Genomic DNA, 144,179 nt, shown 5'->3' with positions numbered 1-144,179 from the left:
GATCTGCAAAAGTTTTACTGTTAGCATTTCTACATTAGACTTGGTAATACTCCAGAACACTTCCAATATATTCCAGCACTCCTTCTTTTTACCAAAAATGAAAAAAATCACAAATTCGCTCACATATAACATTTGACTTTCTATTACCCCAGTATTCAGTCCTAAACCATTCTCAGATGCAAGCAGAAAACTTTCGCTGCTAAACTTAACCCAAACTATAACCAAATATTTTTTTTTTTGACAGGCAGAGTTAGACAGTGAGAGAGAGAGAGACAGAGAGAAAGGTCTTCTTTCTGTTGGTTCACCCCCCAAATGGCCGCTACAACTCCATGCTGCGCCAATCCGAAGCCAGGAGCCAGGTGCTTCCTCCTGGTCTCCCATGTGGGTGCAGGACTCAAGCACCTGGGCCATCCTCCACTGCACTCCCAGGCCACAGCAGAGAGCTGACTTGGAAGAGGGACAACCGGGACAGAATCTGGCGCCCCAACCAGGACTGGAACCCCAGGGTGCTGGCGCTGTAGGCGGAGGACTAGCCTAGTGTATCATAGTGTATCATAGAACATGTAGCAGTCTTTGGATGGTTTGGGGCTTCTTTCTCAATATTTAAATGAACAAAGTGCATGGAATTGAATATAAACCAATTATGGTTAAATATAGAATTAAAACGTGTTAAATGTTTCTTAATTAGATCTGTTTCAGAAATATGCCTAAAATTATAATAATTTTGAAGTATTAATAATATTGAACAATTTCCTGAAATTATCTGTAGTAAATGTTTGTTATATATAATATCTATAATTTCTATTAGCAACAAAGCCACATGTACACTGATTTACTATAGTTTGTAGTTATGTTTGTAATTGAAAAAAAATGTTAAATTACTTAGAGTTTGGGGGAGAAATACATATTGTGTGTGTATTTTAAATTTTTAATTATTTGCCTCTTATAATGTGTGAACTTCAGCATATGGACCCCAATCTTATGTTCTGGGTATATATTAATGTCAAAGCCTATTAATGATACCTTTGAAAAAGTCCTAGAAGGGAGTTTATCGCTGCTGGGTTCCTATTCTACCTTGTTTGGAACATGGCCTATTATAATTGTTTTATGTGTTCAAGGTATGCCTTCAGTAGAAATGATGTGTTTGTTCATTGTCATTCTGCCCTTCACAAGTCACATATATGGAATTTGATTGGCATCATGCTATTTGTAACAAGAAGGAGACTAATAGTTTTTATGACCCATGGCTTATACTGATTATATAAGAGCATTATTATAATTGACTCTGGAAATTTGCTCTTCTCTCTGCATTCTATAAATGTCTCTGACAAAAAAAGAATTACTTAAAATATTTAAATTTGTGGCATAGAGATGCTATACAAAATATAATTTTCTCACAGTAGCCAGACAACTACTAGGAGTATGATAATAACTGAAATATGTGCATATGTAAACACATCAATGCACAACCTTATTATTCATGTAGTCACTTCTTTTTTTCAAAGTGCTAAAGAAAATTTAATTATTGGAAATATCAATGTGAAGAGTTAAGCGTGGACATATTATAGGACATTGGCTGCATCAGAAACAAAATGTATGCTGTCAAGAAAGGCATTGTTACTTACTCTGTGAATTTTTCATAGATGATCAGTGAGTGATCACTTGATTATTGAAAACAAAACAGAAGATTGCTTTTATGACATTGTTAGAGTGAAACTGCCATAACTAAACTCGCAGGTTTGGCCTTTTATTGGCTTCAGGATTCCTCACTGAATCATGAAAGTGATCAGAAGCCCTTCCCAATCATTCCTTCTCTGCTCGCTTCTCCATCCTCTTGTAAGTGACAAGGAAATGAACTTGATATTTTGCTAGTGTTGTTTTATAATATATTCTACTTTTAGTTAAATTAAGATGCATCAGGAGTCTCAGAATTAAAAGGTTTTATCATTCAAATATAAAACTCACAGTAGTTGTATGTCACATTCTTCCTTCACTGTCCTTAGCCATCAATCTCAGGAAACAATGTGTAACTGTTTTAGAAAAAAAATTCACTTAATGATTTGACAGGCAGAAAGAGAGGGATGGGAGGGAGATATCTTTCATTCCCTGATTCACTCCCCCAAATTCCTGCAACAGCTAAGGCTGGGCCAAGCCAAAGCCCAGAGTGAAGAATTCTATTAGGGTTTCCTATGTGGATGGCAATCACCCAGGTACTTGGGCCAGCATCTGTTTCTTTGCAGGTACATTAGTCCGAAGTTGGATTGAGAAGTAGAAGCAGAATAGCTGGTACTTGAACCAGGCACTTCTATGTGGGATGCAGGCATACCAAGCAGTGGCCTAACCATCTGTGCCACAACATCTGTCCCAACACTTTGTAACTCTTTAAGCCACTTCTCCATAATGGCTTCTGCATTTGTAACCAATATACATCCACTGGCATTTCCTGATGTTTAACTGCTGAATATAATGTTTCTGCAATTGAAAAATGCAGATTTAGATTCACCATACATATTTTGTCCGATATCTACACTCCCTTTTTCATTCTCTTGAATGTAGTGCAGTTGCGTAAACATGAATGGTAATCAGGGCACAAAATATTGTGATTCACCACAATTGAGAATTTAATGTTCACTTAATACATTTCTATGGCTATAAAGCATTCAACTATATTGGAACAATTTACCTTTTCTTATAGTGGTGGTCTTGGTTTCCCATTTTTTTTTCTACTCATCACCAACAGAAACACAAAACCCCTCTAGATTTTGATATGTTGGTGTATGTATGTGTATGCATGAATTCATTTACTGGTATAATTTTCATGAGAAAATTCCTCCTAGGCTAATTTTTCTCTTATTCTAATCTTCCAGTCTGGCTGGTTGTGCAATCAGTGGGCTGCTTAGCAGTCATCCTGGGATTTTAATACATGTTTACCCAGAGTAGCTAACACCTAAAAAACCCTTTTTTTATCTTCTGTTTTCTGAATTCTGTGTTATCCTATTTCTTAGTTTAGTTGTCATTTTGTGGAGCTTGTTCTCTACTAGTGTCTGGAAAAACGGTGAGCTCAGGTGAATTTTAAAGATACCTCATGTTCAAAAATAGCATTATTCTTTCCTTCATAATCATATTTTGGCTGAGTCTAGAATTTTATGTTAGAAGTTTTAGGACAGAAACATTGGCAATGAGATACTAATGTTTAGTGCTATCTGGTAAGTAATTCCAGTCATTTATTCAGTGAGACACTGATTCTCTAGTGGTAATCTAGGTAAGTAATTCTGTTTTTCTTTCCCAATAACTTTAAAGAATTCTTTTTCACCACTTCCCTGAAATTTCAGGATGAATCCAAATTCATATAATGTTTTTTTCATTAACTGCACTGATAGTTCATGAAACTTTAATTCTGGAATTTTTTTTGCATTATTTATTTGACACACTATATCTTTATTCATTATTTCCTTTGTATAACTACTTTTACAGGATTTCTTGGACAGATTCCCAAATTTCCTATCTCTTTGTCTTTTGTTCTACATTTTGAGATGTTTTTCAAAATAGTTCCTCTGATCCTTCTGATGATTTTAATCAATTTCATATATTAGAATTTCAAAGGAAATTTGTTATTCTCTAAAGTACTTAGATTTATACATTTTATTACTTTAAATAAGCTATTATTTCATGAAGTTTTAATGCTCACCAATTTAATTAGAATATAATATACATATATGTAATTTTTATGTTCTCTTACTATAAATGTTCATATTTAGTGCTTGTCCATGCATGCCATACATATATACTACACCAAGACACTTTTCTCATAAATACATTTTATAACTGTGTTACTTTTACTTGTAGAAGACACTTGTCACTTAATGATAAGATCATCATTTTATCAGAAGTGATCAATCTACATACAGGATCTGAAGACCATAGAATTTTTACACATTAATTAATCACAGTTTCCATATTTGGAAAGACTGCTTTTCTTCTGTCCTAACTCTAATATCTTGCCCATTAAACTTTAAAAAAATGCACACACAATCGGATATACACACGTGTAAATGTTTATGCAGGATTTTTTCCCACATAAATACAAAAAACTTTACGTATTTGTTTTTATTTTTACAGCTTAATATGGTGAGAGAAGCACTTCTGAGATGGTAAAGCCAGTATCCACCAAAATGTGTAACACGGCTTGAGTATAAAGAGGCATGAAATGCAGATACACAAGATAGCATGCATTACCCTTGAGAACCTTGTAAGTGAAAGAAACACATCACTGGGGCTGCCGCAGTGGGCTAAAGCCCTGTCCTGGAGCACCAGCATCCCATATGGGCGCCGGTTTTAGTCCCAGCCGCTCCACTTCAGATCCAGCTCTCTGCTATGGCCTGGGAAAGCAGTAGAAGATGGCCCAAGTCCCCTGAGCCCCCGTGGGAGACCTGAAGGAAGCTCCTGGCTCCTGGCTTTGGATCGGCGCAGCTCCGGCTGTTGCATTCAATTGGGGAGTGAATCAGCGAATGGAAGACCTCTCTCTCTGTCTCTACCTCTCTCTGTAATTCTTTCAAATAAATAAAATGAATCTTAAAAAAAAAGAAACACATCACAATAAAATACATACTGTATTATTTTATTTATTTAAAATTTTCAGAAGGGGCTCGCACTGCGGCCTAGTAGGTTGCCTAGGTAATAGTAGATGCCGCCTGCAGTGTTGGCATCCCATGTGGGTGCTGCCTCAAGTCCTGGTTGCTCCACTTCTGATCCAAGTCCCTGCTAATTGCCTGGGAAGGCAGTGGAAGATGACCCAATTGCTTGGGCCCCTGCAGCCAAGTGGGAGACCTGGAAGATGCCCCTGCTTCGATCTGGTCCAGCCCTGGATACTGTGGCTATTAGGGGAGTGAACCAGTGGATGGAAGACCTTCCTCTCTCTCCCTTCTTCTCTCCCTCTCTCTGTCTGTAATTCTGTTTCTCAAAAAAATAAAATAAAATAAACCTTTAAAATGTGCAGAAAAACAAATATGAAGAGACAGAGGATCGATTATTGCCTGGGTTTAGCTGTGATGTGAAGGGATGGTGAGTGACTACTAAGGAGTACAGGGTATGTATGGGGATGGTGAAAATACTTTAGAATTAGATTATAAAGTTATTTGCACAGTTCTGAATGTAATAAGAAGGTTGAATTATAAACTGTAAATAAATGAATGATATGGTATGATACGTGAATTATTCCTCAACACAGGTTTTTTTTTTAACTACAGTAAACTGAAAAATCACACAGTAAATGAAAAAGTAGAGGATATCTTAAGATATTCCCTTGCACAACTGAAGCATTGTTAGCAGATTTGGATATTTATCTTTCTTTTTATTCATATTTTATTTATGATCATGTTCAGTCTGCATTTTAATTTTACATTAGATTATATACAGCATTTTTCTGCTGAGGAAAGTTTGTTAATATAATCTATTGGTTTAAAACTGCATGGATTGGGACTGGCACAGTGTTGTAGCCAGTAAAGCCACCACCTGCAGCACTGGCATCGCTTATGGGTGCCAGTTCGAATCCCAGCTACTCCAATTCCCATCTCTCTCCCTCCTAATGCACCTCAAAAAGCAGCTGAAGGTGGCCCAAGTCTTTAGGTCCCTGCCCCGATGTGGGTGACCCATATGAAGCTCCTGACTCCGGGCTTCAGCCTAACCCAGCCCCAGCCATTCCAACCATCTGGGGAGTGAACCAGCAAATGGAAGATTTCCGTTTCTCTCAGTCTCTGTCTCTCCCTCTCTCTCTTTATAACTCTGCCTTTCAAGTAAATAAATAAATCTCAAAAAATAAAGCATGGATTGTACATTTGGCAATTTGCATAATCAATTCATTGATTTTGGGCTTTTATTGCTGCACTGATGTTGGTCTTGCATTGATGTTGGTCTTTTTTTTTTTTTTTTTTTTGGACAGGCAGAGTGGACAGTGAGAGAGAGACAGAGAGAAAGGTCTTCCTTTTTCCGTTGGTTCACCCCACAATGGCCGCTGCGGCCGGCACGCCAAGGCTGGCGCACCGTGCTGATCTGAAGCCAGGAGCAAGGTACTTCTCCTGGTCTCCCATGGGGTGCAGGGCCCAAGCACTTGGGCCATCCTCCACTGCACTCCCAGGCCACAGCAGAGAGCTGGCCTGGAAGAGGGGCAACTGGGACAGAATCTGGCACCCCGACCGGGACTAGAACCCGGTGTGCCAGCACCGCAAGGCGTAGGATTAGCCTAGTGAGCCGCGGTGCCGGCCCTGATGTTGGTCTTTTATTGCTTGGTTGGTCGCATTGATTATACTAAAACTCTAGAACTTCAGAGTTTCTAGGATATTCATGTATTAGTTTTCTTTGTAAATTCAATATGAAAATTCAAGAATTATCTGACATTCAAGTTGACTTTGAATGGAAAAGATTCTGCTAAACAGTTGTCTTGGTCTAGTTTCGGTTTTTACAGAGTCCATCTATTACAGCTATTTCTGAAAGAAAATTTGTTTTCATTCTGCACTTCACAAATGCCAAACAAGTTTACACAAACCTCTTCGGTCACATACATATTATTTTTAGTTCTCTGGGCAAACTTCCTTTTAGTTCAAAAAAGTTAATATTCAATACTTCTCATCTGTTTTTCAGTATTTGAGGAGTGTTATCCTATTTTCCAAATCAAATAGGATAATATAGCATATTAATTCAACAAATATCTCAGCAATTTTGAATTTTACCTGAATCCCGTGTTCCTAGAAGAAACAACCAACTGTTCTGCCATTTACCCATGGTCCAATAAGCAACTAACCATAAAGGACCATTCTCCTTCCACATATGCCTAGAAAACACCTTTCACAATGTTGCCTCAGGACCTGACTCATAATTGCTTACCTGCTTTTGTGAAATCCCAGACCACCTTTCTTTCTGTGAGACATTCTTCATTAATGAAAATGCATCTCTTACAATGGAAAGAATAAAATCCTTTCCTGAATTGTTAGTGTACTTTGCATTTCAAAGACTTCATGCAATGACTTGAGGAGGATTGACCCTCACCCTGGACCCACATTCTCTTCACCAAGGTAATGAAGCCTCTTGTAGGCCTGTGCACTGTAACTCACAGGCACTCTGTGCACTCAATGGTGAGTCTGATCACCGATTGTGGATCCAAACTCTGGCCCAGCAGCTGGCGCTGTGGTGTAACAGGTAAAGCCACCACCTGCCTTGCCGGCATCCCATATGGACGACAGTTTGAGTCTTGGTAGAAAATGGCCCACGTCCTTGGGCCCCTGCACCCGCGTGGGACGCCTAGAGGAAGATCCTGTCTCCTGGCATCAGATCGGCGCAGCTCCAGCCATTGTGGCCATTTGGGGAGTGAATCAATGGAAGGAAGACCTTTCTGTCTCTCCCTCTCACTGTCTGTAATTCTCTCTCTCAAGTAAATAAATAAAATTTTTTTAGAAAAAGAAAGAAAATTGGTACTATAAAGAACATGTATGATACACACTGTAGAAATTTTGTAGAATTGTACAAAATTTGTGTATGAGTAAAGCTGGCTAAAGTTTACTGCTATATTTATTTATATGATTTTTTAACTTTTATTTAATGAATATAAATTTCCAAAGTACAGCTTATGGATTACAATGGCTCCCCCCCATAACTTCCCTCCCACCTGCAACCTTCCCCTTTCCTGCTCTCTCTCCCCTTTTATAAAAAGAGCTTAGTATCAAAATAATAATGATGTGAAGCTAGAAATAGGTTTTCTATGTTAAAATGACAAAAATTCTTGGATCATTTATGTCTCTAATAATAGATTGTAAAATGTTATTCTTGATTTTGTATGTAATTTTCCTAGCCATCATAGATAAACTGCCTTACCATAAAACATTATATCATTTATGATGGATTTACTAAGCTCATGATTTTTTAACAGAAGAAAATCTCAATTTTGAAAGGATACAATCAGATAATCTCCTATATTTCCATTCCAAATCTTTGTATTTTTGTTAGATAGGAAACTAATTTTGTGACTTAATCGAGAATTCCAATTTTCTGACATATTTTGATATTTTTCCTTCTGTGAATAAAATCACATCAAAACACACCAAATTAAGTAGACACTCCACTTCCACGGATTCTGTCCTCAAGGATTGTGCTGAATATGAATCAAAAATATTCTGAAAAAAGAGAGTGCATCTGTAATGAACAGGAACAGACTATTTTCTTGTCATTAGTCTCTAAATCATGCAGTATAAAACCTGTTTACATAGCATACAAATTGTATTTTATATTATAAATGATTGAGATGTGACGTAAAGTATAGGGTAGGTTATATGCACATACCATGGAATTTATAGAAGCGAGCTGAGCACCCAGAGGCTGGCAGCTCTCAATGTTGAATCCTTATGCCAGTCCTCTGTGGATATGGAAAGATAAATGTAGACGGAAAGAAAAGGCATGTTCTTGAATAGATGCAATCTTGTTAAGATGTCAGTTTTTCCCTGACCTATAATTTCAATGTAATCCCAATTAATATCCCAGAAAGTTTTTTAACAATATAAACAAACAGATTACAACCTTTTTACAGAGTTGAAATTGAGATAGAAGTATCAACTCAGATGAGGCTCAACAATACCTGACATCATATACTATAATAATGTTGCAGTAATCAAGACAGTTTGGGGTTGTAATAAGAATTAAATAGATTGGGGCCACGCTGTGGCATAGTGGATAAAGCTGCCACCTGCAGTGCCGGAAGCCCATGTGGGCACTGGTTCAAGTCCTGGCTGCTCCACTTCTGATCCAGCTCTCTGCTATGGCCTGGGGAAGCAGTGGAAGTTGACCCAAGTCCTTGGGCCCCTGCACCTGCGTGGGAGACATGAAAGAAGCTCCTGACTTCTGGCTTCAGATTAGCACAGCTCCGACCCTTGCAGCCAGTTGGGGAGTGAATAGCAGATACAAAACCTCTCTCTCTGTCTCTCCCTGCCTCTCCTTCTCTCTCTGTATAAGTCTGACTTTCAAATAAATAAATCTTAAACAAAGAATAAATATATCAATGGAATAGAGTACAGAACCCTAAAATAGAATAAACAAATATACTTAATTGATTTTTGCCAAATAAACAAACACAAACAATTAAATGACAATCTTTAGGCAAATAGTGATAAAACTACTGAGCGACTAGTTTAAAATAAAGGTATCTAGATCCTGACTTTACAATTTTTCAGAAATCAACCAAACTTAGATTAAGCATAAAGTATAAGACTATAAAATTCCTAGAAGATAATAAGAGGAAAAAAATCTAAGTAACTTTGGATTTGGAAATGAGTTTTTGAAACAACACCAAAAGCATGACCCATGAAAGACAAAAATAATATGTTGAAATTAATTACAGTTAAAAAAAAAAACTCTAAAATATATTAGTAAGACAACAAAAGAAAAACCATAAACTCAGAGAAATTATTAACAGAAAATGTATTTGTTAAAAATTGTATCTAGAATATGCAGAGAAATCTTAAAACAGTAACAATGAATCAAATAATCCAGCAAAAAAATCAACAGATGACCTGAACAGACACTCAACCAAAAAGTTATACAATTGATAAACAAGCTCAAAAAGCAATGTTCTGCATTATTAACCATTATAATGGAAATTTGGGGATATCCAAAACACAGACAAAAGCAAACACTGAAAGGGATGTGGAATAAGAAGACATTTCATCATTGCTGTGTAGAGTGCAAAACAGTATAGTCCTTTGAAAGATAGACTGCAAGTTTCCTACAAAATTAAGCATACCCTTATCATGTGGCCTAGAAATTGAACTCCTTGATATTTACCAGAGCTGAAATTTATGTTTCCACAAAAACATGCACATTGATGTTTATGAAAGCTTTTTTCCATAATTTCCAGAAAAATGGAAGCAACCAAAATGTGTTTCAGGTGAACTGATTTTTTTTAAATTAACTGAAACATCTATCTAGTGAAACCTTATACAGCAATAAAAAGAAATGAGAAATCAAGCCAATAACAGACATGGAAAAAGTATAAATGTTTTAAATTCAAAGAGCCCAATCTTAAAAGGCTTTATACTATGTGATAACAATTATGTGACATTCTGGAAAAGCAAAACAATAGAAACAATAACAACAGCAACAAAAATCTGTGGTTTCCATAGCCTCAGAGGTGGGAAGGAGGGATGATTAGCCAGAGAACAGTATTTTGAAGGTACCAAAATTATTCTACAAGACACTGTAATAGTTAATACATGATATGCATTTAGCAAAAGTTATAGAACTGTACAATACAAAGAATAAACTGCACAACCCTAATGTAAACTGTGGATGTTCATGAATATGTGTTCATCAGTTATAACAAATGCACCATAAAACAAAGCTGTTAATAATTGAGGAAAGACAGAGTGTATAGTAATTCTCTCTAATTCAATTTTCATTTTTATTTTTTATTTTTTTATATAACCCTAAAACTGGTAAAATAAGAAAATCTGTTCATTGTAAAAAAATGAATTATAATGATATGTTTTGTGCTTAAAGCTATCTTTGTGAAGTGGGCATTTGGAGAAGTGATTAAGGCATCACTTAGAATACCACATCCTACATAACAGTGCTAGAGTTCAAGTTGTGTGCCTGAGTTCATTTTCCTGCTAATACATACCCTGGGAGGCTGCAGGTGATGGCTCCCATGAATGGTTTCTGCCATCAATATGGGAGACCAAGATTCGATTACTAGCTCCTGGCTCCAACCTGGCCATGCCTTGGCCATTGCAAGCATTTGAATAGTGAAGTAGTGGATGGGAGATTTTTGTCTCTGTCCCTTTCTTTGCCTCTATCTCTGTCTTTCTGTCCTGCAAATAAATAACATAAAAGCTTAAACAACTTTTAATGACCTGCCTTAGTGATGTACCTGAGAGCTCCTAAAAAATTACAAAGGATTTATTATTTCATTTACTAAAAGATGAATAAAAGGAATTAGTCTTTTTTTTAACTTTTATTTAATGAATATAAATTTCCAAAGTACAGCTTATGGATTACAATGGCTTCCCCCGCATAATGTCCCTCCCACACGCAACCCTTCCCTTTCCCACTCCCTCTCCCCTTCCATTCACATCAAGATTCATTTTTGTTTCTCTTTATATACAGAAGATCAGTTTAGCATACATTAAGTAAAGATTTCAACAGTTTGCTCCCACACAGAAATGTAAAGTGAAAAATACTGTTTGAGTGCTAGTTATAGAATTAAATCTCAATGTACAGCGCACTAAGGACAAAGATCCTACATGAGGAGTAAGTGCACAGTGACTCCTGTTGTTGACTTAACAAATTGACACTCTTGTTTATGGCCTCAGTAATCACCCTAGGCTCTTGTCATGAGCTGCCAAGGCTATGGAAGCCCCCTGAGTTCACTGACTCTGATCATATTTAGACAAGGCCATGGTCAAAGTGGAAGTTCTTTCCTCCCTTCAGAGAAAGGTACCTCCTTCTTTGATGACCCGTTCTTTCCACTGGGATCTCACTCGTGGAGATCTTTCATTTAGGTTTTTTTTTTCCCCCCAGAGTGTCTTGGCTTTCCATGCCTGAAATACTCTCATGGTCTTTTCAGCCGGATCTGCATGCCTTAAGGGCTGACTCTGAGGCCAGAGTGCTGTTTAGGACATCTGTCATTCTATGGGTCTGCTGTGTATTTCACTTCCCATATTGGATCGTTCTCTCCCTTTTTTATTCTATCAGCTAGTATTTGCAGACATTATTCTTGTGAAAAGAAATTAGTTTTATATAACATAGTTCTGTTGATGAGTTTCACAGGAAGAGATAGATGCAATTCCTTGTATTCTATGTGTACATACAAGATGTCATGATGCAAGTGGAATTAAAAATTCAGTTTGTTTTGGTCTAAAAATTCTGAAATTCATGTACGTTTTTTCATAATACCCTTTCCCATGAAATTTTTAAGAGCCTTTAGATAGGAAATGTATAGAAAATGTATGCTAAGTGGGAGGTTTCTAGACATCTGTCATTCTACTTTCAGTCCATGACAGCTTCTATGTATCAGAGCCATATGGCTGCTTTTTCTGATATTAAACAACATTAGTAGAGTACATGTAGGTATAATTTCAGTTGTTTCCAAAGCATTACTTTAGTTGTCATTTTACTTCTTTAAATAGAGCATCCTCTGGACCATTGGTGAGTCAACTGGAAGTCATACACTCAACTACAGAATTTCAAAAATATACAGATATTTAGGACCAATTGCTGACTTACATAAACATTTTCTTTATATTACATAAATATTTTCATACTTACCTAAATATTTTCTAACCATAAGCTTGGTATACACATGCTATATTATGTCAGAATATTTATATATCTAAATGTTATCCTCTGTAAATATTATGTTTCATCATTTTTATAAAATAAATGTGTTGTCCAGTTTTTTGAAAATGAGCTTTATTACTATATTAATAAATATTTGTCTAAAATATTTTGTCCAAAATATTTTCAGACTGACTTGTATCTTTCATTGTATATGACATAACAATCAAATTTTTCACTTGCATGGTTCTTATAAAGCAATTTCACCAGATTACAGCTTTCAAATTTATCAGCATTGTTAGCCACCAACTTTGAAAATCTTTCATCATCTACAGAGAGCTAATATTTATTCTGAAACTGTCCTGAAACTGTTACAATCATCTATAACCCAGAATTCATCTTTAATGAAGGAATCTGTCAGTGATCCTTGGAAAAGAATTATGCATGGTACTTTGGGCACAAGCTTTTGATGGCATTGGTTAACAAACTTTAAGATATTTCCACTGGATTTCTAGACTCAAAGTAACAGGCAGGTGAGTTCATGAAATGCTAATCTAACAAATACAGAACAAAATGATAATGAATTACAAAGAATAAGTGAAAGTGGAGGGGTTATTATTCTAGATTTTATTTCAAATATATTTGATTTTTTATAGTTCCAATTTTCTGGACATACAAGAAATATTATGTATTATCATTTTTCCTAAACCTTAAACCCATGATGGTTTAGTAAACTCTGCTTTTGTAAAATGAAATTAAGCACTTGTGAATAACATATTTTTCTCCTAGCCCGGATGTTCCAGAATTCAGAGAATCTTACTGAATATTCTTATTTTTGAGGGAATAAAAGTATTTTAAACTATCCAATAAAAAACCATATTTCTTGTCTGTAGTACATAACCTGAAACCTTTGCAAAAAAAGCCTTGTGTGGGATATCATATTTGAGGACAATGCTAATTTAATCCGATATGAACAAACAATTTTAAGGAACAAAGTTTGACTTTATGGCACCAGTGCTCAAAAAGCCATCTTGGGAAAACTGTTTTCTTTTTTTTTTTTTTAATTTATTTTATTTATTTGAAAGAGTTACTTAGAGAGGTAGAGGCAGAGAGAGAGAGGTCTTCCATATGCTGGTTCACTCCCCAGATGGCTGCAATGGCCGTAGCTGTGCCAATCTGAAGCCAGAAGCCAGGAGCTTCTTTTGGGCCTCCCACGTGGATGCAAGGGCCCAAGGACTTGGGCCATCTTCTGCTTTTCCAGGCCATAGCAGAGAGCTGAATTGGAAGAAAAGCAGCCGGAACTAGAACCAGCACCCATATGGGATGCTGACGCTTCAGGACAGGGCTTTAACCCACTGCGACACAGCTGTATGGTTGAGCAAGGAGGGTCACTGCCTGACAAGAGTAGGAAATTATTATATTTGGGGGACCTTCAGGAAAGAAGTATCTCACAGACTTTAACTGATTCTGAGGACGACAAGTTTGTCAATTTTCTATTGTTTCAGAAAAACAATTTTACCTAATATGAACCCTTAAAACTAATATTTTCTAATAGCTGCATTTTCAGAACATTATGATGGGTTTTACTATGGTAAAATCAACATATTAGGATGTTTACATGTCATTCCAAAAGTTCTAGGGCAAAAATAATTTACTTATTTGTCCCTGCTTGTTGAAACTATCCACATTCCCTGATTCCTGGGTTTCCTACCAACTTTCTTTAGCTTCAAAGCATATGAGTACAGGTTGGCTTCTTCTCACATCACGGGATCCAACCTCTTCTACTGCCCCCTTCTTTTCAGTTAGGAAGACTTGGGATTGTATTGGGAATCACTGATGATGCAGGATAATCTCCTATGCACATTTTATGATCAGTTAAGTAACTAATTCCATTCAATGTTGTCATTACCTTTCTCATGTAAACTGGCATATCTACAGGCGAAGATTAGCATATAGACATCTTTGTGGAGGACATTGTTCGGCCACTATACAAGTTCCTAGTTTGACCTCCAGCCTTGTTAGGCTTTAAAAAGTCCTATATTGGTTTTTGCTATGAAAACTTCCAGCAAAGCAAACTTTAGAAGGCCTGTGTGATCAGTTCCTATTCTGGCTGTCCCAGTGCAAAGAATCAAGCCAACACTGCAGAGAACAGTCTTACTGTGTGATCAAGAATAATATTTCTTTGACATTACCTTTATCAACAGGTACTACTCTAGAGAGAAAAGTTGTATTTCAATGGCAAATAATGCATCACGTGGAGTATTACAATTCTGGGATATTTGATTCTAGCCCTGTTCATTCTGAGCTCTTTTGAGCTCATCTTTTTTTTTTTTTTTTTGAGCCTTTTTTTAACCTTTCTGTAAATGACAATTGTTGAGGAATATTCAAACTCTTTCTTGCTTTTAGAGATTCAGTTGACTTCTTACCTCACTGTGTAACATCAGTTTGGGAAATTGAAATATTATGGTAAATTAAATTTTGCCAAAATTTCCATTCCTAACAAAATTATAATTCTCCCAGTTTCCTGTAATATCTCTCTACAATCCCCTAAGCTAATTTATTCAATATTTGTCCCAAGAGGTAAAATTTTACTTCCCTTTTTCTATCTTAACTATGAATTGCCTTGTGGCTGGCCCTCTTCCACAGAAACTAAGAAGTTCTACATTCTGAACCACAAACTCTTTCTATAATTATTTTAGGACTCACTACCACAGAAGACCAGGAATGACACAGTGCTTTCTGGACAAGCCGCTATCCTAACACAATAAAGGAAATCTGAGGATAGATTCATATCATGCATTTAAGCAGTAAACTAGTTAGTTTGTGGTTAACATCACCAAGCATATTGACTGCCTAGCTTAGGAGCTTCAGAAATAAACTAGCAATCCTGCATAACTTCTAACAACTTCCAGCCACTCAACAGTCTGGTTAATCTCAGTGGATAACCCCAGGCTCTACTTTACTATAGTCTTTTAAATTCATATTTCTCTTTGCCACTTTAGGCATCCCTTTTTTAAGATTCTTTACATCCAGGACAACAAACATTTGTGACTACAAAGGTTCTTAACTCATCAACTTAATAGATGGCTCAATAGTTTTATAGGTGAAAAAAAAGTAAGAACCTCCAGAAACTATTTGTTACCTACTTCTCACCTTAAACAGGATGTTACTGACCAACTCAAGTCATTCAGAGATGAATATTTGTCTTGAACAAAAAGGGAGACTACCAATATTGAATTTTATCATGATCCGCCTAAGACTTATGGGCAACTCACTTGTTAACTTGCCTTTAAAACCCTACGTTTCCTTTATTTCTTTGAGACATCCTCATTCATGAATATTCTCCATATCGCTATATCCAGAATCAAATAGCCACCTTAACTTTCTGCTGCATGTTTGTCTTTCAAAATCTAAACTCTTTATATGCATTAGATAATCATTATAATGAATATAACAATCATCATGAAGATTATATCTAACTTCTGTAATTATATGTATTATGTTCTCAGCATGTTATATAGGAATGGTTTGATCATTACAAATCTATGAGGTTCAACAACTCCAGTGAATGTTTTGGGTAACTCAAGGACAAAGATGTTAAGTACCTACTCCAAGTTCAGAAAGTTTGAAAACTGTGATATCCCCTACCTCTATCTTTCCCTCCCTCCTCATCTCACCCTCCCACCCTTCTTCCAATTCTTATCTAGCAATACAAGGTTAGTATTGCAACATCTAAAATACTTATGTTGACTGAATGTATAAAAAAAAATCAAGATCTCATTAAATGCTACCTACAAGAAACTCACTTTACCAACAAAGATACACATAGACCGAAAGTAAAGGGCTGGAAAAGATATACCAGGCAAATGAAAATAAAAAAAAAATGAGCAGGAGTACAAATCTAAATACTGATGGAGTTTGTGGATTCTAAAGCTTCCATAGCCTAGGCAGCTCATGTCAAGAGCCTCGGGTGGTCACTGATGTCATCCATAAGAGTATTAATTGTTAAATTAACAACAGGAGTCACTGTGCACTAACTCTCCATGCAGGACCTCTGTCCTCAACGAGTTGTATTAGGAGAGTTAACTGTGATACGTGTTCTTAAACAGTTTGTGTGCGTGTGTGCATGCGTGTGTGTGTAAACTGATGAAACTTTTACTTAGTATTGATTTGGTCTTCTGTGTATAAAGTTAAATAGAATATGGCCAGCGTCACAGCTCAGTAGGCTAATCCTCCACCTTGTGGCGCTGGCACACAGGTTCTAGTCCTGGGCAGGGCACCGGATTCTGTCCCGGTTGCCCCTCTTTCAGGCCAGCTCTCTGCTATGTCCCGGGAGTGCAGTGGAGGATGACCCAAGTCCTTGGGCCCTGCACCCCATTGGAGACCAGGATAAGTACCTGGTTCCTGCCTTCGGATAGGTGTGGTGCGCTGGCCGCAGCACGCCGGCCGCGGTGGCCATTGGAGAGTGAACCAATGGCAAAAGGGAGACCTTTCTCTCTGTCTCTCTCTCTCACTGTCCACTCTGCCTGTCAAAAAAAAAAAAAAAAGTTAAATAGATTATAAATCTTAATGGAAAATGGTACTGAGAAGGGGAGAGGGAGGAGGAAGGGGTGGGAGTGTGGGCGGTAGGGCAGGTATGGGGGGGGAGAATAACTATATTCCTAAAGTTGTGCATATGAATTTTGTATTCCTTAAAAAATAAATTAATTTAAAAAAAAACACAGAAAAATGAGAAGTAGTTATCTTCATATCAGATAAAACAGGCTTTAAATTTAAAACTTTAAAATGAGACAAAGAAGGACACTATTTTGATAAAGGATTCAATTCAGCAAGAAGATAATAACAATCATAAATATATATTAAGCAAATGCTACTAGAACTAAAAGGAGACGGAGACTCCAATACAATAATAGTGGGTGGCTTCAACAGCTCACTCTCATCAATGGACAGATCATTCAAACAGAAAGCCAACAAAGTTGAAGCATACTATTAAGCAAATGGAGCTAACAGACATTTGCAGGACATTTCACCAACAGCTATGTATTCTTCTTATCAGCACATGGAACATTTTGTAGGATAGCCAATATCTTGGCCACAAATGAAGTTTCAGTACATTTTAAAACATTGAAATCATACTAAATATCTTCTAAGACCACAAAGGAATAAAACTAGAAGGAACAATAGAACACTCATAAGTACATAGAAATTCAAAAACATGCTACTGAATAATCAATGAGTCATTGAAGAAATTAACATAAAATTAAAACAAAAAATTTCTTAGAATAATTGCAAATGGAACAATCTATCAAAACCTGTGGGGTGCTGCATAAGCTGTATTAAGAGAGAAGTTTATGGCATTTAGTGTTTACATTAAAAAATCAGAAGTGTCTCAAATAAATGATCTATTGATGCATCTTGATGACTTAGAAAAACAAGAATAAACCAAACTCATCATCAGCAAGACTCAAAAATAAAAGGGTCAGAGCAGAAACAAATGACATTGAAACGAAAAAAAATCAAAATATCAATAAAAACTTGCTTTTTGGAAAGATAAATAAAAGACTAATTTTGTTAAAATAAAAGACAAAAAAGAGAAAAAAAATCAAATAAAATTAGAGATGAAAAAGGAGACATTATAAAAACACCACTGAAATACAAAGGATTATAAAAAAAAACATTATGAAAGCTACATGTTAATAAACTGGAAAACCTAGAACAAATTGATAAATACCTGGATACATGTAATCTACCAAGATTAAATCAAAAAGATGTAGAAAATCTAAACAGATCCATACTAAACAATGAGAATGAAGCAGTAATTAATTAATCCATCACACACATTCCCACTCTTAATTTTTACAAAGATTTATTTTCAGTGTAAACAACCATCGAATCTCAAAATGTCTATTTCACTCCAATACATTACTTTTCAGGTACTCTATTAGTTATCTCCACTCAGGGAAAACCTGATACCTGTCTTTTTGGGACTGGCTTATTTCATTAAATATTTAGGGAGTGAACTCGTGGATAGAAAATCTCTCTGTGTTTCTCTCCTTCTCTCTGTGTAACTCTGGCTTTCAAATAAATAAATAAATCTTTAAAAATAAATTAAATTTAAAAAATTTTATGACAGTTGCAGAGTGTTATCATTATATTTCTTAATTTCTGCTATTCCTCAGAATTAAAAATTTTCTTTCCCCTTAATAGTCTATGTGACTAAAATGAACTCTTCTGAAGTCCTATTATTGAATTCTTTTTGAAAGATAGTTAAAGACAGTGAGAAAGAGACAGAAAGGTCTTCCTTCTGTTGGTTCACTCCCCAAATGGCCGCTTCAGTCAGCGTTGCACCCATCTGAAGCCGGGAGCCAGGTGCCTCTCCCTGGTCTCCCATGCGGGAGCAGGGGCCCAAGCACTTGTGCCACCCTCTACTGCCCTCCCAGGCCACAGCAGAGAGCTGGACTGGAAAAGAAGCAACTGGGACTAGAACTGGCACCTGTATGGAATGCCAGCACCACAGGCTCACTTAACCAAGTGAGCCAACAGCACTGACCCCATTATTGAATTCTGACAAAACAATTAACCATGAAACCAATATATCAAGGTTTGTTCCTGTTCGAATATTGTGCCTGAAACCATCTATCATGAGACTCCAAGCTAGACTGGTTGTTCTGTAGGATTGGTACAATAGATTTATTTTTAATTTTCTTTTATATTTATCCTGAAAATCACCTTTATTTTGCCTAAGCTTTATTTTAATTTTTTTTTTAACTTTAAAACTCAAATCAAAGCAAATGACATCTTGGGGGCACATGCATGGTGTTGACAAATATCAGTTGTTAGATTCTGGGAGTTGAGACAGATTTCCAAAATAAGTAATGAGAATCATTATATACTTAAGATGTCAGCACCCATCTGTGTTAACAGTGGTCTTTCCTCATCCACTTGTGTGTTCAGTGTGAGACCCCTGTGGAGTTTCTGGCTCTTGACTTCTGCTTGGGTCAGATGTGCTATGGTAGGAATTTGGGGGTGAATCAGCAGATAGAAGACTGAGTGTCTCCTCATTATTCTGCCTTCAATTGAGTAAGTAAATAGATAAATAATAAATTAGCCAACATATTCAATGCAAAGTTTCAATCAACTTTTTAAAAAATAGTAAATGACGAGCTCCCTGACACCTATACAGATATTTTAATCAAATCAAACACACAAAATAATTTTGAAAAAAAAACATGACTTATATTCCCAATATCAATTTTTATTACAACATTACCTTAAACAAATAGTATGTTAGTATATACATTATTTTTCTGGTAAATTGATTTGGTCAAATATGCCAAGAAATTTCAATAGGTAAAGAAAAACTCTGTTCAACTAACAATGATGATTAAAATCAGAAATAGCCATGAAAAACAATGAACTTGTTTCTTTGCTCAAATCACACACATAGACAAATCATACACAACCACTCAAATCATGCACACACATTCAGATCACACACACACTCAAATCACACACAGATACATCAAATACACTCACACAGGCAGATACTCAAATTACACACAGAGACACTCAAATAACACACGTACAAACACTCAAATCATACTTAAAGGCTTAAGTGTAGAGCTTAAACTACAACATTCTTTGGCGAAGCACTAGAATAAATTTTTGTGATCTTGGATTAAGTAATGATTTCTCAGTATTACACTAGAAACACAATCAAGAAGAAAAGAAATGATGTATTGTTCTTCAGAAAACTGACAGTCTTTTGTTTGAAAAATACCATGAAGAATATAATACAAGATGCTTTCTTAATAGGCTCAATTATGTATCTGATATTGTCTTGTATCAAGGTTATATAAAGAACTTCTGCAAGTCAACAATAAAATCATATATCTGACTATTGTCTTGTATCAAGGTTATATAAAAAACTTCTACAAGTCAATAATAAAACATTGGACACATCAGAGATTGACAAAGGGTTGGAATAGAACTTTTTCCAAAGATGGATGAATTGGCAATTAGCTGCATAAAAAGACTCAAAACAATCTAATTGGGGAAAAGAAAGCACAATGAGTTGACAATTAACATTCACCACAATGGTTATGACAATAGATAACAAAAGTGTTAGAAAAGGTATGGAGAATGTGGAACCCACATATTCTGCTAATGCAGTTGTAAAATATTGTAGCCACTTTGAAAATAATCAAACTGAATATTCTTCAAAAATAGTGCCTATAAAATCAACACAGGACCCAGATATTCCACTTCATGGTACGTATGCAAAAAATAAAAGGAATGTAGACATACAAATACCACTATGTGAATTCTCACAACAATATTTGTAATAGCTTAAAGTTAATAAACCAAAATAGTCATCAAATAGAGAAAGACAAATATGATTATATTATTGGGATATATAATAACTGGCACTATGGTCTCTCTTTTTTTCTCAAAGCAACCTTTTATTTAATGAGTACAAAATTTCATAAGTACCACTTTATTGATTCTTCCCACCATACCCACCCTCCCACTGCCACTCCTACCTCACCTCCTCCCCCCTCTCCCATTTCCAGTCCTACTCTCCATTAAGGAAAAAAAAATGGTTCTTGACAGCCAAGACAAGGGCTGCTCAAGTCATTGTTTCTCAAAGTGTCGATTTCATGTCTATAGATTTTATTTTAGGTGCTCTATTAGTTATTATAGATTAGAGAGAATATATAGTATTTTTCCCTTTGGGACTGGCTTACTTTATTAAATAAGATGTTTTCCAGATTCATCCATTTTGTTGCAAATGACTAGATTTCATATTGTTTTTACTGCTGTGTGGTATTCTACAGAGTACATATCCTATAATTTCTTTATCCAGTCTTCAGCTGATGGACATTTAGGTTGATTCCATGTCTTGGCTATTGTGAATTGAGCTGCAATAAACATGGGGGTGCAGATAACTCTTTTATTTGCTGATTTCATTTCCCTTGGATAAATTCCGAGGAGTGGGATGGCTGGGTCATATGGTAGGTCGATATTCAGATTTCTGAGTATCTCCAAACTGACTTCCATAGTGGTTTTACCAGTTTACATTCCTACCAACAGTGGATTAGGGTAACGTTTTCCCCACATCCTCGCCAGCCAGAACTTGTTGTTTGTTGATTTCTGTACGTAAGCCATTCCAACCATTGTGGTTCTGATTTGCATTTCCCTGATGGCTAGTGCTTCTGAACATTTTTTCATGTGTCTGTTGGCCATCGTATTTCCTCTTTTTAAAAGTGTCTGTTTAAGTCCTTTGCCCATTTCTTCACTGGGTTGTTTTGTTTTTGTGGAGTTTCTTGATCTCCTTATATATTCTGGTTATTGGGGCCAGCGCTGTGGTGTAGCAGTAAAGCCACCACCTGCAGTGCCATGGGCACCAGTTCGAGTCCTGGTTGCTTCACTTCCAATCCAGCTCTCTGCTCTGGCCTGGGAAAGCAGTAGAAGATGGCCCAAGTCCTTGGGCCCCTGCATCCATGTGGGAGACCTGGAGGAAGCTCCTGGCTCCTGGCTTCGGATCGGCACAGCTCTGGCTGTTGTGGCCATCTGGGGAGTGAACCAGTGGATGGAAGACCTATGCCCCTCTTTCTCTCTCTGTGTAACTATGACTTCCAAATAAATAAATAAATATTTTTAAAAAGATATATATTCTGGTTATTAATCCTTTATCAGTTGCATTGTTTGCAAATAATTTCTCCCATTCTGTAAGTTGTCTCACTTTCTTTTTGCAGTATTGAAGCTTCTGAATTAGATGTAATCCCATTTGTTAATTTTGGCTTTGATTGCCTGTGCCTCTGGGGTCTCTTCTAGAAGTCCTTGCCTGTGCCAATGTCTTTCAGGGTTTCCTCAATGTTCTCTAATAATTTTGTGGTATCAGATCATAGATTTAGGCCTCTAATCCATTTTGAATGGAATTTTGTATGAAGTGTAAAGTAGGTGTCCTGCTTCATACTTCTGCCTTGTGGAAATACAGTTTTCCCAGCACCGTTTGTTGAAGAGATTGTTCTTTCTCAAGGGATTGCCTAAGCTTTAGAACCATAGTTTCCTGAACTGCATGTTTTACATTGTTTTGTGTTATTTACTCATATAATATTCTAGAAGTTTCCAAAATACAGGTTTCTATTTGAGGAATTTAGGTGATCTGAATGGATGAATGTGAATTTATTTTATCCTTACATTGGATGATTGATTTAAGCTGGTAAAGCAATCTGGTTCCAGCCAGGGGATAGAAATTTCACACAGGTTAAATAAAAGTAAGATGTTTAGAATGCCTAACTATGATAAGAAAGTAACTTAAGATATAAGAGAATGCTATATGATACCGAAAGAGTACCCTTTCTGGATACTCTTCCCGTGAAGGGTTTGGGAAAGTATGATTCAGTCCAGCAGATAGTAAGAAAATTTGTGAATCTTCCCAGCCTGGTTCTGGCCTACAATCACTAGACATGTAACAGTTAGCCTGAGAGAAGGCAGGTGGGAACAGGTGCTCAACCACAGAAATATGGGAATGCAGTGAGGAACAGAGGTGGTGGGAACACTTCATTAAAGGTGGAATATTCAGGGGCCTGTGAAGAGTCAGGGCACCAGTTTCCATGTTAAGAATACCATAGAGATGTTACCAGCAGGTTGATGGTGCAAGGTGCAAAATATCCACATTCTGAGAAGAGCTCTGCAAACACATGCACACTTTCACACACACACACACACTCACACAAATGCACAATTTTTCCAAATCCCTATCACAATCAGAATTAGCAGGAAAGTTTCTTCTTGCAATATTCCTACACTGCCCTCAACTAGGAAGCCTCACATTCTACTCACTAAAAAGTAGAAATGCTTAAAACAATTTCATCATGTATTTGAGGAAATATATGAAGGTGTTTCCAAAAGGTTATGGAAAAAGGGAATAAATATAAGTATATTTTTGATGCAGAAGATTTTTGATTCCATACATGGCTCTTGAGAACTTGATGTTAGGGCTAAGCTGCAATAAGTTGATAACTGACGCAGCAGCATAGATAATCTCCACATATTAAGATTTTTAAGACATTTCTCAGTGTTTTCTAGATGTGTGCTGCTGCTCAAAGTTTGAAGACATTCTGAATTTCAAACCTTTTGTGTGGACCAAACACCCTATCCAGATTTCAGTCTTTCATTTCCACTCAAGAAATACTTGCCAAGGAGTCTCTTCTTCCCTCCTTAGCCTTCTGACACTTTATCAAAGTGGGAATCTTTCTTATCCACTGTACTCAAAAATCAGTGACTTTCATAACTAGAAATACATTTGGTTTAATTCTAAAAAGATTTCCTGTCTTATTTTTTGAATGTTCTTGCCATTAAATAGTCTGCTTGTTTTCACAGTTTCTATCTGATAGATACTGAAACATTTTGACAGATTCACTCATTTTCTTATCACTTCTCTGCCATATTCTCACAGATTTTGTTGTTGTAATTATATTTTCTAGGATATTTACTTCAATGTATTTTTATGCTTTGACTTCCCTTGCCAAAATTTAAGGTTTTTGAAGTTAGATTTTCATTTGTTTTATTTTATTTTACTAGTATACCCCAATTTCTGATAATAATAATAATAGGAGTTCAATATATATGTTTTGAATAGTTGCTGAATAAATATTTTATCTTTTATTGCTTTATTCTTCCATTTTCTATTCCTAATATTTCTTCGTTTTTAACTCTGGATTTTTCTTTTACAGTATACTTTCCTTATTAATTTAACACACTGTGCTCCATCTCTTTGGGCAAATTAAACAAATATTTTAAATCCTTTACTGTCCTCTACATTACTTTTTCCTCCAAATGCATTCCTTTTGGGACATTTTTATTTTCAATCACTTGTTATTTTTATTTTCAATCACAAGTTATTTTCAATAACTTGTGAACTCTGGCTGGCAGATGAAGTTGGCTGGAAGCTCTGTGGTTACAGAGCATTGGTTGAGCTTGTGGGCAGGGCAGGTAGAACTCATTCTAAATTGATAAGGTAAGAAGCCTTAGGGAAAAGAAACAGTGCTGATATCTGCTCTGTAAGTCCTATTGCCTAATTGAGCTTCTATAATGCAGACTATATGTCTTGCTCTTACTAATAACATGGGCTTTAATTCAAATTCTGCTTGTGTTCTTTGTAATTTCCTAGGCAGGAGAAACTGGTAGGATTAATTTCTGGAAACATGCTCAGCTCTGATTACATCATCCTAAAATTATTAAAACATTTCATGCTAACATCCGCCAAAATGCACTATAAACCAGAAAGAAAGTTATGTGGATTTAATGGCTATGTTACAGAAGGTGAGTGGTCTGGCCATCAAAGGGTGCTATTTAGAAAATGGATAATATGTCTCTGAAACTGAGATAAATAAATTCTGATTTAGGATGCTGATTTTGGAGTCATAAACATAGATGGCTCATCTTGCTCTGGAAGCCAACTGTCATTTCCAGCCTCAATTCCTGGGAGAAAGGGTGAATGTGGTTGCCAACTAGGAAGAGAGTGCAGTCAAAAAAGCAGGATTCTTTTGACAGAGAATTACACAATGTGAATTTGAGGCCCCTTTGGAATACTCAAGTGTGTATTCTAAAACTTAGGAAAAAGTAGGGGGGAAATATGCAGTTAAAGACTCCCAACTGAGCCTCAACAAGACAGTGCTAACACTTGAACTTCCTCCAGGAAAACATTATGGGCCTTTTTAAGAAGACGTAAACATGTTCTCTTCCCGTATCCAAGTTAGTTATTTTACACATCTATCAATGAAGATATGACATGGTATGATTTATTTACACATCATTACATTTGGGATTTCTCATGAAAATGGGTTTTATTTGTAGCTAAATTTTATTTTTTTCTAAAACTCCATCTGAATTTTTCATATAACATTGAATTGAATGAAATATTTAAATGAAAGCAATCTAATTTTTCATTTGCTGCTTCACAGATACTTTCCAAACAGCATAAACACTATTTCCTTAAGAAATATTTATGACTTTTCATTATTGCAGGGATCCAAAATTATAATTTAGCTTAGTTTTACCTTAAAGATTGATATTTCTTCCATTATATAAAGATAATAATTATGAAATTTCCCAAATATTGGTACCCTTTCAGTAAATAACAGTGCCACCTCTCAAACTTCAGGTTATTGAACAGGAACTATGTTAAGCACGTAGGACTAGTATCGCAGGTTATTTAGGTATTAGTTTCCTAGTCCTGTTATAACAAATTACCACAGATTTATTGGCTTAAAACAAGTCATGCATTTTCTTACAGTTCTTGAGATCATACATCCAAAACTCAATCTTAGGAGACTAACACACAAGTTTCAGAAGAACTACATTCTGTTTGGAGACTCCAGGGAAGAAAAACGCCATTGTTTTACCAGTTTCTAGACTCCCTTGACTTGAAGTCTATTCCAACTTCTTCCAAGTGCATCACTGGAAACTCTGCTTCCCTGTGTTTAAAGTTTCTCCTCCTACAAGAATCTTTGTTATTTTGTTTAGCCCCCCCAGGGTTATTAAAGATAGTCTTCCCCTTTCAATAAATTAATCAAACCAGCGAAGTTTGTTTTGCTGTGTAAGGCAACATATTTACAAGCTAATATTATGATGCAGACATCTTTTAACCACTATTGCTCAGCCTTCCAAAAGTTTTAAGCCATATTTAAATCAGCTAATTCAGGCAAATTTCTGTTTAAGCCAAATTTTCTAGAAACTCTTCTATGTTATCCTTTTTCAAAATTTATCCGTTTGTTTTCATCTACTTCAAAGGCAAAGCAACAGACAAAGAGAGACAGACAGAGAAAAATTGCGAGATCATGCACCTGCTTGTTCATTCCCCATATGTTTGCAATAGCCAGGGCTGAGTGACACCAAAACTGGGAACCTGGAACTCTTCCAAATCTCACACATGGCAGGCACTGGCTCAAGCACTTGAGCTGTCATCTGCTGCCTTCAAACATGCATCAGCAGGACTGTTGGATCAGAAGCAGAGTAGCTGAGATTCAAACCTGCACTCCCAAAGGGGACATCAAGTGATGGCTTAGTCAGTTGCACTGCCATGTCTTCCATTGCTAATCTAAAATTCTTAGAGGGTGCTAGGTAGAAACCAAGCCTTAATGAAGGAGAGGTGCAATGGTGCAATTTTTCATTGTCCCTCATTCTTACTACTTTGAACAAACAAATAAATAAATAAATAAAAGTTCTTTTAAAGAAATAAAGTACAAAAGCAAGAGTGAGTTGACTAACTTTTATTTAGTTTGTTAATCATTTTTTGGCTCCTTACAAATATGCTGTGAAGTTACTGTTAGTACTAGATACTAAAGATATAAATACGAAAGATATATTACTGCATTCTAGACACATATGATCAAATGAAGAAAGTAGTCGTAATGACAAAAGTTTTGCTGTACTGGAATTCATACCATAAATATTAACTGGATAAATACTCAACCACTCATATATGTACATATTTCTTTTCATTTGGATTTTTTTTTGTTTTTAGTAAGCTGTAGATTCTTTTATCTTAATGTTTACATGCTGCCTAGAGTACTTATCTTGTTTATATGAAAATAATGTGTAAAAAATAATAGGAACTATTTATTTGTCCTCTAGTAAAACTTACCTCTGTTTCCTGTTTAAATATTCACTAGCTCCTAGCTTGAGCTATCGCAACCAGCTTCCAATATGTCACCAATGCTACCTTGGAGATAACGGGGGCTCATAGAGTCAAATATCTAGGACATATTAAGAAAGTAGGAGAACTCCTACAGGGAAAGTGAACAGCTTATGTGTTCCTAACTCTCACAATCAACTCAGATGACTGCTGTGTTCCAACCAACTGTACATTTGGCTGAACTGCTGAACACCTGTCCCAGTTTCAGTCACCCCTGCTGAGTGTGCCCATGCTTGAATCACTTCACAAATTAATTATTGTAATTTCTTCATGTTGAGTCTCCTAAAACAAGCTTTAAAGACCATGCAAATTTTTGAAGATTCAAATGTTATAAGTTAAACAAAATATATAAAATGCATGCATTGGAAAACTAAATTTATACTTATAATCAAATAAGCCAGAGAGCAGCATTTTCTGGGATGAGTACCAGAATTATTTGACTGTAAGCAGCAGAAATTCATTCTATCAAAATCAAGCAAAATGGATACTATGGGGAGAATATTTGAAACATAGATTCCATCTTATGATAGAAAATCAGATCTAAATTTATGAAAACTAAGATATCTCTGAGGTCCAATAAATGCACAAAAAATAACACTCTTCTAGGAGAATGATCACGATCACTATTATTCACTGGAAATGACTGTAAAGCCAAACATTTTCAGCTCACTGTCTTTCTGTTCACTATCCAATTTTCAGAAGTAACAACATGTTAGTGTACCTTGGGAAACATTCCACTGGTTAGCAGACATAGTGGAAAAACAGAAATTTTTCTTATTGATATTAGATGTATTAACCAGTTTTGCACTACAACAACAAAAATACTCAAGGCAGCTGACCTTAGAAAGAGAAGAGGGTTGTTTAACTCATAGTTTTGGAGTTCCAAGGGCTTGGCACCTGTACTGGCGCAGTTCTTGTGAAAAGCTTACGGTAAATGGCAGGTGGCACTTGGCAATGGCAGGAGCACCTATCTGAGAAAGTTCTCACATCTTCATACAGGGCGCAGAGGCAGGAATGGGTTGGGGTGGGAGACAGACTTGCTCACGAAAACTACCAGGGGAATGTGTGGGAAATACCTCACACTCTCCATAACCTAAGCACCTTCTCCTAACCCTAGCTCGTAAAGTTTCCAGCATATCCTGGAGACCAAGACTTCAACCACGTGAACCCTAGAGAACAACCAAAACATAGCACTGTGGTAACTAAGATGTATGCTCTATACATTTAAAAGGTTAAATGTTCATTGTATAAAATTTATATTACTATTTTCAGTGTTACACTCCACTTAGATAAAAAATAGTTTCTATGAAAGTAAGCAATGCTTCACTACTTACATAATATTTATCAAGGTCTAAAATGTCCTAGTGTGACTTCCTGTTTACTCTTATAAATGTAATGAATTAAAACATAAAACATCCTCATAACAATAAAAACTTCATGTGATGAAAATTAGTAAGTCTGTGAAATTATCAAATAATAAATAGTATGAGGCAAATGGCCATCCCCACCAGAGACACCTACGGAGAGAGGCATGAGCCAAGTGTTTGTTTATCTGAGGAAGAAAACATTGGGAATTGTATCATCTGGAAGGAACATCACACTAGAAATGTTGAAAAATTTAGACATTGGGTGTATACTAGTTTGTGAGTGGGGATTTCTTGGGGCATAGAATCAAAAAGGGACTCGTATACTTTTACAAATGTTTCCTCCAGGAATACTACCATGCTCTCAGAGGAGACGAGGACAAGGACAAGGAAAGCTCAGCTTAGAGGATGCCCACTCATAACCTCCTCCCTTCCCAAGCAAAGTTTCTATCATCAGGGAGATGGAAAGCCTAAGGAAATATGCTAAGTTCCATTTAGGTGGTAACAAGAGACTTTGAGTACACCCACTCTCCCTGTATGTATTGGCTTATAGAGATACCATAACAAAAATCACAGACAGGGTGGCATAAGCAACATAAACTTATTTTCTCAAATTGCTGTAGGATAGATGTCCAAGGTCAAGGTGTCTGGAGGCTAGATTTCTCAGGAGGGATCTTTCCTTGCCTTGTAGGTGGCTGCTTCATACTGAGTCCTCACTGGGCATTTTCTCTGTGCATGAGCATCCTTAGCGTCCCTTTGTGTGTTTAAATTTCCTCTGCTTTTAAGAACATCCAGGGGCCGGTGCTGTGGTGTGGCAGATAGAGCCTCCATCTGCAGTGTCGGTATCCCACATGAATGCCAATTTGAGTCCCGGCTGCTCCACTTCCGACCCAGCTCTCTGCTATGGCCTGGGAAAGCAGTGGGGAAGGCTCAAGTCCTGGGGCCTACTGCACCCATGTGGGAGACCTGGAAGAAGCTCCTGGCTCCTGGATTCGGATCAGCTCAGCTCTGGCTGTTGCAGCCATCTGGGGAGTGATGGAAGACTTTCTCTCCACCCCCTCCACCTCTACCTCTGCCTCTCTGTAACTTTCCCTTTCAAATAAATAAATAATTAAATCTTTAAATAAATTTTTAAAAGAACAGAGCCAAATAATCTTGTTTTAGATTAATCATCTCCTTAAAGTCTGTGTCTCAAAATACAGTCACGAATTCTTGGATACTGGGGTCCAAGACTTCAACATATGAAATTTGAAAGGACACAATTCAGCCCACAGCACTGTGGCACCTGACAGAGAAAACAGAGCCTTCCCCTGCAGATAAGGCACCTCAAACAGAGTGTTAGGTCACTGGAGGAAGCAAATGGAAACAGAATAGAGTTTGCTGTGAGCTGGAAATGCCTCCCCCTCCCAGTTTCCATGTGGAGGAATTTAATCCCCTTGTGAGGTTTTAAGAAGGTGGAAACTGAAATCTCACCGTCATGTTTACAGATGGTGTCTTAGGGAGGTGATCATGATCAGATCAAGTAATCAAGGTGAAATCCTCATGCCCGAATTAATGGTAGTCCATAAGAATGAGAGAAATGAGAAGGTTCAAAAATACAAAAGAGGTATTTACCTCACAGTTTTGGAGGCTGAAAGTCCAAGTGATATGGCACAGGCTGTTGTGAGAACCCCATGGCAAAAGACAGGAGAGCAGGTAGGGGAAAGAGAAATTCAGAGAAAGGCTGGGTGGGACCCCTGCACAGATACTGTGACAAAATCCTCTCACAAGAATTAATCAATGTTCAATGAGAAACACCTTAATCCCCTTCAAAAGCATGATTCCAAGTAACCTAAGAACCTCAACCTAGGGACCAGGCTCCTAACAAGTGACAATGCTCCTAACAAGTGACAATTTAGGAGAGCTGACAATATCCAAACCACGGCAAAAATTAAGGCCAAAAATAAGAATGGGGATTGACACAAGGACAATAGTGGAATCTGAGGTCTACAGCACTCACGATAACAAACTATTTCCAACATAGCATAAATTCTGATACAATTAATATAAATTCCCACTTTAGAGACCTATTATCTCAGTGTCTACTGCACTATTCATATCAGCTTTCCACAAAATTATAACGATGACAAAGGAAGGAAAATAATCACTCTGAAAAGACAAAGAATTATCAGATTCAGACACAGATATGACACAAATATTGATATTAGCAGAAGAGACTTGAAAATAACTATTATTAACATGTTAAATCTTTAATGAGAAAATAGTCAAACATGCTAGATAAGACAGAGATTTTCAGCATAAATATGAAATCTAAGAAAAAATTAAATAGAAATAAAAAATGCAGTAATGTGAATGTACATTTGTAATAGCTGTTAAGATGCCACTTGTAAGGTTGAATCCCATTTAGGAGTAACTGAGTTCAAGTTCTGGTTCTGCTCCAGATTCCAGATTCCTGCAAATGTACACACTGGGAGGGAGCCAGCAATAGTCAAATAGTTGGAAATTTGTCACTCATGTGGGAGACACAGATCGAATTACAGGTTCCTGGGTTTGGTTTGCCCAATCAAAGTTGTTGTAGATAGTTGGGGATAGAACCAGTGGATGGGAGAACTCTGTCTGTCTCCCTCTTTGCCTTCCAGAAGAATAACGTGAAAGAAAAGTTTTAAATATCATAAAAAGATTTTTAAAAATTCTTTTCATAAACACATGGGTAGATATATACAGCCAAGAAAAGAGAAAAATGAACTTGGAATTAGAACAACAGAAATTATAAAAAATAAGATATAAGCTGGAAAAGAAAAACTGAAACAGAGTATAAATGAACTATGGTATAATATCAAATGGAATAATATACATACTTGGAACACAAGAAAAGAGAAAAGTTGTTTTAAGGAGTAATGGCTTTAAGAAAAGGTATTTGGTGGAGAAGTTCAGAATACCACTTGGGATGCACACATCCCGTATCAGGGTGCCTGGTGTTTGAGTCACTGCTCCTCTTCCTATCTAAATTCCTGCTAATGAACATCTTCAGAGGCAACCACTTGAGCCATGGCCACTCTCATGGAATACCCAGATGGAGTTCCAAGACCTGGTTTTGGACTGATACACACTCAGCATTTGCACACATTTGGGGAGTGAACAATGGAAGGAAGTGATTTCTTTCTTTCTTTCTTTCTCTCTTTATCTCTCTTTCTCTCTTTCCTTCTTTCTTTCCTTCTTCATTTTTTCTTTCTTTCCTTCCTTCTTTCCTTCCTTCCTTCCTTCCTTCCTTCCTTCCTTCCTTCCTTTCTCTCTTTCTTTCTTTCTTTCTTTTTTCTTTCTTTCTTTTTTCTTTCCTCCCTCCTTCCCTCCCTCCCTTCCTTTCTCATTGTCTCACTTTCTGTTTTTCTCTGTCACTCTTTCAAATAAATAACAATGAATAATTTTTTAAATGGAGCAGACAATATTAAAAAAAAAGAAAAAATGTCTTTAACATTTCCAAAATTGGTGACAAATACCCAGCCACAGATCAAAGGAGAATAATACCATCATAATGAGAAAAAAGCTAGGCATATCCTTTTAAAAATGAAAAAAAAAATCTTAAAAAGCAACTGAGTGGTTGATTAAGATGAGTGTGATGTTCTTGTTACATACAAAGAATTATAAAAGTTATAGCACACTTCTCATTAGAAACAGTGTAGGCAAGAAGGCAATGTAGAGAAAACTGTAGGAGGCAAAAACAAATCAAAACAAAACAATAAAAAAAAAAGTCAGGCTGGTGTTCTGGCACAATAGGTTAAGCCTTTGCCTGAAGTGCCAACTTCCGGTATTAATACCCATTTGATGTTCAGTCAGTTGTGACAACTGACTGAACACCAAAAAGGAAACCTCCTGAAGTGAAACGGACACTATGGGAAACGGTGACTTGATCAGCATAGCCCTGACTGTTAATGAACAACTTAATACATTATCCCTCTTAGTAGTTTTTTTTGTCTGTTCTACTTAATATGATTGGTTTAATTCTGTAATTAATACACAGTTATTCTTAAGTGTTAAAAATTAACTGAAATGTGATCCCTGTTAAACATAAGAGTGGGAATAAGAGAGGGAAGAGATGTATAATTTGGGACATGCTCAAGCTGACTTGCCCCAAATGGTAGAGTTAAAAACATACCAGGGGATTCCAATTCAATCCCATCAAGGTGGCATGTACCAATGCCATCTCACTATTCCAAGTGATCAATTTCAGTTCACAATTGATCATAATGAAAGGACTAAGAGTCAAAGGGAGCACATAAACAAGTCTAGTACCTGCTAACACTAACCGATGGAATAAATAAAGGGGAGAGTGATCCAACATGGGAAGTGAGATACTCAGCAGACTCATAGAATGGCAGATGTCCTAAATAGCACTCTGGCCTCAGAATCAGCCCTAAAGGCATTCGGAGCTGGCTGAAAAGCCCATGAGAGTATTTCAGGCATGGAAAGCCAAGACACTCTGGCAAAAGATCTCTGCGAGTGAGATCCCAGTGGAAAGAACAGGTCTTCAAAGAAGGAGGTACCTTTCTCTGAAGGGAGGAGAGAACCTCCACTTTGACTATGACCTTGTCTAAACAAGATAAGAGTTGGAGAACTCAGAGGGCTTCCATAGCCTTGGAAACTCATGACTGGAGCATAGGGAGATTACTGATGCCATAGACAGGAGTGTCAATTGGTAAAGTCAACAACAGGAGTCACTGTGCACTTACTCCTCATGTAGGATCTCTGTCCTTAATGTGCTGTGTATTGAGATTTAATGCTATAACGAGTACTCAAACAATATATTTCACTTTGTTTTTTTATGGGGGTGCAAACTGTTGAAATCTTTACCTAATGTATACTAAACTGATCCTCTGTAAAAAAAAAAAAAAAATTGTCAACTCCCAACTTGACTCTCACTGGGATTAAACATGACAATAGGTCTGATCTGATTTCATCATCATTTAAAAAAAATCATCTATTATTTTTCACTTTTTGTTTTTGTGTGAGCGAACTGTTGAAATCCTTACTTAATGTATACTAAGCTGATCTTCTGTATATTAAGATAATCGAAAATGAATCTTGATGTGAATGGAAGGGGAGAGGGAGTGGGAAAGGGGAGGGTAGTGGGTGGGAGGGACGGTATGTGGGGGAAGCCATTGTAATCCATAAATCGTACTTTGGAAATTTATATTCATTAAATAAAAGTTAAAAAAAAAAACCCATTTGAGTCCCAGTTGCTCTGTTTCTGACCCTGCTGATGTACTTGGTAACTCAGAGGAGGATGGCCCAAGAGCTTGGGGCCCTGCCAACCGCAAGGGAGACCTAGCTGGAACTTAGGTCTCCTGGCTTCAGCCTGGTTCTGCCTTGTCTATTGCGACCATTTTTGGAGGGAGTAAACCACCAGATGGAAAGCATCTGTCTCTCTGTCTCTCCTTCTCTCTCTGTATGTCTGAGACAAAGATGCAGAGAAAGGGGAACTCTTACATGCTGTTGGTAGGAATCCAAATCAGTGCGGTCACTGTTGAAAAAATTGGAGATTTCTTAAAATACTAAAAATAGACTTGCCATATGATCCAGCCATCCCAATACCAGTATAAATCCAAAAAACATGAACATCTTGAATCCAGGAGATATTTGCACCACAATGTTTAAGGCAGCACTGTTCACAATAGCTAAAATATGTGATTAACCAAGGTGACCATTATCAGATAAATGGTTAAAGAAAATGTAAGATATATATCTATATAATATATATAATGAAATATTTTCAGCTCTAAGAAGAATAAAATTCTATTCTTTGCATCAAAATGGTTGGAACAGAAGGACATCATGTTGTGTAAAATAAGCCGGGCACACAAAAAAATACTGTGTGTTCCTACTTATATGTGCTAAAATAAAAAAAAAAAGTATTTCTGCAAATATAGTTTTGTCAAACTTTTATATGTCAAATTGTTAAGAATTATATATTACTATAGTTTTAATCGCCTGTGATTATTTTCGCCTTTATTGTACATGCTGAAATTGATGTCCATTAATTTGATTACTGTTTAGAGCCCTTGTATATATTCCTGTTGTACTATGGTCTTTTACTTTTTGCTTGTTGAACTCTTATTTACTGGATCATTAAGCTTATAACTGTAATATAAGTTAAAATATGTGGCATCAAAATTTTAAAAAGAAGCTGAATCCAGACTTTTTATTAGAAAAGACTGTTTTAGGCAAATAAAATCTGGTTACATTGACAGAAAAACCATACTACAACTAAAATACTAAAACTATTTTATTTTGGAGGTATCTTGAGGTGTTCAAAATGTTGTCAGCAAGATGAAACAATAGAAAGTCCCTATCACATGTGCCACTACCACAATTATCTTACACCCAGTAAAAATTCTGTTCTGCTCTCACAAGGATCTGACAGGTTACTCACCTATCTGTTTCCTGGCGATGGGCCCATTAGCCATCAACCTGACTCTAAATCCTAAAAAGACACTGTGACATGGATCCAGCCCAATTCTATCTCTGACCCATGGTGAGTTCTGCCCTAGCAGGAGACACGCTTGTCCATGCCACTGTTTCCAGGCCTGTTGACCTCAGTCCCAAGTATGGATTTTGATGTGGCCCTGTTACTCAGCACAAGCCATGCTGTCACCCAGGGACCAAACAAAGTCCATCTATATCCCTAGTAATAGGTTTGATGAACTCAGTGCTTGTTGGTGGTGATCCTGAAGTCAATACCAACAATAGACTGAATCAAATCTGAAACTCAGTTATAGTCTCATTTGGCCCTGATTTAGGGCAGTCTTACCCAACAGGGGAAACAATGGGTGACATACCCTTCTGCACCTCTTCAGCAGATCCAATGATGCAGGTGCTTATTGAAGCTCCCGAAGCAGTTCTGTGGAACATAACTAGTCCTGCTCCACTGTTGGTCCATAGTCAGCTGTGTTGGTTGAGACTCAGCAGAAATCACAATCACACTTACAAAGGTCAGTTAGTTGTATGTGGACTCTGCAGAAATGAGAAGCCAAGGGGCATATTTCCAGCCCTATTTAACCACAATCTCAGAGGTAGTCTTTTCCACTAGCAAATCTAGGAGTTACCATTTCTGCCCATGTCCCCAAAAGCTGACCTGTCACATGCAGACCAACTGTGAAGCCAGCAACAGTCACACAAACTTACTTCTAACCTTGTATGTAGCTTCAGAAACCCCTATTTGATTAGAGACAAGGAAAAGGACTGCCTTTTCCTGCCAAAACCAGTACATAAAGAGAAAAGGCATTTGCACCTTCAATGCATAGACACAGAGGCAGAGTGAAATAGATCATGAAGAATCAAGCTAACTTGGAATACCAAAGGAAATAAAGCTCTAATAAGCAACTCCAGTGAAAGAGATCAAAATCTTATTTCCTGAAAAACAAATCAAAACAATTGTCTTAGAATTGCTTACAAACCACTAGACAACACAGATAGATAATAAATACAATTCATAAAGAAGTGGGCATTTAGTTGAGTGGTTAAGATGTGCATCACCCAAAGCAATGTACCTAGTTTGATTTCCAAATCTGGATCCTGACTTCAGCTTCAAAGACCCTGGGAAGCAGTGGTGGTGGCTCAAGTAATTGGGTTCCTGCTACTCACATGAGAGACATAGATTGAGTTCCCAGCGTCTAGGTCTGGATCTGGTTTGTCCCAGCTATTGCAGGATTTAAGGAGAGAGCTAGCTATTAAAGGCTTTCTCTCTCCCTCTCCCCCATCTCTCTCTCTTGAATTATTTTTTAAAGTTTTAATGTTAAAAACAAAATAATTCATTAACATAATAGAAGTTCAATGATAGATATTATTAAAAAAAAGCTCTTCTAGAGCTAAAGAATATGATGAATGAATTGAAAAATCTAATCAAGATCACCAACTGCAGACTTTATCAAAAAGAAAGAATTTATGAGTTTGAAGACATATAATTTGAAATTATTCAGTTAGAGAGTAAAATTATGAAAAGTAAGAAAGTAAGTCAATGAAATATATGAGACATCATCAAGACAATAATGTAGTCATTGTGGAATATAAAATTTTGATAAGAAAAATGAGAAAATATTTAAAGAAATAATATCTGAAAAAATTATATATGGGAGGAATCAGAAAACCAAGTTCATAAAATCAAAAATACATAAAGACATGGACTCTAAAGATAATTTTACCAGAAATTTTGGAGGCAAATTTTCAAAAATAAAAAAGATTTTTTGAAAAATCAAGAAAAAAAAATCACATACAAGGAAAATCCCATAAAAATCATCAGAAGAATTCTCAGAAAAAAGTGGAGATAAACGGGTGACAAGCTGACAGATAACTCCATACTCAGTGACAAAAAGACAAAAATTCCTCTATTATCAGAAATTAAGCAAAGATGCCTGATCTGAAAACTTTCAATCAATATGATATAGAAACTGTTAACCAGAGCATTATACAAAATAAAGGAATGGAATCCAAATATGGAAAGAATAAGATTATCTGTGTATATGCTCTAATGTTATATATAGAAAAACTTAAACACTTCAAGACAAACAAAATTAATAAGGAAACAAAAGAGCTCAAACAAATAAAGAATATTAAAGATACATACAAAACTCAATTGTGTTTCTGTACACTAACAACAACCTATTCCATAAACAAAATAGAAAAGCAATCATGTTTGCAATAACATTGAAAAAGTGAAGTATGTAGAAATATGGTTAGCTGGCGCCGCGGCTCACTAGGCTAATCCTCTGCCTGCGGCACTGGCACCCCAGGTTCTAGTCCCGGTCGGGGCGCCGGATTCTGTCCCAGTTGCTCCTCTTCCAGGCCAGCTCTCTGCTGTGGCCCGGGAGTGCAGTGGAGGATGGCCCAAGTGCTTGGGCCCTGCACCCCATGGGAGACCAGGAGAAGCACCTGGCTCTGGCTTTGGATCAGCGTGGTATGCCAGCTGCAGTGCGCTGGCCGCAGTGGCCACTGAGGGGTGAACCAAAAGAAAAGAAAGACCTTTATCTCTGTCTCTCTCTCTATCACTGTCCACTCTGCCTGTCAATAAATAAATAAATAAATAAATAAATAGAAATATAGTTAACCACATGAGTAGAGACCTTTACCTTGAAAACTATTAAAAACTTGATAAAAGAAATTGAAGACACAAATAAATGAAATAGCATTCCTTTTTAATTGATTATATAAATACTTTTTCAATGTCCATACTCCCAAAAGCCATCTATAAATGCAATGTAATACCTACCAAAGTTCCAATGAGTTTTCATAGAGATAGGAAGAGATATCCTAAAACTTATATGGAACCATAATGAAAATTAAGCCTTCATATCCAAAATACTGTTGAGAAAACAGAAGAAAGCTGGAGGCATTATAATACTTGATTTCAAAATACATTTCAATGCTATTATAATAAAAATAGCATAGTACTTCTGAAAGCAGACATGTAGACCAATGGAACAGAACAAAGAACCCAGAATAAAATCCCTTCATTTACTGTCAATTGATTTTTTTTTTTACAGAGGTGGCCATATCAGATTGAAAAAAGGTCAATATCTATTATTCTTGTATAAAAATGAAATTAAATTCTTATCTCTGATTATATGTAAAAACAAACTAAAATGAGTTAAAGATTTACATTTAAGAATAAAAACTGTGAAGCTACTACTAAGAAATAATTTTTGAAATGCTAAATAAAATTTGTCTGGTCAAGGATTTTTTTTCTAAAACCTCAAAAGCCCAGTAAGCAAAAGCAAAAATAGAAAAATTGGATAATGTCAAACTAAAATTTATGCATAGAAAAGAATATAAATAAGAGTGAAGCTAGAATTTACAAAATCTAAGAATGTGATGGCACTGAAAAAATCAGTTAAAAGAAATTTTATTCTGGTGCAAAAACTGTAATCCGCACATAGTTTGTTAATAAGTATTTTCATTGAAGTTTTAAAAAATTTAATTCAATTAATTTACTTTTGGAAACTTAAAGTGAAAGGAAGGGAGATATAGACAAAGAGAGTTATCTACTTATTCACTCCCAAATGCTAACATGACTGGGGCTGTGCTGAGCTAGAGTCAGGAACTCCAACTATGTCTTCCAAGTTGGTGACAGGGACTCAGTTACTTGAGCCATCACCTGCTGCTTCCAACAGTCCACACTGGCAGGAAACTGGAACCCTGATAGCAAGCGAGAAATCAAACCAGGAACTTCAATGTGGGACACCAGCACCATAACCACCCGGCCAAAGCTGCACATCCATGAACCTTTAAAAGAGCCTCAGATGTATGGATTACTTTTTTCAACAAAATATATTTGTTTTGATTTCATTTTCATACAAAGTTTTTGAAGTAGCCATGTAGTTTTCAATCTATGCATGGACAATGAATTAATAGCCAAAATATATAAGGAACCAGAACAACATAAAGAGTGAAAATAAAACCAAACAACTCAATTAAAAATCCTTAAGGAAATAAATAGATATTACTCATAGAAGACAAAAAATGGCCAATAAGTATATGAAATATTTAGCATCAATAAGTATGAGGAAAATATAAATTAAACAAAATATTACAACATATCTGCTCTAATGGCTATTATGAAAAAGATACAAGGCAAATGTTGATGAGGATTTGGAGAAAAAAATCTATTCATTATGAGTTAGGATGTAAATGAATGTAGCAATTATGGAAAAGGATAGAAGTCCCTCCAACAATAAAATTAGAACTACCTCATAACTTAGCAATCCCGCTTCTAGTTATATATTCAAGGGAAATAAAATCACTACCTCCATATGCACACTACCATATCATTGAAGCATTCATCACAGTAACCAATATATAGATGCAACAGAGGTGGTATCCATTGACCAAAAAATACCTGAAAGCTATGTGATATATAGATAAAAATACATAAAGGAGTATTATTCAGCCTTCATAAAGAAGGTGATTCTGCCATTTGCAACCACATGGATTAAATTTGAGGAAATTGTACATGTGAAATAAGCCAGATGTTGGAAAATACTATATGCTATTACTTTTCTGTAGAAAATAAAATATTTGAACTCATAGAAACAGAGTAGAAAAGTGATAATCAGAACCTTAAGGTAGAGGAAGAGATTAGATGTTGGTCAAAGGGTACAAAATCCCAGTTACAAGATGAATAAACCCTGAAGATCTAACGTAATAGCATGGTGAATATAGTTAATAATGTACTGTATACTTGAAAAATGCTGTGCTCTCACCACAAAGAAGAATTGATGGTAAATATATGTTCAATATATTAGTTAGCCTCATTGTGTTAGTTGTTTAACAATGTGTGCATTTATCAAAATATTGCCTTGTACACATTAATTATACCCATAAGTATGCCTGTCACACCACATTAAAACTAGATATAAAGACATTGTTGGGGCCAGCGCTGTGGGATAGCGGGTAAAGCCGCTGCCTACAGGGCCAGTATCCCGTATGGGTGCCAGTTTGAGACCCAGCTGCTCCACTTCCAATCCAGCTCTCTGCTATGGCCAGGGAAAGGAGTAGAAGATGGCCCAAGTCCTTGGGCCCTGCACCTGTGTGGAAAACCCTGAAGAAACTCCTGGCTCCTGGCTTCAGATCAGCGCAGCTCCAGCTGATGCAGCCATCTGGGGAGTGAACCAGTGGATGAAAGATCTCTCTCTCTCTCTCTCTGTCTCTCCTTCTCTGTGTAACTCCGACTTTCAAGTAAATAAATAAATCTTAAAAAAAAAAAAGACATTGTTAAGTAGATGTAACAAGATAAGGCCTGAAACTTAGATTACACAAGGATATTAAGAAAATCAAATATTGATCAAATGAGTATAAGCATAATATGCTTCTCTTAGTAGTTTTAAAATGTAGATGACTATTTGAGGCAAAACAGTAACACTATATTGGTTTTTATAGCATATATAAGAATGACTTTGACAAAGACTTTTTCACCATGACATGTATCATGATACTGTAACTACCTAACAATTTCTCTAAATACCAACAATGGAAATTTATGTCCTTTACCTGGTTAATTAAGATATGGTTATAATTTTCCTTGATTTCATTTTGAAAAACTTGCTCCACTGATTCTTTCCCATAGCATGCCCTCGTTCTAATTGAGTCTTTTATAATGCCCTTGTACAAGCTAACTATCTTCTCAAAGCAACACATTCCCCCTTGCCCATGGTGAACACTATTTCAGACACCACAATTAATAGATGATTTCTTAAGATTTATTAACTTACTTGAAAGGCAGAGTCACAGAGCAAGAGAAAAAGAGAGAGGCTGGGGTGGGAGTGGAGAGAGAAAGTTAATTTCCATCCACTGGTTCACTCTCCAAATGGCCTCAATGAAACCAACAGCCAGGAGCTCCACCCAGGTCCCCTAAGTGGCACAGGGGCCCAGGTATTTGGACCACCCTCCACTGCCCTCTCAGGTATCCCTGCAGGGAGCTGGACTAGAAGCAGAGCAGATAGGACTTGAACCGGTCCCCATCTGGGATGCCTGAGCTGCAGGAGATGCCTTTACCCACAAGCCACAGCACAGATTTCTGAAGAAGCAACTAGCTGAATCTCCATATCATGCCTAGTAAGAGCAACTTATCCATCTCTTCAAATCAAATAAATAGAGCACTCTTTGAATAAAATGTAAAAATATCTTGTTAAATAAAATTGTTAAAAGATTTGAAACATAGTTTATTTATTATATTGAGCATATTAAAATGGTTGCACTCCTTCTTTTCTATCCAGTTAGCATATATCTTGATTAATTTGTACTTTGTGGAGAACCTAATTATAAAGTAATTATAAAAACTTAAAATGTCATTAACTTTGTCCTCCATGGATTTAGCTGCCTAATAGGATTCATCTAAATTTTTGGGTTTCCCATTAAAATCAGTAACATAGAAAAGAACGTAAAACTTGTATGTGTCATCAGTGGCATTCATTCCTTCCTGAGATCATTTCTAACAACTACCTAGTTTGTTTTGTCACCTTTTTTTTCTCTAATCTGAAAGTTCATTAGACTTATGACCTAACTTTTTCTTTACGTTCCTCTAAGTGTGCATTGGTATTTATTGCTACATGCCCATGCTTACCGTGTATGCACATACACACATACCATAAATTGCTCAGGTACTGAAGGAAATATAACATATTTAAGATCCGTGATAGAAAAACCAGGTCATTGATTGAAAAATGTAAAATATGCATAGTTTTCATGGGTAATATTATTGGATATCAGTTTTGTGTTTTCTTACTATTTTTTTAGAATTTTCATTTTTCCTTCTTTACCTATTTTAAAAGGAAAGACAACACTGAATGAAATTACCAATGCAATTTCAAGGAAAAAATGGAAGCCTTCTTTGTTCTTTTTTTTAGCAAGATTAACAATATCAGATTTCAACTTAATGATGGATATTAAATGTTTTTTACTTTGCTTTAGTTCTTCAAAAATCACCCCAAAACTAACCAACAATATTTTTAAAAGGAGAAAAATTATCTTCATTGAAATATACAAGTTTCATATCACACAAATGAAAGAATATAGTATTTCCCACCAAATAATTCAAATCTAGACAAAAGCAAGCAAACTTCATACAATTGTAGAAAATGGATATTTCTTTTGTTTCAGTTTTTTTTTTTTACTTTTTATATGTGTCATGGTTTTTTTAAAAACCTAGAATGACAATATTGACATATGGGAACATACTAGGTCCTTGCATACACATATCACACAACAAAACCTATCTACAGCGATAGTATCTGTGTGCTATGATTGTATGCTTGTCGCAAAGTTTACTGAATGTATGAAGAAGGAGATGACATTTACTTTTGTCAAAAGATAGATGATAGATTATTGATAGGTAGGTAGGTAGATAGATGCAGAGATAGATTATTCCAGGATAGAACATCCTTTATAAACTTTCAAAGTTTTGTGCTTCCTCTATTCATTACCCTGGTTTCATTAACTTATTTTTGTCTAAATGAAATTTAGCACTAATTCTTGCCCTACCCCTTCTTATATACAAAGACTCACATAATTGTATGTTCATCCAAATATGGGCAATTAAATTCAGGTCACTATCTTTTCACCCTGTTTGAGTGCGGCTGCATTAATCTCAGTAACTTGTAGGAGCATCATACATATACTGTGTCATGCTGTTGCTAACATTTTTGAATATCTACTTTGTGCTAGAATTCTTCACAAATCTTAAAGTCTTAATCCCCAGAGTGATACTACACAATATATATCTTGCTGCTATTTATGGAAATAGTGAGAGGTCATAGTAATAAATTCAAACTTTGTGACTGAAGGAGCCTGTTTTCATTTTTTCAATTTGCTATTTTTTAGAAAGATTTACCTATCTATTTGTAGGAGAGAGAGAGAGCAAGAAAGAGAAGAGATTCCATCTGCTGGCTCACTCCCCACATGGCCATACCACTGGTGCTGGCCAGGCCAAAACCAGGAAGTTGAAGCTTCCTCTGGGTGACCCATGGGGGTCCGAGTGGCCCCTATACTGGCTATTCTTGCTGCTTTCCAAGGCACATTAGCAGGGAGCTGGATGAGAAGAGCAGCTGGAACTCTAAATGACAATCTGATATGAGATGATGGCATTTCAGGAGGCTGCTTAGCTCCATGCACCAGAAAGACAGCCCAGAGGAGCTTGCCTTCATACTCATGGGACATCAAGCCCTCACTTTCCAGTACATTCCTCTGTTGGACCCCAAGTCACTCAAGAACACTTATACTATATCTAATGCTCCTTGTTTTATAAGGCATACATGTGTACGATTCACTTTATAATTGTATCCATAAAATGCTTTAAAAAGAAAATAATTATGCCACATAAAGGGATAAATGCTGATCATTTGCATACTTATAAGGTGGAAGAAATTTTCTTCTCACAATGCCAGATAAATGAGGGTCCTGTACATATTATGGTCTAATTTTCTTCTGCTGCTGTACGTGTTTTTGATCCTTAACTGGCACTCTATTATTTGATTCATTTTTAGTCACTAATAAAGCTTTTAATCCATGATGGAAATTTAAGCATTTAGGAATTCTGAGTAATTTTACTTCATGCTAACGTTTCTCCAAATTTCCACTTCAAAGTGGCATCATTAAAATTTCTAGAGCATAGTTTCTGCCTGGACTGCCATTAATTTAGGCATAGGTTCAGAACTGTTTCATTCTGATCTAGCTTAAAAGTACGTGGGTTTAGGCTGCATGGAATCTCTTCTGAAAAACCTTTTGTCTTCCTGATAACATTGATCTCAAGCAGGCTTTCAAGGTATTTCAATCATTCTTGGCAGTTTGTACTAAGCCTCTTTTTTTCAATTTCATTTAATTTTTTTTTTAAACTTAGAGATATTTTACAGAATTGTATAAAAGATGTTTTTTCCTTCAAGATCATCATTTTCTGCCAGTATTTGAAATAGTTAATTTTTATCACAGGGATTAAACTATATATAATGGTTTTTATTTGTCTAGATTTTTACTTAAAATTAGCAGACATAAAATTGTACATATTTATGAGCTACTAAAGGATATTTAGTTATCTGCATACATTGTGCAAAGTCCAATCAGCTAAATATGTTCTATTCTTTCAAGCACTTAGCATTTCTATATAGCCAAAACATCCCAAAATCCTACCTTCTAGTTTTTTAATAAAAACAATAAATTAACATTATCCACCTGCACCACACTGTGCAATAGAAACCCAGGACCTGTTACTCTTACCTAGCTATAAGATAATATCTTTCAGTCAACTTTTCCTAATCCTTCCCTCTCCTCTTCTTTCCCCAAATACTGATAAACACATTTTATTTTGAACTCCTAAGAGATCACCTACTTGTTTACACACCACATAAACGTGAGATCATGTAATGCTTGTCTGTCTGCACTTGGTTTATTTCACTTAATATAAGGACTTGCAGTTCCATCTCTGTTGTCACAAGTGATAGGATTTCACTCTTTTTATGATTAGGTAACAATCCATTGTGTATATGTACCACATTTGCTTTATCCATCCATCACTTGATGGACACTAAGGTTGCTTCCATTTACTGGCTATTGTGAGTGGTGGTGAAACAAACATCAGAGTGCAGATGTCTCTTCAACAGATGGATTTTATTTCCCATGGATAATACACATAAATTGAAGTGCTGAATCATATGGTAGTTCTATCTTTAGTTTAGTTAGGAAGCTGCATACTATTTTACAGAATGTTTGTTCTAATTTACATTCCGACCAATAGTGTGCAAGGATTCCTTTTTCTCCACATCCTTGTCATCTATTGTGACTTATCAATCTTACTTCAGTGAGGTGATAGCTCATTGTAGTTTTGATTTCCATTTTCCTTGTGATTAATGATGTTAATTTTCTAGTGCACCTGATGGCCATTGATATGTATATCTTTCTTTGAGAAATATGTTTAGTTGTATTGTCCATTTTTAATTGGGTTACTTGTTTTTGTTTTGCTGTTGTTTAAGGTTTTTGTTTGTTTGTTTGTTTGTTTTCTGTATATTAACTCCTTTTCAGATGCATAGCTTTGAAATATTTTCTCCATTCAATAGGTTGTCTCTTTGCCCTAGCAATTTTGCCTTTGCTGTACAAAAGTTATTTAGTTTGATGAAATCCCCTTAGTCTATTTTTGCTTTTATTCCCTGTGCTTTCTAGGTGTTGAATCAAAAAATCCTTGTCTACCACAACATCCATTAGTATTTTCCTAGTCTTTTCCCCTAAATTTGCTCCTAATTGTCTCAAAGCTCCAGGTCTTCCATTTACGTCTTTAATCCATTTTGAGCTTATTTTTGCAAATGATGAGAGATAGAAATATAATTTCATTCTTGTGTATATCCAGATTTTCCAGCACCATTTATTAAAAACACTCTTCTCCAATTGCTGTTCTAAGCACCTTTGTCAAAGGTCAGTTGGTTATAGGGCTTGAATTTACTTCCAGGGTCTTTATTCTGTTCCATAGGCCTAAGGAGCTGTTTTTGTGGCAATCCCATGTTATTTCAACTTCTGTAGCTTTGTGATGCATTTTAAAGTCAGCCTGTATATGACTCTTCTTTTTTCTTCCTCAAGATAATTTGGGTTTTTGGAATTTTTTTGATACCATACAAGTTTTAGTAGTGTTTATTTCTACTTCCAATGAAAATATCATTGGTGTTTGATGTGGATTTCACTGAGTACGTAAATTGCTTTGGACACTATGAAAATTTTAATGATATTTATTTTTCCAATCCGTGAACACAGGATGCCTTTCCATTTTGTGTGTGTGTGTCTTCATAAATGGCTTATAGTTATCTATGTAGAGATCTTCCAAAAATTTGATTAAATTTATTTGTAAGTATTTTTTGTGGCTGTTGGAAAAGAGATGGTTTTATTGACTTTTTTCGGATAATGCACTATTAGTGTATAAGAATGTTATTATTTTTGAACATTGACTTTGTATCCTGTAACATTGCTGAATTTGTTCATTAGCTCTAATATGTTTATGGTGGAGTATTTGTTGTTTTCTATATATATGGTCATGTCTTCTGTAAACAGTGATAGTTTGACTTCCTCCTTTCCAGTCTGGATGCCCTTTTTTTCTTTCTTTTGTCTAATAGCTCTGTTTAGGTCCTCAAGTACTATGTACTTTGTTGTATAAAAGCAGAACAGGAGGGCATCCTTGTCTTATTTCATATCTTAGGGAGAAAACCTTCAACTTTTCCACACTTAGTATATTTTAACTTTTGGCTTAAAATATTTGGCCTTATTATGTTGGTGTATGTTCCTTATATATTTAATTTGGTTAGTTTTTTATCATGAAGTGATGAGCTAGTATCAAATGTATTTTCTCTGTCTATTGATATGATCATGGTTTTTGTCCTTCATTCTTTTGATGTGCTATAGCACATTTATTGATTTGTAGATGTTGAATCATCCTTGCATCTCTATAATGAATCCTACTTGTTCATGACAAATGATCTTTTCAATGTACTACTGGATTCAGTTTGTAATAATTGGTTGAGAATTTTTGCATCTGTGTTCTAAGGATACTGACCTGTAGCTCTCTTTGTTGTTGTTGTTATTGTGTCCTTGTCTGGTTTGGTATAAAGGTAATGCTGATACCATAGAAAGAATTCCCTCCTTTTCTATTTTTTTAGTAAATTAAGAAAGGTAGGTGTTAATTCTTTTTTAAATGTTTAGTGTAGGGGCTGGCACTGTGGCGCAGTGGGTTGATCCTCCGCCTGCAGTGCCGGCATCCCATATGGGTGCCGGTTCTAGTCCCGGCTGCTCCTCTTCCGATCCAGCTCTCTGCTATGGCCTGGGAAAGCAATGGAGGATGGTCCAGGTCCTTGGGCCCCTGCACCCATGTGAGAGAACTGGAGGAGGCTCCTTGCTTCAGATTGGTGCAGCTCTGGTCGTTGTGGCCATCTGAACCAGCAGATGGAGGATCTCTCTCTCTATCTCTCTATATCTCTATCTCTCTCTCTCTCTCTCCATCTCTGCATAACCCTACCTTTCAAATAATAAATAAATAAATCTTAAAAAAGAATGTTTTTTGTAATTCAAGAATGAAGCCATCTGCCCCTGAGCTTTTAGTTGTGTTTTTTTTTTCTTTTTTTTTATTGTTGATTCAATCTTACTACTCATTATTGCTCTGTTTAGGTATTCTTTCCCCTCATGGTTCAATCTAATTAAGTTGCAATTAGTTGCCTAAGAAGTTGTTCATTTTTTCTAGGTTATTTAACTTGTTGCCATATAGTTAATCATGGTAATTTCTAAAAGTCCTTTGTTTATCTGTGTTGTTGGTAGTGGTGTCTCCATTTTTATTTCTTAAGCTATGTACTTGAAACTTCTCTTTTCCTTGGCTACCCTATCTAAGGGTTTATTAATTTTGTTTATATTTTCAAAGAACCAGCTCTTCATTTTATTAATATTTTGTATATTTTAGGTTCTATGATATTTGGTCTCATTCTCTTCTTTTACTCAGCAAAAATATTGTTAATATAATAATGCTATTAATATTTATGTGTAGATTCTATATCCTGCAATTTAGCCAAATTCTTTTAGCAATTCTAATACTATCTTTTGAAAGTTTGATTATAATGTGTCAAGGTGACAATCTTTTCTGATCATGCCTATTTGGAGTTCTATGTGATTCCTGTATTTGGATGATGCCCATATCTTTCTCCAGATTGGGGAAACTTTCTGCAAATATTTCATTGTATACATTTTTTGTAAGCCATTCTTTGTTTTTTCATTCCATTGGGTATTACAAAGACTCATATACCTGGTCATTTGTTGATATCGTGTAGATCCTTAATACCGTTTTTATTTTTCCTAATTATTTCTTTTGTTTTTTATCTGATTGAGATATTTCAAAAATTCTGTCTTCTAGGTCAAATATTCTTTCTTCTGTTTCATGCAATCTGTATTTCCATAGTATTTTTATTTTTATTTAACTTATATGCCTTTATATCTAATATTTCTATTTGGTTCTGTTTCTATACCTCTACCTCTTTGCTGAATTTCTTATCCATGTCATGTACCAATTTCCTAATATCATTTAAGCTTAAAATCATTCTTTTGAATTCTTTTTCAAGTGTTTCATCTACCTCTCTGTTTTCACAATCCCATTTTAATGTAATATTGTGTTCTTTTGGGGGAATTCACATTGCCATTCTCGTCCATATTTCTTGGGTTTCTATGTGGACTTTTGTGCATTTAGGGATCTTGATTCTGTCACTTCTGGAAGATCGTTTATGTTAATTGAAGACTGTACTTCTGGAGATGTACCTCTGGATGTTGGTTTGATAGAGTTTTTTAACTTTAGTGCCACTTAGATTTTGTAATATACTCTTCCCTTTCTATATTTGTTGATAGCTGTAGTATGGCTCTGGGCTCTTCCTGTAGTTCATAGCAGTCGCCGAGGTTCCTGTTATTCAGGTCTCCAGCTATCTCTTGAGGGAGGGACTGATCTGATGAGCTTCTCAGGTATTGGAATAAGCCTTGTTGGTGTTTTGGGTGTGACTGGTGCAAAGATTCCCAGCCAGTATACATGTCAGGCACTGGAGATGTGACATCAGAGCTGTCTGTAAGAGCTAGGTTGACTTAGAGATTCCTAGCTGCTGTCCATATCCAGGGCTCCAGGAGTTGCATTAATGATGAGTTTATGGGTGGGTAAAAGAGGACTCATAGATGCTGCCTAAGACAGTAGCTGGATACATGAGACTGATTTTTGGCTCTGCAACAGCAGGACAAACTGTCTTGTGCTTTTCAGTTGTTTGGGGTGTGTGCAGGTACTTCAAGCTTGAACATTGAGTGAGGAGCACTACCCAAACTCTGGCAGCTTCCATGGTAAGAGCTGGAGCCTAAACCCTTGAGCTCTATGCAGGGTCTAGATCAAGCACAAATCTGGTGTGCCAGAAATCCCAGCAAGCCATAATGTCATATTGTGCTATACTCAGCACAAAAATCCCAGTGAATGAGTAGTGTTGCTGGGCATGTGGAGCCCTAAGGATTTCACAAGAGTTCCACAGGAGTGTACTTGGTAGGACCCAAGAAGCATTGGTCACAGTTCATTTGTGGAGCAAGATTCAACAGTGATACATGATATGAGCATAGTGGAGTGCCTGTGGCTACTGTCAGTAGCAAAGTGGAGATGTTAGAAATGATTGGTGTATTTGGAGTCCCTTCATCTGCTCAGATGTGTGCATTGTCCAGATTACAAACTCATTCATTATTGCACCCTCTGATCCCACTGTGAAATCCATCCTGCTGCTCAGGGAGTGCTGAGCTTCTGTTATCAGGGTGGGGTATACAAAGGAATCTGGCAGCAATCTCCAGTTTCTCAAGTGATTGGGGCACAAACACCATGTGGAAGAATGTCCTCCCCAATTCTAATGGGATGGGCTTCCTTTCCAGAGCCGTAGGGGCTGCCTATCCCAACCTCCCTATCCCCACTCTCTGCTGGTGAAGATAGTTTAGTGTCTGAACAGTTGTTCACATCGGTGGCTTTTGGGAGATGATCATTGGAGCTTCTTACTCAGTTGCAATCCTGCCCCCTATGCCACTGATTAGTTTCTTGGAGGAATTTAGGAATTTTCAACTGATTCTGTCTTTGATTTAGAGACAAGACTTTCCTTTTACGCCAACATAACCAAGATGTTCAAATTGTGTCTTCTGTTAGAAGGCCTAACTATGTCTAGTTGCTGTTTAATGATGAGTTACCCATAGAATAGATGTTAAAAGGAAGGTTGTGCTCAAGATGGTCTTAATGTTTACTCCAGCTTGCCTGAATTTAGTTGGATTTTTTTCCTAACTATATTTGTCTTAGAAAAATTTTAATTGTAAATTCTTCCCTGGTCCTTTGTGATATAAAGCTTCTTCCAGCCCTTGCCTGTTTTGAAACACAGGAATGTCTTTCTCAAGGAAAGCCAGTTTTCCCTTTGAAAATGGGAAAGATAGAGCCCATGCTTCCAGTCTCTGTGACAGAACAGGACCCTAACTTAGATAAGCACCACTCAGCAAACACAGATCAGCTAACAACATTGACCACCCTCCTGCTGACACCATCCGGGACCTTTCCATTGGTTCTCCTAGTGCTTTCACTCTCTTTGCCTTTGTTTTAGCAGCGCTCAAGCTCCTTCACCAGTGTGATAACATTAAATAAAATCTTCTGATCTGTTTAACTTGTTCACTGATATTTTTCTTTGACAGGCTACACAGTTTCTAGGTCACTTATAGCCCATACCACAAACTCTGTGGTTTGTAAATGTGATATTTGGTAGCTGATGAATTCTGGACTATTCTGCGAGGTAGAACTGAAAGTTGGGGCATTCTCCTTACAGCAGTAACTTTTAACTAAGGATCTTTCATTCAAACTATCTCCATCCCAAGCAGTCACTTAACCTTTTCCTCTTTAGCTTCGGAATATTAATTATGTAATATATTCAGATATGCAACCCAATCGTTTCTCTAACCCTTGATAAGTAACCTCTTCTATTGAGCTGCTGCTTTCCAAGAATTTTAAACATCTCTATTAAAAATTAAAATGGAGACACACCACTATGTGTGGGGTATAAGTGAAAAAAATGGGAGACCCAAATGCAAAAACACCTTGAGAAATAACCCTATCACAAAAAAGGGGGAAATAGTTGTAGGACAATGAATAGCTTGCTGTTTATAAAAATAATTTAAAAGAAAATATTAAACAATTGTATAAAATTCCATCCTTGGCAATAATAATAATTTTCAATAATTAATAATGATAATTTTATTAGTTTGCTACATTAGTAATCCAACTCCAGCAGTACTTGAACCCCTAGGGACTGGGAGCAACAGTGACTTGAGTTCCCTATCACTGTTCCTCATGACCCTGTTCTCATTTCCTTCTTTCCCTACCTAAAAACCTGGTCTTCATAGTAATCATCCCACTGACATTACCATAAGCTCTCTTATTTATCACTCTCTCCTCTTCTAAAAATATTCACCTCTAGTTAAAGCAACTCTATGCTTTTCTCCTAGCTGAACACATGCAGGTGAACTGTTTGGATAAAAACTCATAAATATGCTAATTGATATCTTCTTAAAGTCATCATCATTAACCTCAAGCAGGCCCTTAGTCAGCTATTGTGCGATGATTCCCAAGTCCTTTAACATGGCCACTCACTCTTGTTTCTAGACAAATGTTTCTCAAACTTGAGTCAGCATATGAATCACCTAAGGGTCACAGATTCTGACACAGTAGGTCTAGGGTGTGAGCTCAGATCCTGCACATTAAATAAACTCCCAGATGAGAGCCATGTTGGTGATCTGGGGTCTTACCCTACATGGCCTACCTTCTTGTCACTTCACCGGGATGACCTTGTTCATCTCTTGGTGCTTCTACCACCTTATTTCTATACCACTACCAAGTACTTGCAAGTGGACTCACATGCTTTATCCTCCCTCCTTTCGGAATGACTCTTCATGCTTTGACTTTTAAGGCCTAATCCACCACTGGATCCAATGCCTCACTTACCCAAGACCACTGTTTCAGTAATTTATGCCTTCCATTCATGTAAAAGGACTTTTCATTCTATATGCAATATCATTCTCACATGCATAATAAAGATGAGGTAGTTTATCCTACTTGAAAAAGAATACCATTATTAATGTTATAGCCTCAACAGTTACTTTCTCATTCCTCTGCTCTTTAGTGAAAAACCCCTTGCAATTGTTGTTTACATAATCTTTTTTTCTCACTCATCTCCCTCTCTTCTCTTGAATCTACTATATCATCTTTAATGAATTAATAAGAGATAGCCACATTGTTAATCCAATGGCCAAGACTAAGTAGTTATTTCACTTGATCAGTGGCCTTTGATATGACTGGACACTCTCACAATTTTCAGTCAGTCATTTCATGACTCTGGGGGCAATCCCTCTTTCTCTCTCACCCTCTCTCTCTCTCTCTCTCTCTCCTCTCTCTCTCTCTCTCTCTCTCTCGCTTTTCTCAGTCTTCCTTTTCCAAATACAGGTATATATGCTAGAATTACCTAAAGACTTTTGCTTGAAAGATGCATATTTCTTACCTCCAAGGAATCTAATATAATTAGATTGGCATTAGATTGGCAAATTACCTGGGTAATGTGATTTTTAAAAATTTGGTTCAGGTGTTTCTAACATACATCTAGGATTGGCTAGTACCCAGTCTCAATTTGCCCCTCCTTTGTCTCTAATTTAATTCCTACATGATATTATTTTTTTGAGAGAGATGGAGAGAGAGAGAGAGAGAGAAAGCAAGATCTATTTAAGTCAAAGACCCACTAGTCTAGTAGCTTAGGAAGGGTGGGGGGGACTTTACTAGAGAAGCAAAACCTGAAGGGACTCCTGGAAGTGGGGTTTTAAAGTATAATTTTGGAGGAAAAAAAAACTGACAGTCATTAGTTACAAGTTGGGGACAAACCCAACAAAATATGTGGTTTGTAATTTTATTTGCCTTGTCTGTCTTGCTCATAGTAAAGCAAAAAACCATCTGAAGGGTGAGATAGGTAACTTGTTTTCACAATAAACTGTGAGCCTAGAAGGGTAGAATCATCACTCCTTTGCTATTCTCATGATAAGATTGGAAGCTCCCAAGGAGTAGGGCAGACACTTTTCACCTTGCTAAATATAACTCCTGGGGAAAGTAAAAATTCCACAGCCCCAATTTCCACTGGTACCAACCTGTCTATAAACCCATCTGAGTCCTCACATTCCCTCCCCCAGAAGAATGAACCCTAACTTCTGTTAGGGGGTATGGGACAATGACCGCTCTGGCTTCTTCAAGCTGAGTAGGGGCAGAGTACAGAATGGCAGTCAAGGTAGGGTTCCAGCAGGAGGTGGCCTCTCAAGGGGGATGCAGTGCCAGCTTGCAGAAACTGCTTCTGTCTGAGGTTTAATGTGCATGGTCATCTAGAATTTCGTTGTTTCAAATCTGGAGAAAATGAATCTAACAAGCAGATTATATAAGCAGGATCTAAAATAAAGGACAGAGTCATTATTAGAAGACCTAAGAAAGTTTTCCCATTGACAGAAAAATAGAAACTGACAGGAGTGGCTTGATAATAATCAGGTGGGTGTTAAGGCATGGGCAGGTATATATGGGGTCCAGACATAACATGATATCATTTTCAAACAAGAAATACATATCTTACCAAATGTACAAAGTAGGCAGACATCAGGAATTCTGACCTATGAAGTAGAAAGTAGTACATACTTGAAAGAGGGAACCCACAAAATTATCAAGGTTACCACATTTATCTTAGTCTGATAGTTTCTCTTAGTTTTCTTAGTAGAGAAACTATCAAATTTCTCAAAGCAATATCATATTCAGAAAGATCATGATACACTGTGCATTTATAGATTATTTCTTCTTATTACGAAGTCGATAGTTATGAGCAATATTAAAAGTTTATTGTTTTGAGGACAAGAAATAGTTAAGTCAATTCTGTTACTTTTCTTTTGATCTCAGAGTATGCAGGCTTTTGTTTATTTTTGTTTTGCTTGCATATTTTCAACTACCATATGTGAAGTGCTTCAAGGTAACCAGAGCAGAGAAATTCATCAGGCTGTGCTTCCTTAACAAATACAGCTTTAAATATTTCTGTGTGTAAGGTGCTCAATGTGTACATCCATCATAGACAGTTCTAATAACTTCTAGACTTTGTGCAGTCTTACTCCCTCTTCAGTATTTACTACTGAATGTTTAATTTTCATTTCAAATTTCAAGCATTCCAAACAATTTTCTGTTTGTACCTCTAATGTATTTTCTTAAATCAATGAACACAAAGCTATCTTTCCAGATGCTCAAACTCGGGCTATAAGTGTAGGTGTTGTCCTTAACTTCTCTCCTTTCCTCATGCCCCACATTAAATCCATCAGAAAATCAATCTTTCATATATGAAAAAAATCATATCTCATAATTTTCAATGCTAGCACCTCATTCAGCACTATATCAATGTTCATTTGATTTAATGATCCATTTGCCTCCTTCCTCTGTAACCTACAAATGATTTTCAAAAAGATAACACAAAAAGTCCTTTTTAAAAATATTTTGAGAGACAAAGAAAAACAGAGATAGAGATTGTATGCATCCCCTGGATTACTCCCCTCAAATGCTTGCAATAGCTGAGATTAGGCTGGGACAGAAGCCAAGAACCCAATCCATGTCTCCCTAACAGGTGGCGGGGACCCAACCGTTTGAGCCTCCCAAGGTATGAATTAGAAGGAACCTGGAATCAGAAGCAGAACCAGGACTCTAGTCTAGGCCTTCCCAATGGTGTGTGGGGGTTTCAATCAGGCTGTTAACCACTGTCCCATACAACTTCCCTCAATAACACTTTGAAAATATATCAGACATATTTTCATTGGGCTCATCATTATGTTTGTCTTGACTCATCTTCTTAATTTGCTCACTCCAACAATGCCTCTTTCCTGGTATTCATATACCTGGATCACAACGCATCCTTCCAGCATAATAATTATGTATTAGCTGTTCTCTCCACCTGAGTACAAAAGATATATACATAACTTGTTTTCTCAACTCCAAGTCTTTGTTCAGACATCACCTTCTCCATAAGGTCTTTTGCTCAACTCATTTCCTATGCCTCTTCTCACCCTCTCCTTCTTCAATTGCCTTATTTGACAGACCAGTCTTAAACTTTATTTTCTGTCTTGTTCCCCTGAAACCAACACTGGAATGTAAAGCTGTTTGAAGGCAAGAGCTTTGATTTGTTGAAGTCATAATAGAACCTAGATTAGTACCTGGCACACTATAAGGTCTCAATAAATATTTCTTAAATGCGTGGACACCTTAGTTTGTGAAGAGATCAGCTCTGAGATTCTATGAGCCTTGTAATAATTCACAAGAAACCCAGAGGAGAATCTCACTATGTGTTTTGATTTGTTTATTTTACTGAATTTAAGTACCATATGCAAAGGAATTGGAGGAACACTTAAATCAGTGATCTCTTCCCCCATGTTTCAAACACAGCTTTAATACTAAAGACATTTTATTTATATTTTGCAAATTAGACAAACATGCAAGCCTTCTCCTTCCTGCCATATCCCTGACACAAAGACACACTCATACAAACCCAGAGCTCTCAATATTTGTGGCAGAGACCTACAATCATCAGGTAGAGAGATAATACTACAAAGAGCAGACATCAATTTCTGGACTTTCATTCCCTTTATGGTTCTTTCATTCACTAACTTCAAACAGGCTATTTTAAAGTACATCATATTCCAGCTCCTTAACATTTTCCTAAAAGCTTTTTCATTAATTATGCATTGGAAGTTGTTCCTGAAGGATAAAATCACTGAAAAATACCTACGGTACACCCTGTCTGGTTCTCTCTAGCATTGCCTGGAACTTGGGACTCCAGTTTTAGAGGTATGCTGCTGCTGACGTCGCCTCTGAGCTGGAATTAAATTGCAAGTCACCCTTTTGGTGGAACACTTGCCTGATAATATAGCTAAGGAGGACAGAATTCTGCCATCAAAGGGGCAAAGACAAAACTATGGAGAAATACCGTGGTCTATGTTGAAGTCAAAGATCTGCATATAGTCTTCCCAACAGACATGAACTTATGGCAACAGACCCAGCGGCAGCACTAACAACCCTCATACATGCGAGGTGTGTATGGTGACTTAAGAAGGAATTTGTTTTGCTTGACAAAAAAGTTCTTTCCAGACAATGAGATAGCAGTTGGCTCCACTGGGGTGGAATTTTCAACTGTGAAGCTAAGGATGGGCATAGGCAGAATTTACCCTTACTTTGTGCCCAGAAGTGGGAGAAAAGGGGGCAAAGCTGGACCACTTTCGCTTTAAGAAAGTCATTAGTACCAGTAAATAACAGCCTGCTCTGTTTCCCTAAAATGAGGAAAATCAAGCTCGTTGATATTACGCCTGCCCTCGGTGACTGTTGTTGTGTTCATGTAGTTAACTGGTATCAAACTGCCTACTAGAGAAAACAAAAGGCTAGTATGGTTATTCTGTTAAAACTACCTGTTTTGTTCTCTATTGAGCTTGTTAGGCTCTTTATTTTATCCTTGCTTCTCAGGTATGTACATGTATTTCTATTTGTCTAAGGGAGATTTCAAGGTTACTAAAGCTCATCTCTTGAACCTTCTGAACCTTCATTTCTGCCATTATGGAGGAATTTCCCTTTCAACCTTCCTAAAGTATATTCCATAAAATCTATAATGGCTTATAGTAGGGAAATGCTTTATTCAGCTATATCTTGACAACCAATAATCTCTCTTAACATTGTAGATATCACATCCAGGATTTTTTTTTTCTAACAGGTACTGATTCTCTCCGTGTTCAGAGTGCTGGCAATGATTAGGAAAATGCAGTGCAGTATTTTACAAAATATTGGTGTTTTGTTACAATCACACAATCTAAGTGTACATTTAACAAAGAATGGGTTAAGGGTGAAGGATAAAATCATTCTCAGAAGTGGATCCATTAAATTTTCACATGTATTTTAATGCAGAAATAATTATACATATGTGTACCAAAAGCAAATGGAACTGAACACAGAGCATCATTCTGGCTGATGAAAAAGCTAGACGCATGTACTATTGAAGTTAGAAAATTAGATTTTAACCTCTAATGTATTTTTAAACATGGCTCACACATGAGAAACCAGCTAGGCTTATTATAGGTCCAGAACCTTCCGAATTAAGCAGTGTGTTCTAAAAAAAGAATTTAATCATGCAGAGACAGGTTTTTTTTTTTTTCTTTAACCTTATTCAGTAATATTTAATTTCCAACAAATACAGATTGCCAGCTGTTAACATCTTCTCACTGCAAAATGAGGATAAGAAATTTAATGCTTGTAGTTCTGTGTTTATGACTGTTGCCCATAAATTACACACTGGTTATGGCTGAATATTTCTTAGCATTTTTCTTCCACTTGAAAATCTATTTCTAATATGACAAACTGCTTAATTCCCCTGTGAAATAGCATCAGTTGTTACCTTGAGAAACTACTTAGCTTCCTCAAACACCCTCTGGAATCTCTATAAGCAACAAAGTAAAACTAGAATCGGAGCACTAAGATCTACAACTCTAAATTTGCTCATACTCCATTCCTGCAGGAAATTTTAAGACAAGAATAGGGTTTTAAAATTAATTAGGCAGGCTGTGATATGTTTTATACAACCTAGATAAATAAAAAAAATGCCATCATAATTTCTTTTACATGGCAGCTATGTTTGTTTATTTGTATTTCTACTTGAGAAGCAAGGAGGACTAGAAAGAAGAAGACAGAGGAAAGAGAGATCTTCCATCTGTTGGTAACTCCATAAATGCCCACAATAGCCAGGGCTGAGCCAAGCCTAAAGGTAGGAGCCCAGAACTCCTTCCAGGTTTTTCACATAGCTGGCAGGGGCCAGAGTACTGGAACCATCACCTCCTGCCTCCCCGGGTACTTGTTAGCAGGAAACCTGATTGGAAGTGAGGTATCCAGAGTTGGAAGCAGGCACTGCAGTACAGGACGCAAGCACCCCAAGCAGCTTCCTACCTGCTGCACCAAATTCCTACTAGGAAATGGCAGTTTAAACCTGAATGTCAATTTCATTCATTTGCGCATCTTAAATGGCAGACATTTTTATGCTCTATGTGGAATTTCATCATGGATATTTTAAATTATAATCTCATACAATACTAAAATCACCACCTTAATTAACATAAACAACTGAACCAGTAGTGATAATGGCCTGTTTCTCTGAGTGGACCTTAAAAATGAGAAAGTGGATATGAGGTACTGTGGATGTCTCATTTTATCATGGTAGACGGAGCAATGGGGAAATGAGTAAATCTGAAAAAGTAGGGAGAGGACCATTGGGTGGTGAAGAAAACTGAGTCCCCTCATTAAATAAACCGTTTGTCTTGTTTCCGGCATAGAATATATAAATCTTGTACAACATTCATCCTAATAAGGAAATGTTAGCAATATGGGGTAAAATATAGAATAATAGTTTAATACAATGTATCAACATATAGTAGCATCAGAAATATAAGAAAGTTTTATTTAAAAAAAAAAAAAAAACAGCCAGAATGCTTTCAGAGCTACCAGGAAGTTATACAGAAAATAAGATTTACAGTGACACAAACTTACTTGATTGTCAGAGCTGGTAGCACAGTCTCAGTTTGCGTATTTCTTCTTCATCCCTGGGAGAATGGGCTACATGCGGTCACCCAACAGGCAGCCGGAAGGAAAAGCAGAGAGAGCATGCACAAATGGAGGACCCTGAGAATATGTTGAGATAGGTATGTATTCACGGAAACCCACAGTTGTCTCCCGTGGTGCTCTTGCTCCATGCGCACAGGATTTGGTAAAATTCAAAGAAGAAATCTCAAGGGAGTGGGCTACAGAGCCAGCTATTTCCCAAATCAACAAGGTGAGCCAGCAGACATGCAGGATCTACATCCTCAACTTCAACCTTCCAAGAATAAACATGTCCACTGTTTCACTATTACTGTCCAAACCATTGCTTGTCTTTTGGCCAGTCTGAAGCAGAAACTTCAAGGGAGGAGATTCCGAGAAACGCAGTTTAGCTTACTGAAACTGACACATTAAAAGGCCGCTACACTGTCAAAGCAGAAATCCCCTCGGGGTTGCCACTACTAAATAAATTTCTGCATTAAATGTCCGAATGTCCTACCCTTATTCCTTTCTTATAGAATCAGAGCCTACCATGAATAATGGTCATATTTTAGGTTCAGTTGTCTTACAGGTCACTAGTGTTTTAATTAGAAAAGAGTTGAGGCCGGCACCGCAGCTCACTAGGCTAATCCTCCGCCTTGCAGCACCGGCACATCGGGTTCTAGTCCCGGTCGGGGTGCCGGATTCTGTCCCGGTTGCCCCTCTTCCAGGCCAGCTCTCTGCTGTGGCCAGGGAGTGCAATGGAGGATGGCCCAAGTGCTTGGGTCCTGCACCCCATTGGAGACCAGGGTAAGTACCTGGTTCCTGCCTTCGGATCAGCGCTGTGCGCCGGCTGCAGTGGCCATTGGAGGGTGAAGCAACGGCAAAGGAAGACCTTTCTCTCTGTCTCTCTCTCTCACTGTCCACTCTGCCTGTCAAAAAAAGAAAAAAAAAAGAGTTGAAATGTTTTTTATTGATTTTGAGAGGTTCAGAATCTCAGGTGAGAAGATTTGATATGTCTAATTTGGGCTATGGTTTTTACTAAAAAGCCCTTTGTTATCTGTCCCTTTCTCGAAGATCATTTCAAATTTACAGTTTTTGCTGCTACCCTTATCAGAATATTTTAATAAGGAGAGGAGCCAATTTATTAGAGGGCAACTATATCAACCTTCGCTGTTTGTTTTTTCTTTGAATATTTTTCCCATGTCCACTACTTTCTTTTTGTTGTTTTACTGTTGAAACACATTTTTGTTTATTTTCTTCCACAAGACAGTAGAAAAAAAATGAAAGGATAAGAAAAACCCAGTCTTTCTACCATACAATCTTCATTATTTTAATCTAACAGCATCGCACTTTTGTCACATAAGGATCCAAATTTATCTCCATTCCTAAGGAGATCAGCAACTTCTAGCCAACGCAGTCTCATCTCTTCTCAATTCCTAGTAAGGACTCCACCGCAGGTTGGTTATTTTTCCAAAACTCTAATTGAGATTGCCTCACTGATTGAGCTTTATCCTGTATAGACTTCTAAACAAACGAAACTAAGACAGATTTGCCACGGAGGGAATCAGTATAGGGAGTGGGAATGATTTCCACTTTTCCTCTCTCCTCCTGGCAGCCAACACACAGAGCTATAGTGATTGCTCAGCTGAGCAGCATGTGCCCACGACAACAGGACAGTGCCAAATGGGCAGGATGAGCTGACCCATGCTTCCATTAGGGCCAAATGGCTTTGTACCAAGACACTGTTAAGGACAAGCCAAGATTCTTTCCAAGGTCACTTCATGCTGTTGACATACTTGGAAAAGAGTTTGGAATACTTACATCGATTCAATCATATTCCCTCATTTAAAGAAAACAAGGCAGTTAAGGTGAATTCACATCACAGTTAGAAATTAAGCTTTCCTCCTGAGGCATGACAATCCACTTCCTCCTCCCATAAGACATTGATATCCAGAGAACTTTTGAGGTAACATTAAGTGATAATATATACGATAAATCCACAAAAAGTTTTCCAAGGGACTAAACTTTAGCCTCTGCCTCAGGAAAACATTGCTAATACTATCCTTGATAATTCCTCACAGGTTGCATCAGATTAAACTAACAGGGAATTCTCTAATTATTTTTGTTTGGAATGAGTAGAAAAATCTGTGATAGTGTGCGATTCAGAAATTAATTTATCTCCTGTACTAATATTTATTTCTGGTATAATAAATAAGATTTATGGTAACTTTTTTAAATAAAAAGAAATAATTATTTAGTAACTTTATAAGCATATATTTCTGGAAACTGATTTTATGCCTCCACTTATGTGTCTTACACGGTTTTTCTAGGATCTAATCTATTTTTTCTTTCATCTTCCTTGGACATTTTTCTTATTCTCAGTTCTTTCTTCCTTTATAATCATCTTTTCTCTTTTATGTATCAACATTTCTTTATCCCATTTTGATATCACTGTGGATGAATTTTACCTACTAGAATATATTTTTTTCTTCCTCTTGCCAATACAGAAGCCATTCTCTATTTTAGTACACTTCAAGGTCTGCTATTATGTGACAATTTCCTTTCCCTCTTGTTCCCTTTTTCCAACATACAAGACAGCCATTCTGGCACAGATATAAAATTAGTTTTGCTCAATGGATTTCTTGTCATGCATGTACACAAAGCTTCATTTCCCTTCCATTTAGATTTTTGTTTTCCTCTGGTGAATCATTTTGCTGCATCTGTGTTTATTCTAGAACCTGTGGATAAGGCATATTTCTCCGGCAGGGAGCTGGCTGAGCATTTGCTACTGGCCGCCCTGTACTAGCAATTCTTGAAAGTGGTTCAGGCGTATTGTGTCCCCTCTATTGGCTGCAGGACTCTGTAGGGAACACTGATGCAATAATCGGCCTAGATGCTGTTTATCTCATGGATTTGTTTTTGTTGCTAATGGTGAGTTAGTCACTATATCGCAGCTACCTTTGTTATATTCCCAGTAGTAAATGAACTCAAGTCTTACAGATTGTGGTGCTAAATATCAGACATTTAGTTATGGTTGATGCAGTACTCCTGTTGTGAAATTTGGTCACAGTACTTTGTTCTCTGTCCTTTCTAGTCCAATTCTAAATTTTTCTCCATACATTTGGGTCTTTCTCACATAACAATGCGAACTCATTCCAGCCACATCTTTTAAATAAACAGCTCTCAGGATGTCATTGTCAAATATTTGTCATTCATGGATTACAACTCAAATATATTTGAAACCTATCAGCTTCTGAATGAAAAGCTCTTTTAATCTATTTTATAAGCAGGTATTTTTAAATGATTTTTAAGGTGTGACTCTTGTTTCAGAGGTTATGAGGTTAAGATATAGAGTTAGTAGCAGGAGGAGAAAGCAATTTGTGCAATAAAATTTGCACAAGGAAAAGTTTTTGGTCATTTTAGGAGCTTGCTTAAATCTTGTGTTTGGAAAGTAAAGAGATGTCAAAATAATTAGTTTAAATTTATATTCAAGCATAGGGGTTTGCTAAACAAGACCATTCACATACAGGGAAAATTGCTATCCAACCATGCAGACTGTTTAATAACTTTCCTTTTTTGGCAAAGTTGTTTGATTCTTAGAGAAAACAGTTATTCATAAATTACTCCTTGCTTGGAAATACATAAAATAATGATAAGGAAGTAGAATTGTTTCAATTCTGAAACTGGGGAATTGATCTTGCCCACTGCGATTCCTATTCGAAATTCAAGTTTTTCAATCATGTCATGCGAGTAGCAACGATTTCTAGTACTAATGTGTCAGATGTATGGCTGTTCCTTCTTTATTAAGTGACACTAACTGCCATAGCGAATCCATTAAATACTGACAATATTGTATCACTTTCCTAGCATACTCTAGCAAAGTGCCATAAACTAAGAGCCTTAAAACAGGAGAAATCTATGCTCTCAGAGTTCTGGAGGCTGAAGTTTAAATCCAGATGAAGGTCCTTCCTTGCCTTTCCCCCCTTCAGGTACCCCGGGCTTTGTTGGTGTGTGGCATCCTCTCCCCAGTCTGTGCCTCAACATCTGCATGGCTATTTCCCACTGTGTTTGTCTCTGTGTCTTTGCATGATCTTTGCTCTCTGTGTCTGTATCTGTGCTCAAATTTCCCACTTATAAGGATATCAGTTGTATTACATTGATCACCTCCATAATCCCATACAAAATCATCTTAACTAATTATAACTATAACAAATTATTTCCGAAGATGTCACCTTGTGGGTTCCCAGAAATTTCAATTCAGTATATAATATAACATGACACAATTCAGCCCATATGGGAAAAAATTTCTTTTTTTTCTTTTTTCATTTCTTCTTTTCTTTTCTCATTTTTTCTTCTGGATTTTCTTTTTTTTCCTTTTTTTGTGATTGTTACATTTTCTATGTATCAAGATACAGAGAACAAATTTCATAGATAGGATTCCAAGAGCACAATGATAATTTCTCTCTCTCTCTCCTCCCTCCTCCTTCTTTCCTTCCTTTTTTGAATTAATTTTGTGATAACTTACTTTCAATCTGCTTTATAATAACAGGTTCAGTGCTCCTCTAAACAAGGAGGTCTACAAGTGAAAGATGCATAGACCACCATTCCTCCGGGGTACACACAAGGTTTATAGACAACAAGCAAATCACAAGATGTCAGTTTATCTCCATATACATTAAGAACTTTTTGCTTGTTTTAGTACTCTCTATATGAACTTTCTTCACTAAGCATAACGGCCTATTTCTTGATGATATAACACGCTGAATAGATGAGTTTCACATGATCACTTGGTTGTAATCTATGCAGTTATTTGAAATAGGAACAGAAGTTCTTCCATCATTACAACTGGATTCCAAGGTCATTATATAAGTTACAGCCACACCAGACATCTGTTAGGACTACAGCAGAAGAAGGAGAAAGAATTCAAAGTTACTACGGGCCAGAAATGGAGAGAGAATCTTTAAACCTTGAACAATCGGTTTCTTAGAATGAGAAGGCAGCCATGGAAATGTGATCAGGCTGAGAATACCAGATAAAAAGAAAAAAGCGCATTTTCTGAGGTGAAATAAATTTTTCTTACTATAACGTAAAATTACCCAAGAGGGTATTTTATGAGAGAAAGTATATATAATTGGGATAACTACGCTTTCTGGCTTCCTTAGGACTATATTGGTTATGCTGATTGTCTCACAAATATAACAAATAGCACTTTCTCTAATTCTCCAGTGTGACCTGATTTGGCAATTTGGATAACAATTCATACAGGCGCTCTATCAATGAGGAAAAAAATTCTCCAAGACAAGAAGGCATATGAGATGATTCCCCTTTTTTTGTAAAATAATTCATCAAATGTACTAATTGAAAATGATTCAATTAGCTGTACTCCTTCTCAAGAGAAAAATTAATTTTTTTCCGGTTCTGTGAGAATAAGATTTGGCAAGATTCTAGACCATATGTCTTTAGCAATCTCTAAATCGGAGTGATTGAAAGGGTGTTTGAGACATTTTACCAAAGTATAAATGTATACCTGTCTAGAAAATGTGTCCTTTTGAAATGAATTACTAACTGATCTGAGAAAAATAGATCATGGGGAGGGTGCTGTGGCATAGTAGGTTAAGCCTCTGCCTGCAGTGCCAGCATCCCATATGGGTGCTGATTTGACTCCCTGCTGCCCAACTTCCAATCCAGCTCCTTACTAATGGTCTTGGGCAGCAGCAGAAGATGGCCCAAGTGTTTGGGGCCCCACACCCCTGTGGGAGACCTGGAGGAAGCTCCTGGCTCTTGTCTTCAGATTGGTCCAGCTCCAGCCGCTGTGGATATTTGGACATTTGGTGAGTGAACCAGAGGATAGAAGACCTCTCCGTCTGCTATTCTGTCTGTAACTCTGCCTATCAAATAAATAGATAAATAAAAGATTTTCATGAGTCTATCTGATAGTTTTATGGAAACGAGCTCAGGCACTTGATGAAAGGAAGATTTTGTATTGAATATTAAAGCAGGAAATCTGGTACCACACTCCCCAGTTGTCATGTCCATGTTATCAGAGCTGAAGTTAGCTTTGCTTTGTAAAACCACATGTTGTAATACTCATAATATTATCAGTTTGGGCTGCTATAACAGAATTCCATAGATTGAGTGGGCATATATTCACAGAAAACTATTTCCCACAGTGGTGGGGCTGGGAAGTTCAAGATTAAAACTCTAGAAATTTTGGGATTTGGTGAAGTTGAGTTTTCTTGGTTGTCATCTCTTGTAATTTCACTTGGCAGAGGGGTCATTTATCTCTTCTAGGTCCCTTTTATGAGGACAGTATTCCAGTTCATGAGGGCTCTGCCCTTATAACAAGCCCTCAAAGGCCTCCCTTATAATATTACCACATTGGGGATTAGGATTTCAACATTGAAATTTGGGCAATAAATAAACATTCAGTCAATAACATTGTCATTGGGATCTCTTTATTCTTCTTGGAATTCCTTCTCATCAGGAAATGTCTCATTCACTACATGTGCAATATTTAAGAAACAAAGCACTCCCTTCATTTTTAAAAAATGGATTAAAATAAAGCATTAACTTGAATAACACACACAAAAAAAAACAGATTTATCTTCTGCTACACTTCAAGAGGCGCTTTCATGGCTCTGTCACCCATGCCTTGATATAAAAGAATTCAAAAATCCTGGAAGCAAGCTTTATTGATCTTGTAGATAATCCAGGGAAGTTTATGAAGATCCTTATCAAGGATAATCACATTTGTTATTTTTCATAGAAGAGCTGATTCAAGTAATCTCAGCATATTCCCAACAATGTCTTTGACACTTGTGATTGAATTCTTGTGTGAATTGTTGATATAAAAGCAAGTATGCTCCCATTACACATTTTTCTGGCATCAATGCCTTTTTTCTTCATGACTTTCTTTCTCAGGGATTGCATGTGAATATTTATAGTCATTACTCATTTTTGCTTCTATCTCTCACTGTACAATGAAACACGGTTGAAAGCCTTTGTAGTATTCACTGGCCACGAATAGAAGTTTTCAGAGTGTTCTCCCTTACTCTGTTATTATACTGGAAAACCCTCCTTCCTGTTGTTTCACTGTTGCTTGAAAATCTAAAGTAGGTTGACTGTTCTTTATATCCAGCTGAGAATATAGAGTATTCACACAGAAACAGCAATGGTACCAGTGGTTTCAAATCTAATAGAATAAAAATATGTCTGCCATTACATCATAGCTATGTTATCTACTTAATACCCTATAAACTTCTATCATAAAATTACGTTTCATATACATGCCAAGATATTGTCTTTGGAAATATTTTTAAAAAATTCCTGATCACATAAAGAAGAAACAAACAGAGAGCAAGGAAGGAGAAAATGCAAATACTTAATGGGAACACTAGGTGTTAGGCTTTTCCTCAAGCTATGTAAAGAAGTCAGATTATTGTACCAGAAAAAATGAACTTTTATCAACAAATCAGTTGACATGGGTTCCATACATACTGTACCAGCAATTAACATTTATTTCAGTGATATAATTTTCAAGAGATTTTGAGTCATTGAGATGGATAATTAGCATTTGATATTAATAGGTATATTTATAATCCAGGTATTAATAATTGCAACAGTCACTTATTTAATAATCACCCATCCTGCACAAGTCTCTGGATTTTCTGAGTACATATTATGGGAGAGCACATTAGAAAATAAATTTCTCATTTTTTAGTAACCTAAGTGATTCTCATAGAGGTATAATATTTTGTAAGGGTGTAAATAGAGCCAATTAAGTTGTGTAGAATCAGTGCTGCGTATGATTTGAGTTCTAATGAGGCATGAAAATAAAATGTATATATATATATATACACACACATATATATGTATACATATATACAATTATGTATTTAAACCACACTATTAAGCAAAGAGTAGAAAAGCTGTTCTGGCAGCTTTTAAAAAGGAAAGTGACACCTTCAAAACCTAATTTTCAGAATCTGTGAACATGATTCACTGTTGAATTTTGGACTCTAAACCTCATGACTAAAACTAGTTATACATTTTATCTTATTTTTGTTGTCTTTCAATTCTCTTTCAGAAAAAATGTTTCTGAACACTTCCTCATCTATTCCTGTCTAAACCCACCATGCCCCATACATATTCTACCTAACAGAAAAATACACACCTTACATACGGTGTCTCTTACTCAACTGTAATCAGAGTTAAAATTGCGTCTCCATCCCCGAATGAGCACCTGTTTCTCAGCATCACAGTGGTGGCAACACTCCTAATACTTGTTGCGCATCATGGCAGTCCAGCACTCTGCTGGATTCAGATGTGTGATAAAAAGTTCCTGAGCTCCTTCTTGAGACAGACTGAGTTCCAAAGTCAGCCCCTTCATTTTACTGTAGTGTGTGCTCTGAGTAAGCCATTGGATTTTTTTCTGAGATGGTTTTAAACTTCAAGTCCTCATCTTAATATGGTTGAAATATCCCACAAATAAGAGTACATGAAATAGATGATACCCTGTAGAGCGCTTTGAGTAAATACTCAGATGCTAGTTCTAGTCCACTCCTGCTTTCTGTTTGTGTCCATTTTATCCATTTATTTTTATGATTACACTGCAGTGATTTAAACATTTTCTGACTTCTTTTTCATTATATTTTTATATGACCCAGGACAGCTATTGGATGTACATTCTATCTCAAAGGCTTTACTTATCAAGGTAATCGTAAATTTTTTCATAAATTACTATTATTATGGTTCTGTGATCTATATTCAATGTATTTTGCTATACTTTTCCAAAAAAAATATTTGTCTATTTAAGAGAAAAAGACAGAGGGGAGAAAGTGGGAAGGAGGAGGAGAGAGAGAGAGAAAGAGAGAGAGAGATAAAGTTCCACTGGTTCACTCACTAAATGTGCACTATGTCCAAGAATAGCCTAGGCTGAAGTGGGGATCCAGGCACTCATTCCAGGTCTCCCACATGTGTAGAATCATCCTAATCACTTGAGCAATCATGACTGCTTCGCAGGATCTGCACTAGTGAGAAGCTGGAGTTAGGAGTTGCAACTAGGGGTCAAACTGAAGCACTCTGTTGTGTAATATGGCTGTGTTAACCGCGAGTGCTGTCCTACTCCTGGTGGTTTTGTTTAATTTTGCTCTTTCCTTATTCCACTTATCGCCTTGTAGTATGATGTTTTACTCATAATCCATTTTGACTGTGCCCCAGATTTACTCTGAATGAAGCTCCTTTTGTGTATTCATCCTCTACTTGTTTTAGGCCATCTGATCTTTTAAAGGAAAATCTTGTCTTCTTGGTCAATGAATTAATGATCCATCAATTTCTCATATCATTATGTTCCTGTCCTAGTGACTCCCTTGACTACACAGAAAATATATTTTGAATTGCTCCTATTCCCTTCTGTGAGATTCAAGTTTAACTGCTTCTGAGAGCATTTTTTATGAAATAATATATTTAACACTTTATAGTGTTGGAAAAATATCCTTTGATATTCTTAATGGCAACATTTGTTTGGATAATTAAGTAAGTTAGATCGTTTTGATACAGATGGCACTTTATTTTCTTAAAAATCTATTTATTTGAAAGTCAGAATTACAGAGAAATAAGAAAGAGAGTGACAGAGACAGAGAATCTCCTATTCCCTGGTTCACTCCCCAGATGGCCACAGTGGGCAGGGCTCGGCCATGCCAAAGCCAAGAGCTTCATCTGGGTTTCACACATGAGTGTCCTGTGGCCCAAACTTTATGTCATCTTCTACCGCTTTCCCCAGCCCTTAGCAGAGTACTGGATCAAAAGTGGAGCACCCAGAACACAAACTGGTGTCTACATGTGATACCAACATCACAGGCAGCTGCTTTAACCAGCTATGCCACAGTGGTGGGCCCAGGTGACACTTTCTTATTTGCTACAAAGAAATGTCTCTGAAACAAAAGATTGTACACATTTAAAAATGCTGCTTGTCAGTCGAGAAAGTTGTCTCCTATTCAGGATACTTATCTCATTTCATGTTTTCAATTTTTTTCCAGGTTGTCTTTTGTCTCCCTGGTTGATTTTGTTTCTGTTGTTTTTCACCTGTTGTTTCATTTAAAGCACCAAAGTTAAAATGCTTAGCATTTAAATTTGCAAGGACTTGGCCGGCGCTGCAGCTCACTAGGCTAATCCTCCGCCTGTGGCACCGGCACACCTGGTTCTAGTCCTGGTCGGGGTGCTGGATTCTGTCCCGGTTGCCCCTCTTCCAGGCCAGCTCTCTGCTGTGGCCAGGGAGTGCAGTGGAGGATGGCCCAAGTGCTTGGGCCCTGCACCCCATGGGAGACCAGGAGAAGCACCTGGCTCCTGCCATCGGATCAGCGCGGTGCGCCGGCCGCAGCGGCCATCGGAGGGTGAACCAACGGCAAAGGAAGACCTTTCTCTCTGTCTCTCTCTCTCACTGTCCACTCTGCCTGTCAAAAAAAAAAAATTGCGAGGACTTAAATTCATGCTTTAATTTGAATATTGGAAATATTTTCCTCATATATGATTACATTAAATACTCATCTATATATTTTTGAATTATTTATTTTATTATTTATTTGAAATCACAGTGACAGAGACATATGAGAAAGAGAGAGAGAGAGAGTATCTCTAACAGCTCAAACTGGCACTCTAATATGGGATGCTGTTATCACAAGCAGTCTTACTCTGCTGTCCCACAGCACTTGCCTCTCATAGTGTATATTTCTAGCAAAACCATGATTCTATTGTTAAATTACTTAAATCTTCAATGTGTCCAAAATTCATTACAGTGGATAGCATTAGGTGTAGTCCTAGGTTTCCATGTGTCAGCAAAAACATTAAGTACCTTAATTTTAACACTGATTTCTAATGCACATTTTAGCACTGTGTGTATGTGTGTGTGCACATGTGTTTGCATTTATATAAATATATATCTGAGTTCCAAATTTCTATATTCTGTGTGTCATTTTCTTCATGTGCCAATTTTATAACAATTTAATTATTATAACTTTCTAAAAATGTTTTATACATATGAAAACAATACATATTTATGGACACACTTCACCTCATTACCATTCACATTACTATTCACTTATGTTTTCTTTCAAATGAACATTTAATCAAAAGCAACATGTTTTCATATCTAATATATTTATTTATTTATTTTTTGACAGGCAGAGTGGACAGTGAGAGAGAGAGACAGAGAGAAAGGTCTTCCTTTTGCCGTTGGTTCACCCTCCGATGGCCGCTGCGGCCGGCGCACCGCGCTGATCCAAAGGCAGGAGCCAGGTACTTCTCCTGGTCTCCCATGGGGTGCAGGACCCAAGCACTTGGGCCATCCTCCACTGCACTCCCTGGCCACAGCAGAGAGCTGGCCTGGAAGAGGGGCAGCCTGGACAGAATCCAGCACCCTGACCGGGACTAGAACCCGGTGTGCCGGCGCCGCAAGGTGGAGGATTAGCCTAGTGAGCCACGGCGCCGGCCCATAACTAATATATTTATGAATTTATATTTTCATATTATTGAATTATATCCTATCTTTTCATTTCTTCAGTTTCTCATTATATGTAATGGTTTTCTTCATATAAAATTTTTTTTCATTATGGTACACATAGGACATTAGGACTTGTGGACACATGCATATATTTTTTCGGTATCAATAGTCTGAATGCATAGTCAATCTTCATAACATGTATGATCAATATGTTTTGTTGCCTTTCTTCTGTCTTCCAAAATGCTGGAGGAAGGCTTCCCTTAAGCAGGAAAAACTTAACAAGGAACAACTTGTAAGTTTTTAATTCAGCTTTAACTCAAAAACAAAACAGAAACACAAACTAAACATATTTGCTAGCTGTGTGATTTTGAGCCAGTAACTTACCTGGTCTTTCTGTGACTCAGAATCGTTATCTAGAAAAGAACTTATTAAAAATGTTGAACCAATTTTTGTGTTAGGAAGATTAAAAGGATCATAAGGGAAAGAATGTATACTGGCACGCCAATGATTGTTCATGCTGTCCTCAATGTTATTATTATTATTGTTAAGAACGTCACAGACCATTTACATTAGGTATTGATTTGTTTCTTTGAATTTATTAAATTTTTTAATTGTAATAAATGGACACCCAACTCTCGTGCTTGCCTCCGAAGTTCTGGGGGTGGGAATATTAGCAGCCTTGGTAAGATGTGTGTCATTTATGTCAGACAAGAAAGATCATAACACAGCTGATAGGGGAAGTTGTTAAGACATCATTTGGGATGCCTACATCCCCTTATCAGAGTACCTCGTACCTAGTATTCCTGTCTGCTCCACTCCCACTCCAGTTTCCTTCCAGTGCACAAGCTGGGAGTCAGCAGTTGAAGACTCAAGTACTTGGGTCCCTTTCAACACTTGGGAGACCAGGATTAAGTTCAAGGCTCTTGGTTCCAAACTGTCAGAGCCCTGGCTATTGCAGTCTTTTGGGAAGTGATCCAAAGGATGAAAGATCTATCTTCCCTCTAATTCAGAAAACTAGCCTGGTTGCTCTATTGGAATAATATCCTATTGGTGTGTGTGCATACATGTATATACAGACATTTGTATATTAGTGTAAAATTATATCTTATCTAAATAATATTTATTTTATAAATAAATAATATTTATTTGATTAATAAATCTATTTTTATTTTATAATTTTGTACTTGTCTTCTTTGGGTTTACAATGTGCAAATTTTCTAGTTATTGGATTTAATGCTTAGTTCATTTCTTTTAATAATTGTTGAGATTAAAGTATTTAAAACGCAGTTCTTATCTTTTGAATGCAGTTCTTTTGGAAAATTGTATGTTTAGATATGGAAAGCTCTCAGTGGCATTATCACATAAAAAACTAAAATTGTAGTTGTAATTTCTTTGCTTGACAGGAGAATATTTATGAGCCTAACATCTTTAAATTTAAAATCATTTAAAAAATAATCCCCTGTTATTTTACATTTTCTTGGATTCTTTTCAGGGATTTTCTCTAGAGTATTAATTTTTAGAAATGTATTGCCATTTTGTGGAATGAACAAGACTTTTCTAATGTTCTATCTAAAAACATATATTTAACAATTTTAAGTATATTTGTCAAAAATTTAAAGTTTCAAATTGTGCTCATTATTCTATTTCTGCCATCTTTCTGAGAATCATTTGAATCTGATCCTTGCATGCTTATGGCAATTCTGCTAAACTCACTTATCCTTATATCTTCTCCCTTTGAACAAAGTTTCACAATTTTAGTATGATAATATATGGTCTAAATGGTCATTTTCTAGCTTACACAGAAAATGATTTTTAAAACGTCTTTACCTTCATTTGGTGACAAACGTATAAGATGCTTGCATTTGTATAAAAGATAGCAATATCAATAAATACCTATAGATTTTATGCCTTTAAGACCTGCAGATGCTGTGCTAATCCCTAAATGTATTTCTCCTAATAGCTCACTGAAATCCATGTTATATATATACTCCATTCACAAGTGAGTTAACCACTCCTATTACAGAAATACATAAGTGGCAGAACATTTATTGGAACCTGTATCTGCCTGACAACAAAGTTTATGATACTTTTGATAGTATAAATCTAATTTAAAATAAACAAATAAAATATGGCAAAACAATGTAATAAAAACAAGTATTATGAGTGATAATGTGTACTAGTTCCACATTATTAACCATGGTGTTTATGTGCATTCCCAGTCCTACAGCATGATTTGTGACTCAGAAGCAAAACAAAAATATTCGCAAGCTGCTAATTCTCTGAAAATGAAACTAGAAAAATTTTTAATAAACTCTCCAGAAGAAATGGTGATATCCTGGGATGACTGATTATAACATTTATTTTTCATCATAAGTTTTTCACTAAGATAAACACATGTAAGTGTAAAATAATAAATCCTATATTGAACAATTCAGGCTTCTGCTTGATTTTAGCAACACTTTAAGAATGCTGTAGTGGCTAAAGCCTCCACCTGAGGTGCCAGCTTCCCTTATGGGTGAGGGTTCGAGTGCCAGCTGCTCCACTTCTGATCCAACTCTCTGCTATGGCTATGGCAGTAGAAGATGGCCCACAGCCCTGCATCTGTGTGGGAAACCCCAGAGGAGGCTCTTAGCTCCGGCCGTTTCAGCCATCTGAAGAGTAAACCACTGGATGGAAGATTTCTCTGTCCCTCTCTCTCTGCCTCTACCTCTGCCTCTCTGTAACTCTGTCTTTCAAATAAGTAAATGAATCTTTAAAAACAATAATGTTTCTTCTTTTTCATGAGTTTTGGAAAATACTATTAGTCATTTAATATTATATGATTTGATATTTTCATGATTTCATGAATGAATATTTTGGGTAGTCGGAAAGTTAGAGATAGTAATTAATTGAACAAAAACCCTCAAAGTACTTTAACATTCTGAAGCCAACTGTCCAAGTATAAATAATACTTGTCTAAATCATAATATATACCTGTATACATATCTTTATTTATATGTCTGTACTCTGTCCCTCACTTTCTTTTCTCTTTTTCTTTCACCTCTTGATGCAAATTCATTTAAACTCAAGTAAATTGAGCAAAGTATTTTTGTACTTTTAAGAATTCTTACAACTCTTTGCTATGTGCTGCAGATGAGAACCTATTTTCTCCTATTGTAGTCATAAAATTATTTCTTCTTGTGCTTGCCAACTACACATAGGTAACTGTGACAAGAAGCACAGCATGCAGAATTCCTTTGCATAAGGCTGGAGTCGCTACTGCAACTGCTTCCTTGTTCCAAGACTTCTGTGACTCCAGGTTTGCCCCTCCTCCCTGATCTTTCCCTGCAAACGTTGTGAATACTCAGCACCAGGAGGTAGGCTAATACTATTTAATATTTTTGGTTGCTGACGGAATACAGTGTTACATAGTAACAAAGTAGAAGCTAAACTCTCTTCCTGTCTTCTTTAAATTTGCCACAAATTTCCTTTATTTGGCATCATGATGAAAAACTTTTTGATGTAGCTGACAAAATGAAAATAAAAACCTATTATATCAAAGATAGCATTTGACTACATCAGTTAAGGCAGCATTTCTCTATTAAATAATACTTTGGATATTTTACGCTAACACACATTAATATAATTTGCTTCTTTTTATATACTTTTAATATATTGATCATTTCTGAAATACTAAAAAATATTAAAATTACAAAATAATAATTCTGTAATATAGAATACAATATACTTAAAAGCTACATATTTATAATAATGTTATTCTGCCACTAAATTTCTACCATTTAGGAATGATTTTATATTCATTAACAAAGCTTAATCTATACCTATTGGGAGAAGAGTATTAAGCTACTTAAGTTTAAAATTAATTGAATAATTTTATTAGGCAAACCGCTAATAGGAGGAGGGGCAAACCTGGAGTCACAGAGGGCTTGGAACAAGGAAGCAGTGGCAGTAGCGACTCCAGCCTTATACAAAGGAATTCTGAACACTGTGCTTCTTGTCAACAGTTACCTATGTGTGGTTGGCAAGATATAAAATGTTGTATCAGTTCATATATAAAATTTTTCAGTAGACTGTGACATATAGATATTTAATATAAATTTGTAGATACACTCTATTATTTGTGAGGTAGCCATGAGCCGCTACACATACAAGGGAAATTTAAGATTACATGATTCCTTGTTCATCATCTGTAATTTCATTCTTTTCTTCTAACTGAATCACACCACAACAGAGAGTTTGTTTATGCATGTCCAGTTGAGCTGTCTTAGGGTATCTCATGAACCCTTTGGGGACTTCCTAGGTACTAAATTACTCATCTAAATCTTCTTCAGAACTAAGTTCCTTCCCCACAACCAACTGAAAAGGTATATTGGACATTACTTGAGAAGGCGTCTACAAAATTGGACAAATCGGACCTATTTGTGGTTTTGTTTGCTGATGCTCAAATTGACAGAGGTAGATGTCTAGGGATTCATGGAGGTGGCAGTGTACCGTGGCAGAAATAGATTGCTCATTTGCTTGATGGATGGGCATAGGAAAGCAAAGTAGTGTATGGAAGATTTCCCTAAAGGTGCTGCTGCTTGTGGCTGTGGAGTGTGAATGGAGGAATCGCTTTGTTGGGTTAAGTGACTTGGCTGCTGAATTGGAAGCAATAACTGCTATTCTGGGTAGGAGATTTAGAGATGCCATGTACTCAGCTTCTGCTCTCTTAACCACTGCACCAAAAGAGAAATACATATCTGCCTTTCTTTAATGGAAATATGGCATAGATTAAGTCACCTTGAAAATGTGAAATGTTTTGTTAAATGTCTAATAATAAATAAATCCATTACAATGATAGTTTGGTATCCTATTTTAAGTTTGGATTCACCCTGAAGGTTCTAAAGTCGTTTCTCTAAGAAAGTTCTGGTACAAATCTATGAGATTCCAAGTCACTAACCTCAGGCAAACAATACTTTTCAAGAAGTCTACTTAACGATCTATAAATTATAGTAGTGGATTCACTTGACTCAGATATGTTTGCCTAGAAGATAGATAATAAAGAACTACAGAAAAAATGAAGAAGTCAACAAGTAGTAATTAGAAAAACCACTGTCCCCTCAAGAGTATAGACCAGGGCTGTAAACAATAATTGAAGTGCAAAATGTCAATTTCACTCATATACACTACATTTTTTGTACTCCGTATATTATATACAACAAATCAGGGGAAATATTTGATAGTTATCCTTTTGGGACTTGCTTATTTCAGTAAGCACAGTGTTCTCCAGTTGCATCTATTTTGTTGTGAGATCTGTACTTCTATGTTTATAGTAGCTCAACTCACAGTAGCTAAGATATGAAATCAACCCAAATATTCATCAACTGATGAGTGAATAAAGAAACTGTGGTATATATACATGGTAGAATACTACTCATCTATTAAAAAAAAATTGTCCTGAGCCGCAGCTCAATAGGCTAATCCTCCACCTGCGGCGCCGGCACACCGGGTTCTAGTCCCGGTCAGGGCGCCGGATTCTGTCCTGGTTGCTCCTCTTCCTGTCCTGCTCTCTGCTGTGGCCAGGGAGTACAGTGGACGATGGCCCAAGTCCTTGGGCCCTGCACCCCATGGGAGACCAGGAGAAGCACCAGGCTCCTGGCTTCAGATCAGCACAGTGCACCTGCCGCAGCAGCCATTGGGGTGTGAACCAACGGAAAAAAAGGAAGACCTTTCTCTCTCTCTCTCACTGTCCTCTCTGCCTGTCAAAAAAAATTAAAAATTAAAAAAATTATAAACTCTTGAATGGCCAGTAAGTTGCCTTCAATTTTACTTTTTTTAATATACTATATTGATATATACACTATAATTAATAAGCACTATGATGCACTATCATTAATAAACATGTAATAAATATTTTAAGAGAAGATTAAATTTGGGAAAAAGTATGTCTTTTCTTCTACAATAGACAACATCACAGTAAAACCAAAAGGGAAGATTAAAACAATCATCCAAACATGCTATCAAACAGATAGTATTTAAGTGGATATTTCAAGTAGCGTTTGTACCATTCGTATTTGTGTCTCATATAAGTGGGAATAGAGATCTCTGCCGTCATGTATTTTCACACAGTAGGAGATCCATCTACATCAATTCTGCCCAAGAAGCCATATCTATCATTTACTATCATCTAAAATGTCTTTTCTTATTATGGACTTGATGAATTACTCATGAAGATAAGAGCTGATTAATTATTTTAAAAAGGAGAGTTTCTTGAAAAGGAAAAATTTTCCCAAATCCACCTGTGGAAAATTCCTGTTAAATAACTGGAAAATGAGTAATGTACACCCACATTCTTTTTCAAATACTGTGGACTAGCAGAAAGAAGAAATCAAATGAGACACCAAAAGCAAATTTTTTTCTCAAAATCTATTTACCATTCTTACTGGTAAAGGGGAGTAAATAAAGAGAAATAATTTACCAGATTTTCACCACTGAGAGAAAGAAGAGAGTGCCTTGCATCTGGGCCAAGAGATTGCCGTCAAAGTGTTGGTAACTTGCCATTCCATAAGGTGGGAAAAGTCATTTCTGCCAAGATATGGTCAAAGCATTGTGTTACAGTCCTCTCATGGGAGAGAGCTTGGAATCAGTGCATGGTTAGCCCTGGGGCTAAGGCTTAGTCTCCTCTTTCATATGAATACAAATCAACTGCACAGAATCACTTTTTATTTAGCTCTGCGTGACATTAAATATAAATCTTGGAAGGCTTATATCCTTAGACATGATAGGAAGGGGCAGTGGAATAAATGCTCAGACTGACTAATGTATTTGACAGACTCAGAGACTTCATAGTCAGCAGGGGAGTTGCTTTGCCAAAAATCAAATGATTCAAAGAACTCACCAAGGAATCAGCCAGCAAGAGAAGGGGGCATGCAGGCAGCCATCCTAGAGCCCAGGTCTGCCCCTAGAAAGCCTGCTCAATAGTTTGGCATCTGGATGTGAGCCTGCCAGCTGCCAAGTGTTTGTGCACAGCTGTTAGTGTGGAGGGAGAAGCTGAAAGTACACCAGGGCAAACGAGAAGAGTGGTCAAGAACACGAAGCACCGCAATGCCAAATAATTCTCATTGCAATGTGATCAGCTCTCTGCTGTCTTAGTATTCAGCTTTTGAGCGGAGGTTGTCACGCTTTTCTGAGTTGTTATGATGCATCATAGAAAAGCGATAGCTAAATGCACAGTATTGAAGCAAAATCTGTAACACTGCTTGAAAATAGCATCCTTGATATTTTGGCAATTCCAAAGCTGTGTAGCAGTCAGACAGCTTAGGGCCCTTTTTCTAGTCTAGAGAGCTCAGATGATATAGTGCAGCTCGATGGCACCTGTGGACCCTTCCAGGTGCTCTGTTTGTACTTTCCTTCTTCAATTAAAACCTGGGAGATCAACCTTTTCTCTTAAGTCACACACATTCTCAAAATATTTTCTGCCCTAGAATTGTTAAAAATGAGAGTGCAGTGTCGTTCGTCAAGGGGCTGTTTTTAACGAATGCCTCTGCTTCTTTCCAGTTCTAGTAACAACCTTGGGTTTGGGTGGTAATTATAATAAATGTGTAAATTACTAAAGCAAAAGAACAATTTCTTTGATGTTTAAGAGAATCAGACTAGAATCAAGATCCTTTGGAAACTCCAAATAACCAGTAGAACTAAAATCTGTATCAGCAGTCAAGAGATTAGACTATGAGATTTCCTTCAGTACACACCATAGAATCTGAAAATAATCTGAGTATCTTGGTCCCTTTAGTACTTTGGATTTGCCTCTTCTTTAAAAAAATATTTTATTTATTTAGTTGAGAAGCAGAGTCAGAGAGAAAGGTCTTGCATCTGCTGGCTCACTTCCCACGTGACCTCAATGGCTAGAGGTTGACCCATCTGAAGTCAGGAGCTTACTCTGGGTCTCTCACACGGTTGCAGGGTCCCAAGCACTTGGGCCATCTTCCACTGCCTTCCCAGGCCATAAACAGAGAGCTGAATTGGAAGAGGAGCAGCCAGGACACGAACCGGGCCCATATAGGATGTTGCGGCTGCAGGCGAAAGCTTAGCCCATTATGCCTGAGCGCCGGCCTGGGATTCACCTCTTATAATGTGAAGGCAAGGACTTAACTAAAGAGCTAAGCCTACACAAGAAAGATGAGATCCAAAGGTAGGAGGTCCTGCCTGACCTGATGCAGATGGACTCCCTGGGTGTGCACAGACATCCTGACCCAGTTTTGCAACAGTGCTCTGGGAAGAGTGTCCTTCTTTATAATTTTATTAGTGAATATCTGAGTTATTATTTAAGGTCAATGCCCATTTTTACTCAAAATGCATCAAATTAGTGCCCTCTATAGAGGGCTGTTAATATTTTTAACTCGCTAAGAACTTCTCTAGCTGGATGCCTGTTACTAGTTATTTTTAAGGCAAATTTACTTCCAAATAAAAGAAAAATTATGTGGATAAAATATTTGTAGAAGTTCAGATTTTCTAGGCAGTAAGGAAAGGGTACTAACTCTCATGGGAAGATTAAAATAGTTTTAGTCTTCATCTGTTTAATTAAAAAAATAAAAATTTACAATGTAGCTAGAAAACACCAAGCACCAGGGACACCCAGTTGGGTAAGGCACTTCCCTTTTGGGTCATGCTAAACACTATTTTTGTTAAAATTGAAATAATAAGAAAAGCTCTGCATAGACAATTGAAAAGCATTTTAAGTGCAATATATCATTTCATGCTTATAGGTATCTAGTGAACTGGATACTATTTCCATTTAGCCTAACATCAAATTCCATAAATCTATTTTACTGATGAACATGCATTATAAATTTTAATTAGCCTTAATATAATAGTAACATATATATCATATATCTTGTACCCATAAAGGATTTTATGGTGCTAATTTAGGTGTCTTATTCTCAATTTGGTTATAACCCTGCATCAAAAAGAATTTTTTGTGATTCTATAATAATTTTCAGATCCCAATTTATTCAACATCCTTAGTATAGTAGTATTTGAGAGAAAATATCTCTCTCTATGTGTGTCTATTTAAAATAAGTATTTGACCTTTATCTAAGTACTCTAAAATATTCATCTGTCAATGGGGACATTAGGAGTTGTTAAAGAATGAAGGTACCAGAGAAAGATGAGGTAATATTCCACTTCTGGAATATGAAAATAGGACTTTGAAGTAAGAAAATGGAATATTGTCTGGAAAAAGGAATTGCTATCCATGTCTAATTTTATTCTTAGCTGACTAAAGTCTGAAAGATCAGGCTCACAGAATTCAATTCATTGGTCCATAATAGCAAATCAATCAGACTTTCTGCCCAAGGATAGAGGTAGATAAGGAAATATCAAGGAAATAATAATTGTGGATATCTAGCAGTTGCTACAGTAGAGGCTCCAGCTATGCAGATTAAGCATTAGCTTTATTTCAGAGGTAATCCTAGAAGCACTTGCTAAGCCAGAATCCACTCTTTTATCTCTAGATGGTTTGTATGTTTGGTGGATTCCACAGAGAAAGCTGTTGTTTAGGGCTTAGGAATGTTTGGTGTTTCAGAGCTATTTATCAAGCTGTACAGAAGTCTTTCAAAATTTTATCAATGGTTGCTTCTGCTATCATGTACCATTGGAAGTAAAGAAATATATAATATATATAATACAATAAATAATAAATACTAAATAAAATAATCTAATGCTCCAGCAAAATGTAAACCTAGAGATGGCATGAGACAGACTGATCACAAACTACTTTGGATTTTAATCTCTCAGTTGGTGACACTTTAGTTGAAATCTGGAAGACAAGAAGGAATGAGAACTACTAGTGTGTTTAGAATATTCTAAGTATACTGTGATTTTAATTTTTTAAAAGCATCAAATATATTCATATGTTTCTAAACACATATCAATTAATATGAAAATAATATTATAATGAAGATGCTGGAGTAAAAGAAATGAGAAAGAGAGCCTATAGCAGAATGAGTGTTGTTAACAAGCTTAGAGGATCATAGTTAAAAGTATAAACACCATAGAAATGTGAGGATAATCTATAATTGCTTAACAAGGGGTCATTAATTACAATGAAAAAATAGGCTTAGAGCACAAGACTTTCCTGTGAATGAGATGCTTTGTTCTAAAGGTGCCAAGTATGATTCTTTTGAAGAACGTATACATTCAAGTATGAGATTGTGAAAGTAATTGCAACCACTTGGTGCGTAGTACCCAGGTACTGGATCCGTGAATTGGATGCTCTGACAAGGAATTTGGGCTTGATCAAGCAGTTTTCTTTGGCCAAGTGAAAGTGATGCAAGCAAAGACTGAAAGTTCTTGTACCTCGGTGGTTATTTTCTTTCGCTGTTTTTGGAAATCTGGAAATTTGGATCACCACATGAAGACGTCAAGCTAGTCTGTGAAAGGGTAGGGGACCAACAGGAACAAAGAAGCGCAGCTGAGGCACCACAGATCATGAAGCCCACATACAACGGACTCCACCCGAGCCAGCCAGCCAAGGAAAACCACCTGACAGCACACAGTTTCATGAGACATATAATGTTTTCTATTTTGTCACTATTTTCTTTTGAAAGGTAGAAGGAGAAAGAGGGAAATCTCCCATCCGCAGATTCTCTCCCCAAATGTCCACAACAACCACGGCTGAGCTCTGGAAAAGCTGGAAGTCAGGAACTTAATCCAGGTCTCTTGTACTTGACTCATCACCTGCTGACTCCCAGTGTGTGCATCAGCAGGAAACTGGATAGGAAACAGAATAGCCAGGACTTGAGCCAGGCACTCTGAAATGGGGTGCAAGCATCCCAAGCAGCACTGCCACTGAGCCAAATGTGCACCACTAAGTCATTGACAAGTACTGGGGGAAAGGGAAAGATATGTGTATAGCACTCTCTTAGAAAAACAAAACACGTCGTGAAAAAAAAATCTCCAGAAGCCTGGATCCTCATTAACAACAAAATCTGCTGATGAGTTTAATTCACTTCAGTTACAATTTTTAAAAATATATAAGGAGTGTGGATTCTGTGACAAGCCTGCAACTGCAGGATGTAAAAATGAATGCCCATCTCCCTGAGGAGCTCAGGAGTAAGGGACAAAACTGACACAGATGCAAGTGTACCATGTGCTTCTCCTGAACTACTTCAGTATCATGTCAGTTCGCAGAGACCAGGATCCCCCGACAGTAGGTCTTGAAAAACTGTGGATTAAAATTCATCCTTTTTCGGTTCTCTTGAAAACTGCCAACTCCAAAACTAATTACACTGTTACTGCTGTATCTATAAATATTTTAAATATTGCCAAAATTCTCCTCTTCTCAGGTTTTAGGGAAGGATAATTTTTAGGAATGATTGCTAGTGATTGTAGAGGCTCAAGGCTGAAAGCATTATACCCAGCATCTACAGGAGTGCCTGAACTCTCCCTCTATTATTCCTTCCTTGCTTACTGTCTACCTTCTGCCATGGGCAACTGCCCAAAAGGACACATACAGCCCCTGCCCTGCGCAGTTCCCTTAGAGTGGAAACAAAATAACGGTAAAAGGTAAAAGCCTTCATAAGATATAGAAATTGGAAACTTTCTCTTTTACTGTTGTCTTCTGCAAAAAGTAAATTCTGATCCCTTTTGGGTCTGGGGTCACATAGCAGAAGCAGAAAGGAATCCAAGGACCCAGTTTGCCATAGATGTTTACTCTTTCTGCTCCTAGTTGCAGCTACTCAAATAAACATACCAGTAAGCACCATTCTATTCCTGCATCCTGCATTTCCTTATTATGTTCTCTATTACCTCACCAAGTGAGTGTTTACACGCAGTGTGTGTTATCTAAAAGAACTATATTTAGTTGCATATTTTATTTATCATTTCTTGAGATAGCATATTTTAATGTATATTATCATAACAATGCACTAATAAATAAAGAGTTCAAGAAATAAAAATTAAAAAGAGTCATGCTCAGTGGCAATGTAGGCAAGTGCTATAAACAATAATGAAATGAAAAGATGTTCAACTGTCGCTCCCCCTCTTCGTGGAGGAACGACACAGGACCCTGCGCTGTTCTTTCGTCTGCTCGGCCCTTCCCGGGTTTGCTGCTGGTTCTTCCCGGGTTGGCTACCGACCCTTCCACTTCCGTGGAAGGGCGGTTCCCCCTGCCACTTTCCCCACTTCCGCGGGGGAGCGGCACACCGCCGGCCGGCTCTCTCGGGAGCTGCACAGGTGTTCCTTCAGATAGATGTTCCTCTTAGATGTTCCTGGTGCATGTTGTCTCTCTCCTCCTTTATAGTCCTCTTCCACCAACCCCAACTCTGCTACCCACACGCCGAGTACGCTGCTCTCCTGCAATCAGGAGCAGGTCCTACAGTTTATTGGTTGAACTGGAGGCAGCTGTGTAGAAGCTGTTTCCTCCTCTCCCAGCGCCATATTGTGGGAGAGCAGATGCATAGAATAAGTCTTAATTCCAGTAACTTAGTCTAGTCCGAGTTGCTCCCAGTTGCTCCCCACACCTGCAGGTCATCACTCAAGTTGGCGAGAGGCAGCTGTGTAGAAGCTGTTTCCTCCTCTCCCAGCGCCATATTGTGGGAGAGCAGATGCATAGAATAAGTCTTAATTCGAGTAACAGTCTAGTCCGAGTTGCTCCCCACATTCAACTTCACTCATATAAAGCAAGTTTTAGAGTGTCAGTTTGTTAAGTCAACAACAGGCGTCACTGTGCACTTACTCCTCATGTAGGATCTCTGTCCTTAATGTGCTGTACATTGTGATTTAATGCTATAACGAGTACTCAAACAGTATTTTTCACTTTGTGTTTCTATGTGGGTGAAAACTGTTGAAATCTTTACTTAATATATGCTAAACTGATCTTCTGTAGATAAAGAGAATTGAAAATGAATCTTGATGTGAATGGAAGGGGAGAGGGAGAGGGAAAGGGGAGGGTTGCGGGTGGGAGGGAAGTTATGGGGGGAGAAGCCATTGTAATCCATAAGATGTACTTTGGAAATCTATATTCATTAAATAAAAGTTAAAAAATGGACATGAAATAATTAAAAGTATAGGAGCACATAATTCCTATCAATTTGTTTGACAACAATTTAAAACAAAATTAAACAAAACACTGTATTTGCAGCAAAATTGATACACACATGATATTTCTTCTTTTTTTCTAATTTTAAGTACCCCATACAAAGGAGAATATGCAGTATTTGTCTTTCTGTGTCGGGCTAGTTTCATTCAACATACTGTCTTCCAGTTCCAACTGCTTTGCTGCAAATGACAGAATTTCATTATTTTGCTTATATCTGTATAAATCCTATGTTCTCCATCACCTCCCAAAGTTATTGTTATTTACCCATAGCATGCATTTTTTAAGATATCTACTTTTTGTTAAAAAATATCTTGTTCGTATTAGAGCAGTGGATTTTATTTTGCTGGATTAAATATGCTGTAGGAATTCAAGTTTCTCATGAAGTTCAATAAAAACAGAATAGTTGTGTACATTCGTCTTCCTATTTCTCTAGCTATATTTCTCTGTGGAGTACAGTGTTTTTGTATTCTTCTCATCTTGGTTACAGGCTTATTGATGGTCCTCCCAAAAGATTGGTCTAAAAATAAAAACTAAGCCCCATATATTGAATGCTTTGAATATTTTGAAATTTGCAATCTTACAAAAAGGAGAAGAAATACATTGCTAATAAGGACTAGATGCAGACAGAATATATATGAGAATTATATTTTTTTAAATTTAAGAGACAGAGAGAAAGATAAACAGCAAGGAATTATCATTCGCTAGTTCACTTATCAAATGCCTGGGACTGCTGAGGCAAGGCTGAGATCAAAGCAGTGAGCTACAAGCTCAATACAATTCTTACATATTCTCACAATCAGGTGAGAGAGACCCAATTGCTTGAGCCATTACTGCTGCCTCCGAGGTTCTGCTTTAGAGGGGAGCTGAAGTCAGAAGCACAGTCAGCTGTTGAACCTAGGCACTCCAAAGTGGAATTTGGGTATCTGATCTGGAGTCCTAAACTCTAAGGGAAACACCCATCCCATGTAAGTGAACTGTAAATGTGCTATCCTCTATCCTAATCTTGGTTACTCATTGGTCACTCTTGTTCAAGTCCTTATGATCAGAATATAACCCTCAAGTTGTTTTGGGCTCCTCAGTGTGATGACTCATTACCTTTTAAAAAAAAAATCATTATAAGCCTTAAAAATCCTTTCAGTATAACTCTTCCATACACATTGTCATTTTTTACCAGGATCATTGCATTCTAAACAATATATTGTAGATTTAAACAACTAAGCATAGACAAAATTTACACAATTAAGAAATTTGAAGAGATAGATGTTAAATTAAATAATTAAAATATTTGAAGAGATAGATATGTTTACCATGATTTTAACATACACAGTGCATACAGGTACCAAAGCATCACATGGTACATAACAAATATGTATAATTTTATATCACCATTAATAAAAATATTTTAATGTGTACAATGTAATTTAAGGTAAGATTCTTTGATCAATATTCACTACTTTTCACCTAGGACCCAATAGCATGCATGCTCTGCATATATTAGGCCATTAATAATTTTTGTTGAACAATTATGTGATCTTTTTGTGTTTTAAGTCTGTTAATCCCAGAAACAAGAGAAAATGATATTCATAATCATCATAGAAAATGGAATTGAAAATTTTGGTGTAAAAATGTTTTGAAATTCATGGATATTCATTAAAATTTCATGGAAAGTGTATTTTATGAAAAATTATGCATGGATCTTAAAATGTTTTGCATTTAAAATAAACTTGTTTTTAATTCACTTTTCCACAAAATTTTTGAAGCTTCTCTAACTTCCAGGGGTATACAAATGTTCAGGTGTAAGGAACAAGGCTATTTAAGACCACTGTCCCAGCGTGCATCTCCAGTGGTTGCACCTTGCCTTGTGATATGCTGGGTGCCATCATCTGGAGATATGTTCAGCACCATCTGCAGAGCCATGTGGCCACTCTGGAATTAATCAACCATCATCTTGTAAAGTCCCTTAACATGCAAGCCCGTGGCACCATGAAACCATGGTAGAGTTTGTAAGGAATGTGTTTACTTACAAATAAGCAGATGATGTTGAGACATTTAAAATAAAGATGAGATGTAGAAGAATACAGGAGTTTGTCCCAGACGATAGGAAAGACAGAAAGCCCTCACCAAGGTCAAGGATTAAGAACTGGATATTCAAAAAGCAAGATCATGCTATTGAAATTGGACATGACACCCTAAAATCTACACACAGATGTGGCCCCTTAAAGTTCCCTAGAAATGTTATCCGGGGTGCCGCATGTGCTACTGGAATTTGGGGTGCCACACGTTTTCACTAATGCTCTGTGGTTCCCCATTACATTTCCTACACTTTAGTTATGTTGTTAACTCTCCTGGAAGACTGCCTTTTCCTGGTTCTCTCTCGTTCAATTCTCCTTGCATCCCATCTTCAGAGTCAACACTCGCTAGAAATTTTTAAATAAAATCTCAAATTTCTGGAATAAGGAACTGAGTTGATTAAACTTGGGTCATTCAAAAAGGTAGGATTAAATAATCCCTACATTCTTGGCCCCAATTCTGGTAGCTAATATAGCTAGTTCTGTCAAAGAAGCATGGAGATATGAAATAAATCCCGGATATCTGTAGGACACTAGATGGAGGCAAATTTAATCTCACTGACTTCCATAAATTATAAACCATCAGCTTCTTTTTTCTACTTTAGAAAACAGCACTATTTCTGAGCAAAGGTTTAGAAATATCCTTGACTTTTCTTGGAAATCTTCTTGGAAATCACAATGTATTTCTCCTTATAGATTATATTTCTGAAAACCATTGGTCCTCTTCCACTGGAAATAAACCTGTTCAAATTATATTTTATCTGAACTATTACAATTAAAAAAAAAGTCCCCTAGCCTAAAGAAATTTCTTCTAATTTTTTTTTTAAAAAATGAAGATTTGTTTGTTTATTTATTTGTTTGAAAAGCAGAGTTACAGAGAAGTGGGGGGAAGAGAGAGAGAGAGAGAAAGAGAGAGAGAGTACTTCCATCCAATATTTCAGTCTCCCAGTGGCCACAATGGCCAGGGCTGGGCCAGGTCAAAGCCAGGAGACAGGAATCTATCACAGTTTCTGATATGAGTGACAGGGGCCCAAATACTTGGGTCATCATCTACCGCTTTTGCAGGTGCATTAGCAGGGAACTGGAAGCAAAGCAGAAGGATGTCCAGTGTCACAGGTACTGGCTTAACCTGCTATGACACAACACCAGCCTTTCCATATTATTCTTCCCAGTACTCTAATATTTGAAGGCCATGATCACATTTATATCATTGTACTCTCCAGTATAAAAGTAAGCTTTTCTGGTTTTCTTCATTCTATGTACTAACAAGTATCTCATGCTCTAACCAAACTGGATGATGTCATTTCAAATATGTACAATATGTTCATCTCCATTGGTTAATTCATGTAGACTTTCTTCTTAAAATGTCTGGCCTTTCTGCTCAAATAAAATGTCTGCCTATAAAAATTATTATCACTCTTTATAGTGCACGCCAAAGCTATTCAAAGGAGACACAATTGGACGTGTTCTTCTACCTTGATCTTGACAGCAAGTAGCATGTGTCATGTATATTAGTGGTTTGCAAATAATACATGAGTGAAAGCTTTCTACATTCTACATGCTGCTCAAAATACCTTCTTATGTATATTTTCTCATCTAATATCAAACAACTTATTATCCTCATTTTATGAATGGGAAATCAAGGTTTAGATAATTGACTGAATCTTCCCAAGGTTATCTAGCCAGTATTCAGTACTTTTTATCAGTTACTCTATATTTGCTTTGTTATCATTTCTCTAAATGGGTTGAAAACTTGAGGGAAGCTTTCCATCTCTTGATGCACCTAAGTCAGTGTTGTATAGAAAGATGTAAGCAGATAAATGAGATTTAAGCTACTGAATGGTATCATGAAGAAAATGTAAATAGATAACTTTAGTCTCTAATTTGTAAAGAGGACATGGTATATGATTTGGAAATAGATAATGAAACTGTGCTTATATTTATTTTGATCTTCTGTGCCATTGTTAAAACAGCTATACCTAAGAGTTTTGTGATCACCCTTACTTTAAAAATGAGCAGTTCTGTATAGTGAGCAGTGGTACCTAGGCAAATTCATTTTCTTTTCAAAGCACCATAAATAACAATACTGTAACACCTTTCTGGGAAAAAATGAAATTTTTATTTTGCCCTCATTTTTCACTATTTTGGAATGCATTTATTAGGACAACTTTCAATTCATGGTTGAAAAAGTAATTTTTATTAAGTTGGCCTGATTTGAACCATAACAGCTTAGAAATATCTTAAAGGAATATTTTTAAAACTAATGAGAGATTTCAAGGCTATGTCCAGTCATATGATTTAAGGAACAAATTTTCTTCTTGTTTGCTTAAATGTTGGTGGAATTTACTAAGGATTTACACTAATATTTGCTAAGATTAGATGAGCAGGTGTGGCATACTATATTTCATTAATGTTAGGGACCACCTGCAGCTTTAAAAAGCTTTTTAACTTGAATGTCATTCACATGTATTTTTCAAATATTTATTTCACCCAAATCAGCAACAGCCCATCAGGAAAACCTAGGGAAATGTGCTTACCTTAATGATTAATCCAAAAAGGGAATTATTACAAACAGTATGTGTGGGAAATGATTGAAGTAATATTGTGATGTTCTATTTGCTTGACTATTTCCAGGAATGTACAAATCTAATGTCTTCTTAAATGTTTGATCTGTTCTACATGTGAAGAAAACAGCAATGAACAAAAATGCAGAATCAGTGACCGTCTGATGGATCGTCTGTGTTCAACTTCAGTGACAGCAAAAGTGAGTCTTATCAACCAAATAAATATCCTGAGAGGTATTTATCTCATAGTGTCAGGACAAGAAGAGACTTTTGGGATCACCTGGTGAGTGTCCTCACTTAATAAGTTAGTAAACTCAGTCTCAGAGAGATTGCATTTTACTCAGAGTTTCACTATGAGTTATGGTAAAAACCGTGCAGAAGCTTCATATCCCCTGCTTCAAACCATCATGATTTCCCAAGCCATTTCAAGATGAAGGGCGAGAGCGTGAGAGGGCTGGAGCAGTGAGGAAAGGAAGGGATGTTGCTCCCAGTGTGACACCTGCTGTTGTTCCAGTGAGAAACTAATTTGGTATTCTATCCATGAGAAGTTTACATACAAGAGCCTAAGAAACTGACACAGGATATTGTAAGTAAATTCAATTTTCTCAGGGATTATTTAAATTTTCACTGAATTAAATCCTTCATCAGAATGTGGTTATATATATATTTTTGGTGAAGTTAAGCATATATCATCTTCTTTTTTACATTCATATAGAACATTTTTTATTCTGAAGTCTGCTGGAGCTAGCTTCTACCTGGGTGAGCCTAATGTTACATTTTTTAAGAACTTTGTTGAGCTTGTTGTTAAAGATAGTCATTATTCAAAATTAAAGTATATAAACATAATGAAATCAGTTGCATTGAAATATAGTAAGTAAATACCAAAGATGAATTAGTTTTTATTGAATTTGCTGTATGTTACTGGTATCTATTATTCACTATTCCTTATTATCTATTTTTGAGTTAATGTCTATTTTATCTGTATGATAAAAATCACCTAGTATGCTTCTTGAATTCATTACCAGATTTTTATTCAGTCATGTATATTAGATATCTTGAAATCAGTCATGATGAGTATGAATACAAGGGAAATCAGAAAACACTACAAAGCAGTGCCTGGTATACTGGCTTTATTTTCCTGCCAAAGAAATTGCTAAACATTTCCCAGCACACAACTCTTTGTAATCTGCTTGTGATCAACCTCATATTTTAAGAAATACTTGAGAACTCAAGTCTTTTGCCACTTGCCCACAAGTAGATTGAACACTAATGTTTCAGTTTTCTACCTGGCTGACAATTGTTCATGTATTTTTCTACTGGGTGTTGGCCATTGTATTATGCCCAGCATTGCTTTTGATCAGGGAACTCACTTTTCCGCAAATTATGTGTCATAATGGAACCATATTCATGGAATTCAACAGTCTTACCACATTCCCTGCCATACCGTTGACACTGGTTTGAGAGAACAGTGCAATGACTTTTTGAAGACTCAGGTGTAGGACTGGTTAGGTGGTCACACCTTTCAGGGCGTGGAGCAAGGTTCTGCAGGAGGCTGCATATGCACAGAATCAATTCCCAAGATACAGTGTTTTTTCTCTTCCATCACTGGAATTCATAGGTCCACGAATCCAGGGGTGGAAATAGGAGAGGTGCCACTCACTACAACCCCTGTGTCCCACAAGCAAAATTTTTGCTCACTCTTCTTGAAATCTTACATTCTGCTGTTGTAAAGATTTTATATCAAAGAGAATAATTCTTCCACTATGAGACACAAGAGCGATTGCATTTGAACTGGAAGATAAAACCACTTCCAGCCTCATTTTGACTCCTAGTGCTCTGAAACCAATAAAAAAGAAGAGAGTCACTGTGCATGCTGAGATGAGTGATCTTAACTAATAGGGATTTACATGGAAGTAAAGAAGAGTAGGTATGAAATTTAGAAGCTCCCTTAATTATTTCTTACGATTACCGATGTCTAAGATCAATAGAAAATGATAATCATGCAATCCAGACAGGACTATCAATGCCTAAACTCTCTAAATTAAGGTTTTATTAAAGAAAAATGACCAGTTGCAGTACTTACTAGAGGCAAAGGAAAATAAAATGATTAGTGGACAAAAGTAGTTAAAATTACCAGCTATCACCACAAGATCAGTTACAGAAAGGAAAACTGTAATTGTCATTAGAATCCTTCCTTATTTTGTTATGAATATATGTTATGTATGTGTATAACCTTTGTTTTTCCTCTCTTAGTCCTTTATTATGTAACATAAGATCTATTGACTTTATATCATAGTATGTAATTATTGATTTTATATCATAGTATTTAAGAACCAGGCTATCAAAAAGAAGAGGAGATATCATTCCTGGACTTTATCTACTCTCCTGTGGAAGAGGTTAATGCATTTTCAGTTGTATGCAGTATAGTTGAATCATGTTAGGTGGCATTATGAGCTTGTTTTGTCTTTGTTTGGATATTAAGTATGGTTTAATAAGGTCCATATGGGTTCTGGCTTGGCAAGGGATGGATGTGTGATGGTTCATTTTGTGCTCAACTTGACTGGTACCCAGATATTTAGTTAACTGTTACTGTGGGTGTGTCCGTGAAGGTGTTCCCGAATGAAATTAATACTTGATCTGTAGGCTCAGTCAAGCAGATTGCCTCCCTCGTGTGGGTATGCTTTATTCAATCTGTTGGAGGCTTGAATAGAACAAAAAATATTGAGTAAGGGCAAATTCTGTGTTTCTGTGGGACTGTGTTTGAGTTGGGTCACTGATATTCTCCTGTCTGGAGTGGACTCAGAATAGAATTATACCATCAGCTGTGCTAAGTCTCCAGCTTGTCCAATGCAAATCTAGAGACTTTATTTTTTAAGGACTTTATTTATTTGAGAGGCAGGTTTACAAACAGACAGAGGGAGAGACAGAGAGAAAGCTATTCCATCTGCTGGTCCCCAAATGGCTGGAGCTGGGGCAATCCGGAGCCAGGAGTTTTTCCCAGTGTGATACGGAAGAGCTGTAGTGGGTACAGCAGCCCAAGTACTTGAGACATCCTCCACTCCCAGGCCATAAACAGAGAGCTGGATCAGAAGCAGAGCATCTGGGGAATGCACTGGTGCCCAGATGGGATGTCAGCACCACAGGCAAAGGCTTAGCCTACTACACCACAGTGCCATCCACAGATCTTGGGACTTTTCAACCTCCATGATTGATTACATGTGCTAATACCTGTAACAAATCTCTGTCCGTATTTCCTTATCTATTTTTATGACCATATATATCCTATTGGTTCTGTTTTCCTGGGGAATTTAAGTCAATAGAGATAGCTTGATCCAAATTATGAAACTGGGCTGAAGAGGCAGATGGAATAAAACCCCAATGCTATTCCTATCCCCACTCATTTATAACTTTAGGAAACTTTCTGAATCTCTCAGAGTTTAGATTTATTGTACATAATATGAGTCCATAAATGTGATAATACCTAGCTCATAATGTGTTTTGAAAGTTCAATAAAACAAATAACAATAAATGCTTAGAACTGTGGCTGAATTGATACATAATTAATAAACCCAAGCACATCTTTCTTATTCAATAGCTACAGGAACATTTCTGTATATATCAAAAGAAACAGCGCCAACAACAATGAAACACCCTATTATAAACCAGCCTCACTTTTACAAATTCAGACATGAAGCCATGCCTGTGTGAGTGCAATAGCATTGAATTTGACTTTAAATTTGCCACAAACATCACAGCCATCAAAGAGAAGTGCCTTGTAAACACAAGCGGTGTACTGTGGAACCCTAGTAATAAGTGGGCCACACAACTAAAGCTTTGAGTGTATCATGCATACAGAAGCATAGCCTTAGATTAGCTCCATCAAAGTTTGAACACGCTGCCAGCCTACCTGGAAAACATCATTCCTCTCCCAAGTATATTAAAGTGTTTGCCCTGTCAATCCTTGAGAAGTTTTGTTTCCACAGAGTCTGTTTATAGAAGCCTGCATAACAAAATACCAGCTCTTCATCAAGTTTCATTTTCAATTATCTTTATATACAGAAGATCAACTTAGAATATACTAAGCAAAGGTTTCAACAGACTGTACCCACACAACCGAACAAGATATAGAGTACTGTTCGACTTGTAGTGTTATCGTTAACTCTCATAGTAAAACACATTAAGGACAGATATCCTACATGGGGAGCATGTAGTGACTCCCGTTGTTGATTTAACAACTGACACTCTTTTAGTAAATCTGTTAAGTCAGTCATTATTCTCAAGAACTACTGTGTGGGTCTTCAAGAGGGAAAAAATAAATAAACAAATAAAACCAGACCAGTTGATAAGGATGCAGACGTCAACTTTTTCTCCAGAAAAAGTAGATTGCCGGGGCCGACACTATGGCACAGCAGGTAATGCCACTGCCTGCAGTACCATCATCCCATATGGGCACTGATTCTAGTCCTGGATGCTTCACTTCTTTATTTATTTATGTATTTATTTATTTATTTTTTGACAGGCAGAGTGGACAGTGTGAGAGAGACAGAGAGAAAGGTCTTCCTTTGCCATTGGTTCACCCTCCAATGGCCACCGCGGCCGGCGCGCTGCGGCCGGCGCACTGCGCTGATCCGATGGCAGGAGCCAGGTACTTATCCTGGTCTCCCATGGGGTGCAGGGCCCAAGCACCTGGGCCATCCTCCACTGCACTCCCTGGCCACAGCAGAGAGCTGGCCTGGAAGAGGGGCAACCAGGACAGAATCCGGCGCCCCGACCGGGACTAGAACCCGGTGTGCCGGCGCCGCTAGGCGGAGGATTAGCCTAGTGAGCCGCGGTGCCGGCCGGATGCTTCACTTCTGATCCAGCTCTCTGCTATGGCCTGGGAAAGCAGTTGAAGATGGTCCAAGTCCTTGGGCCCCTCGACCCACATGGGAGACCCATAAGAAACTACTGGCTCCTGGCTTCGGATTGGTGCAGCTCTAGCTGTTGCAACTAATTGGGGAGTGAACAAGCAGATGGAAGACCTCTCTCTCTCTCTGCCTCTCCTTCTCTCTGTGTGTAACTCTTTCAAATAAATATTCAAAAAAAGGTAGATTGCCACAGAACCACACAACAGGGAATATTATACGTGAAGGGATCTCTACACTTAAAGCCAGAGAGGTTCTGATTTCACTAAAAGTTACTGGAGTTTTACCAACAATGAAAATACTATGTGCACTCTTGGCTATGCCTAGCTCCAACAGTGAGACATAATGCGTTTTAGATGGGAATGAGCAGAGTCCTGGAAGGATATGAGCAGAGTTCTTTTTTTTTTTTTTTTTAAGATTTATTTATTTATTTGAAAGGCAGAGTTACAGAGATGCAGAGGCAGAGAGAGCAATCTTCCATCAGCTGGTCCTCCCCCGATGGCCACAACAGCTGGAGCTGAGCTGATCCCAGGTCAGGAGCCAGGAGCCTCCTCCGGGTCTCCCACAAGGGTGCAGAAGCCCAGGGACTTGTGCCGTCTTCCACTGCTTTCCCAGGCCACAGCAGAGAGCTGGATCGGAAGTGGAGCAATCAGGAATGGAACCAGTGGACACACACGGGATGCACCACAGGCAGCGGCTTTACGGGCTAAGCCACAGTGAGGGTCCCGCAGAGTTCTTTTAACATGAATGCTGGTTCTTAAAAACAGAAGGAAAAAAGGAAGGGGGTGGGGTAGATACAGAGACGGAGAGAAATAGAGAGAGAGAGACAGATGGAGAGGGAGAGAGAGACAAATGTTTAAGAAATGGCTTTTGTTACACATAAGTGAATTCTAAGTTACTGCTATCTTTAAGCCCCCAATCCTAATATAAAAACTAACACATTAGAGATTTATCTGAAAATGCATTTCTCTTTCTCTTTTCACTTTAAACCCCCAACCACTTAGATCGTTTAAGTCTGAATATAAGGCTATTGACCTAGAGTTCCCTCCTGCCAGAGTATTCCTGCTGCAGAACCTAATCTGAATCATTGAAGCAGGCAGGCAAATATGCCCATGTTTGTTCTCACACTCCATTTCAATTCAGACCATGCATACAATCAATACAGAGTGTAAAATAACAAGAGCACGCTTGGATACTTATCGTTATATGCCTGAGTTACCTTCACCCAAACAACCTCAGATGGTGGTGGCGAGTCGACAATGACAAAATCACCACCCCGTAGGATGCCAGTTTGGAAAATCAGCTTCAGCCGCTGTGGTCTGTGGTACTTGGAGACCCACCAACAGGGTGCATCTGGCCCTGCCTTATGATGGCTCCTCGTAGGCATAAAGCCTGTGTTGAGTACTGATAGATATTTAAAAACAGAAACAGAAATATGCCAATCATGTCAGTATTTAAAATGCATTTTCAAAATATGTTTTCATGAGTTTCTGTTGAAACAAATGATTTTATTCAGGCCTTAGATAATTTCCTGTTCAGAGCCACACTTCTGCGGTTTTCTACTGAGGCATTTGTAAGTGTTGTGGAGAAGGGTGGTGCAGATCCTAGTTTCTGCTTAAACTGACGTGTGAGCAATCATCTTTTGATCCTTTGTTTTTATCTGAGATCTGAGCTGCTTGAATTGTAGTGTAAACTCGAAATGATAAGCCTGCAATAAAGCCACTTGAAACGTCTTATAAAATGAAAGAATCCTATAAATACCCATAAACTCCAAAAGCAGCAATCGTATTTTTTTTTTTCTGGGAAACAAAAAGCAGCATTAGATTCCAGAAAATAAGGTAAAGAAGTGCTCTCATTCAGTTTAAAGATTCTGTTATGGGGTCTCTGTATGTGCCAAACTCTGCAAAGTGTTAAAATTGCGTGTGTGCATGTGCGTGTGTGTGCTTGCCTCAATATTGAGTGTATGGTTTTAGGGAAAGGCATACTGTGTCAGTAGTACTGTTGCATTTAGTGTTTAAATCTTGTCTTTACTCTGTATTTATCAGTTTTAGTACATCAGACAAAACATTGACTTCTCAGTGTCTTCGTTGGTACAATGACAATAAATGCATCTCTCCTTTTTTTTTTTTTTTTTTGACAGGCAGAGTGGACAGTGAGAGAGAGAGACAGAGAGGGCTTCCTTTTGCCGTTGGTTCACCCTCCAATGGCCACCGCGGCCGGCGCGCTGCGGCTAGTGCACCGCGCTGATCCGATGGCAGGAGCCAGGTGCTTCTCCTGGTCTCCCATGGGGTGCAGGACCCAAGTACTTAGGCCATCCTCCACTGCACTCCCTGGCCACAGCAGAGAGCTGGCCTGGGAGAGGGGCAACCAGGACAGAATCCGGTGCCCCGACCGGGACTAGAACCCGGTGTGCCGGTGCCGCAAGGATTAGCCTAGTGAGCCGTGGCGCCGGCCGCATCTCTCCATTTTAGTGAGTGAACTGGGAAATTCAAACTCACAGGATTCAAAACCCACTGTGGAAATGCCAACTCTCATTCTTGATATGCTCATGTTCAGGTGTTGCCACATTTACACTGACTGAGATCTCTGCCGTGGTATTTACGTTTTATGGAAAGCCATGTCCATTCACCTTCTGCAATCTTCAGCTCTTCTGTATCAGAATGGAAAGGAAAAGGCTACCCCTTAGAATTCTTATTCTAGTTAAAGATTGTTAAGACTTTCAGCTGGGGCATTTTTCCTTTTTTTTTTTTTTTTTTTTTTAGCTTTGAACTTGATGAATAAAGCAGGAGCCTGTGTAGGAGTGCTGTTTAACTCTATGTTCAGCAGATCATCTTTTATTAGATTTTTCTAACACAGTATGTGAATGTAGGTTAAGAAGAGAAGTAGAAAAAGTTAACACAAACTTTCTGAACACCTACACGTTTTAATAGAAATCAGACTCATCATAACAGACGATAAATCCAGCTTTCTCAATAAGGAATGTGCATAAGACAACACCATTAGCAAGAAATGATGAGCATTTTAATATCTTATCCAAAGTACCCTCACATCTGAAACCCCTAACAGAGTCACCGAACTCTGAAGGCAGTAAAGGAAAGCATCTTAAAATGATCTGCATTTCTTAGGATTGTTAACAACTTACGTTGATATTGTTCAGTTTGGCTGCCAAAGATGGTGGACTACTAATGTCACAGACTTGAAATACAATGTTAGTTATTGGAAAAAGGGAGAGAGAGGCAGATAGGTATCTTCCACCTGCTAGTTCATGCCCCAGAAACCCACAACAACTGGGGATGGGCAGGCTGAAGCCAGGAGTCCAGAATTCAATCTGGGTCTTCCAGGAAGGTGACAAGATGCCAACCATTTCAGCCATCACCCACTGCCGCTCAGGGTACTAGTTAGCAGGAAGCTAGCCTCAGGAATACGGCCTAGATTTGAACCCATCGGATATTCCAGTATGGGCTGTAGGCACTCAAAGCAACATCTCAACCTCTGCTCCAAAGGACTGCCCTGACAATATCTATTTTAAAAATAAGTGTTAATACACGGGAAATCTATAAAGGTGGTTTGTGCTCTTAAGGAATAAGAGGCTTGAGAGAAGGTAAATAAACAGTTTTAAGTCCCAGGTAAGTGATCATTTTTCTCCTTGATGCATTTACCAATTTGCAAGCAGCAGCCTAGAAATTGAGAAGCCTGGGAAAGCTTCTTGTCGTTTCATAGAGCCAAAAATGCAACAATGGGAGTTCAAGTCCAACCAAGAAGATCATGCTAATTACCTCATGTATTCACTGAACACACCTGAAAGTAGAAAAAAAAAAAAATCAACTGAAAACACTCTAGCTGATCAATTCAACCATACCTAGACTGAAATTATCTTTCTACAACCTAAATTCTCACTAGAAAAGAAAAAATTATGTAAATACTCAAATTATCTCAATAACTTTTAACAAATATACACAATCTTTTGCATCTCATGAGAATGTATCAGAATCAGGAAAAATCAAAGGAAAGCAAAAGAAAGTATCAAATAAATTTGGTAACAATAACCAGTGAAATAGGAATCTACAACATGGAAAAATCCAGAAAGACAAAATTGAATCCTTGAAAAATTAACAAACTGTAAGCAAGTCTGAGTGTAAAAAGTAGGGAATGAAAAAAAAGGTAGAGGAAGAGGAGAAGCAAAATAATAGAGAGAGAGAAATAATTGCTTCTAAGAAGAATGAAACAAGAACAGGACAAGTTCCACAGATAGCAAAATACATTAGCATAGTGACAGAAAAAATAGTTTGAAAGTTAGTCTAGTAGATAAAATATTTCTCTAAACAGGGCACAAAATATCGACTGCAAAGAGTAGTATTGATACATTGAACTGTAATGTATACAAGTACAATTTGTTTAGTGAATAACATACAATGAAAAGCCAAAACCTGGAAGATATTTGCAATAGATATGATTGACAAAATGTTGTCTTCCAAAATGAATAAATAGTTACCATGAGAGAAAACCTAAAAGGAAAACAAACATGCAGAATACAAGAATAGGTACAAAAAAGAAAATTAGAACGCAAAAAAATTTTTTTCAAGAAATATACTCCAAAAATGAGCTGTCAGGAAAATGCAAATTAAAACATCCATATGACACCATTGCAAAACCGTGAGTACTGCTAAATGTAAAATAAATTACAACAGCAATTTGTATCAGTCAGCCTTATACTACAGGCAGTTAAGATTACAAACAGTTAAGCTCCTTTTCACTCATGGTTTTCGAGTCTAAAAGTCCATATGGCATATTATAGGCTTGCCTTAGCAGCTACCTCATGGCTCCATCACCTCATAGTGAGTGGCAGACAGCCATGGTGGGAGCTAGCAGTTACATCTCACCCAGAGGGAGTGAGGTCTGTCCCACAATAACTTCTGAAGGCAAATCCCCAGTAACCTAAGTACCTGTCACTAAGCCTGATAAAGATTCTAGCAACTTCCCAATAGGCTCCACTCTGGAGATCAAATTGTCCACCGTGGACCTTTCAGGTACACCCAACCCAATATCCAAACTGTAGCAAATGTATTGACCAAAGTGTAGAAACATGGAATTAAAATTCTCTGCTGAGAAAATAACAAATATAAGTAAAGCTTCTTTGGAAAACATTTTGCAAGAACCTGTTAAAGTTAAGCATATACCTGACCAATTCCATTCCTTGGGTCATAGCCCTCCCTTCAGAAATGTTTTCACATATGCCCAAAACGTGTGTAAAAGAATGTTTGCATTAGCTGTAGTTATAATCATCCATGTTATGGGTTAAACTGCATCCCCGCCAAGTTCATATACTGATGTCCCAATTCAGTATCTCAGAATTTGTTCTTATTTGGAAATATAATTGTTACAGATCTAATTATTTAGTATGTGTTAATACTAGAACTAGGGCGGATCCCTAATACGATATGACTTGTGTCATACAAAGAAGGTCGTATGAAGAGAAAAAGACATGGATAGAGGGAAGACTATTTCAAGACACAGGAAGGACCCCACCTAAAAAGGAACACCAAAGATTTTGTGAGAAGAAAGTAGCAGAAGATGTGTAATAGTCTTTCCCTCACCGCTTTCAAAAAGAACCAACCTTATGGGCATTTTGATCTTGTACTGCAACCCTCAGAATCAAAAGAAAATGAATTTCTGTTGTTTAAGCCATGGAATCTTATGATACTTTTCCCCCAGTAACCTAATAGAAAAAACTGTTACAACTTCACACTGGAATTACTCCAGATACCCATCAGCAGTAAACTAGATAAATATATTGTATACATACAAACATATACACCTGAAATACTGTAGACGTAATAAAACATTAACAAACCATGAGTGGTTTTAGGGAACAATTGTGTATAACCCTGAATGTGCATGTGGCATACGACTTCACTTTCATATGAGTCAACATAAGCAAACTTAATGTACAGAGTTAAAACTCAAAAAATTACCTCGAGAAGGAGAGAAGCAGTGGCCAAAAACTGAGATAAAGGAGCTTCTGCAGTGTTGATAACATTGTGGTTGATGATTACTTTGTGAAAACTGATGAATATGTATGTTCAATATATGTTTACTTTTCTCTTATATCCAATACCAAATTTATTTTAAAATATATCCTTTATTTCTAAACCAAACATTTTATAATGAACACACATATACCAGTAAACTACATTCTACCCTTAATCTATTATACATTATTTATTATATAGTCATCCATTGACTCATTCATATACGATTTGCTAACTCATGTTTATGCCTGACAAGATAAATTGCACACTCCCCATACTTCAGCATGTGTATAATTAACTAAAATGTTTGGAAATTTTTTTCTTTTAGTGAAACATAAATGCCCATATATGTGATAATCTTGAAAATTTTGCTATTACATATATCTGTACCCAAGAAAATCTCAAGACTAACAAATCCCTTGTGCTTCATGTAGCCGATCCTCCCTCAAACCCTAGCCCTAGGCCAGCTTTGATTGCTCTGTCACTATAAAAGTGAATTTACTTTTCTGGTCTGTCTTCCATCTCTTTGCATAATATTTTTGTGACTCATCTATGTTGTTTCATCGGTAGATGTTTCCTCATTACTGCTTTGAAGTATTCCATTGTATTAACATATCCTAATGTATGTATTCATTCTTATGTTGACATTGGACCCATCTCTAATTTCTAACTCATGAATAAACTACTATCAATAGTCTTGCACAAGTATTTTGTGAACATGACTTTATACCTAAGATGGGTGGTGTTTGGTTATAGAGAAAATAAATATATTGGTTATAAACCCCCAGATCTTCTCCAAAATGACTATCATCTGACCTTTTACTAAAAATGTATGTGTGTTCTAGATATTCCAGACTTGCTAATATTTGATGTTATAAGCTTTTTAAATTTTAGTTATTTGGCTAAGTAAGCAATGAAGAAACAATTGGATTTCATTTTTATTTCCTTTTTTTTTAAGATTTTATTTATATGGGAGGTAGAGTTACAGGGAGAGGGAGAGGCAGAGAGAGAGGTCTTCCATCCGCTGGTTCACTCCCCAAGTGGCCACAATGGCTGGAGCTGAGACGATCTGAAGCCAGGAGCCAGGAGCTTCTTTGGGGTTTCCCACATGAGTGTAGTTCTACTGCTTTCCCAGGCCATAGCAGAGAGCTGGATCAGAAAAGGAGCAGCTGGGACTTCAACCAGTGCCCATATGGGATGCTGGCTCCGCAGGTTGAAGTTTAGACTACTATGCCACAGCATTGTCCTCTTTTTGTATTTTCTTGATGGCTAATAAATTAACACCTCTTAATGTGAAATAATTACATTTCTTTATTGACAATATCACAAATAATGTGAAGACATCTTTCTGTAAGCGAGAACCAGTCATTGAATGAAAAGCCCCCCCCCCACCAAACAAAATGCAGTGTTTGCTTTCCTTTATTTTTTTTATTTTTTATTTTTTATTTTTGACAGGCAGAGTGGACAGTGAGAGAGAGAGAGACAGAGAGAAAGGTCTTCCTTTGCCATTGGTTCACCCTCCAATGGCCGCCGTGGCCAGTGCACCGCGCTGATCCGATGGCAGGAGCCAGGTGCTTCTCCTGGTCTCCCAAGGGGTACAGGGCCCAAGTACTTGGGCCATCCTCCACTGCACTCCCTGGCCACAGCAGAGAGCTGGCCTGGAAGAGGGGCAACCGGGACAGAATCCGGCGCCCCAACCAGGACTAGAACCCTGTGTGCCAGAGCCGCAAGGTGGAGGATTAGCCTAGTGAGCCGCGGCGCCGGCCTTGCTTTCCTTTAATTTCCAATTTTTGTTTAACTGAGAGGCAGATTATATAGCTAGCTAGATGATGATGGTAAATGGATTATACATAGATAAATAGATAAGAAATAGGGTGACAGAGAGATAATGGGGGGGGGGGAGAGTGCTAGAGAACTCCCATCACTGATTTACTCTTTAAATGCTCAGAGGTGTGGTGAGCAAACCAGAACTCCATACAGATCACCCACGTGAGTACCAGGGACTCAGTCCCTCAAGCGATCATCACTGCCTCCCAGAGTGTGCACTAGGAGAAAGGAGGAGCCAGAAACCAGAGGCAAGAATTGAATCCAAGTACTCAGATGGGAGATGCAAATATCTTAATGTACATCTTCTCTACTAAGCCAAACATCCACCCCAGTTTTCCTTTTACCTCATTTAGATAATATATCAATGTAGTATTTTTCGTAAATTCATTATGTAAAATGCAGAGAGGAGGCAATATGGCACAGCAGGTGAAGCCACCATACCTGATGCCTACATCCCATAACAAAGTGCCAGTTTAAGTCATAGGGATTCAACTTCTGATCTAGCTCCAGGCTAATTCACCTGATGATGGCTCCACCTGTGAGAGCAGACCCTGCTGGAGCTCCTGGTTCCTGACTTCGGCCTGTCCAGCCCCAGCAATCACTCTGCCTTTCAAATAAATAACCTTTGGAGCCAGCACTGTGGTGTAGTGGGTAAAGCCACTGCCTGCATTGCTGGCATCCCATATGGGCGCCGGTTCTAGTCCGGCTGCTTCACTTCCGAGCCAGCTCTCTGCAATGACCTAGGAAAGCAGTGGAGGATGGGCCAGGTGCTTGGGCCCCTGCACCCACAAAAGAGGCCCAGAGGAAGCTCCTGGCTCCTGTCTTCTGATCGGCACACATCCAGCTGTTGCGGCCAGTTGGGGAATGAACCAGCAGAGAGAAGACCTCTCTTTCTCTCTCTGACTCTCTAAAGCTCTGTGTAACTCTGACTTTCAAATAAATAAATAGATCTTTAAAAAAATAAATAAATAACCTTTTAAGTAAACAAACAAACTACAGGAAAACAGAATGATAAAAATAGGATTAAAATCCTGAAGACATAAACAAAAACAAATTCTTTTTCATTTGAAGTTGGACAAGTGGAAATATTATAAATTTTCAAGCTCCTTATTCTAAACATTTTTAAATTCCCTATCAATTTCATTGCCATTGTCAGGCAAATCTACATGAAAGAATGAAAGAATGATTTGCAAGTTCTTCAACGTTAAAATTTTGATGCAGAAAGCTTAAATTACATTATCTCAACCCATTTGTAGTGATAAATGCAAATATTTAAAATTTATGATTCATAGGATTTTCATTCATTCACAAAAATAATAGAGAGGAAAAGCTCTTCAAAGGGTACCAATTGTAACCTTATCTCACATTTCTTGGGAATTTTCCATTATTGATTCATCTTTCATTCAGTAACTGTGGTTCTATTAAGTAACAAAATGTACAGAGGCTGTTGAAAGTCAGGATCAGGGAAATATTTTTTAAAAATCAACTCTCTTAAGAACTGTATTTCAAGGATTTTTGACTGAATTGCCTGCATGATTCGTTTCTCATTTCTCTATTTTTTGCATTCAATTTAAAAGAATTCACCAGTAAACCAGCCGAGTTATTCTCCCCCACCCCTGCAAATGAGAAGTAAACTTCATTCTCTGCTTTTCTTGTTCTGTTAGGAACATCATTTTGTATGCTGATTACAGAATATTGTGAATTCATAGAATTTCAGAACTTTGAAATAGCTTCTGGTATCATCTAGTTCAACATTACTCAAAATACAGTTCACAAAGCATCGGTTTTTAGGATCAGATTCCCCAGGTGTTTATTAAAAATGATGATACCAGAATTGAAGAATCAGAATCCTATAGGACATACTAGTGGCAATGCTAAGAAAAATATTGGATTTCTCTAACTCTCTTACTACAGTTTTTTCCTGTTCACTCTTCTACTACTCAAATAAAGCATCCATATTTTATGGTGCAAATTTTTGATTGTTAATTTCATTCTTGTTTGTCAATACAGAGACACACTGCAGTACAGATAAGATCAAACTATTTCTGAGTCTACATTTGTTGATTTAATATTTTTCACTCTTAGATTTAACAAAATTCCTCTAAGTGGGAGGATTTGAGTACAAATGTATTTGAACAACTCATGTTCAGCCTTTTTAAAAAATAATTTTAAAGAGACAAAGACACCCCTGAATAGTCCATCTTTACTATCTTAAATCCCACAACAGCCAGGGCCAGGCCAGGAGCCCCAGACTTAATCCAGGAGTCCCATGTGAGTGACAGGGATCCAAATACTTGAGATTTCTCTTGTTATCTCTCAGAGTGTGCATGAAGGTGAAACCAAAGCAGAACCAACACTCAATCCAGCACTCTGATAGTGAGGGCAGACTTTCCAAGCAGTGTCTTAATCACCATGCCAAATGCTTGCCTTCCTGGGCAGCCTTCCTGTGATTTCTCTGTAATCTAACTAGCTAAAGTATTTGAATACCTAATTTGTTGTGATTTTGCAAAGCCTTGTCTTTCCAGTTCATATCTAGATCAAAATTACAGCATTTCAGCGTCACTAGGTTTGTTCCTTCACTCCAGCTCCCAACTCCAACATCTCTGCTTCCCTTAGAGGCCATGGGGATGGATCAAGTCACCGGATCCCTGCTGCCCACAAGGGAGAGCTGGATGGAGTTCTGAGCTTCCAGCTTCAGCTCTGCTCCTTCCCAGCCACTACAGACTGAAGGCATTTGGGGGGTGTACCAACAGATAGGAGACCCAGCCACTGCAGATTGAAGGCATTTGGCGGGTGTACCAACAGATAGGAGACCCAGCCACTGCAGATTGAAGGCTTTTGGGGGGCGTGTACCAACAGATAGGAGATGTCTTTCTCCCCACTTCTCTCTCTTTCCCCCCTCAAATAAATAATACATTTTAAAGATCATATTATGTTATACTTGAAGATATAAAAATTTTTTAATTGAAGGGCTGGCATTAGAGTGTAGCAGGTAAAGTGCCACCTACAATGCCGACATTCCATATGAGTGCCAGTTCTTATCCTGGCCTCTCCACTTCTGATCCAGCTCCTTGCTAATGGCCTGGCAAAGCAGCAAAAGGTGGATCAAGTACTTGGGTTCATGCCACCCAATTGGGAGACCCAGATGAAGTTCCTGGATCCTGCCTTCAGCTTGGCTCGGCCCTGGCTGTTGTACCCATCTGGGAAATGAACCATTGGATAGAAGATTCTCTCTCTCTCTCTCTCTCTCTCTCTCTGTGTGTGTGTGTGTGTCTGAATTTCAAATAAATATATTTTTTTAATTTCCAATGAAATAATTCAGTGACCAAATAAATTTTTCAGAGAAAGAAAATTATTTCCAAGAAACAAGACACCCAAGGGAAATCACTTTCTAAAATTACATAATTTTTGAAATGCACATTGATAGTAATGGTTTTATTTTCTTTTTTTTTAACTTTTATTTAATGCATATAAATTTCCAAAGTACGACTTATGGATTACAATGGCTTCCCCCCCATACCGTCCCTCCAACCCACAACCCTCCCCTTTCCCACTCCCTCTCCCCTTCCATTCACATCAAGATTCATTTTTGATTATCTTAATATACAGAAGATCAGCTTAGTATACATCAAGTATGGATTTCAACAGTTTGCTCCCACACAGAAACATAAAGTGAAAAATAATAGATGATTTTTTTTAAAATGATGATGAAATCAGAGCAGACCTATTGTCATGTTTAATCCCAGTGAGAGTCAAGTTGGGAATTGATAATTTCTTTTTTTTTTTTTTTTTTTTTTTTTTTTTACAGAGGATCAGTTTAGTATGCATTAAGTAAGGATTTCAACAGTTTGCACCCCCATAGAAACACAAAGTGAAATATATTGTTTGAGTACTCGTTATAGCATTAAATCTCAATGTACAGCACATTAAGGATAGAGATCCTACATGAGGAGTAAGTGCACAGTGACTCCTGTTGTTGACTTTACAAATTGACACTCCTGTCTATGGCATCAGTAATCTCCCTATGCTCCAGTCATGAGTTTCCAAGGCTATGGAAGCCCTCTGAGTTCTCCGACTCTTATCTTGTTTAGACAAGGTCATAGTCAAAGTGGAGGTTCTCTCCTCCCTTCAGAGAAAGGTACCTCCTTCTTTGATAACCTGTTCTTTCCACTGGGATCTCACTCGCAGAGATCTTTTGCCAGAGTGTCTTGGCTTTCCATGCCTGAAATACTCTCATGAGCTTTTCAGCCAGCTCCGAATGCCTTTAGGGCTGATTCTGAGGCCAGAGTGCTATTTAGGACATCTGCCATTCTATGAGTCTGCTGAGTATCTCACTTCCCATGTTGGATCACTCTCCCCTTTATTTACTCCATCAGTTAGTGTTAGCAGGTACTAGACTTGTCTATGTGCTCCCTTTGACTCCCAGTCCCTCCACCATGACCAACTGTGAACTGAAACTGATCACCTGGAACAGTGAGATGGCATTGGTACATGCCACCTCGATGGGATTGAATTGGAATCCCCTGGTATGCTTCCAACTCCACCACTTGGGGCAAGTCAGCCTGAGCATGTCCCAAATTATACATCTCTTCCCTCTCCCATTCCCACCACCATGTTCAACAGGGACCACATTTCAGTTAATTTTCAACACTTAAGAATAACTGTGCATCAATTACAGATCTAAACCAGTCATATTAAGTAGAACAGATAAAAAAAACTACTAAGAGGGATAATGTATTAAGTTGTTCATTAACAGTCAGGGCTATGCTGATCAAGCCACCGTTTCCCATAGTGTCCACCTCACTCCAACAGGTTTCCCTCTTGGTGTTCAGTCAGTCGTCACCGATCAGGGAGAACATATGGTATTTGTCCCTTTGGGACTGGCTTATTTCACTCAGCATGATGTGTTCCAGATTCCTCCATTTTGTTGCAAATGACTGGATTTCGTTGTTTCTTACTGCGTTATAGTATTCTAAAGAGTACATATCCCATAATTTCTTTATCCAGTCTATCGTTGATGGGCATTTAGGTTGGTTCCAGGTCTTAGCTATTGTGAATTGAGCTGCAATAAACATTAGGGTGCAGACCTCTTTTTTGTTTGCCAATTTAAATTCCCTTGGGTAAATTCCAAGGAGTGGGATGGCTGGGTCGAACGGTAGGGTTATCTTCAGGTTTCTGAGGAATCTCCAGACTGACTTCCATAGTGGCTTGACCAGTTTGCATTCCCACCAACAGTGGGTTAGTGTCCCTTTTTCCCCACATCCTCGCCAGCATTTGTTGTTGGTAGATTTCTGAATGTGAGCCATTCTAACCGGGGTGAGGTGAAACCTCATTGTACTTTTGATTTGCATTTCCCTGATTGCTAATGACCTTGAACATTTTTTCATGTGCCTGTTGGCCATTTGGATTTCCTCTTTTGAAAAATGTCTATTGAGGTCGTTGGCCCATCTCTTAATTGGGTTGTTGGTTTTGTTTTTGTGGAGTTTCTTGATCTCTTTGTAGATTCTGGTTATTAACCCTTTATCTGTTGCATAGTTTGCAAATATTTTTTCCCATTCTGTCGGTTGTCTTTTCACTCTCCTGACTGCTTCTTTTGAAGTACAGAAACTTCTCAATTTGATGCAATCCCAATAGTTGATTTTGGCTTTGACTGCCTGTGCCTCCCGGGTCTTTTCCAGAAATTCTTTGCCTGTGCCAATATCTGGAAGGGTTTCTCCAATGTTCTCTAGTAACTTGATGGTGTCAGGTCGTAGATTTAGGTCTTTAATCCATGTTGAGTGGATTTTTGTGTAAGGTGTAAGGTAGGGGTCTTGCTTCATGATTCTGCACGTGGAAATCCAATTTTCCCAGCACCATTTATTGAATAGACTGTCCTTGCTCCAGGAATTAGTTTTAGATCCTTGATCAAATATAAGTTGGCTGTAGATGTTTGGGTTGATTTCTGGTGTTTCAATTCTGTTCCATTGGTCTATCCATCTGTTTCTGTACCACTACCATGCTGTTTTGATTACAACTGCCCTGTAGTATGTCCTGAAATCTGGTATTGTGATGCCTCCGGCTTTGTTTTTGTTGTACAAGATTGCTTTAGCTATTCGAGGTCTCTTGTGCCTCCATATAAATTTCAGCACCATTTTTTCCAGATCTGAGAAGAAGGTCTTCGGTATCTTGATTGGTATTGCATTGAATCTGTAAATTGCTTTTGGGTGAATGGACATTTTGATGATATTGATTCTTCCAATCCATGAGCATGGAAGATTTTTCCATTTCTTGATATCCTCTTCTATTTATTTCTTTAAGGTTTTGTAATTTTCATCGTAGAGATCTTTAACGTCTTTGGTTAAGTTTATTCCAAGGTATTTGATTGTTTTTGTAGCTATTGTGAATGGGATTGATCTTAGAAGTTCTTCCTCAGCCATGGCTTTGTCTGTGTATACAAAGGCTGTTGATTTTTGTGCATTGATTTTATACCCTGCTACTTTGCCAAACTCTTCTATGAGCTCCAATAGTCTCTTAGTAGAGTTCTTTGGGTCCCCTAAATACAGAATCATGTCATCTGCAAAGAGGGATAGTTTGAGTTCTTCCTTCCCAATTTGTATCCCTTTAATTTCTTTTTCTTGCCTAATAGCTCTGGCTAGAACCTCCAGAACTATATTGAATAGCAGTGGTGAGAGTGGGCATCCCTGTCTGGTTCCAGATCTCAGTGGAAATGCTTCCAACTTTTCCCCATTCAATAGGATGTTGGCTATGGGTTTTTCATAGATTGCTTTGATTGTATTGAGGAATGTTCCTTCCAAACCCAGTTTGCTTAGAGTTTTCATCATGAACGGGTGTTGTATTTTATCAAATGCTTTCTCGGCATCTATTGAGATAATCATATGGTTTTTCTTCTGCAGTCTGTTAATGTGGTGTATCACATTGATTGTCTTGCGCACATTAAACCATCCCTGCATACCAGGGATAAATCCCACTTGGTCTGGGTGGATGATCTTTCTGATGTGTTGTTGCATTCTATTGGCCAGAATTTTATTGAGGATTTTTGCATCTATGTTCATCAGGGATATTGGTCTGTAATTCTCTTTCAGTGCTGCATCTTTCTCTGGATTAGGAATTAAGGTGATGCTGGCTTCATAGAAAGAATTTGGGAGGACTCCCTCTTCTTTGATTGTTCTGAATAGTTTGAGAAGAATTGGAGTTAGTTCTTCTTTAAACGTCTGGTAGAATTCAGCAGTGAATCCATCTGGTCCTGGGCTTTTCTTTGTTGGGAGGGCCTTTATTACTGTTTCAATTTCTGTCTCAGTTATGGGTCTGTTTAGGTTTTCGATGTCTTCCTGGTTCAATTTAGGCAGGTTGCATGTGTCCAGGAATCTATCCATTTCTGATAGGTTTCCCTGTTTGCTGGCATACAAGTCCTTGTAGTAATTTCTGATGATCCTTTTTATTTCTGTGGTGTCTGTTGTTACATTTCCTTTTTCATCTCTGATTTTATTGATTTGGGTCTTTTCTCTTCTTTTTTTAGTTAGTTGGGCCAATGGGGTGTCAATTTTGTTTATTTTTTCAAAAAACCAGCTCTTCGTTTGGCTGATTTTTTGTAATGTTTTTCTTGATTCAATCCTGTTGATTTCTTCTCTGATTTTAATTATTTCTCTTCTCCTACTAGATTTGGGTCTGGTTTGCTGTAGGTTTTCTAGATCCTTGAGGTGAATTGAAAGCTCATCTATTTGGTGTCTTTCCAATTTCTTGATGTAGGCACCTATTGCTATAAACTTTCCTTTTAACACTGCTTTTGCTGCATCCCATAAGTTTTGGTATGTTGTGCTGTTATCCTCATTTACTTCCAGAAAGTTTTTGATTTCTCTTTTGATTTCTTCTATGACCCATTGTTCATTCAGGAGCATGTTGTTCAATCTCCATGTGTTTGCGTATGCTCTAGGGATTCCTGAGTTGCTAATTTCCAACTTCATTCCTTTATGGTCTGAGAAGCTGCATGGTATGATTCTAATTCTTTTGAATTTGCTGAGACTTGCTTTATGGCCTAGTATGTGGTCAATCCTAGAGAAGCTTCCATGTACTGCTGAGAAGAATGTAAAATCTTTAGCTGTAGGATTGAAAGTTCTGTATATATCTGTTAGATCCATTTGGGCTATAGTGTCATTTAAATCTACTGTATCCTTGTTGATCTTCTGACCGGATGATCTGTCTATTTCTGAGAGTGGAGTATTGAAGTCCCCCAGTACTACTGTATTGGGGTCTAAGTCTCCCTTTAATTCCGTTAATAAATCTTTTAGATAAACTGGTGCCCTGTAGTTAGGTGCATATACATTGATAATTGTTATATCTTCCTGTTGAATTGATCCCTTAATCATGATATAGTGTCCCTCTTTGTCTCTCAACAGTTTTTGTGGTAAAGTTTATGTTGTCCGATATTAAGATGGGTACGCCCGCTCTTTTTTCATTTCTGTTGGCATGGTATATCTTTTTCCAGCCTTTCACTTTCAGTCTGTATGGATCTTTGTTGGAAAGATGTGTTTCTTGTAAGCAGCAAATAGATGGGTTTTGTTCCTTAACCCAATCAGCCAATCGGTGTCTTTTAACTGGACAGTTCAGGCCATTCACGTTCAAAGTGACTAATGATAAGTGGTAACTTTGCCCTGCCATTTGCCAAAGATAAGTTCTAATATATGCTTTGAATTCCCTGTGATCTTTTGCTGTGAGGTTTCCTTCCTTGGTTTCCTTCCTTTACCTTCTTTCATATTGATGACCGTGTTTCTGTGTTTCTGCGTGTAACACATCTTTAAGCATCTTTTGCAGGGCTGGACGAGTGGCAACAAATTCTTTCAATTTCTGTTTGCAATGAAAAGTATTTCACCCTCAGTCACAAATGATAGCTTTGCAGCATATAATATTCTGGGCTGGCAGTTGTTCTCTCTTAGTACCTGGGCTATATCTCGCCATTCCCTCCTAGCTTTTAGAGTTTCTGATGAGAAGTCAGCTGTGAGTCTGATTGGAGATCCTCTGAGAGTAATCTGACGTTTCTCTCTTGCACATTTTAGGATCTTTATGTTTCACTGTGGAGAGTTTAATTACAACGTGTCGTGGTGAGGATCTCTTTTGGTCATGTTTATTAGGGGTTCTGTGAGCTTCCTGTACTAGGATGTCTCTGTCCTTCTCCAAACCTGGGAAATTTTCTGCTAATATCTCACTAAAAAGGCCTTCTAATCCTTTCTCCCTCTCCATGCCTTCAGGAACTCCTAGAACCCGAATGTTGGGTTTTTTAATAGTATCCTGAAGATTCCCGACAATATGTTTTAGATTTCTAATTTCCTCGTCTTTTCTTTGGTCTGACTGTATCCTTTCCTGTTCTCTGTCTTCTAAGTCCGATATTCTCTCTTCTGCTTCACCCATTCTGTTTGTAAGGCTCTCTATTGTGTTTTTCATTTGATCTATTGAATTCTTCACTTCAGTCACTATCCCAGTTTCCTGTTGTACTAGTTGTTTCGTTTCATTTTGATTCCTCCTTAATATTTCATTTTCACGAGAGAGATTTTCTATCTTGTCCATTAAGGATTTGTGTAGTTCCAGAATTTGTTTTTGAGAACTTCTTAATGTTCTTATCAATTTTTTGAGATCTGCTTCTTGCATTTCTTCTATGTCATCATCTTCATAATCTTGAATTGGGGTGTCTTTTTCATTTGAGGGCGTCATAGTGACTTCCTTGTTTTTATTACCTCGGTTTTTGCGTTTGTTATTTGGCATATTGGAGATATTTGGTTTCTTCACTGTGGTGCTTTTTCTTGTTATACTATGACTCTAGATTAAGTGGACTATCTGTTTTTGATGGAGCCTTAGGGCTTGAGATGGGTGTGGCCTGAGAGCTCTGTTTGGTGTGCCAAAGGTGACACTCCCAGGTTAGGCGTGGTAAATCTCTCTCTCTCTCTCTCTCTCTCTCTTTTTTTTTTTTTTTTTTTGATTCAAAAGGGAAGTAATTCCACACAGCTGAACGAAGTTGGAGGTAGTTAGCAGGCAAATGATATACCCGCAGGAGCCAGAGATCGGAAGCTCTTTCCCAAGATCCCCACAGGGAATCTGTTCGGCCCTCAGAGTGGGCTCAAATTCTCCTTCAGCCTCCCACTGGGTTGCCAAAGTTACGGAATTGTAGCGTCTCTGGAGAGTGCTCACGTGAATTCCGTGAGTTCTCTCCCCCACTGTCTCTTTTTTCACAGTCTCAGTTCAGTAGCACCACAAATTTACTAGGTCCTAATCCCCTGTTAATTCGCCCCGCCCAAAGTCAGGTTTTTCTGCTAGGCTCAGGGCCGGTGCAGACCTGAGGTCGCTCTGCTTATGACGTATGTCCAAGATGGCGCCTGCTCTTTGTCTTGCTCGCCCTTGAGAGGTGAGCGGAGAGAGAGAAACCTGTGTCCGTACTAGTCACCCTTTTTTTTTTTCTCTCTCTCTCTCTCTCTCTTCCAGTTAGCCTTGTGAACTTCCCCCCCGGGGGTCGTTCCCTCTAGTCTCCTCTCTCCGCTTGCCTGCCGGTGTCTCGGGCTATTGAGGTTCGGCTCACCTCGCGTTCCAGCGCTGGTGTGTTGAGTCTGCCGCTGATGTCCCGAACTGTGGGCTCCCACGCTCTCCAAGCAGGTCCTCTGTGAGTCACGCGTTCCGGAAGAGTTTCTTCTGCTGTTTCCTCCACTACTCTTCCTTGAACCTGCAGTATCTCCACTATTATTAAACTATCTCTCCCCAGACTATCAGTGTGCTCCCTTCCTATTCCGCCATCTTGCCGGAACCTCGATAGTAATGGTTTTATTTTCAAAAGTATGGCTGATGATCACTAAAGTTCCAATTAAATATCAGATAGACTCTTTCAATAAATCAAAGCAAAATCAAGCATTTTTGAAACAAAGATTTTTTAAGCAGCATTGAAAACTCTGTTACAAACAATTCAATTATTAAAAGACATTCAATGATTATAAAATTTAGTTGAAATATATGTTAAGGTGATTTATGTACAAGAAAGTTGTCAAAATAAATGTGGACTTGTTGTGTCAAGTCCTAGCAAAAATACAAAATAAAATTGAGAGGCTTTGAAGGAGTGGAAGCCATGCCCATATACCTGAGAACAAGAACTATCACACAAGACACTGCCAGAACCAGGACCTCCCACAAAGAGCACCATAACCTTGCCCAAGAACACTTCTTGGATTAGGGCATTCAACACAAGAGTGAAGACACATCTTGGATTGCCTGCATCCCATATCAGAGTGGGTACACTCATGCTCTGCTTTCAATTATAACTTCCTGTTAATGTGCACCTGGGAGGGAGCAGATGATGGTTCACTTTGTTGGATCACTGGGAGACTCACACTGAGTTTCAGGCTCTTGACTTTAGCTTAGCCAACCCTGACTGTTGTGAACATTTGGGGGCTCAGGATGGAAAATCTTTCTCTGACTCTGTATGTCTGCATTTCAAATAAAATGAAGATAAATACATTTTAAATAAAGAATACTTCAAGGACATTTTTCTGACGACTGTCTATACACATAAACCTGGACTTTTGGCACACTTGTTATTGATCTTTGAGCAACCTTGTTCAAATATGGCTTGTGACCAAGGAGTATTGTTTCAATATAATTTATTTAACCCTCCTCATTTTTGTAAAGTTACATTTACACTATTTCCTTTTAATATATCCATGGTTTCTATGAAAAGAATAGTCTGCATTGGAGTGCTTCCTGTTCTCTCCCCCAAAAAACATTATTCTAACCAGAGATGAGGAAATTTTTTTCACCAAGGGTCATTTGGATATTTATAACATCCCTTGTGGACCTTACAAAATTAAAATTAGTCTGCTATACGTTTATTGAATTCCAAATCCTTCTTGCAATTGCCTTGACAGGGCCAGAACAAATGATTTTGGGGCCTTTATTCTGCCCATTGCCCATTTGTTCCCTATCCCTGCTAGATAGTATCTGTTATTTTCTCTTTACATATCAATCTATTTCTTTGACTATTTAAAATGATATTGTTCAATCATTTAGACAATGATATTGCTCTAATCATTTAGTGATTTTAACATATTTAACCACTCTGCTTCATACTTTTTGTTCAACTTTTCCTAGTATGTTTAACTTGGTGCATAAATTATTCAAAGGATATCCTATATGTTTTTTAAACTATACCCCTAGTGAATTATGTTTATAAGAATGTCTATCACTTAATGAACATTGTTATTTTGAAGATTGACTTATTTATCTGAACAGAGTGACAGAGAGGAGAGAAAAAGAGAAAGCGATCATTCCTCTGCTGTTTTGCTTCCCAAATGGCCACAATGGAGAAGTCTGAGGCAGGCAGAAGCCAGTAGCCAGGAACTCCATGCTGGTCTCCATTGTGTGCTGCAGGGGCCTATCTACTTAAGCAATCTTCTGCTGCTTTCCCAGTTGCATTACAGGAAGGCGAATGGAAAGTGGGGCAGCCAGGACTTGAACCGGTTTGCCCATATAGGATGCCAGCATCTCAGGTGGCATCTTAATGCACAGCACAACAATGCCAGGCCTGTGATTTTTTATTTGTACAATTCTTTTACAATTCCCTTTCCTCAGAGGGTGAGGAATATAGACAATAAACTGTACATACTGTGAACATTTCAGGGTTCAAAATTTATGACAAACACATAATGGATATCCAGCTGAATTTCTCTTAAAATCTATATTAAAAATAAGTAGATCACTAAGTAGTTATTAACCACCTACAAGTGCCAAAAAAAAATCCTAGAACACAGAAGTACTCAGTAAATGTCTCCTTAACTGATTTAAACTACTTTATTAAGGTACTATGGGGTATTTAGATTAAGCAACATTCTAAAAGTATCACGTTAAGGATAGTACTATAAATGAATGAGAAAAATGGAGTCACAGTTGCTAAAGACCTGAGAGAAAAGAGAAGAATGACTCAAGCCTAAAACTATAGATTCCCAAGACCATGTTTGAACCACTATTCCATACTCCTAGTCTTTACAAACAGGTTAATATAGAAATTATTTTAAATACTTATATTCATAAAAGGAAAGTACATAGGAATCCATTACAATGTTTTTTTAGTTGACAGGTAGAGTTATAGACAGTGAGAGAGAGAAACAGAAAGGTCTGCCTTCTGTTGGTTCATGCCCCTAATGGCTACTACGGCCGGCGCTGCACCGATCTGAAGCCAGGAGCCAGGTGCTTCCTCCTGATCTCCCATGCGGGTGCAGGGACCCAAGCACCTGGGCCATCCTCCACTGCCCTCCTGGGCCATAGCAGAGAGCTGGACTGGAAAAGGAACAACCGGGACTAGAACCTGGCACCCATATGGGAGCCAAAGCGCCAGCCCCATCACAAAATTTTAAGGACTGAATATCTTAAAAATAAAAATGCTAGAATAACTCATTTCCCAAATGTTTCTGAAATCACCATTCTCAGTATTGTGAAAAAAGAATATTATACATGATTCAATTTCACTATGCCCATGCATCTAACACGGCCTTCCCTCTGCTGACCTTTATCTTTTCTATTGGCTTTTAAAAGACTTGTAGACTAATGAAACAAAACAGAAACTCCCCAAAGTAATCCACACATCTACAACCTAAACTAGTTTTTGACAAATGAGCTAGAATCAATTCCTGGAGAAAGGACATTCTCTTCAACAAATGATGCTGAGAAAATTGGATACATGCATGCACAAGTATGAAACAAGACACTTACCTTAGACGTTCTATAAAAATCAATTCAAAATGTATCAAAAGTCTAAATCTATGACCTGACATCATCAAATTACTAGACAAAAGCATCAGTGAAACTCTGCAAGACAGTGGCACAGGTGATGACTTCTCAGAAAAGATTCCAGAAGCATAAGAAATGAAAGCAAAAGTAGACAAATGGGATTATTTCAAGCTAAGAAGCTTCTGACTGACTAAGGAAGCACTGAACAAACTGAAGAGGCAACTGACAGAATGTGAGAAAGTATTTGCAAAGAATTAATAGGCAGTATCTATAAAAAGCTCAGGAATTCAGCAACAACAAAACACACAATCCACCTATGAACTGGAAAAAATATAAACAGGCATTTTTCAAAAGATGATATACAAATGACTAAAGGACACATGAAAAAAATGCCCAGGATCACTAGCCATCAGGGAAATGCAAATCGAAACCACAATGAGGTTTAACCTCACTCCAGCTAAAATGGTTATTATCAAAAATAAAATAAATAATTGGCCGATGCCATGGCTCACTTGGTTAATCCTCTGCCTGCGGCACCGGCACCCCAGGTTCTAGTCCCGGAGACCAGGAGGAAGCACCTGGCTCCTGGCTTCGGATCAGTACAGCGCTAGCCGTAGCAGCCATTAGGGGAGTGAACCAACAGAAGGAAGACCTTTCTCTCTTTCTCTCTCTCACTGTCTACAGCTCTCTCTCTCTCTCTCTCTCACTATCTAATTCTGCCTAGCAAAAATAAATAAATAAATAAATAAATAAATAAATAAATAAATAAAATAAATAATGAATGAATGAATGAATAAAAACTGGCAAGGGTGTGTAGGAAAAAGTACCCTAATCCACTGTTGGTGGTAATGTAAAATAGTACAACCCATTGTGTAAGACAGTATAGAGATGCCTCAGAAATCTGAAAATAGATCTGCCACATGATTCAGCCATCCCACTCCTAGGAATTTGCCCAAACAAAATGAAATCAGCATATGATAGAGTCATTTGCATTCCCATGTTTATTGACACTCAGTTCACAATAGATGAGATATGGAATCAACCCAGATGTCCTCCAACTGATGACTGGGTAAAGTAAATGTGGTATATACACACTATGGAATACTACTCAGCCAAAAAAGAATGAAATATTATCTTTTGTAACAAAATTGATGAAATTGGAAACCATTATGCTTCATGAAATATGGAAGTCTCAGAAAGGGAAATATACATTTTCTCTGATATGTGGCCATTAATCTAGAATGCAAAAAAAAAGCAGGAACAAAATGGGCATTTTGTGATATGATTGTCTCTTTTAGCTCTTGCTTATACTTGTGGAATTCTGGTTTCATGATTTTTACTTGTTGAATTTTATGGTTAGTAGTGAATTATGCCTGTGAATATAGACTAGATTAAAATTATGTCTTAGCAAAAATTGATGAAAGGAAGAGAGGGGAGCGAGAGAGGAGAATGGGGAGAAGGAGGGAAGTATGGTTGTCTTCCTGGAACTGTGCTTACGAAATGCATGATATCTGTTTTCTTTATATTAATAAAAATTTTAAAAGGGGGTAAATAAAAGTAACATATTATAAAAATGGAGAGTTTGAAGTGACTTTTAGTCCAACATTCCAAAATGTTATCTTTACTGATTCCTCAAAATACAAACCAGAGAACCATAAAAATTTAAGATATTTCCATGGAAGTTATCAACAATGATATTCTCCAGGACAAAGATTATTCAATGATTTGAAAGTATTCCACTGTTTTGTGTTATGATAATGCTGTAACCAGAGATAGCTCTGTATTCTACAAAAATTCAATTACTTTCTAAAGCATAAAAACCCTGCCTTTATAACACATGCAAAAAAAAGAGAAAGAGAGAAAGAGAGAAAGAGAGGAAGGAAGGAAGGAAGGAAGGAAGGAAGGAAGGAAGGAAGGAAGGAAGGAAGGAAGGAAGGAAGGAAGGAGAAATTTTCAAAACTAACAAATAGTCAAGACACAGAAACGCTAACGTGCTGACCCTAGTGTCTAAAAACTATCTTTCTCCCTTAATTTTGAAATCTTGATTAAACATCCCTCAAGCCTTTATTAGATACTAAAGTGGTTGTCTGATCAGGCATCCCCTTATCATTTCTGGATCAATCCTGTCTTCCAGGCTCACCATTTCTCCTTGTCTTGGGTTAGTCTCTCGTATGCAATCCACCACCTTACAAGTCCAGCCAAGTTTTGTCTATTGGGCAACTCCATTGCTACACTTTACACTCTTTAAAAGATGTATCATCCATCTGTGGCTATAGGTGTACACAGTCATTAGTATTATTAAACAATAGTAGTTTTATAGTTTCCTGATGTTCACACACTGTTCCAATAACTATATGTAGTTAATCTTTAATCAATAAACTTTGTGACTTTCTTCTTTTAATATTTATTTATTTACCTGAAAGGAAAACTTAAGGAGGAGAGACAGAAAAGATGCTCCATTTCCAGGTTCACTCCCCAATGGCCTCAACAGCCGGGGATAGTCCAGCACAAAGCCAGGAGCCAGGAGCTCCCCTATATCTCCCATGCTGATGGTACAGATTCAAGGACATGGGCCATCTTCTGCTGCTTTCCTAGATTCATTATCAGGGAGATGGATCAGAAGTTCAACAGCCAGGACTCAAACAGGGCTGATATATTTTGCCAGCACTTAAGCAGGTGGCTACTTAACCCTCTGCACCGCACCTCTAGCCCTGCTTACGAATTACTCACTATATTCAAGGAAATATGCTGTATAGAAATGTATTTCAGGGGCTTCAAAAAGTTCATAGAAAATTGAATTAAAAGGCATTTATTTGGTGCAAAAACAGTTAAAATCCATGCACTATTTTTTCCATAAATTTATTCACAAAATTATGAAGCATCCTCTTATGATATGGTTCCTAGGATTATAATTCAGTGTAACATGTCAATATGTACTTACATACATAAAATGGCAACATAATATGATCTCATTTATAATAGTGTTACAATTGAAGAAGGAATGAAGTTATTGTAGGACCTTGAATTTGAATAATCCTGGAGGTAGCTTTTAGAAACAACCTCAAAAATGTCAGTGCTTCCTTTTATCTGCTTTTAATTGCTTCACTTTTCTTATAGTCTTGTTAAGCCTTCTCTGTCCTTATGTTTTTAGAATTTAGCCTTATTCAACACTATGCTTCCAGGACTTAAAATTCTAAGTCACAAGGGCCTGCATATGGATCTGTGGGTTAAGCCATTGCTCCAGAGTGTTGGAATCCCATTTCTGAATGTTTATTCAAGTCCAGGCTACCCCACTGCCAAACCAGCTTCCTGCTAATTCACATGGGAAGGTGGTGGAAGATAGCCCAATTGCTAGGACTCCTGCTGCCCTTGCAGGAAACCCAGATGCAGTTCATGGCCCCTAGCTTCAACTTATCACAGCCCTGTTTGTTGTGGCCATTTGGGGAGTGAACTAGCAGATGGAAGATCTCTCTACTCCCTCTCCAACCTCATCTCTCCCTCTTTCTATCACTCTGACATAGAAAGAAAAAAAGAAGGAAGGAAGGAAGGAAGGAAGGAAGGAAGGAAGGAAGGAAGGAAGGAAGGAAGGAAGTTTTAAAAACAGAATATTCCCTCACAAATGGAGGTTGCAACAAAACAATTATTTAATGAATGACTGAATTTCAATGGATATATTGTGTGATGACGTTCTAATGGAACTACTAGAAAAACAAAGTTACTAGCATATTATGGAGAAATCCCTGTTTTCAAGATAGTTACTATATCAGGATTCTCAGTCAACAAAAGTGCTTATTAAATTCATCAAAGATGAATATACATTCCCATCAATTAAATGTTTTCAAACTTTCATCATTGCCAGACAAATAATGACCATCAAATACTATTTCCCTCACATGGTTCATAATTAAAGTTTGCACAACTCAATCTGTTGTTCAATTATTGAAATTCATTCACCTTAACAAAGATCCTAATTAATAAGAAGGTAATTATAGAAAGAATAATCATGTGTACTGTACTACATGAGTCTTTTAAATGCCAAGCTGTTTCTGTAAAACAATAATAGTATATATAAGAATTTCTCTCATTTGAAGTAGTAGGTACATTTTTGGTAGAATTGGATTAATTAAGACATTGTTGTCACTATTGAAAAATAGTACTTTTGAAAATCATTCCAATTTGGTTGGCTTTCAACTGTTAGCCTATAGACTGGAATTTATAAATTGTCCTATTGCCAATGATGATATATAAATTAGTTCTCCACTGTGGTAGTCATAGTCATTTCAAATTTAATATAAAGTCTTGGGAACCAGAAGTACATTATTATCCTTGTTTAATATTTACATTGTCCATGTTGTTTGCATCATGTAAAAGAAAATGATTTTAACAGAAATTCTTATAATGTATTTTTCATGGGAAACTGATTTGTGATCCATCGACATAGATTAGAGAAAAGTATTGGATTAAGAAATATAAAAAGGGGAATAAATATTCAAAGATGAATTCAGTACATTAAAATAAAGTTTCTGATATAAGTAGGCATTTTTCATAATTTTTAATGATTGATACAAGGTTGAGGTTATTTCTTGTTAATTTAATTGTGATTAATGAGTACATTTACCTAAATAATTATATCAAAATGAAATACAAACTTAATTTAATTATCATGTCAGTATTATGGAGTTTGTACATGGTATTATAAAACAGTATAAAATATGAACTAGAAAATCCATGATGAGTTTTTGCTGTTTTGTTCATTTTTCATTAGAAACATTGGCATATTTCTTTCTATTTTTAAAAGATTTTATTATTTATTTGAGAGATAGAGTTACAGACAGTGAGAGGGAGAGAAAGAGAGTGTCTTCCATCAGCTGATTCACTCCCCAAATGGCTGCAATGGCAAAAGCTGGGCCAATCCAAAGCCAGGAGCCAGGAGCTTCTTCATGGTCTCCCATGCAGGTGCAGAGGCCCAAATATTTGTGCCATCTTCTACTGCTTTCCCATGCTATTGCAGAGAGCTGGATCAAAAGAGAAGCAGACAGGACACAAACCTGCGCCCATATAGGAGGCCAGCACTGCAGGTGGAGGATTAACCTACTGCACCACAGTGCCCAGCCTCAGCATATTTATTTCAAAACAGCTTCCTTCATAACTTTTGCATATTTTAATCTATATTACCAAAATATAGACCAAATATGATGTTTCAATTTTGTCAAGGCTTTGGGATATTTATACACATATACATGTGTAGAAACAGAGAGAGAGAGATTTATTTTTTTTTTTTTTGAATTACAGTGTTATAGAAAAAGAGGGAAAGGCAAAGAGAGAGAGAGAGAGAGCAAAGAGCAAGAGAGCAAGCTTCCATCAGCTTGTTCATTCTACAGATAGCCACAACAGCCATGACTGGGCCATGTCAAAGCCGAGACCCGGGAAATTCTTCCAGGTATTACACTTGGGTGCTGAGACACAAGTATTTGGGCCACACTCTAGGGTTTTTGCAGGCACATTCAGGGAACTGGAACAGAAGTGGAACAACAGCATTCTAACCAGAACCCATATGGGATGCCCGCATTGCAGGCAGTGGCTTCACCCACTATGCCACAGCACCAGCCCGTATATAATGATATTTTTAATAATTAACTTTTATTTCATTTTTTAGTGTTTTCCATTATTTTCAGATAATTTAGTGCTATAGCAAATACTATGCATTATGGGTTGAGTAGGAACTGCCTCCCTGAAACTCATGGAAACTGTTGAAACTCTGATGTTATAACATTAATGGTTGCTGGGTTAAGGCTGTTGACTTGATCTAATGATGGCTCTTGAGACATGAGGCTGGTAAGAGGTCTTTGGATCGTTGAAGGTGTGACCTCAGAGGGTGGTTCTCATGACAGGTTTGATTATTCGAGTTCAGGTTCGGCCATGTTTCTCTTCTCTCTCTCTCTCTCCCTCTGCTTCTTGGCTCACCACGTAATAGATGGGCCTCCATGGATGCTGGATGATGGAGACAACTGATCCTGATCTGTAACCTCCAAATTGTGAGTTGAAATTAACCCTTTCTCCTCCAAGAAGTTCTTCTTGAGTATTTTAATTAAAGTAATGAAAAAGATAAATTAACATATCTGCATCATTCTACTTTAACACTTATGTGGCTCAAATCCTACCCTGAGTAAACTGTAAACTTCATTTATTTAACACTATGCATATTTTTCTGTGAAGTATAATCTCTGTTCAATTTGAGCCTCTAGCAAGGAAGGCATACAAGACGAAACATAACACAATCTTTTTTCATTATGATTGTGATCAGTGCCCTAAAGGAAAACTATTGTTAGGATATTATGGAGTATGGGAATAGACTCTGATCTAGGGAACTAGGGACCAATATAGTTTTCGAGAACAAGACAGAAAAAAACAGGATAAGAGATTTGCAGGCAGAGGAATCAGCAGGTTTGCAAATGAAAAGAAGATGACAAAATGATTGCCTTGCAGGTTTAAATGAAGTGAGTACAGGTTATCTAGAGTATAATGGATGTATGGCAGTGAGATTCAAAACAAGATTATGGATGTAGTTAGTTGGATTCCATTTATCCAGCCTTGTAATCCTGATATTAGATTTTGTACACAATCCAAAAATAATGGAAAGCTACTGAAGGATATTAAACAAAGGGATGACATTTTCAGATTTTCATCTTTAAAGCCTTCTCTGGGGGGCTGGCATAGTAGGCTAAGCCTCTGCCTGCAGCACCAGCATCCCATATAGGAGCCAGTTCGAGTCCCTGCTACTCCTTTTCCAATCCAGCTCTTTGTTTATAGCCTCGAAGAATAGCAGAAGTGGTCCAACTGCTTTGGCCCCTGCACCCTCGTGGGTAGCCTGTAAAAAGCTCCAAGCTCCTGGCTTCGGATCAGCCCATCTCTGGCAGTTGTGGCCATTTGGGAGTGGACCAAGCAGATAGAAGACCTTTCTCTCTGTCTTTCCCTCTCTCTATCTGTAACTCTTCCTCTCAAATGAATAACTAAAATATTAAAAAAAAAACGCTTTCTCTAGATGTAGTATTAAAAGTATATTTTAAATATGTAAAAAATAGATCAGAGGTAAGAAATGAGAAAGAATGTTAGGAAACCATGGCATTTGTCAACCATGAAACTGTTCATTACATTAAAATTTATCATGGAGATGAGGGAAGTAGTTGGATTCAAGAAATGAGTAAGAGCCTCTGTTTGGTATCAACACACTTAGGATCTCTAAATGCTAAATTTTTTGTTTTTTTCTCTGTTTGAAGTAACCTTTCATCTTTTTTTTTTTTTTTTTTTTTTTTGACAGGCAGAGTGGACAGTGAGAGAGAGAGACAGAGAGAAAGGTCTTCCTTTGCCGTTGCTTCACCCTCCAATGGCCACTGCGGCCGGCACACCGCGCTGATCCAAAGGCAGGAGCCAGGTATTTATCCTGGTCTCCCATGGGGTGCAGGGCCCAAGCACTTGGGCCATCCTCCACTGCACTCCCTGGCCACAGCAGAGGGCTGGCCTGGAAGAGGGGCAACCGGGACAGAATCCGGCACCCCAACGGGACTAGAACCTGGTGTGCCGGCGCGGCAAGGCGGAGGATTAGCCTAGTGAGCTGCGGCGCCAAACCAATCCTTTCATCTTTTAAAAATGTTCTCTGGCATTTATATTGATATTACTTAGAGCAATTGGCATATTAAATATCTTACTTTGTGACATCTTGAAATTATTTCTGTAACAATTTCATCTATACATTAGCATATATAACTGTGGTCCCTTTTAGTAGATGTCAATAATCAATATATCAACTATATTAATTGTTTAGAAAATATAATATCCTTATTTCCTGCTTAATCAAACAATAATGTCTCCAACATAGGCTTCAAATGACTAGCAGGGAAGTACAAGCAACCTTTTTTAAATGCCTGTCCATGTTCTTTTGCCCACATTAATATCCTGATTTTTCTTTGACTGGGTCATATTCAGTTTTTCTCCTTTCTCAGATGCATGTGATCCATTGTGTCTCTTACTTAATGATTGCCTGTACTATTTGTTATCAGGTATGCTAACATCAGATAAGCAGAACCAATATGAGTGACTTGAATAGTCTATTTTTATAGAGTTGTGACCTCACTCATTTGAGAGGGCAGGTTAAGCAGTCTGTTTAGGGCTGTTGATTCTACTTTTGACACTGAAGCTGATATCATCAGAGCAGACGGTAAGGAAGGCACTATGGAAGTGAGAAGGGGAGAGGTAGAAGCAAACTTGCAGTCCTGAATATGTGAGGGAATCCCCAGGAAAAATTAAAATCTGCGTCTCGGTCTCAACTCCTCCAGCCACCAACTTCACATGAGGAAGTTAGCATATTTTACCACAAATTTGCTCAGCCACTTGAGCCTGTAATTAAAGAAATTGAAGAAGAATCAGTAGATTCTGCATGAGCTTCATGTCCACATGAGCTGTTGACCACATGAGCAAGGCAATCCATCAAATTAGAGACAGTGTACATTGAGTCGCAGCAGCACATCGTTCAACAGTAACTTGCTAACTGCGCATGGCTGAGGCTTCACTTGTGTCTTCCCAATATTGCAGAGATCAGTTTGTGGGAATATGAACTATTAATATCACAAGGAACAGATTTCTGGGAATCAGTGTCAGATTAGCCTACCATATTAGTACTTTAATGTACTACAAAGTGACCACATTATTTTGCTAATCATTTGGCTCTCACACTGATAATCTTCAGAATAAGAATGTAATGTATTTAATTTAATCTTAAGAGCTATTCATGCTAGGTATCATGAATAGGCTGAATAGAAATAAGAGCCTAATGGAAAGTTTAGACACATTTGGAACACCTGCCTCCCATATCAAGTCCCTGAGCTCAAGCCCCAGCTACATTTCAGATCCAGCTTCCAAATAATGCACACCCTAAGAGGAAGCAGGTACTGACTCAAATGACTGCCACACACATGGGAAGCTCTGATTGTGTTCTTGGCTCTGGCTTTGACCTGACCCAGCCATGGCTATTGTGAGCATTTGGGGAGTGAACTAGTGGAAGGAAAATCTCTTTATTTTTCTTTCTGTTTCTCTTCCTTTCAAATAAATAAGATAATTATATAAAAATATAATATTATAATATATTTATGTTCTTTATTGCCTCAGGAAATTTGGTAATATAGATAGAAATACACTGGGGCCGGCGCCGCGGTGCACTAGGCTAATCCTCTGCCTGCGACTCCGGCATCCCATATGGGTGCCGGTTCTAGTCCTGGTTGCTCCTCTTCCAGTCCAGCTCTCTGCTGTGGCCCGGGAAGGCAGTGGAGGATGGCCCAAGTGCTTGGGCCCTGCACCCTCATGGGAGACCAGGAGAAGCACCTGGCTCTTGGCTTCGGATTAGCGCAGCGCGCCAGCTGTAGTAGACACTTGGGGGGTGAACCAACAGAAAAAGGAAGACCTTTCTCCCTGTCTCTCTCTCTCTCACTGTCTAACTCTGCCTGTCCAAAAAAAAAAATGTAAAACCAAAAGTAAAATCTTATGATTCAAGGTTATAAATTAACCCCACATATTTATGTATCTTGTTCCAGAGATACTATTAAGATAATAAAAAAGGATTTTAAAACTATAAACCCACTAAATGAAGATAATTGGAGATATGTCATCAAAAGATGAAATGCAGTGTGTATTTTCTGGAAGATGAATATGGACAGATGCATAGTGACTGGAGGAATAAGCAGAAGCGTTCTTAAATGAGAAGGAGTACAAGGAGGATTTAACCAAGCAAAGAATTTCTCTTCTTGTAAGAATTCTGAGCAGGTAAAATGACCTGCATGCATAAGACATAGGGCTAAAAATTAGGGAGTCAATTGTAACTGTATTCAAGAATCTCTTACCTGTATGGTCAGTGTAACCAGTGCCCACTCCCAGTTACAGCAGTAAACACTAATATGGGCAAAGGAACAGAAAAAACAAAATTAACTTTTCAAAACAAATCCAGTTAATTATCTCAGGAGAAACAGGGCAATTTGTGTGAATGTGCCTCAAAAAAAAGCTTCCCTAATTGTGTGTTTTGGGAAAACACCAACTCAATAGCTTGTTAGGTGTTTATTTGCCCTCAACCAATGTTTGCAGGTACATAAGCTTTCCCTGCACTGAATGTATCACAATTCTTCCCACTGATTCATTTTAAATACTACTAAAAGCTATGGATCAACACATATCAGATATAATTTGCAAGAAAGAAAAAAAGAATTATAAAGGTAAACAAACAGCAAAAACAGCTAGACTGGCCGGCACCGGGGCTCAATAGGCTAATCCTCTGCCTGTGGCACCAGCACCCCGGGTTCTAGTCCCAGTCGGGGCGCCGGATGCTGTCCCGGTTGCCCCTCTTCCAGGCCAGCTCTCTGCTGTGGCCCTGGAGTGCAATGGAAGATGGCCCAGGTCCTTGGGCCCTGCACCCGCATGGGAAACCAGGAGAAGCACCTGGCTCCTGGCTTCAGATCAGCACGGTGCACCAGCAGCGGTGCGCCGGCAGCAGTGGCCATTGGGGGGTGAACCAACGGAAAAGGAAGATCTTTCTCTCTGTCTCTCTCTCCCACTGTCTACTCTGCCTGTCAAAAATAAATAAATAAATAAAATTTAAAGAAAAAAACAGCTAGATTTAAAAAAAAACCCTAGGAACATGGGAAATGTTGAGAATCTTAAAAATTTTCCTCTGTAAAAGGTAGCCATTTATTTTTTAAAAACAGGTACATGAGAAAAAAGAAGCAAAGAATATTGCAAGACACCTTAGAAATTTTTGTACTATTTTTAATGTGATAGAAATACATAAAAAAGCATTCACATGGAAAGCCAAATGGCTGTCTGATTTCAACAAAGGGGATCAGACAATTCTGTAATGAGATAAAGCTGAAGAGAGAATATCAGTGCCACAGAAGCTCTTGTCCCCTCCTTTGACAGTCTCTATCTCTGTCCCTAGTAAATGGAGTTTCTGATTCTCTCTGATTTTTTTAAAAGCAATTTTGCATGCAACTAAGCAGTCTGAACACTCAGGATCGGTTCCGTTTGCTCAGCTCTTTGTGTAATTACTCCACGTTCTGTTGCTCAGTGAGTGTTGTTCCCTTTCGTTGCTGAATAGTAATCCTTCATATACCAGCACTGTGTTCATTAATTCTGCTCATGTTTGACTTGCTTCCAGTTTAGGACTATTAGGAATAGTGCTGCTCTGGGACTCCCTGACCTTGTCTTTCCGTGTACTTGAGTGCACATTCATTTCTGTTACATTTTGACTGAGGAGATTTGCTGCTTCGAGAAGGATACAGATTTTCACCAGAGAAGCTCCTGCCAAATGGTTTCCCAAAGTGTGTCTGATACTTTACACTCCGCCAGCAGTTGCCTCACATCCTTGTCAACACTTGGTGTCAGTCTTTTTCATTTTTTGCGTTTTTAATGTGCGTAAAGTAGCATTACTTTGGGATTCTAACTTGGAATTCCTTAGTGACTAATTAAATTCAACATTAGTATCTGTGTTTATTAGTCTTTTTAATGGCCTTTTTTGTTAAGTGTCTAGTGGATATTTTGCCAGTTTTCTTTTGAGATTTCTATTTTTCTAAGTAACTCAGAGGAGTTTGTTCAATAAGTAAAGACGTGAATTATTTGCCAAATATAAATATAATGAGTATCTTCTCCCAGTATGTGGCTTGAATGTTTTCTCTTTCAATAATGTATTTAGAAGAACAAAAGCTCTTGATATTTAATGTTGATGTTATTCATCATGTTTTTCTTATTTCTATTTTTTCTATACTCATAAAGATATCTTTACATAGCCTAATGTCATTAAGATCTTTTCCCTTCCTTGGCATTCTAGGGGAGCTGCTATAGTCTATTTGTCATATCTTGAGTTGCAATGTGTAACTGATTTTTCATATGGTATTAAGTAAGGCCAAGGCTTTTTTTAATGAATTTCTAATATTTTGGCAACAGCATTGGAAAAAAGAAATATCATTTTTCCATCACCTTCTAGTGCTCTTTTTTTGTTATAAATTAAGTGACTAAATACTGTCGAAGTTTCTTTTTGGGTGCTCAACTCCAGCTTATTAATTTATTCCTGTGTTGGTATCACATTATATTCATTACTACAGCTTTGTACTTAATATTTGATACTATGAATATATCATATTTGTCTTTCTTCAAGAGTGAAATGAGTACTTAAATTTTACTATTTTAAAACATACTTCCAGAATTTTTTGTTTTTTAATATATAGAGAACAAGTTTCATGAATTTCCAAGATATGAGACCAAGAATGCAATACTATCTTCCTGCCTCTGCCTCTCTCCCTCCTCCTTCCTTTCTATTGACATTATTAGAAGGCTCGAAATAAATGTCAAGGAAATATGTTAACATGGAAAGTTTTGATCTAGAGACAAAAATAGTAAGAAAAATGATATTGTATATTAAACCAGATACTAAAAATTTCTATAAATAGAAGTTCCTGGAAAAATAAGAAGCTGGAGTTCAATAAGTACTTCACAATCATAGATAGGTTTTTGAGAACAGTTAATGGAATTATTAATAGAGGTTCTAAGGATCCCTATCTTGATCTTAAACTCCACTCTCAACTTTACTGCTAATAAACACCAGCACAACTACCCCTCAGAATTACTGTTGTAAATACTTGGAATTTCAAACACTTTCTAAAGTAAAAGTGATAGCTCAGTCTCTCATGAATTGACTCAGGTGATATATGAAAATGGTATTCGATACATGGTTTTGGTTTCCATTATTTCGATTACTTATAATCAACTGTTGTTCAAAAATATTGAGTGTAAAACTCCAGAATTAAATGATTTATAAAATTTAAACCATCTACCATTTTCTAGGTTACTTGAACAAAAGCACTGCAACACTTTGACAGTCAAATCTTCTCACCTTGATGACTGTTTTATGTAATTCAACAAAACTAAGTTAGCTTAACTATAATGTTCAAAGTATATCTTTTGAAATCTTGATTACTTGATTGAATGCATTATGTTTTTATTACTTTTTCTAGTAAAGCTCACATGTCACGGATAGTGACTTAGTAAAATGTGAATGTTCAAACTGATTTCCACATAATTGTGTAAAAGAATTAATGAATCTGTAAAATCTTTGCAGGTTCATGGTGTTGTTATCAACTGATTTCATGGGCTTCACTTTTGAATTGTGCCCTTGTCAAGGAGTCTGGACTCTGATTTGCAGTGTGATTATAATGTAGCTTTTCAATTAATGTGTACTAGTTTCATGACATAACTCTCTCTACCCAATGTTAATACTTCAACCTCATTAAGATACAATGTTACATAAGTAACTATTGTTAGCCCTAATATTAATTTTCTGTCCTCAAGTAATTGAACCTAATAGCAGTGGCACAGAAAGAATTACTGATTTAATTTAGGTTATTTCTCAAAGAACATTTTAAGCTAAGTATAAAATAAACTACCACAAATTGACCTATGACAAGTACAAATAATACTATATTAAAATAAGAAAACATTTAAATAAATCACTTATTTGGAAAACATGGTCATTATAGTGGTTCAAATTATAGGGGTTGTGCTAAATGTGTGTTTTCACAGTTGCCACTAAATTCTATGTACAGATGACTTTAGGTATGAAATATTTGAATTCAGCACTTGAATTTCATGCTGCTTGCTTTGGATTGATTATAAATGTTACAAATGAATATGGAAAAGAGAAAGAAAAGAGAAACCCAGCAGATGATGTTTCAAGTGCTTGAGCCTCTTATGTTTCTGAGCTCCTGACTTCAACCTGGCCTAACCCTAGCCGCTGCAGATATTTGGGGAGTAAATAAGCAGATTGAAGATTCTCTCTCTCTCTCTCTCTCTCTCTCTCTCTCCACACACGCACACACACACTTCTATCTATCTATCTATCTATCTACTATCTATCTATCATCTATCTATCTATATCACTAGCTCTAGTTCTGGCTCTCTCCACTAGATTAAATAAATAAATAAATAAATACAAAAAAAAAGAAACATACTACTTGTTGAAAAATTATTATGTGATAGCCATCAGCCCTTGTTCTAAAATTATATAGATTTCCTTTCTCATTTAATGGTAATAAAAACTCTGGCACATATACACTCTTTTTCCTATTTTATACTTAAAGAAACTGAAAATCACACAGTTAAGTTGTTCAAGTTCACATAGACAATAATTGGGATGGATATGCATCTGTTGGTTTTGCCAATCCTACATCTTTCTTACTTTCTATGGTAACTATGAATCATTTTTTTCTGGTGATTATAGCTCCTTGGGTTTTATACATAGGATCAGTGAGCATTGGGTTTCCTATCCCTAATGGTTTTTGAAGTGTTTATATAAGTTTGACCTGGCCAATAAGAGTATTTCAGTCCCTAGCCAAGTGATTGACCCAGAAAAGGACCCCATGATCTTAACTCAAAGAATTATTCTATCTTCTATTGGAGTGACAAAAATTATATTTTTGTAATCTTGGCAAATTTTAAACTATCCAAGATCTACAAGGTATTTCCTGTTTTGAAAGATAGCTACATTAATCACTAAAGAGTAAGTTAATACATGGAGAGAAAACATTTATGTATAGCATGTGTCCTCCCCAGTTGATATATGTCTAAAGTTCAACTATAAGTTTCCTTCCACTTTTTATTTTTATAAAGCAGCCCCCTCTGATTCACAGAAGATGCCTTCAAATGCAGAACCCTCAGTGAATTGTCTGAAACTTCAGATGGTAGAACTTAATGTCTTTTCCATTTTAGCCAGGCACTTAGCACTCACTAAAGCTACAGCTTTTGCAGTTTGAGGTGTGACAGAAAAACCAGCTCAAATTTATTTTTCAAAATTTTGTAGGTAGAAATATCCATTCATACTGTGGATATTAGCAACCTTAGTGTATGATAGTATATGATTCTTTCTTTCCTTAAGTCAAGAACTTTTACCTTTTCACTTAAAGAAAGTCCTTGATGGCTTTTCTGTGGCATTTAAAAATAGTCAGTGCCACTAGCCTTCTATTTGGGGTCATTAATATTTTATGCACTAAGGGTTACTTTACTATAAGCTCTGCAGTACCACAGTAGTCAATCCCATAGCCAAGATGACTACCATATGAACACAATTTCATCACTTTATGCAGATTGGTATACAATTTAAAACTTTTAAATTGCTTCTGTCTTGATTTTTATATTTAACATTTCAGATTGCATTTAACCATTGGGACTTAAACTGCTGAAAGAAAAACCACAGATAAAGAGGAATACTCTATTCCTGCTTGAACCAGTATTGAATGGATTTTCTATAAATGACAATTCGGAATTTTCATTAGTTAACAAAGGCAGAATCCAAACCTACATTTCTTTCTCTGTATATTCACTACAGTTGTCAATGATAAGTAGCTTTAATCCCCACAGAATAAATAAATCTAATCATTGTGATTGAATTAAAAGTACTTAAACATTTCCTGTAAAAAATGTTGAAATGTTTACACTCAGCAAATATCACAGATGAAGGTCAGGGATATATTATGCAACAAACGAAAATATGGACCTTGCTCTATACTCTCCAATTTATTATCTATTTAAACTGACATAAAATTCTCCAAGTTCTTGGATAGGCACTAAGGCTATAATCCCTCTGAAATTATGTGTCAAAAATTTTGTGTGCATTTATTTTGCTGGATTAACATCAATAGCTATTGTTTAAGGAATGTTAAAATGGTCCATGTTCCCCAATAAATTTAAAGACCACTAACTCCAAATCCAAGATGACAATCAAGGGAGGGCTGCTGATTATCTAAGCTGCTGATATTTTCCCAATTAAAGAGAATGAGTGGAATGTCCTTTATCCCCATTGCTGCTGTTTACTGAAATAACTCATCGGCAAGATATCAAAACAAAATAAACTGTGACAGAAATATTTTAATTTATAGCAATCATTTAAAGTATTATATCTCGATAATTTTGTGCTCATATGTTTCCATTGGGCTAAAGCTACAGACGTCTTCTTCTCTCAAACTGCCAAAGCCTTGGCATGTGCAGTTACATCAAACCTACACCAGCTCTTTGGTCATGATCTTTGTTCACAAGCCTTCCAGGTGCCCCTAAGTGTAAATTCTGCAGCTTGCCAATGACACATACTCTTTGGGGGGATGGGGAAATTCTTGCGTTTTCATTTTCATTGCTAGGTCTTCAACCACTTAATTCAATTAATGGTGGACAGTTTTGCAGGATGAGATTCATTCCCTAGAGAAAGTTGTGATAAAAAAGGGTGAGCCTGGCCTCTCTCCACTCTCTGCTTCATCTTTCAATTTGGGAACTCTCACTCTTGCACAGGGCCCCACCCTTGTTATGCCATGGCCATAAAGCCTTCTCCAGGGCAAAGGAGATGCTAGAACAATGCTCTTGAATATCCAGAACCTTGAACCACAATGCAGATTAATACATAGGGTCTGGAAATAAAAACTTTCAATTGAAAATGTCAAAGCCATGGCTCCCAGGCAGAGACAATGTAAGCTTATAAAAGATCATCTATCATTCTAGTATCTATTCATATTTTTTACCAAGAAAGAAAGTGAGACACATAGAAATTTCATTACCTTGCTCAAGACCACATCATTTGTTTGAGAGACACCCAGAACTGCAACCTAGTGACTAATCTAGTGACTTGTCTCTCACAGCTCATGCAATGTAGATACTTCTTTCTAATGAAAGGGCTACCCATTGAGGCTTTGTGAAAAAGAGTGTGACATTTTCATAAATTAAAAAATTAGAATAAGGGCACACACTCTCTGCAATAAGCTAGGAGGTTAATTGTATTCATCTTTGGATCTTCAATCATTAGCAAAATGCCTACTACAAAGCAATTAATACAAATCAAAATTACATTTAACTCATGGGAATTTGGCATCCTGATTTCAAGGCTATATCATCTAATAACTACATACCCTTAGCAAATCATACAATTATCCAGAGTCTTTATTTCTTTACTTTTTATAAAAGGGAACAAGAAACCTAATAGTAATATTGTAATAATTAAATGATATAACTGATTAGAAAAGCTTTTATTAATTATAATTTTAGGGGTTTCATATAATAATTATTAAACTATTATATTTTCACAGAAGGCAGTTTCTAACTGCATAGGAAACACATCCATAGACTCAATGTTGAAGTGCGTATGAAGACTTGAGAAAAGTGAATGTGCACCCTAAGTAACCAATATTTTAAGCACTGGAGGATAAATGCAGGGTGTGTCCCTGTGAACATCAAAGGAGTTCCCCTACCAAATAAATGCAGTCGCAACAGGATTAAGGAAATAAAAATCAAAAGGATTAGAGACAAGGAATAAATAAAAGATATAAAGCTAAGGAGACTCATATTTATCTTTTAAAAATGGTTCATTTTAATCGACTACCTGCTGCATGCTTAATTTGTCCTGGATCAAAACACCAGAGTGCCCTTGGACATATTGCAAAGGCAATATGAACCTATTGGTCCCTAATGGTTTCAAAAATTGTTTCAGCATTGTACACCCTTGGGATCTGGTGGTTTTTAAAATAATATTGCTGAAATCCAGTGGTTAAATATACAACTTATTCCACAGATAAAAGGAGTATTGTTTGAATGGAAGAGCCTAAGGAAATCAGATAAGGAGAAGTTTTGCAGTGAAAATCTGTGTTTGGCTCAGTATTGTCAAAATGAGAATAGTTTGTGATTATACCCTGTGTGCAAATTTACAAGTGAGCTTGCCACAGTGTTATAGATGCTGACAAAAGACTCAAGGCTTCTGGATCAAAAGCAAAACGTTTCTTACTAATGCACAACATGTAGTTTAAACTTCATGTGTGCTTTGTCTCTGCTTGTTCCCAAATCCCACTGATACAATGCAGAATGGCCCAGTTGTATGCAGGAAGAATGTGTCACAGATGAGCACAACTCTGACCTAGGGAGTCCCAAACATTCAAAAGGAGCTGATGGTAAGTCTGTCCAAACTTCGCCCATCAGGGAGACATTATCTTTATTATTCTGGACAACAAACAAAGCTGCCAGTGCTCCAGATTTCAAGGCTGCTTGCTATACAAATATGTTTGAAAAGATAGCCTGGAACAATAACTGTCAATGCTTCTGGTAAGAAAACAGAGGAAACACGGGGGATGCATGATGAGTTGTCTCCGGCTGATAAGCTAAGAAAAATTCATGTAGGTCCTTCGAAACTTCTGAAGGGTAGACCTAATTAATGATCTAGAGCAAGTTAAGTTTTGAAGCTGAAAATTGGCATAAAAAGGGAAAGAATGTTTCATTTTAACACTATGCTAATAGGAAGTAAGTTATAAAATACAGAATGTGAAATGTTAAGGGTCTGCACTTAAGTGATGTCAGTGAGAATTAAAGTTCATTGGATAATTCAATGCAAATGGTACAGTGTTACTATTAGGACTTAATGACTTACCATGAGAAATGAAAGAAAAGGAATATGTTAATGACATCATCCCTACATATAAATGTATCATATCTAAAAGAGACATCTTAATTACATTGACAAAAGGATATTTTTAAAAATATTAAGACAATCAGTTAGCTACTTTTTAAAAAAATCAACAAAGATATGTACCCTGTAACACTCCTCAACATAGCTAATAGATAATTGAAAATAATATTGAGGTTTCTGTTTTCTTTTGTTCTGAGAGAGACAATAAGTACACTTTCCTCACTTGCTCAAACCCCCAAATATTCTCAAAAGTCTCCTGGACAGCACCAAATGTGAGAATGAGAGACTGAATCCAAGTCTCCCATGTAGGTGGCAGGGACCCAATTGTATGATTTGTCACCACTGCATCCCAGGGTCTGCATCAGCTGGAAGCTGGATTCAGTAACTAGAGCTGAAAATTGAAACCAAGTACTCCAATGTGGTACGGGGATGTCAATCACTACGTCAAATGCGTGCCCTGCCAAACATGACTCTATGTGTTTTTAAGTGAAACAATAAGTATATGAAATAAATGTATTTCCATAAAATGCTAACATATATGTATATGAGTATTTTTAAAGGTTCACAGAAAATTGAATTAAATGTTGTATACATTGGTGCAAACATCTTTGAGGTATTAAAAAAGCCTATATACATATAAAGTGTATAAAATTTCTCCACAATGATGTAAATAAATAACAAGTTTCATAAAAACAAACATTTTTGTCACATGGGAAAAAATTTTCTAACTACACAAACATTATATTCATAGAAGCAAGCAGCCATAACGCTTTTCCTTTCTTTGTCTGCCATACTATCACCTTTGCATTAATTTTGCATTTTATTCTATTTAATCTACATTCTCAACCACATGAAATAGTGTTTTGTTTTTTCAGAATAGTCAAAAACACCTTGTGGAAGATGGCGGAATAGAGAGGGAGGGAGCACAGTGAAGGTCCACTAAGGGAAGGTTCAAAGAGCGATGAGAATTTGTTGTTTTTAAGCCCTTCCTGAAACTGGGGAGATAGGGTGGACACGCGAGGAGGACGCGGATGCCTGAGACTCAGGACACCAGCAGGAGTGTGTACGCACCAGCGCTGGAAGCCGAGGTGAGACGGGGCGCTCGCCCCGCCCCTCCCCCAACACACCCTGGGAAGGACACTGAGACATGCACAACTGAGTGGGGGAGGAAATAGAAAACGGAACAGAGTGAGTGGCACCAGCGGAGATAGTGCACGATTCAGGGATATTAATTGAGAGACTGAGTAAGCCAGCATCTCTTGGCGCCTCCCCGGAGCTCCAGCAGGTGGGAAGCAGCCATTTTGTCTGTTTACATTTGGGCATAAAGGAGAACTGTCTTTGCCTCTACACTAACCTTCAGAGGAGGAGCCCAAAGGTGGAGCTGAGGGTGCTCGAGGGAGGGCAACCCAAAGCCCTGAGACCCGACTACTCAAGTTACAAGAAAAAAAAAAAAAAAACTGAATAGCGCCTCCTAGTGGAGAAAAAGCGCAGGATCCAGAGCTGCAGTGGGCAGGGAGCAGCCATCCTGTCTGTTTACCTGCGGGCTGTGGAGAGCAGCCTGATTACACTGGATATTGGTAGAGACTCACAGCAGCCTATAGTAGAGGGAAATCAACCCAAAAAATCACCCAGACGGAATGCCAAAAAACAAAACCAAAAACCAAAAAAACATAGAAGATAATATAAATTTGCCAATGGAGCAGGCTAAACCAACCATAACAGAGGCAGAAGAAGAAGAAGTTGAAAACATGCCAGAAAAAGAATTCAGAAAATTAATAATCAGAATACTTAGAAATAATGAGAAACAGTGTCAAGAGCTGAATGAAAAACAAGCCCAAGGATTAGAGATCTTAAAGAGAAGCCAGAATGAGATACTAGAACTGAAAAACTCAATTGACCATATAAAAAACACCGTGGAATCCCTCAGAAATTAAACAAATGAAATAGAAGACTGAATATCAGAATTCGAAGACAAACTTCCAGAAATAATACAGTCAGTTCAATCGCAGGAAGAAGAAAATAAAAAATTTAAAAAACACGGTCGGAGACCAACAAGATTCAATCCAACGGTGTAATGTTCGGATAATAGGAATCCCTGAGGGGGTGGAAAGAGAGAATGGATTAGAAGGTGTCTTCAACGAAATAATATCAGAAAACTTTAAACAAAGGCAGCTGGATAACAACACACAAATACAACAGATAGCCAGGACTCCAAACAGAGTAGACCAGAAGAGAAATTCACCACGACACATTGTGGCAACACTCAGTTCAGTGACACACAAAGAACAAATCCTAAAATGTGCCAGAGAAAAGCGACAAATCACATTCAGGGGTAAGTCAATCAGACTCACCCCAGACTTCTCATCGCAAACACTACAGGCAAGGAGACAATGGCATGATATATTTCAAGTTTTAAAAGACAAACAATGCCAACCTAGAATACTATATCCTGCAAAGCTATCATTTATGAATGAAGGGGAAATAAAGATCTTCCACGACAAACAGAAACTGAAAGAATTTGTATCCACGCGTCCAACCCTACAACACTTGCTCAAAGATGTGCTGCACACAGAAATACAAAAACAAGAACTTCACTGCAAAAAAAAGTGAATGTAGAGTAACGCACAAACAAAGTTCAAAATACATAAACAGCTCGTTTCAGGAAACATGAAGGGGAAAAGACAGTACTTAACAGTAATCACATTGAATGTGAATGGTCTTAATTCCACGACAAAGAGACGTAGACTAGCTGACTGGATCAAAAAAGAGAATCCAACTATATGCTGCCTTCAGGAGACACACCTCATCAGCAAAGATGCACGCAGACTGAAAGTGAAAGGATGGAAAAAGATACTCCAAGCGAATGGAAATCAAAAAAGAGCTGGTGTGGCCATCCTAATATCAGACAAAATAGACTTTAACATAAAAACTATTAAAAGAGACAGAGAAGATTAAAGGATCTATCCAACAGGAAGACATTACTATTATAAATATATACGCACCTAATTACAGGGCACCTGGCTACCTGAAAGAATTACTAAAGGATTTAAAGGGAGATATAGACTCAAATACAATAGTAACAGGGGACTTCAACACCCCACTCTCACCAATGGACAGATCAACCAGACAGAAATTCAACAAAGAAACAACTGAGCTAATTGACGCCATAGACCAAATAGACCTAATAGATATCTTCAGAACCCTCCACCCCACAGACACAGAGTTCACAGATTTCTCCCCAGTACATGGAACATTCTCTAGGATTGACCATATACTAGGCCATAAAGGGAGCCTCAACAAATTCAAAAAAATTGAAACTATACCATGCAGCTTCTCAGATCATAGAGCAGTGAAACTTGAAATCAACAACCCAAGAATCTCTACACCATATGCAAATATATGGAGAATGGACAACATGATCCTAAATGAACAGTGGGTCATCGAAGAAATTAAAAGAGAAATCAAAAGATTTCTAGAAACAAATGAAAATGATAACACAACCTATCAAAACCTGTGGGACACAGCAAAAGCAGTGCTAAGAGGAAAGTTTATAGCAATTAGTGCCTACATCAAGAAGCTGGAAAGGAACCAAACAAATGAACTCTCCATGCACCTTAAGGATCTAGAAAAACAGCAGCAAATCAAGCCCAAATCCAAAAGGAGGAAAGAAATACTAAAGATCAGAGAAGAAATAAACAGAATTGAAACCAAAAAAACAATACAAAAGATCAACAAAACCAGGAGCTGGTTCTTTGAAAAAATAAACAAAATCGACACACCATTGGCCCAACTAACCAAAAAAAGGAGAGAGAAGACCCAAATCTGTAAAATCAAAGATAGTAATGGAAATGTAACAACTGACACAATAGAAATAAAAAGAATCATCAGAAACTACTACAAAGAGATGTATGCTAACAAATTGGGGAACCTGGAAGAAATGGATAGATTCCTGGACAAATCCAACCTTCCTAAACTGAGCCATGAAGATATAGAAAATCTAAACAGACCCATAACCATGGAAGAAATTGAATCAGTAATAAACGCACTACCGAAAAAGAAGAGCCCAGGACCGGATGGCTTCACTGCCAAATTTTACCAGGCATTTAGAGAACAACTAACCCCAGTTCTTCTCAAATTATTCCAAAGATTGAAAGAGAGGGAATCCTCCCAAATTCCTTCTACGAAGCCAATATCACCTTAATTCCTAAGCCCGGAAAAGACACAGCTGAGAAAGAAAACTACAGACCTATCTCCCTGATGAACATAGATGCAAAAATACTCAATAAAATTCTGGCAAACCGAATCCAACTACACATCAGAAAGATCATTCACCCGGACCAAGTGTGATTTATCCCTGGTATGCAGGGATGGTTCAATATTCAAAAGTCAATCAACATAATCCATCACATTAACAAATTGAGAAACAAAAATCATATGGTTATCTCAATAGATGCAGAGAAAGCATTTGACAAAATACAACACCCTTTCATGATGAAAACCCTAAGCAAATTGGGGTTAGAAGGAACATTCCTCAACACAATTAAGGCAGTCTATGATAAACCAAAGGCCAGCATCATATTGAATGGGGAAAAGTTGGAGGCATTTCCATTGAGAACTGGCACCAGACAGGGATGCCCACTCTCACCATTGCTATTCAATATAGTCCTAGAAGTGTTAGCCAGAGCCATCAGGCAAGAAAAAGAAATTAAAGGGATACAAATGGGAAAGGAGGAAGTTAAACTATCCCTGTTTGCAGATGACATGATACTATATATAGGGGACCCAATAAACTCCTATAAGAGACTACTGGAACTCATAGAAGAGTTTGGTAAAGTAGCAGGATACAAAGTCAACGCTCAGAAATCAACAACCTTTGTATACACAGACAATGCCAGGGCCGAGGAAGAACTACTAAGATCAATCCCATTCACGATAGCCACAAAAACAATAAAGTACCTTGGAATAAATTTAACCAAGGAGGTCAAAGACCTCTATGATGAAAATTACAAAACACTAAAGAAAGAAATAGAAGACGACACAAAAAAATGGAAAAACTTGCCATGCTCATGGATTGGAAGAATCAATATCACCAAAATGTCCATTCTCCCAAAAGCAATTTACAAGTTCAATGCAATACCAATCAAAATACCAAAGTCATTCTTCAAAGACCTAGAAAAAACGGTGCTGAAATTCATATGGAGAAACAGGAGACCCAGAATAACTAAAGCAATCCTTTACAATAAAAACAAGGCTGGAGGCATCACAATTCCAGACTTCAAGGCATACTACGGGGCAGTTATAATCAAAACAGCCTGGTACTGGTACAAAAACAGATGGATAGACCAATGGAACAGAATAGAAACACTGGAGATCAATCCAAACATATATAACCAACTCATATTTGACAAAGGACCTAAAACCAACCCCTGGAACAAGGACAGCCTCTTCAACAAATGGTGCTGGGAAAACTGGATGTCCACATGCCGCAGTATGAAGCAAGACCCCTACCTTACACCTTATACAAAAATCCACTCAACATGGATCAAAGAACTAGAGATGCGCCACCACACCATGAAACTAATTGAGAGCATAGGGGAAACTCCTCAAGATATCGGAATAGGCGAAGAATTCCTGGAGAAGACACGGGTAATCAAAGATAAAATAAACAAATGGGATTACCTAAAATTGAAGAGTTTCTTAACAGCAAAGGAAACAGTCAGGAAAGCGAAGAGGCAACCAACAGAATGGGAGACGTTATTTGCAAACCACACAACAGATAAAGGATTAACAACTAGAATCTACATAATGATCAAAAAACACCACAGAATCAAAACAAACAACCCAATAAAAAAATGGGCCAAGGACCTCAACAGACATTTTTCAAAAGAGGAAATCCAAATGGCCAAAAGGCACATGAAAAAATGCTCAGGATCCCTAGCCATCAGGGAAATGCAGATCAAAACCACAATGAGATTCCACCTCACTCCAGTTAGATTGGCTTACATACAGAAATCAACCAACAACAGATGCTGGCGAGGATGTGGAGAAAAGGGGACACTAATCCACTGTTGGTGGGAATGCAAGCTGGTAAAGCCACTGTGGAAGACAGTCTGGAGAGTCCTCAGAAACCTGAATATAGCACTACCACAGGACCCAGCCATCCCACTCCTTGGAATATACCCAAATGGAACTAAAGGGGTGAAAAAAGCCATTTGCACCTCAATATTTGTTGCAGCTCAATTCACAATAGCTAAGACATGGAATCAACCTGAATGTCCATCAACGGTAGACTGGATAAAGAAACTATGGGATATGTACTCTATGGAACACTATACAGCAGTAAAAAACAATGAAATCCGGGCATTCACAACAAAATGGAGGAAGCTGGAAAACATCATGCTGAGTGAAATAAGCCAATCCAAAAGGGATAAATATCACATGTTCTCCCTGATCGATGGCAGCTAAACGAGCACCTAAAATGATACCCATTGAAGTGAAATGGACACTATGAGAGACAATGACATGAGCAGCCCTTGTCTAGACTGTTGAGGAAAAACTTACTATTTTGTTCCTTTAGTATTTTTGTTGTTGTTGTTGTTGTTGCTCGGTTTGCTCTACACAAGACCACTGGTTGAACTCTGCAATCAATGCACAACCATTCTTAAGCGTTTAAAAATTAACAGGAAATTGATCTCTGTGGAACACAGGAGTGGGAATAAGAGAGGGAGGAGATATATAGGACGGCACATACTCACTCAGACCTACCTCCAATGGTGGAACTGGAAATGTGCCAGGGGATTTCAACTCAGTCTTACCAAGGAGGCAGGTACCAATGCCAGCACACTTGGTAAAGTGACAAATATAAATACACAACTGATCAAAAAGATAGGGTAAGTGTCGAAGAGATTACACAAATAAGACCAGTGTAAGCAAATAATGAAAGATAGAATCAAAAGGGTTGAGAATGATCCTGCGGGAGAAGCAGGTCACACAGCAGACTCATAGAATGGCAAATGCCCAAAACAGCACTCCTGCCTCAGAATCAACACTTGGGACATTCAGATCTGACTAAAAGGTCCATGAGAGTCTCGCAGGCATGGAAAGCCATGAGACGGTGGCAAAAAACAATCTAAATGAAGGATCCTGGTGAACAACACCCCAGCAGAAGGATCAGGCCATCAAGGAGAGAGGCGCCTTTCTCTGAAGGGAGGAAGGAACCTCCACTGTGATATGGCCTTGACTAAACAAATTCAGAGTTGGTGAACTCAAGGGGCTTCCATAGCCTAGACAGCTCATAACAAGAGTCTCGGGTGATTGCTGACATCATAAATAAGAGTGCCAATTGTTAAATCAACAACGGGAGTCACTGGGTTCATGCTCCCCACGCAGGATCTCTGTCCTTAATATGTTTATCTATGAAACTCAAAAACAACACTTCTAGTCGAACAATACCCTATACCTGGTTCGGTTGTGTGAGTGCAACCTGTTGAAATCCCTGCTTAGTATATACTAAATTGATCTTCGGTATATGAAGGTAATTGAAAATGAAACGTGATGAAGGGCGGGATGGGAGAGGAAGTGGGTGAGGGGAGGGCCAAGTGAGGGAGGGAGGTCAGGGGGAAGCCACAACAATACAAAAGATGCATTTTATATTCTACTTAAAACTATTGGTTGAACTCTGTAATTAATACACAATTACTCTTAGGTGTTTAATCAATGCTATAACTAGTACTCAAATAGTATTTTACACTTTGTGTTTCAAAAAAAAAAAAAAAAAAAAAACCTTGTATATACTTGTATTTTTTTTCAGAGTTCATCGTCCTTTCCTGAAATTTCTCATTTCTGTCTTTGTACTATTTAGTTTTAGATATAAAAACAACACCACCTTTTCATGGTTTCTTAAACACACCATGTATCTGGCTCAAGTTTGATATTTAAGTTTGGGTAGGACCCAGACTATCCAACAATTATACTTTTCTTGCTATTTTGGTCACATTGCAGGTCAGTTGACTGCAACATGATCTAGAATGGCTTGCAGGTAGTTGGCAAGCACATTGGTCTAGAATATGTCTTAAGTGAGAAGTTAGATCTAGGACTTTATCCCATGTTGTATTCATGCTGCACTAGGTTAGCCCACCATTCTTACCATGCTAGTTTCAGAGTTCAAAGAATAATAAGGAAGTAATTTCAAATGGGTTCTCCAAGCCATTGATTGATGGGTGCTTACCAGTTTCCAATGGTCAAGCCAATGCACCTGTATGTTCTCCTTCTTGGACTACCATAACAGAGGACCATACACTGGGTGCTTGAATAACTGAAATTTATTCTCTCAAAGATTTGGAAATTAGATATACAAAATCAAGTTGTCAGTAGGGTTTATTTAATCTCAGGGTTGTGAGGGGAGAATCTATTTCAGGTATCTCCTTGCTCTTATTTTTTTCTATTGTTGCTGATGATGTTTTTAAGAATTTATTTAGAAATAGGCAAAGGACATGCATAGGTATTTTTCAAATGATGTAATGCAAATGGCTAACAGACATATGAAAAAAATGTTCAGGATCATAAGCCACCCAGGAAATGCAAATAAAAACCCATAATGAGGTATCACCTCACCTCAGTTAGAAAAACTCTCATCCAAAAATCAAAAATAATAAATGATGGCAAAGATGTATGAAAAAATGTAGCATAATCCAGTTTTGGTGGGAATGTAAACTAATAAAACCATTATGGAAGAGAGTATGAAGAGTCCTCAGAAATCTGAAAATAGATCTATCATGTGACCCAGCCATCTCACTCCCAAGAATTTACCCACACAAAATGAAATCAGCATATGAAAGAGTTATCTATAACCCATGTTTATTGCAGCTCAATTCACAATTGCTAAGATATGAAATCAACCCAGATGTCCACCAACTGATAACTGGATAAAGAAAATATGATATGTGTGTGTGTGTACATGCACACATGTGTGCGTGTTATGGAATATTACTCAGTCATGAAAAAGAATGAAATCCTGTCTTTTCCAACAAAGTGGATGCAACTGGAAACTATTATGTTTAGTGAAATAAGCCATTCCCAAAAAGACAGACACCATATATTTTCTCTGATATGTGGTAGTTAATATAGAATACCCAGAAAATGTATAGAAACAAAACAGATATCTTGTGATATGACAGTTTTTTAGCCCTCATTTATATGCCTGTGGAACTCTGATTGCCCCACTTTTTACTTGTTAAATATTATGGTTAATGGCTTCTGGTGCTATGGCGGTGTCAGCATCCATATAGGCACTGGTTCAAGTCCTGGCTGTTCAAATTCCCATCATGCTCCCTGCTAACGTGCCTGAGAAAGCAGTGGAATATGGCCCTAAGTACTTGTGCAGCTGAACCCCCGTAGGAGACCCAGAAGAAACTTCTGGCCCCTGGCTTCAGATCTGCTCAGCTCTTGCAGTTGTAGCCATTTGGCAGGTGAAACAGCATATGAAAAATCTTTCTGTGTCTCTCTCCCTATAACTATGCCTTTCATAGAAAATAAATATTTCTTTTAATTTTATGGCTAGAGGTGATTAAGTCTGTGATTATAGATTGGATTGAAATTATATTTTTGCAAAAATTAAATAAAAAATAAAGGAGGGAAGGAAAGGGATTGAGAGAAATGGAAAGAAAGAGAGAGGGAATAATGGTTATCTTCTTAGAATTATACCTATGAAATACGTGAAATCTATTCTCTTTATATTAATAAAAATGTTTTAAAGATTTAAAAATGAAAGATTAGTTTATTTGAAAGTCAGAGTTTCGGGGCGGGGGGGCAGAGAGAGAGAGAGAGAGAGAGAGATCTTCCATCCACCAACTGGGCCAGGCCAATGACAGGAGCCAGGAACTTCTAGGCCTTTCATGTGGGTGACAAGGACCCAAACACTTGGGCCACCTTCCACAGCTTTTCCCAGGCCATTAGCAGGGAGGAGGACCAGAAGCGGAGCAGCAGGGACACATACCAGTGCCTACATGTGGTGCCAGAGTTTCAGGTCGTGGTTTTACCCACTATTCCACAATGCCAACCCCTTAGCTCTTATTTATAAAAATATTTACTTTACTTATTTAAAAGGCAGAGTGAGAGAGAGAAAAAAAAGAGTTAGAATCAATGAGAGAAAGAGATGGTCCATCTGCTGGTTCATTCCCCAGATAGCCACGATGGCCAGTGCTAGGCTAAGCCAATATCAAGAGCCAGGAACACTATCCTGTCTCCTACATGAACGACAGGGTCCCAGGCATGTCTGCTTTCACAGACACATTAGCAAGGAGCTGGGGCAGAAGCCAAGTAGCCAGGACTCAGGGTGCAGCTGTTGGAAGCAGTAAAATAAACCTCTGTCCCATAACAGTGGACCTTATAGAAGATGTGTAGGCACTAAGGCAAAAAGACAATAATCACCTGTATAGAATGCTTTCTACAGAAACCGTATCTGAGGACTGAGAGTAATCTGTCCAGGTGCTAAATTAAGTTCTTCCACTTCTCCAAAGCAACAGCTTAAAATAATCATAGTTTGTCATAAAAGGAAGCATCTAGATGCAGTATTACAGACATATATAATATGTGTAATGTCACAATGTTAATAATGAATTCCCTCAGCTGACGCCATGGCTCACTAGGCTAATCCTCCGCCTTGCGGTGCCGGCACACCGGGTTCCAGTCCCGGTCGGGGTGCCGGATTCTGTCCCGGTTGCCCCTCTTCCAGGCCAGCTCTCTGCTGTGGCCAGGGAGTGCAGTGGAGGATGGCCCAAGTACTTGGGCCCTGCACCCCATGGGAGACCAGGAGAAGTACTTGGCTCCTGCCTTCGATCAGCGCAGTGCGCTGGCCACAGTGCGCTGGCCGCAGTGCGCTGGCCGTGGCAGCTATTGGAGGGTGACCCACGGCAAAGGAAGACCTTTCTCTCTGTCTCTCTCTCTCACTGTCCACTCTGCCTGTCAAAAAAAAAATAATAATAATGAATTCCCTCATTAATGTTTCTAATATGCCAATGCTCACTTTATTTTTGAAGTATATCTTTGATAAATTCATAATTCTAGCCTTCTAGTTCTTTTATCATTTTAAAGATGCCATTGTGCTATCTGGCTTCCATGGTATATTATTACATTGAAGTCTATCTTTTCCTTTACATTTACTAATATTTATATTATCCAGTTAGGTGCTCTGACATTGAATGAATACATAAATATACATCCTCTTGCTCAACTACACCTTCGTCATTGCTAATGATCTTTTTCTGTTATGATTTTTTTTTTTACATAATGCCTTCTTTATATTAGGTAAGCATGGCTATTCCTTTTCTCTTCTGTTTGTCATTTGAGTGAAAAATCTTTTTCCATCCTATCATTTTTAGTCTATGTATGTCCTTGAAAATGAAGTGAGTCTCTTATAGGCAACATAAAGTTGGGGCTTTTGGTAATGCATTCGGCTATTTTCTGTCTTTTGACTGAAAGATTTAACCCATATACTGGTAGGTAAGGACTTCCTATGCCATTCAGTTCATTGGATTGTAACTATTGCAGGTCCTTTCTTCCTTTCTTTCTCCATTACTATTTTCCTCTGCAGTTTAGTGATTTCTCCTTAGTGATGGATATTAATTTCTTGATTGTAATTTTTGTATATCCATTATATATTTTTGCTTTGTGGTAACCTCTGTGGCTTGTAGAAAACATATTCTTTCTTTTAAGATTTTATTAATTTATTTGAGAGGTAGAGTTACAGATAGTGAGAGGGAGAGACAGAAGAAGGTCTTCCTTCTGTTTTTTCACTCCCCAGATGGCCGCAACAGCTGGAGCTGCACTGATCTGAAGCCAGGAGACAGGAGCCTCTTCCCGGGCTCCCA

The sequence above is a fragment of the Oryctolagus cuniculus genome, chromosome 8, assembly GCF_964237555.1.
Source record: "Oryctolagus cuniculus chromosome 8, mOryCun1.1, whole genome shotgun sequence".
Classification (NCBI taxonomy): domain Eukaryota; kingdom Metazoa; phylum Chordata; class Mammalia; order Lagomorpha; family Leporidae; genus Oryctolagus; species Oryctolagus cuniculus.
This window is presented reverse-complemented; position numbering follows the sequence as displayed.